Below are 109,974 nucleotides of genomic sequence, written 5' to 3'. Positions count from 1 at the left end.
CAAGGGGTCACAACTTAAGGATAAGGGGGAAATCCTTTAGAACTGAGATGAGGAGAACTTTTTTTCACACAGAGAGTGGTGAATCTCTGGAACTCTCTGCCACAGAGGGTAGTTGAGGCCAGTTCATTGGCTATATTTAAGAGGGAGTTAGATGTGGCCCTTGTGGCCAAGGGGATCAGAGGGTATGGAGAGAAGGCAGGTACGGGATACTGAGTTGGATGATCAGCCATGATCATATTGAATGGCGGTGCAGGCTCGAAGGGCCGAATGGCCTACTCCTGCACCTAATTTCTATGTTTCTATGACAGGTACGTGGATAGGGCAGGTTTGGAGAGATATGGGCTAAACGCGGGCAGGTGTGACTCCATCATCATCATTGGCGGTCCTCTCCTCTCCATAGGGTGGTCTACTTGCGGGTCTGCAGATGTCTGTAGAGGCCGATCCGCGATCCACACACTAGTGCAGGTGGGACATGTTGGCCGGTGTGGGCAAGTTGGGCCGAAGGGCCCGTTTCCATGCTGTTTCACTCTGTGACTCGATTCCTACCTTTGCTTACAGTGCCGTCGACTAGTTGGACGTGACATTTTAGTGTGCAGCTTTAAGCCTCCAGTTCTGTATTTGCAGCAACTAGTTACTGATGGAGTCATTGAATCTTTCTTCGTTCGTTCAGTAAAATCGTATTTGAGGTTTATTATGGTACAGTGTTACAACAGTCAGCAGCAGTTAACCCCTTCACTACTGTAGCATTCTGTACCTTGTTTTAAAATACTGTATAATTTTCACTTACATTCTATATATATATTAAAAAAAACTTTCATTCTTAATCTGTGTGTGCAGTAACATCATGTATTATCATTGCACAGATCATTTACAAGCTGTGATAGTAACTTTATACTGCAAGTAATTTTGTTATTAAAGTTTAAAGATTCCTCTAAAAACCATTGCAACAAATGTGCTTAATCTGTAGATGCACAAATAAACACCCACTTTGCCCTGTTTTGAATTTAACTTATTTTTGGTATTATTGTATTTCCGTGGCGTTTCTTTGAAATATTTCTACTGCAAATCACCTTTGCGAATGACAAGATTTTTCTAGTTAGAAGTCTTAGTACTGATTCCGGTGCCTATTGAAAGCGACTATCTAATCGTAACTTTACAAATGATCCTAACTTATAACGAGCGGTAACAAAGGTTTTTTTTTATTATCACATTCAAAAAAAACATTTAGAGTTTTAATTAATCTATTGAAATTCAACTCCACTTAAAGTTTTCAATGCTTCCTTGTGACGTGGCTATGACGTTACACCTGGAAACGCACTCTCCCCATTTCTAAGCAGGTATTTTGCCTTGAAGAAATGCAAATGCACCAAGGTTCAGCACAGTCAGAAAAAACAATTGTGTGTGTGTGTGTTTTCCCACAAGCCAATGTCTCTCGGGTTACAGGGATGAGAATTTAAAGAGTGGTCATGTCACTTGGAACGTCGTTTTTCTTCAGGCTTTTTGATATGTTTTTATGGATGAGTTTCCAGCGGTAGGCACTTCTGTTCTTCCTTGGGTGGGATATGTTTTCTTTCTCCTCGTCTTCAGCCTTCTTCCTGGCCTTTTGGTAATCGCTTCTCTCTTCGACCCTTGAAAGCAAAATTGAGAGAGCTGCGTTAAAATACAGGACCGACGCACAGCACAATGTTAGACTTTTTTAGATGCAGCACGGAAACAGGCCCTTCGGCCCGCCTGGTCTGCGCCAACTAACGATCGCCCCGTGCGGGCTAGCACTTCATCTGCCACGCATCTGCCCACTCCCCCAACCTGTCCAAGTCACCCTGCATTCTCATAGCATCCTCCTTACAGTTCACACTGCCACCCAGCTTTGTGTCATCTGCAAATGTGCTAATGTTACTTTGAATCCCTTCATCCAAATCATTGATGTATATTGTAAATAGCTGCGGTCCCAGCACCGAGCCTTGCGACACCCCACCAGTCACTGCCTGCCATTCTGAAAGGGACCCGTTAATCGCTCCTCTTTTGTTCCTTGCAGACAGGAAACATAGAGTACGGATTAACGGGTCTCTTTCATGGTGTTGTGGACCGAAATTATTTGATTGCTCATTGCTGCAGCTCTGAAAGGGAAATCCAGGTGTTCCCGAGATATCTACATGAGATAGACAGAAGAAGCTGGAGTAACTCAGCGGGACAGGCAGCATCTCTGGAGAGAAGGAATGGGTGACGTTTCAGGTCGAGACCCTTCTTCAGACCCAAAATGTCACACATTTCTCCTCTCCAGAGATGCTGCCTGTCCCGCTGAGTTACTCCAGCTTCTTGTGTCTACTGTTGAGAACCAGGATGGGGGAGGTGCAAACCCAAAAACCCAGAATTCAAGGACGTTCTTTTAGGAAGGCGATGAGGGGGAATTTCTTTAGTCACAGGGTGGTGACTCTGTCGAATTCTTTGCAACTAAAGGCTGTGGAGGCCAAGTCAGTGGATATATTTAAGGCAGAGATTAGTACGGGTGTCAGAGTTGATGGGGAGTTAGGCAGGAGAATGGGGTTAGGAGGGAGAGATAGATCAGCCATGATTGAATGGTGGAGCAGACTCGATGGGCCCAATGGCCTAATTCTGCTATCACATGATTTTATGATCCTATGAAGGCAGGAGAATGGGGTTCAGAGAAAAAGATAGATCAGCCATGATTGAATGGCAGTGCTGACTCGATGGGCCGAATGGCCTAGTTCTGTTCCTATGATGATGTATGAACCATTGGAGTTAGGTGAATAACTCTTGCTGAGCAGTTTAATCCAGTGGATATTCTACAGAACACTTTTCACAGCTTTCAGCTTTCAGCTTTTACCTTAAATACCACTTTTCCACATTGAGGCCCAGCAAGTCTCCTGGTATTCCAGCTCTGGGCCAAAGCCAAGCCGGAAGTCTCCTCTCAAGAAGAAGTGTGGTTGCAGCAATCTGAAACAACATTCACCTGTTAGTGGTTAAACTACCTCCTTTTAAGAGTCAATCAAGCGTTGTATTGTCAAATGGTAACGGTGTCCGTTATTGCCAACTGCCTGCGATAACTGAGTAAGATATTATCATTGTATAAGGGGAGATCTTACAGAGGTGTATAAAATCATGAGAGGAATACATCGGGTAGATGCACAGAGTCTTTTGCCCAGAGTAGGGGAATCGAGGACCAGAGAACATAGGTTCAAGGTGAAGGGGGAAAGATTTAATAGGAATCTGAGGGGTAACTTTTTCACACAAAGGGTGGTGGGTGTTTGGATCGCGCTGCCAGAGGAGGTAGTTGAGGTTGGTACCATCGCAACGTTTAAGAAACAGTTAGACAGGTACATGGATAGGACAGGTTTGGAGGGATATGGACCAAACGCAGGCAGGTTGGGGCTAGTGTAGATGGGACTTGTTGGCCGGTGTGGGCAAGTTGCGCCAAAGGATAGAGTGTCTACTCTGGATGACTCTGTGATCCTACCTAGCAGAAACAAGCAACTGCAGATAGGACACAAGGTGCTGGAGTAACTCAGCAGGTCAGGCGGAGTCTCTGGGGAATGTAAATTTGTCTCCAGACTCTCAGTCTGGAACTGGGCCTGGAATCGGGGTGAGTTGATGGCCTGCTGGTAGCCGGGGGGATGAGGGGGGGGGAGAGACGAGGATCGGCGGAGTCGATGGTCGCGACCCGCGGGCAGCTGGAGTGAGGATAAGGTGCGTCGGTGGCGGAGTCCGGCATGGGTGGCATGGGCATGTATGGGTGGACTAGGCATGTATGGGTGGACTAGGCATGTATGGGTGGTGTGGGCATGTATGGGTGGCATGGGCATTTATGGGTGGACTGGGCATTTATGGGTGGATTGGGCATTTATGGGTGGACTGGGCATGTATGGGTGGACTAGGCATGTATGGGTGGTGTGGGCATGTATGGGTGGACTGGGCATATATGGGTGGACTGGGCATTTATGGGTGGACTGGGCATGTATGGGTGGACTGGGCATGTATGGGTGGACTGGGCATTTATGGGTATGGGTGGGTGGACTGGGCATGTATGGGTGGACTGGGCATGTATGGGTGGACTGGGCATTTATGGGTGGACTGGGCATGTATGGGTGGACTGGGCATGTATGGGTGGACTGGGCATTTATGGGTGGACTGGGCATTTATGGGTGGAATGGGCATGTATGGGTGGACTGGGCATGTATGGGTGGACTGGGCATTTATGGGTGGCATGAGCATGTATGGGTGGACTGGGCATGTATGGGTGGACTGGGCATGTATGGGTGGACTGGGCATGTATGGGTGGACTGGGCATGTATGGGTGGACTGGGCATGTATGGGTGGACTGGGCATGTATGGGTGGACTGGGCATGTATGGGTGGACTGGGCATGTATGGGTGGACTGGGCATGTATGGGTGGACTGGGCATGTATGGGTGGACTGGGCATGTATGGGTGGACTGGGCATGTATGGGTGGACTGGGCATTTATGGGTGGACTGGGCATTTATGGGTGGACTGGGCATGTATGGGTGGACTGGGCATGTATGGGTGGACTGGGCATGTGGGCATGTATGGGTGGACTGGGCATGTATGGGTGGACTGGGCATATATGGGTGGACTGGGCATGTATGGGTGGACTGGGCATATATGGGTGGACTGGGCATGTATGGGTGGACTGGGCATGTATGGGTGGACTGGGCATTTATGGGTGGACTGGGCATGTATGGGTGGACTGGGCATGTATGGGTGGACTGGGCATTTATGGGTGGATTTATGGGTGGACTGGGCATTTATGGGTGGACTGGGCATGTATGGGTGGACTGGGCATGTATGGGTGGACTGGGCATTTATGGGTGGACTGGGCAGGCGGGGCTGCATGTGGCGTGAGCCAGCAGTGGCATCGACGGTTATTCGCAGGTCCGTCCACTATGACCTAAACCAGTTATTAGTTTGGTTCAGTTTGGTTTATTATCAAGGTACAGTGAAAAACATGCTAATCAGTCAGCAGAAAGACTATAGTATACATGATTACAATCCAGCCGTCCACAGTGGACAGATGATTGATAAAGGGAATAATGTTTAGTGCAAGTAGAGTCTGATTAAAGACAGTCCGAGGGTCTCCAATGAGGTCGATCGTAGCTCACCACCGCTTTCTAGTTGTTGATAGGATGGTTCAGTTGCCTGATAACAACTGGGAAGAAACTGTCCCTGAATCTGTTCTGATGGGACTGGGGGAGAAAGAGGGAATGACCAGGATAAAGATGCCCGGTAAAACGAGGATTTACAGCACTGGATTTTCCCTTGCGTTGATCATGCTTTCAGTGAAGGGGAATTCAATCCACCTGATGGTAGACACAAAATGCTGGAGTAACTCAGCAGGTGAAGCAGCATCTCTGGAGAGAAGGAATGGGTGACGTTTCGGGTAGAGATTCCTACTCGAGCATTTTGCTGAGTTACTCCAGCATTTTGTGTCTACCTTCGATTTTAACCAGCATCTGCAGTTCTTTCTTACACATTCAATCCACCTGATGCTGGCTTTCCCTCGCACTAAACGTTTGTTTCCTTATCATGTATCTGTACTCTGTGAATGGATCGATTGTGATCATGTATTGTCTTTCCGCTGACTGGTTAGCACGCAACAAAAGCTTTTCACTGTACCACGGCACACGTGACGATAAACTGAACAATAACAGCTATCTTATTAATGTTTAAGATGGAACGGCAGATGCTGGAAAAATGGAAGGTAGACAAAAATGCTGGAGAAACTCAGCGGGTGAGGCAGCATCTATGGGCGACGTTTCGGGTCGAGACCCTTCTTCAGACTGATGTCAGGGGAGGGGGCAGGTCACATACAAAACAACAAATAAATAAATAAATCATGAATATAAATAAAATTAAATTAATTCTCTCGGAACTCCTTGCGACTTCTCGCAGAACGCTAGCGTTCCAGGGAACACCGGTTGAGAAACGCTGCTTTGGAGTGTGGGAGGAAATTGGAATTCCCGGAGAAAACCCACCCAGTCACTGGGATAACGTCACAACCTCCGTACAGACAGCACCGTTAGTCAGGATCGAACCCGGTTCTCTGGCGCTGTGAGGCAGTAGTTCTACTGCTGCGCCACCGTGCGGCCCTTGCAGTTCATCCAGTACTGTATCTCTTTTTGGTATAAACCAGCGTCTGCAGTTCTTTGTTTCTGGTCTCGGCCGTTCCTTCGCTCCATAAATGCTGCCTCACCCGCTGAGTTTCTCCAGCATTTTCGTCCACCATCTTATTAATGTTACACCATTAACCAAGCCGGTTTAAAAAATACAAAATCCTTAGCGAGGGCCAAAAACTAATTAGGAATGAAAGCGTTTAGAGGGAAAGGAATTGTGGACACTACCTGAGCTTTCCAGAGCGATTTTCTTTCACTGACAACTCGATAGTGAGTGTCTCCCATGAGAGCGATGAATAGATTGAGCAGAAGGACGAAGCCAAAGCACATGTACACCATGTAAAGGACAATGATGATGTCAGGGATCTTGATATCAGGAGGGCCAGGCAGTTCAGTCAGACCCATCATCAGCTGGAACAATGTGAAAATAGTGATGGTAAAGTCCCTGAAGTACAAGTAAGTGTTGGGGTCCAGGGCTTGAAAGTGAACGTCAAAACCTATGATGTTTTCAAATACAAGCAAACGATTAAAAGATGCAATAAAAACCAACTGGAGTTAAGCAACAAGCAGAATATAGACCAAAACAAGCCCGCGGACCTTTCAACGAGTTACCGACTATCAACACTGCAACTGGACTTTCATTAGGACTCTCGTTTACGGGCAGCACGGTGGCACAGCAGTAGAGTTGCTGCCACACAGCGCCAGAGACCCGGGTTCGATCCCGGCTACGGGTGCTGTCTGTACAGAGTTTGTACGTTCTCCCAGTGACCTGCGTGGGTTTTCTCCGGGTGCTCCGGTTTCCTCCCACACTCCAAAGACGTGCAGGTTTGTAGGCTAATTGGCTTTGGTAAAATTGTAAATCCTTGTAACTAATCAATAATATCACACAGAGAGTTGTGAATCTGTGGAATTCTCTGCCTCAGAGGGCAGTGGAGGCCGGTTCTCTGGATACTTTCAAGAGAGAGATGGATAGGGCTCCTAAAGATAGTGGAGTCAGGGGATATAGAAACATAGAAAAATAGAAAATAGGTGCAGGAGTAGGCCATTCGGCCCTTCGAGACTGCACCGCCATTCAATATGATCATGGCTGATCATCCAACTCAGTATCCTGTACTTGCCTTCTCTCCATACCCCCTGATCCCTTTAGCCACAAGGGCCACTTCTAACTCCCTCTTAAATATAGCCAATGAACTGGCCTCAACTACCTTCTGTGGTAGAGAATTCCACAGATTCATCACTCTCTGTGTGAAAAATGTTTTTTCTCATCTCGGTCCTAAAAGGTTTCCCCCTTATCCTTAAACTGTGACCCCTTGTTCTGGACCTCCCCAACATCGGGAACAATCTTCCTGCATCTAGCCTGTTCAACCCCTTAAGAATTTTGTAAGTTTCTATAAGATCCCCCCTCAATCTTCTAAATTCTAGCGAGCACAAGCCGAGTCTATCCAGTCTTTGTTCATATGAAAGTCCCGACATCCCAGGAATCAGTCTGGTGAACCTTCTCTGTACTCCCTCTATGGCAAGAATGTCCTTCCTCAGATTAGGAGACCAAAACTGTACGCAATATTCCAGGTGTGGTCTCACCAACACCCTGTATAACTGCAGTAGAACCTTCCAGCACTGAGCCTTGTGGTACCCCACTAGTCACTACCTGCCATTCTGAAAAGGACCCGTTTACTTTGCTTCCTGTCTGCCAGCCAGCTCTCTATCCACATCAATACTAAACCCCCAATACTGTGTGCTTTAAGTTTGTTTACTAATCTCTTATGTGGGACCTTGTCGAAAGCCGTCTGAAAGTCCTGATATAACACATCCACTGGTTCTCCCTTATCCACTCTACTAGTTACATCCTCGAAATATTCTATAAGATTCGTCAGACATGATTTACCTTTGATAAATCCATGCTGTCTTTGTCCAATGATTTCACCACTTTCCAAATGTGCTGCTATCCCATCTTTAATAAGTGACTCTAGCAGTTTCCCCACTACCGATGTTAGACTAACTAGTCTGTAATACCCCGTTTTCTCTCTCCCTCCCTTTTTAAAAAGTGGGGTTACATTAGCTACCCCCAATCCTCAGGAACTACTCTAGAATCTAAAGAGTTTTGAAAAATTACCACTAATGCATCCACTATTTCTGGGGCTACTTCCTTAAGTACTCAGGGATGCAGCCTATCTGGCCCTGGGGTTTATCGGCCTTTAATCCATTCAATTTACCTAACACCACTTCCCGGCTAACCTGGATTTCACTCAGTTCCTCCATCTCATTTGACCCCGGTCCCCTGCTATTTCCGGCAGATTATTTATGTCTTCCTTAGTGAAGACAGAACCAAAGTAGTTATTCAATTGGTCTGCCATGTCCTTGTCCCCATAATCAATTCACCTGTTTCTGACTGCAAGAGACCTACATTTGTTTTAACTCATCTTTTTCTCTTCACATATCTATAAAAACTTTTGCAGTCAGTTTTTATGTTCCCTGCCAGTTTTCTTTCATAATCTATTTTCCCTTTCCTAATTAAGCCCTTTGTCCTCCTCTGATGGACTCTGAATTTCTCCCAGTCCTCTGGTAGGCTGCTTTATCTGGCTAATTTGTATGCTTCAACATCTTTTGTTTTGACACTATCCCTGATTTCCCTTGTTATCCACGGATGCACTACCTTCCCTGATTTATTAATTTGCCAAAGTGGGATGAACAATTGTTGTAGTTCATCCATTCAGTCTTTAAATGCCTTCCATTGCATATCCACCGTCAACCCTTTAAGAATCAATTGCCAGTCTATATTGGCCAATTCACGTCTCATACCCTCAAAGTTACCTTTCTTTAAGTGCAGAACCCTTGTTTCTGAATAAATTATGTCACTCTCCATCCAAATGAAGAACTCAACCATATTATGGTCACTCCTGCCCAAGGGGCCACGCACAACAAGACTGCTAACTAACCCTTCCTCATTACTCAATACCCAGTCTAGAATAGCCTGCTCTCTCGTTGGTTCCTCTACATGTTGGTTTAGAAAACTATCCCACATACATTCCAAGAAATCCTCTTCCTCAGCACCCCTGCCAATTTGATTCACCCAATCTATATGTAGATTGAAGTCACCCATTATAACTGTTTTACCTTTGTTGCACACATTTCTAATTTCCTGTTTGATGCCATCCCCAACTCCACTACAACTGTTAGGTGGCCTGTACACAACTCCCACTAGCGTTTTCTGCCCCTTAGTGTTTCGCAGCTCTACCCATATCGATTCCACATCCTCCAAGCTAATGTCCTTCCTTTCTATTGCGTTAAATGGGGAGAAGGCAGGAACGGGGTACTGATTCTGGATGATCAGCCATGATCATATTGAATGACGGTGCTGGCTCGAAGGGTCAAATGGCCTACTCCTGCACCTATTGTCTATTGTCTATCTTTCAATCGATCAATCACAGCTTTTATTTTGAACAGTGACATTTACCGCATCTTACTCAACTCAAAATATTTACATGGCTTTTCTCTCTACTCATACTGATGGTCATGTTATTCATTCCCGGTATATTATTCAGGTATATTTTGAATGGTTTTATTTCTACCAACATAATGCATAATTTACCCACCTGCACCGAATCCTATGATGACAATTATCAGAACGTAACAAAACCTCATAAGATCACCAAAGATCATCTGGGAAGAGAGAAAGAAAACAGGTAATTGGTTTCGGTCTTGCAATTGGACTATGATGGTACGTTTGAAGGTATTACAGGAGCAGATTCATGGGGCTGTCCCACTGTACGAGTTAATTCAAGAGTCCTCCCGAGTTTCCCCTGATTCGAACTCGGAGAATTATGGTAATAGCCGCTCGTCAGTACTCGGGGCTCTCGTGGACATTTTTTCAACATGTTGAAAAATCTTCACGAGTCTTCACGAGCTTATCGCGTTTCCCGAGTACCTGCCGTTAGCGTTACGAGCCACCAAGAGACGTCCCGAGCTCCGACGTACCCGCCACGTACATTCTACGTGCTTACCACAAGTTTTTGTTTTTTTTAAACTCGGGAGAATTAGCTCGTACAGTGAGACAGGCCCTTAAATTACTCAGAGCTAGATAGGGCTCTTAAAGATAGCGGAGTCAGGGATATGGGGAGAAGGCAGGAATGGGGTACTGATTGGAGGTGATCAGCCATGATCACATTGAATGACGGTGCTGGCTCAAAGGGCCGAATGGGACATCAGGATCTCGGTTGAGGAAGATAGACACAAAATGCTGGAGTAGGTCATCGGATCAGGCAGCATCTCTGGAGAGAAGGAATAGGTGACGTTTTGGGATGAGACTGAATTGATACAACTGGTATTGAGATCATTCAGTAGGAAGGAACAGCAGATGCTGGTTTACACTGAAGATCATGGAAGTCAGTTCTGGATAGGGTTGCCAAGTGTCCCGTATTAGCCGGGACTTCTCGTATATTGGGCTAAATTGCTTTGTCCCGAACGGGACCACCCTTGTCCTGTATTTGACTGCTACTACTTGGGTCGAGGGGACTGTCGGGTCAGAGCGCCACATCCAGCCCCGCCTCACCCGTCCCGACGTAGTGCATCTCATGGAGTGCAGCAGCAGCAGCAGCGCCTCGCACGTGGCCCCGTCGGTCGGCAGCCCGGCCAGCTGTCCGACCTTCGGATCTTAGTTTACCACTGACACCACCACCCCTCTTTCTCATGGCCGATCACGAGTTGGATGGGGTGTTGGACTTTGCGCGCGATGTCGTGTGGACCAAAACTCCTCAGCTGGCCCCGCCGGCTGGGCTTTGTGTGTAGTCCAGCACCCGGGCCAACTCATCATTCACCCAGCCACGGCCGAGTCGGTCAACGAATTGCCGTGGGGAATTTGTCCCGTATTTTGATCTTTTGCCCCTTATTTGGGAGTGAGAGAGTCGGCAAGCCTATTCCTGGAGCAAGCGACAGAGGAGAATGAACTGACCTTTTGTATCATGATGCAGAGAGGACCGAGTAACTTGAATCCACGGGCAAAATAAAGAACGTTACACCAAGCACTTATCAGCGCGTACGCCATTATAACCGTTTCCCATTCGTGGTTCAGAACCCTCAGTATCATGGTGATTAATACAAAGCAAGCATAAACAATCCTGCAAACAAAGATGAGAAAACAAATTTTAAATTTGTGGCAAAAAGAGACAAGTGCTCTTACATGATGTCCCTGGTGTAACAACAAGTTGTATTTTCACCATGGCTTTTGTTGCTAAGTTGCAGTGTCACAGAGTCACACAGAACGGAAACAGGCCCTTCGGCCCAACTTGTCCATGCCAACCAAGATGCCCCATTCACGTTAGTCCCGTTTGCCTGCCTCCCCCGCGTTTGGTCCACGTCCTTCGAAGAGTCGCTGCCTCAAAAAGATTGAAAGATCCACAACAACTCTGGCCATGCACGTATTTCACCCCTGCCATTGGGAAGAAGGTACAGGAGCCTGAGAAATGTAACGTCCAGGTTCAGGAGCAGCTTCGTCCCTGCAGCCATCAGGCTATTAAACGCAACAACCTGGAGGGTTATTGGCCAAATACGGGCAGGCGGGATTAATGTAGCTGGGACATGTTGGCCGGTGTGGGCAGGTTGGTCCGAAGGGGCTGTTTCCATGCTGTGTCACTCTATGACTCTATAACATAGAAAATAGGTGCAGGAGCAGACCAATCGGTTCTTCGAGCCAGTACCCCGTTCCTGCTTTCTCCCCATATCACTCGATTCCGTTAGCCCTAAGAGCTAAATCTAACTCTTTTGAAAACATCCAGTGAATTGGCCTCCACTTCCTTCTGTGGCAGAGAATTCCACAGAACCTTCAAATGAGGTCTGAATATGTAGACTTGGGAGCTTTGTTTTTGACCTTGCACTATTATTGTTGTATTTGTTTGCTTGCTTGTTCTCATGGTGCCTGACCTGTTTGAGTTACTCCAGCACTTCGTGTCCTTTTGTTTATTAACAAGCATCTGCAGTTCTACATTCTGACCTTTGAAATCATTTTGTTTCTTCACACGACAATACCTCCTTTACAAAAGTTTTAATTAAGTTCTAGGTGCGGCACGGTGGTGCAGCGGTAGAGTTGCTGCCTTACAGCACCAGAGACACGGGTTCACTCCTGACTGCGGGTGCTGTCCATAGAGAATTTGGCCGTTCTCCCCGTGACCGCGTGGGCTTTCTCCGGATGCTCCGGTTTCCTCACACATTCCAAAGATGTACAGGTTTGTAGCTTAACTGGCTTGTGTGAATTGCCCCTGCTGTGTAGGATAGAACTAGTGTTTAGGTGATCGATGGACACCGGTGGATCCAAGGCCTGTTTCCACACTGTATCACTAAACAAAATTAAACTAAACGCAATTTTAGTGCGTGGACAGATGGAGTGAAGCTGTCTGTGTTCAGAGCATATTGTACACCACTCTATACTGCACACCTGTGGTCAAACCACAGAAAAACAAGCTTACAGAGACTTAAAGTAGCTTATAATGATGCCATGAGAATATTGCTTAAGAGACCTAGATGATGTAGTGCAAGTGAAATGTTTGTGGCTGCAGGAGTCAATACTTTACAAACTGCCTTAAGAAATCTTATGTATAAATGTATTTGTCGGATTAATGACCTGATCAAACATAAGGTTTAGCACCACACGCTACCAATCCCAGCTGTGGGGACACTGGTATCATTGTCTCGTTGTAGGACACTGATTTTTTTAAATTCTTGACCTTAAACCTTGTATTGTGCTTTTGTATGTGATTTATTGTGCCTTTTGTATGCAATTTATTCTATGAGTCCAGGCCTTATCACAAGTGGGGGGAGGGGGGGGGGCAATGAGTGCCATTTGGCATGGGCCCCATGCCTGTCTGCTTCAAAGGGGCCTTGATTTGGGGGCCTCTAAAATTGAAATTGGCCTGGGCCTCAGTTCATCTATGAGAGGGCCTGCTTGAGTCTGTAATACAAAGGAAGTAGGTACTTAGGTAACGGACTTTGATTAGTACTATTCTCACATTCTGTACTGTTTTCAAATGATATAAACATTTTAAATAAAGACATTGAAAGGATGTTTGGGTAGGTACATGGATAGGAAAGGTTGAGAAGGGATATGGGGCAAATGGGACTAGCCCTTGGTCGGCATGGACAAGTTGGGCCAAAGGGCCTGTTTCCGTTCTGTGTGACTCTGCGACTCTGTAAATTCTGCAATAACACCATGGTAATAAATTGTTACAAACAGAAAATTATTTTATTCAATAAAAGTTTATAACGCACCACAATAGAGTTTGGGAAAAAGATCAAAGCTAAAAGGTGCAAGCCTTACATTGTAATGTGAAAAGGTCCTCCAGTTACAGTGTTTCCAAAATACTTTGCAGGTCCTATATGAATCAAACGTGGAATCTGTGAAGATATGGAAGAGACGGATTAGTTTTGCTGTGTGAAGATAATCATAAGATCATAAGTGTTAGGAGCAGAATTAGATCATTCGGCCCATCAAGTCTACTCCGCCATTCAATGGCTGTGCTATCTCCCCCTCCTGATAGATCCACCAAGTCATTCCTTCTCCCACATCCTCGAGTAGTTATCATCGATCACACAGCCAGCCAATTCCCCCACAGTGTTTAGATACAGATAACTTGCAAGTATATTTGTGGAATTCTCTGCCTCAGAGGGCAGTAGAGGCCAATTCACTGGATGAGTTTAAAAGAGAGTTAGATAGAGCTCTAAGGGCTAGCGGAATCAAGGGATATGGGGAGAAGGCAGGCATGGGTTAGTGGTTGTGGATGATCAGCCATGATCACAATGAATGGCGGTGCAGACTGGAAGGGCCGAATGGCCTCCTTCTGCACCTATTTTCTATGTTTCTATCTACAGTGAGTACCAACATTTCCAAGATAAAATTGCACTAACATTTCCATCATGAATAAAAAAGAGTTCTCAGACAGAGTTGGCCAGAGAAAGGAACTGCAGACACTGGTTTATACCAAAGTTAGACACAAATGCTGGAGTAACTCAGCGGGGCAGGCAGTATCTCTGGAGAGAAGGAATGGGTGAAGTTTTAGGTCGAGACCCTTCTTCAGACTGAGAGTCAGGGGAGAGGGCGAGATAGAGATATGGAAGGATGAGGTGTGAAACCGACGGATCAAAGGGGACGATGCTTGGTGGTCTATTCATAGAGAGGCTTTAGAATAAAATGATACAGTGGGAATATTCCATTTTTTAACAGCGTGGCGAGATGGAAATGTACAATTTGCAACTAACCTCTGTGACGAGGATCAGAACAGCTCCGACAACAGTCAGAATTTCACCGGCCAAACGGGCAAAATCTTCAGCTGATGCATAAGCTTCCTGGAAAAAATAATGTGTGCAGGAGAACAATATTATTAGCTTTCCTCAACATTACGGAAACCCTCTGCTTATTTCAATTAAACCTCGTTAGCAGGAAAAGACAACGGAACAAAATTAGGCCATTCTGCCCATCTGAGCTACTCTGCCGTATTCAATCATGGCCGATCTATTTTCCCTCTCAACCTCATTCTCCTGCCTTCTCCCCGTAACCTTAACTTATCAATTGTTTGATTTCTGGAGTGATTTTAATGTCTTTTTGAGCATTAAAACAAAGTTCCCAAAAGGAGTTTTGATAAAACTAATTGAAAGTTGGAAACCAACAATGGATGGCAAAAGGCTAAACAACAACATGCTGGATTGGTAAATTCTGGATTGGGACAACTTCATACTTAAGAGACCAATGGTGTAAGTTTCACAAATTCCTCTTGTATAATTTATTAACAGAATGCGGTGTGGAGGAACAGTGTGGCGTCTCCATGGGCAAGTACTTATTGCAAGTAGAATATCAGGGCTGCATTTATTTACATTCTTGATGATAGAAACATAGAAAATAGGTGCAGGAGGAGGCCATTCGGCTCTTCGAGCCAGCACCGCCATTCATTGTGATCATGGCTGATCATCCCCTATCAATAACCCGTGTCTGCCTTCTCCCCATATCCCTTGACTCCACTAGCCCCTGGAGCTCTATCTAACTCTCTCTTAAATCCATCCAGTGACTTGGCCTCCACTGCCCTCTGTGGCAGGGAATTCCATAAATTCATAAGTCTCTGGGTGAACATTTTTTTTCTCACCTCAATCTTAAATGACCTCCCCTTTATTCTAAGACTGTGGCCCCTGGTTCTGGACTCGCCCAACATTGGGAACATTTTTCCTGCATCTAGCTTGTCCAGTCGTTTTATAATTGTATATGCTTCTATAAGAACCCCCCTCATCCTTCTAAACTCCAGCAAATATTTTACCAATGATCTTGGTAAAATAAATAAATGTAACAGGCAGCACGGTGGTGCAAGCGGCAGAGTTGCTGCCTTACAGCGCCAGAGACCTGGGTTCGATCCTGACTACGGGTACTGCCTGTATGGAGTTTGTACGTTCTCCCTGTGACTGTGTGAGTTTTCTCCGGGTACTCCGGTTTCCTCCCACACTCCAAAGACGTGCAGATTTGTAGGTCAATTGGCTTTAGTAAAATTGTAAATTGTTGCTAGTGCGTGAGATAGCGCTAGTGTGCGGGGATCGCTGGTCGGCGCGGACTCGGTGAGCTGAAGGTGAGTGGACTCGGTGAGCTGTAAATTGGACAGGCATATGGGCCAAACGTGGGCAAATGGGACTAGCTTAGATGGGGCAACATGGATACAGTTGGGCTGAAGGGCCTGGTTTTGTGCCGAATGACTCTACAACTCCACGAATCAGTATCTCCTGGGCGACAGAATATCAGTATCATTTTGAGACTGAAAATATTATTTCAACATAAAGCCTTAAATATCATGGCTAACAACAGAAAAACAGGTCATAACAAAACAGTAGAGATTCCACAAAAACTTGTTAAGATAACACTGGCGTCTATTTGCTCTTGCCTATCACCAAGCAGATAATTCCATGGTCAAATTACCAAACATTTTGACTTTTCTACTCATTAAGTAACTTGCTGGACAGTTGAGAAACATTAAGGTGGTAATTTATAGAAGATTCCTTGTAACTTTAGCTTGTTAGCAGAGAATCACTTCCTTGGATAGTGTTTCTAAACCAGGAGTTGTCGTGGTTTTGTTAGTAGTTTCCATATCTCTACAACCACTGCTATTTTTGTTTCAAAAAGCAGGAATTTTTGCCTCAGGCTCATAACCACATGACAGCGTGACTAAATAGCAGCTGGGGACCTTGCATTGATGTCTTCCCTTCTAGCAATACATTTAAGGCAGATTACTGAGAAAGTGGGAAAGCATAGAACTAGTGGGAATGGGTGAACGATGATCAGCATGGACTCGGTGGGCCGAAGGGCCTGTTTCCATGCTGTATCATTAACAAACATGTTACACTATCCCAGTCAGATTCTGCATTAACAGTGAAGGGTGGTGGGTGTATGGAACGAGCTGCCGGAGGAGGTAGTTGAGGCAGGGGCTATCCCAACGTTTAAGAAGCATTTAGACAGGTACATGGACAGGACAGGTTTGGAGGGCTATGGACCAAATGCTGTCAGGGGGGACTAGTGTAGCTGGGATATGTCGGCCGGTGTGGGCAAGTTGGGCCGAAGGGCCTGTTTCCACACTGTGTCACTCTATGACTAAGCAGAAAAGATTAACATTGGTCGATCCCTTGCCTGGGGTCGCTCCAACCGCAGCCTGCAGACTACATCGGGAGCTCGCAGTCTCGGGAGAGGCTAGTCGGGAGCTCAAATGATGCAGAGGCTCGACCAGTCCCAACCCGGGGTCCGATCGCCTCCAAACCTGTCCTATCCATGTACCTGTCTAACTGCTTCTTAAATGTTGGGATAGCCCCTGCCTCACCTACCTCCTCCGACAGCTTGTTCCATCCCCCAATGCAGGAACTGATTGCCCCGATGCCCCGAGCCAAGATCGTCTCGTCAACGGAGGGCTCGAGGCCCCCGACCATGGGAGAGCATAGAAAGGAAGAGATTTTTTTTTTTCCGCCTTCCATTGCAGTGAGTAATGTGGAGGAGTCACTGTGGTGGATGTTTATGTTAAAATGCATTTTGTGTGTTCCGGTGCTTTTTATTTGTATGACTGACTTGGCAAATGAATTTCCTCGTATATTGCAACACACACTCGGCTAATAAAGTATTATTGTGACTGCGATTGTGAATGAAAACGGGAAAATAGTGCATGAGAGAAGTTGGTCGAGGAACATCTGCTGGGGAAACATTCGATGGCCAATCATGGGCATCAAGCCAGCAACACAGAAACAATGGAGACACAAGGAAAAGCAGAGGCAAACCACAAAGCGCTGGAAGAACTCAGCAGGTCAGGCAGCATCTGTGGAAGATCCCAACACAAAACGTCGCCTGTCCATTCCCTCCACAGATGCTGCCTGACCCGCTGAGTTCCTCCAGCGCTTTGTGTATCACTGGAACAACATTTCATTGAGAGAAAGAAACTTGAATTAAAAAAACACATGAAATGGAAATACCGCTTGGGATCATAAAATAGCATTTTGCAAATATTATATTATGACTTTAACTGTTAATTCTTGCTGGTGATAATTTTATAAAATTATGTGCCCAGATGAACTTTCACAATCTGAGGCATGTTTTCTTTTTAAATTACTTCCTTTATCAAACTAAATTTTACAAGGATCTATGCTGGTAACAATCTATTTGTTATACTCCATTGTCATCCTTAATCTGTAAATTATGCATAATTTAATTGTGCATAATTTCCTCCCACATCACAAAGATGTGCAGGTTTGTAGGTTAATTGGCCTGCTGCAAATTTGTCCCTAGTGTGTAGGGAGTGGTAATGGGAGAACATCGAATTAGTGTGATCAATGGTTGGCAGAGGCTCAGTGGGCCGAAGGGCCTTTCTCCATGCTGTATCTTTTAATCAATCAATTAATTGACTAACTAGATTTAATGAATGTCACTGTGTGTAAGTGGGTGGTCGAAGTAAGAGGGGCAATTGATAACAATATGGAGAGTATAAAACTGGATTCAATTAGTGTAACTGGGTGGTTTATTTTAGTTTAGAATGGCGCAGAAACTGGCCATTCGGCCCACTGTGTCCACGCTGACCAGCGATCCCCGTATGCTAGCACTATCCTACACCCACTAGGGAACATTTACAAACTTTACTGAATCCAAGCAACCAACAAACCCTACACGTCTTTGGAGTGTGGGAGGGAACCGGAGCACCCGGGGAACACCTATGCGGTCCTTGGGCAAACGTGCAATCTCCATAAAGACAAGCACCCATAGTCAGGATCAAACCCATTTTCATCATTTTCATCTAGCCCGTTGCTGACAATGACCTGCTTCCAGTATCATCGTTACTTTTTTGCATCTCTCTCATTCATTTGTTCTATATCTATATAACTAAAAGTCTCATCTTGACCACTTCCGGTCTGTGCTGTATTGACTTTAGAAAAAATGCTACCATATATCGCTATGATTTTTGGCCATCTTAATCACAGTCCTCCTCCACTGAGGCAGCCCCGAGGATTTTTCCGATGAAAAATAAAAAAGTTATGAGTGTTTAAAAAATCTTGAGATCAGCTGATTTGTCCTCTTGCCTGTCAATCACCACAATGAAGGTAACACCCCTTCCGGGGTGGGGGGGGAGGGGGGCAGGTCTATAAAAACCCGCTGGATGTGAGTCAGTCACTCTGGAAGATCACGAGGGAGAGTCCACAACTGTGATTCTAAGCTGTGAACCAACTGAACTGTGAGTCTGCAATGTACTTACAATAAATGATTTGTTAGCCCTTAATAACAATGCAATGAGTTGTTTGGCAATTTGGTGTCCTTCACTCTGCCTGAAATGTTGTGAAATTGAATTTGGTAGCCTGCACTCTGCCTGAAATGGAATTTCAAGGAATAGCCGTGTGAACTGCCAGCCCACCACAGCCCTGAGTGACCCCAAGATTTTTTTGCCAGCCCAAAATAAAAAAGTGACTGAGCTGCCAGCCCACCAGGCCTAAGGGCCTGAGCTGCCAACCCAAGAAACCATTTTGCCCAAAAAGTCCAATAATTGCCCTCTGGAAACCAACCGCTTTGGCCCCACAACAACCCATACTAGGACTACAGAAAGGCCCCCCCCCCCCCCCCCTCCCCCACTGGCCACCAATATTGGAATTGGTGGAGAGGTGGAATATTATGTCGGGGGACCACCCCTCCTGTGTGAACATGGGACCCAACCGATCCCACTTAGTCTAGTCTCTCTATATCACCGTCTATATCTCTTGTTTCCCTTTCCCCTGACTCTCAGTCTGAAGAAACTGTGTATCTTCTGTCTACCTTCGATTTTTCCAGCATCTGCAGTTCTTTCTTAAACACTCAGTCTGAAAAAGGGTCTCGACCCGAAAATGTCACCTATTCCTTTTTCTCCAGAGATACTGCCTGCGCCGCTGAGATACTCCAGTATTTTTGTGTCAATCTTTGGTTGAAACCAGCATCTGCAGTTCCTTCCTACACATCGTGTTTCTCTATCTAATTACACAGATAATAGATCCCTTATGGTTTGTTATGAAGAGTCCACGTTCGACACTTACATTCAGGGGCTTGGGGACCATAATGGTGATGTTGTCCCCACCCGGGCCGGCTGGTGCAAGAGGGCGGTACACGCAGCAGACAGTAAAAATTATTGTGTACAAAAAGTAAAGTGCAGTCCACAGTAAGAAATATTTGAATCCATAATTCGTCCACTTATGATGCAGCACTTCTTTCACTGGGGTGATTTTTAATAGCTTTCGGGCCTTGAAGAAGAACAAAAAGACAAGATACCATTACTGGTTGCATCACCATGTAATTCCTCGTTATTTTAGCTTGTTCAGCTTTCACAAATATACACTGAGTATCTCACGTGCAACGGCACACTTTCATTTAGATGGCACTGAGAAAATAGAGGAAATATCCCAAGCTGGCTCTCTGAGGTTGAGGTCTATTATTGTCACGTGTACTGAGGTACAGGGAAAAGCTTTGTTTTTGGGGCTCTTAAAGGTAGCGGAGTCAGGGGATATGGGGAGAAGGCAGGAACGGGGTACTGATTGGGGATGATCAGACATGATCACATTGAATGGCGGTGCTGGCTCAAAGGGCTGAATGGTCTACTCCTGCACCTATTGTCTATTGTCTATTTTGCATGCTGTTCAATTATAGCAGATAGTAGCAGATACATAAACACAATCAAATCAAACACCGTTACATGGATAGGACAGGTTTGGAAGGATATGGACCAAACGCGGGCAGGTGGGACTAATGTAGCTGGGATATGTTGGCCGAAGAGCCTGTATCCACACTGTATCACTATAGCATTAGGTAGAGTGAAGAGAAAGGAAAGTGCAGAATATAGTTCTCAGCATTGTAGCGCATCAGTTCCAGTGACAAAGTCCAATGTCCACAATGGGGTCGAGGTGAACCGGACAGTACCCTAGCTTATGAATGGACCGTTCAGAGCCTGATATCAGAGGGGAAGAAGCTGTTCTTGAGCCTGGTGGTGCTCGCTTTCAATCTTCCGTATCTACTGCTCCAACGAGAGCGGGGAGAAAGCCAATGGCCAGGGTGGGAAAATAAGGTCTTTGATTATGGAAGAGAACTGCTGAAGATAAAATGTAAGAGAGGCCAGGGAGAGTAGGAGAAGATAAACATTGAGGTGATGGAGATGAGATGGAGGAGAACAAACCAAATATCTACATGGTGGATTCTCTGGTAAAATCAATCCCAAAGCCACAATGGCTGGAAACAAGTTCTCTGCCCCAAATCAACCTCTTGGAATCCTGAACAATATATTCACCATCACATGATCTACTGTTAGACACTTCCTCAGTGTGTATCTTGGTCAGCTACTGTCATAAGGTCATAAGGTCATAAGTGATAGGAGCAGATTTAGGCCACTCTGCCCAACAAGTCTACTCCGCCTTTCAATCATGGCTCCCTCATATCTATCCCTCCTAACCCCATTCTCCTGTCTTCTCCCCATAATCCCTGACACCCGTACTAATCAAGAATCTATCTATCTATCTCTGCTTTAAAAATATCCATTGACGGCCTCCACAGCCTTCTGTGGGAAATTATTCCACAGATCCACCACCCTCTGACTAATGAAATTCCTCCTCATCCCCTTCCAAAAAGAACGTCCTTTAATTCTGAGGTTGTGGCCTCTGGTCCTAGTTTCTCCCACTAGTGGAAACATCCTCTCCACATCCACTCCATCCAAGCCTTTCACTATTCGGTAAGTTTCACTGAGGTCCCCTCATCCTTCTAAACTCCAGCGAGTAGAGGCCCAGTGCCGTCAAAAGCTCATCATATGTTAACCCAAATCGTTTTTTAAAAAACTTTAGAATTAGATTAGCTATATGCCAATCCTCAAAATAATACTGTTATCAGATATTATTATCTGATCAGGTAATACTATACGAAAATACAATCAAGTCAAACTCAAGTACGTAGGGAGGTATTTCTTCCATTGTCAGAGTGAGGCCACACGCAGGTTGGAGGAACAATGCCTCATATTTTACTTGGGCACCTTACGACCCAGCGGAGGTAGACAAAAATCCTGGAGAAACTCAGCGGGTGAGGCATCATCTATGGAGCGAAGGAATAGGCGACGTTTCGGGTCGAGACCCTTCTTCAGACTGATGTGGGGGCGGGAAGAAGAAAGGAAGTGGAGACAGTGGGCTGTGGGAGAGCTGGGAAGGGGAGGGGAAGGAGGGAGAAAGCAAGGACTACCTGAAATTGGAAAAGTCAATGTTCATACCGCTGGGGTGTAAACTGCCCAAGCGAAATATGAGGTGCTGCTCCTCCAATTTACGGTGGGACTCACTCTGGCCATGGAGTAGGCCCAGGACAGAAAGGTCGGATTCGGAATGGATGGGGGAGTTGAAGTGCTGGGCCACCGTGAGGTAAACCCAGATAAACCCGGGAGATTACAACCCAGTGGTATCATGATACGCTGATGCCTCTAATTTCAAGCATTCCCTCTTTCATCCCCTCCCCCACCCTAATCATCCTACTAGTTCCACTGTTTGCATCCTTTCATTATCACCTCCCCCAGCCAACAATGGGCCATTGTGGGCTCCACCCTTCCTTGGTCATCACTTGCCGGCCCTGATTAGTTCTGGCCTTTTCCTACCTCCAGTTCCCTCCCCGCTACTTTAAAGTCTGAGGACCCAAGACATCGCCCATCCTTTTCCTCCAGAGATGCCGCCTGACCCGCTGAGTGTCTCCAGAACTATGTGTCTATCTTCAATAATGTTCACTGTGAAGAATTGTTGTGGTGATCTTACAATCTCGGCATATAATCCTCGCACATAAACATCACTCACCTCTTTCTTCTTACTCGAGCACAAGATGTCTAGGACAGAAAGCTCATCTCCCCAGGTGTCAATTCCAGTAAGATCATACAAGGTGGACGACACTGGTCCAAATGCCCAATAAATCTGCTTTCTCTTCTGCATGAAATGACTAAACATCTGTTAGAAAAGCATACAATGAAATCTATCTCCATTCAAACAATTACCAGTAACAAATTATCTTTATAAGGTCACCTTAAGGGAAAGTTATACAGACACTCCCAGACTTACATAAGAGTTACCTCCCGCGGACCCTTGCGTTAGTCCGATGTTACGCAAGTCGGTAACGAGAGTGCCACAAAGATCGCATTGTTCGATGCGGAGAACACAGGGAGAGCTCTGGCGTGGAGACCAGGGGTGGAGCTCTGATGTGGAGATCACGGTGGGAGCTCCGAGATGGGGACCAGGAGGGGAGCTCTGACCTGGAGACTCGGGGAGGAGCTCTGACGTGAGGGCCACGGGGTGAGCTCCGAGATGGGACCACGGGGGGGGGGCTCCGACCCAGAGACCACGGCAGAGAGCTCCGAAACTGGACCACAGAGGGGCTCCGAGATGGGACCATGTAGGGGAGCTCCGGCGTGGAGACCACACAGGGGAAGCACCCACAAGAACAGCTGACTGCTTTGTGGAAATGGTCACTTGCACAGTAATGCACGGCTGCCGAGACTGCAAGATGCACAACTCAGAAATAAAGCTTTGGGCTTAAAGAACTGCTTACGTAAGTGCGAGTTTATGCAAGTCACAAGTCGGGGAGTGCCTGTATTACCAGATCTACCAACCACATAGTCGGGGAGAGAAGTCAGCATAAGTACAGTGTAACCACTAATATTCAAACTTAGTTTGTATGATAGGTAAATCAAATGCAAAATAAATGGATTAAGTTCACTGCATTGTAGAGATACACAGTTCAGTGATATAAATAAGCAGAACTACAGATATACGAGTGGTTCTAACAAACAAGGTTTGGTGTGTTAACTCTCGTAAATATTCATGTCTTGTCCAACTCAATATATCTCAAAGACCAGACCCTCGGACTATCTTTACTTCGATGCAGAGGATCAACCAGCCCCGACGTGGGGTTCGATGGCCGGTGCGGGGGAGCTGACACCCCCCCCCCCCGATGCAGGAGCTGAACGCCTCGATGCGGAGGGCCCAAACGCTGCCGCTACGGCAGTCAATATCGTCCCGTCAACAGAGGGCTCAAGGCCCCTGACCGCGGGAGAGCTAAGGGAAGAGATTTTAAACTTTTTTTCACCTTCCACCACAGTGAGGAATGTGGAGAAGTCACTGTGGTGGATGTTTATGTTAAAATGTATTTTGTGTGTTCCGTTGCTTTTTATTAGTATGACTGACTTGGCAAATGAAATTTCTCATATGTTGCAAAACATACTGGGCTAATTAAGTATTATTGTGACTGTGATTGTGATTTTAATCGGACTTTATCTTGCACTAAAACGTTCTTCCCTTTCTCCTGTGTCTGTACACTGTGGGTGGTTCGATTGTAATCACGTATTGTCTTTCCGCTGACTGGTTAGCGCGCAGCAAAAGCTTTTCACTGTACCTCGGTACATGTGACAATTAACTAAACTGAATGGGTTGGCGGTGGGCCAAGGCGCGTGTTTCCATGCTTGAATCTCTAAATTAATAAAAAGCTAAACTAAGCCAAAATTGAATGGAAGATTTATTTTTAGAAGGTAGCCAAAAAACTGCCCTGAGCCAAAACGTCAGAGAGAGATAGATTCTTGATTAGTGCGGGTGTCAGGGGTTACGGAGAGAATGCGGGAGAATGGGGTTGAGAGGGAGAATAGATCAGCCACGATTGAATGGGGGGGGAGTAGACTTGATGGGCCGAATGGCCTAATCTTGCTCCTGCAGCTCATGAACGTGTGTTACCGTGAATCATTAACTCGCCGTCAAAAACTAATCGTTATCGACGGCGAGGCAGAAAAGCGTCAGCTTACTGCTACGTCTCCTTCGAACGCTGACAACTTCATGGGCGTCAGTCCTTCCTTGTTGGTGATGCTCTCCAAATACTCAATCTTCTCCTTGGAAATAAGTGAAGAAATGAAATTGTACATTCTGCAGGCCATGCTTTTATTCGGGTGCAGCACGAGCATGTGGAATACTGTGTTACCTGTGGAACGACAGAAACAAGCCTCTTTAGGATGTGAAATATCAACATAGACAAATAGGAACATAGACAATAGCTGCAGGCGGAGGCCATTCACCGTCCAGCACCGTCATTCAATATGATCATGGCTGATCATCCAGAATCAGTACCCCATTCCTGCCTTTTTCCCATATCCATTGATTCCGTTAACCCTAAGGGCTAAATAGACAATAGACAATAGGTGCAGGAGTAGGCCATTTGGCCCTTCGAACCAGCACCGCCATTCAATGTGATCATGGCTGATCATCCCAAATCAGTACCCCGTTCCTGCCTTCTCCCCATATCCCCTGACTCCGCTATCTTTAAGAGCCCCATATAGCTCTCTCTTGAAGCATCCAGTGAATTGGCCTCCACTGCCTTCTGTGGCAGGGAATTCCACAGATTCACAACTTTCTGGGTGAAAAAGTGTTTCCTTATCCAAGTCCTTACCCCTGATTCTTAAACTGTGACACCTGGTCCTGGACTCCCCCAAGAACAGGAACATTTTTCCTGCATCAAGCCTGTCCAATCCTTTAAGAATTATATATTTCTATAAGAACACCTCTCATCCTTCTAAATTACTGTGAATACAAGCCCAGTCGCGCCATTCTTTCATCATATGACAGTCCCGCCATCCCGGGAATTAACCTGCAGAACCTACGCTGCACTCCCTCAATAGCAAGAATGTCCTTCCTCAAATTAGGAGACCAAAACTGCACACAATACTCCAAGTGTGGTCGCCCTGTACAACTGCAGTAGGACCTCCTTGCTCCTAAACTCGAATCCTCTCGCAATGAAGGCCAACATACCATTAGCTTTCTTCACTGACTGCTGTACCTGCATGGTTACTTTCAGTGACTGATGTACAAGCACACCCAAGTCTCGTTGCACCTCCCCTTAAAACATTTATCTAACACGCCAGCGCATGTCTAAATCCGAAAAGGACTTGTGTTACGTAGAACATAGAACAGTGCAGCACAGGAACGGGCCCTTTGGCCCACAATGTTTGCATGAACACGATGCCAAGTTAAACTGATCTCATCTGCCTGTAGATGATCCATATCCCTCTATTCCCTGCACTATTCTTGTTTGTTTGTTTGTATATGTGGCACACACACGCTCATACACACACAAGCTTGTACACACACACACGTGTGTGCACATACGTGTACACACACACATGCGCGTACACACACATGTGCACATGCGCACGCATACGCGCACGCACACGCTCACGCAGTGAACTTCTGTTTAATACATAGTTTACAGTGTACCTCGTTTACATATTCTGTTGTGCTGCTGCAAGTGTGAATATCATTGTTCAATCCGGGACGCATGACAATAAAACACTCTTGACTCTCACTGGTCAATAAATAAATCACACACAACGTATCACTTGCCATCCGAGATGCCAAGCATCATCCAAACATGCTGGTAAAACCACCTACGTTTGGAAACAAACCATCCAACTATAAAATAGACACAAAATGCTGGAGTAACTCAGCATCTCTGGTGAGAGGGAATGGGTGACGTTTTGGGTCGAGACCCTTCTTCTGTCGGATTAAGCCGGCATCTGCAGTTCCTTCAGACACATCCAACTATAATTATGCAGATCAATTCTCAGGCTTAGATTTGCAAATAAGAAAACTACAAGACTCTTGCAGAAATTGGAATTCAGTAAAATATTCAGTAAACTTCCTACCACAACTAGAGAGCAGTGCTGCACTACTATCTACCTCATTGGTGACGCTCGGACTATCCTTGATCAGTCTTTGCTGGCTTTACCTTGCATTAAACGTTATTTCCTTATTGTGTATCTGTACACTGTGGATGGCTCGATTGTAATCATGTATTGTCTTTCTTGCGACTTAGCACGCAACAAAAGCTGTTCACTGTACCTCTGTACACGTGCCAATAAACAGCGGCACGGTGGCGCAGCAGCCGAGTTGCTGCCTTGCAACACCAGAGACCCGGGTTCGATCCCGACTACGGGTGCTGTCTGCATAGAGTTTGTACATTCTCACCGTGACCCCCATGACAGTTGGGCAGGTACATGGATAGGACAGGTTTGGAGGGATATGGACCAAGCGCGGGCAAGTGGGACTAGTGCAACTGGGACATTGTTGGCCTGTGTGGGCAAGTTGGGCCGAAGGGCCTGTTTCCACACTGTATCACTATGACTCTCTGACCTGCGTAGGTTTTCTCCCACACTCCAAAGACGTACGAGTTTGTAGGTAACTTGACTTGGTATAAATGTAAATTGTCCCCAGTGTGTGTAGGATAGTGTTGGTGTGCAGGGATCGGACTCGGTGGGCCGAAGGGCCTGTTTCCGAGCTGTATCTCCAAACTTAACTAAACTAAATTGCACTATTCCTCAAAGTTTAATTCCTCATGTTGAATCCAATTCTCTCCACTTGGCTTCCAGAGCTGGGTCAAGTTGTGCAATCCTATTGAGCTGTAAAGCTTTCTGTCTCTGGCAGTACAACAGTAGAGGTTGGGAATGATGATTCCTCAGTGTGCTTTGACCCACAGCGAGCGTGATTCTGTACAGGTGTTGTCCACTTGTTATTTGTGGCTTCCACCATCTCTGGGAATCTGGTGGCTTCCAGTAGGGTAAAGAAATGCCCTTGTCGGACATAACGCATGGCTGTCGATATAAACAGGCTGCTCCGCAGGTTTTGGCTGCATCTCAGCCCCTCCCTCTCCTGGTCTTTGGTCAGCTGGACACGGGGCAGAAGGGTGGGGGGGGCAATGGTCAGTCAGTGGTGGGTGGGGTGGGGGAATCTCTGTCGGCTCGCTCCTATTCCAGGCCGAGATGGACAATCAAGGTGCAGGCGGCAGGCGGTCACGGGCTCTGGCCGAGTCGACAGCCTGCCCCTCCTCCAGGCCTACATCCGTGCCCGCTTGTCCCTGGAGAGGGAACAGGCGATTATAGAGGCCTCCTGTGTGATCGCTGGTTGCCCAGAGAGGTCAGGTGTGTGGTGGATACGGGTGAAAATGTTCTCATCTCATGGTCGATGTTGGCAAACTGCACAAATAGAGGTTTTGTTACTGTAAACTGTGATTTTCTAATAACGAAAGCTCCTCATTAAGGAAAAATAGCCAGTACAGTCACATACACACAATGCGGGAGGTAATGCAGGAAGTATGCGGTGCTGGCTCGAAGGGCCGAATGGCCTCCTCCGGCACCTATTTTCTATGTTTCTAAGTAGCACAGGACTATCGCACAATATTCAGCATACTCTGTACACTCTGGAGTTTAGAGGGATGACAGGGCGTCTTATTGAAACATATAAGATTATTAAGGTTTTGGACACGCTGGAGGCAGGAAACATGTTCCCGATGTTGGGGGAGTCCAGAACCAGGGGCCACAGTTTAAGAATAAAGGGTAAGCCAATTAGAACAGAGACGAGGAAACACTTTTTCACACGGAGAGTTGTGAGTTTGTGGAATTCTCTACCACAATGGACGGTGGAGGCCAATTCTCTGGATACTTTCAAGAGAGAGCTAGATAGGGGTCTTAAAGATAGCTGAGTCGGGGGATATGGGGAGAAGGCAGGAACGGGGAAGTGATGGGGGATGATCCGCCATGATCACATTGAATGATGGTGCTGACTCAAAGGGCCGAATGGCCTACTCCTGCACCTATTGTCTATTGTCCATTGACTTAATACAGGATGTAACACAGCAGTCACACACAATGCAGGACATAAGACAGGACTATTGCACACAGCTAGGGTTGCCAACTGTCCCGCATTAGCCGGGATATCCCGTATTTTAGGCTAAATTGGTTTGTCTCGTACGGGGAGTGCCCTTGTCCCGTATTTGACTGCTACTACTTGGGTCGAGGGGACTGTCGGGTCGGAGCACCGCGTCCAGCCCCGCCTCACCCGTCCCGACGTAGTGCAGCCCAAAGAGTGCAGCAGCAGCAATGCCTCACCCGTGACCCCATCGGTCAGCAGTGCCGCCAACTGTGTGACCTTCGGACCTTCGCTTACCACCGACACCACCACCACCCCTCCTTCTCACGGCCGATCATCGGTTCATGAGTTGGACGGGGCGCCGAACTTTGCGCGCAACATCACCCGGCCTGGGCCAAAACTGCTCAGCCGGCCGGCGGCTGGGCTTTGTGTCCAGCAGTGTCCAGCACCCGGGCCAACTCATCATTCACCCAGCCACGGCCGAGTCAATCAATGAATTGCCGTCAGGAATTTACACATAGAAGTACACATAAAGCATTGGTTAAATCCTGACAAAGCATCGCAGAAAGCTACCCAACATAGAAACGTAGAAAATAGGTGCAGGAATAGACCATTCGGCCCTTTGAGCCAGCACCGACATTCAATATGATCATGGCTGATCATCCTAAACCAGTACCCTGTTCCTGCTTTCTCCCCATATCCCTTGATTCCGTTAGCCCCAAGAGCTAAATCTAACTCTCTCTTGAAAACATCCAGTTAATTGGTCTCTACTGCCTTCTGTGGCATAGAATTCCACATATTCACAACTCTCTGGGTGAAAATGTTTTTCCTCATCTCAGTCCTAAATGACTAACCCCTTATTCGTAAACTGTGACCCCTGGTCCGGGACTCCCCCAACATGTGTCAAGTCTTTCTCAAAGAGCACTCATATAGTTCTGTTCCACTGCGCGATGCCTTAAGTTACACTCAAAATCCTTGTAACACCTTGCGATTGCCGGTTTAGCCAATTCCAGGTGGCTGTTTAGTTTCCAATGTTACAAAGTCAGAATTTTAATACAAAGTTGGAATTTATGAATTTATTACAAAGCCAGGAGTTTATGAATGCATCATCAATTCAAAATTTATGAATGACATTTCAATCAAACACCATCTGAATAGCTCCAACCCATTGAGAATGCTTTATGGAAACTTCAACAGAGAGCGCAGTTTCCATTCATTCCAATTTGAGGAAGGACATTCTTGCTATTCAGGAGTGCAGCGTAGGTTTACAAGGTTAATTCCCAGGATTGCGGGACTGTCATATGCTGAGAGAATGGAGCGGCTGGGCTTGTACACTCTGGAGTTTAGAAGGATGAAGGATGCTTTCAAGGGAGAATTAGATAGAGCTCTTAAAGATAGCGAAGTCAGGAGATATAGGGAGAAGGCAGGAACGGGGTACTGATTGTGGATGATCAGCCATGATCACAGTGAAATGGCGGTGCTGGCCCGTAGGGCCGAATGGCCTACTCCTGTACCTATTGTCTATTGTCTATTGTCTATTGGAACAATGAAATTCTTACTTATACCTATACTACTCTCCAGTCCACAAGGTAGATACAGTTGGCCATTGAAGGTAGACACTAAATGCTGGAGTAACTCAGCGGGTCAGGTAGCATCTCTAGAGAGAAGGAATGGGTGATGTTTCGGGTTAAAACATCACCCATTCCTTCAATCCAGAGATGCTGCCTGTCCCGCTGAGTTACTCCAGCATGTTGTGTCCATCTTCGGTTTGAACTAGCGTCAGCAGTTCCTTCTTGCACAGTTAGCCATTATTCCTGGAGACATTGCCACTTTAGTGAACAGGCGATTCACCTGGTGGACAAGCCTGCGATCTCGACGTTTAGATGTCTAATATTGCTCCGTGGCACATACCCATCTTATTCTTCGTACTATCACTGAACATTGAACAATACAGCACAGGAGCAGGCCCTTCAGCCCACAAGCTCCGTGCTGTACACGATACCAGGCTGAAATAAACTCTTCTGCCTGCATGTTATCCATATCCCTCCATTCTCTACATATCCTGGTACTTCTCGCCAGAGGAGGTAGTTGAGGCTGGGACTATCCCAACGTTTAAGAAACAGTTAGACAGGTACATAGATAGGACAGGTCTGGAGGGATATGGACCAAATGCAGGCAGGTGGGACTAGTGTAGCTGGGACATTGTTGGCCGCTGTGGGCAAGTTGGGCTGAAGGGCCTGTTTCCACACTATGACTCTATATCAATGTGCCTGTCTAAACACCTCTCTATAAGCTGTGTCATGAGGCCTTATGGACTCTGTAGTCAATGTTGAAGACTCCTAGGTCTACCCTGCCAACCATGTCTTACAACCCATGTGCCCGCATCCTACTTCATGTGTATTTCCTCAAATCCCTCCAAACCCGTCCTTAACTCCACACCAGTACACTGTTTAACTGTTTCCTAAACGTTTGGATAGTCCCTGCCTCAACTACATCCTCCGGCAGCTTGTTCCATACACCCACCACCCTTTGTGTGAAAATGTTACCCCTCAGATCCCTATTAAATCTTTTCTCCCTTCACCTTGAACCTATGTGTTGGAAGGAACTGCAGATGCTAGCTTATACCGAAGATCGACACAAAGTGCTGGAGAAACTCAACGGGTCAGGCAGCATCTCTGGAGAGAAGGAACAGGTGATTTTTTTCAGACAGAACCCTTCTTCAGACTGGAGTTTGCAGTGGAGCAGACAAAATGTGCAGGGAGGAACTGCAGATGCTGGTTTACACCGAAAATAGATGCAAAGTGCTGGAGTAACTCAGCTCAGTCTGAAGAAGGGTTCCGAGCCCAAACGTCACCTCTTCCTTTTTTCTGGAGATGCTGCCTGACCCGCTGAGTCACTCCCACACTTTGTGTCGAACTTCATTGAATCAATTATTCTTGAGCGACGAGGGCGGAGTATTACTTTGAACTGAAAATGTAAAATGAAGATTATTTACATTCTGCAGCAGAGTGGCACAGCAGGTAGAGCCGCTGCCGCACAGCGCCAGAGGGCCAGGTTCAATCCCGACCTCGGGTGCTGTCTGTGTGGGGTTTGCAAGTTCTCCCTGTGACCACGTAGGTGCCCTTTGCGTGCTCCAGTTTCAGTCAGAAATGTGCAGTGATATCGGTGAAATAGCCACAGCAGAATTGTTCCAAGTGTGCAGGGAAATAGATGTGAAAGTGTGATAAACATGAAATCGGTGTAACGCATGGGTGGGCAACCTTGTTCTGCATAGGGGCCGGGACGCATGTCTGGGAGCGGATGGCAGGCGTCAATCATGTGTTCACAGAAGGTCGACAAAAATGCTGGAGAAACTCAGCGGGTGAGGCAGCCTCATGCAATCCTTGCATGTCTCACCCGCTGAGTTTCTCCAGCATTTTTGTCCACCTTCGATTTTTCCAGCATCTGCAGTTCTTTCTTAAACGTGTTCACAGAAGGTGCGCGGCCGTGCCGGTGGCTTTGCGCAGGGTGCGGTGCAGCCAGTGTTCCACGCTCGGCGGGCCGGATGATTACGGGGAAAAAAACCCACCTGCGGGCCGGATGATTTCGGGTTACGGGCTGCATTCGGCCCGGGGGCCGTAAGTTGCCGACTCCTGGTGAAAAGGTTTGATCAATGGTCAGTGTGGACTTGTCGGGCCGAAGGGCCTTTTTTCCATGCTGCATTTTTCAATCAATCAATTAATTGAGTAACTAATCACTGTTAAAGAGTCAGAATCAAAGTGTGATACAAAGTCCCAGCTACATTAGTCCCACTTGCCTGCGCTTGGTCCATATCCCTCCAGACCTGTCTTATCCATGTACCTGTCTAACTGTTTCTTAAACAATGGGATAGTCCCAGCCTCAACTACCTCCTCTGGCAGCTCGTTCCATACACCCACCACCCTTTGTGTGAAAACGTTACCCCTCAGATTTCTATCAAATATTTCCCCTTCACCTTGAACCTATGTCCCCTGGTCCTCGATTCCCCTACTCTGGGCAAGAGATTCTGTGCATCTACCCAATATATTCCTTTCATGATTTTATACACCTCTCTAAGATCACCCCTCATCCTCCTGCGCTCCATGGAATAGAGACCCAGCCTACTCAACCTCTCCCTATAGCTCACACCCTCTAGTCCTGGTAACATCCTCGTAAATCTTTTCTGAACCCTTTCATGCTTGACAATATCTTTCCTATAACATGGTGCCCAGAACTCAACACAATATTCCAAATGTGGTCTCACCAACGTCTTGTACAACAGCAACGTGACCTTCCGACTTCTATACTCAATACTTTGACTGATGAAGGCCAAAGAGCCAAAAGCCTTTTTGAACAACTTATCTACCTGAGACACGACCTTCGAGGAACCATGCACCTGCATTCCTAGATGTGTTTAGGATACTGAAATAATGTATACCACAAAATAAGAGAACAATCTAAACACAAGGTTAAATTAAATAATATATAACATAGATCGTACCTTGTTTATCTTGTGCATTTAAAGGTGCTCCATGTGCCACAATCATTTTAACTATCTGTTCGTTCCCTATGCAGGCTGCAAATGATAAAACATATTCTCCTAACATGCAAAAAAAAAAGAAAAATGAATTACCATGTTTTTTTTTGTTTCCAAAGCAGCAATGGTTTTTAAACATTCACTTCTGGATAAAAATAGCTGAAATAGACAATAGAAAATAGGTGCAGGAGTAGGCCATTCGGCCCTTCAAGCCATTCAATGTGATCATGGCCGATCATCCACAATCAGTACCCCGTCCCTGCCCTCTCCCCATATCCCCTGACTCCGCTATCTTTAAGAGCCCTATCAAGCTCTCTCTTGAAAGTATCCAGAGAAAATGTTCGCATTTTCTTCACAGAAGCTCACTGCAAATTGCAACTCTCATTTTAATCATGCATGGGAATGTCTGCTGATCACAGTATCCTGCTAACCTCGGGCAAGATGGAGTTGCATCGATGGACAAAACAAAGCCACATAGATGTGTGCTTCCAGTTGCTGGTTAGTTGCAACCAGTTTTGAGGACCCCCCCCCCACCAAGGACTGTTCCGCACTGTACACACAGTGTGGTGTGATCTGTTCTTAATCCAGATGAATAACCTGTTCATTGTGTTTAAATAAACGCATTTTTGTTTGCACTACAAATGTGGCCTCCATTCCTTCCGATCTCGGAAGGATCGGTGGCAGGAGATGATTATGTTCAGCAAAAACACGGTGCTGGAGTAGCTCAGCGGGTCGGGCAGCCTCTCTGGAGGACATGGGTAGGTGGAGATTTGTGATTCTCTGTCTATTCTGAGATGGATTGCGGAGAGCTGTGTACACAGCCCAGACCATCGCACAAACCAACCTCCCTTCCATTGACTCCATCTACACTTCACGCTGCCTCGGGAAGGCCATCAACATAATCACAAGTCTCACACCGTTCACTCCTTCTTCTCCCCTCTCCCATCGGGCAAGGGGTATAGATGTGTGAAAACGCACACCTCCAGATTCAGGAACAGTTTCTTCCCAGCTGTTATCATGCAATTGAACCATCCTACCACAACAAGAGAGAGGTTCTGAGCTACTGTCTACCTCATTGGAGACCCTTGGACTATCTTTAATTGGACTTTATCTTGCACTAAACGTTATTCCCTTTCTCATGTATCTGCACACTGTGGATGGCTCGATTGTAATCATGCCTGGTCTTTCCGCTGACTGGATAGCACGCAACAAAAGCTTTTCATTGCACCTCGATGATGCATGTGACAAGAAGCAAAACTAGGTAACATTTTTAGGTCGGGACCCATCTTCAGACTTGAGAAGAACCTATCTACGTCCTCCAGTGATGCTGCCTGACCCGCTGAGTTACTCCAGCACATGTGTGTAAACCAACATCTGCAGTTGGTTGTTTCCACAGCATGTAGTGAATGCCTGCTGTATCTCAGAAGCCATCTCTGCTTAAGCTTTCTGCTCATTTGAATGCAGGCACTCACATGGAAAGCGAAGTGGTTGCAATTAAAAGGAATTATTCGTAGATGGAAAGTATTTTGCGATTTCTGCAGAGTTGATAGAAAATCGGCATTACTATGCAAGGTGCTTACTACAGTAAATGTTCTGTTAATATGCAGGCTATCACAGTTGCAAACATCATTGCTGCCACCAGTCTGAAATGTAATATAATACTTATTTAGCTGCTTAAACTTAATATTTGATCAATCTTGATGTTTGAAAATAACTCAAAAAAATTTGTATAACAAACTTGAGGAAGTTTCCAAAATACAAGTTAAAAAATGGGTCAGTTACAAGTACACTTTAGAGATACAGTGCGGAAACAGGGCTGAATTAACCATAAAGCAAAATAAGCACGTGCTTAGGGCATCAAGGGTAGTGGGGGACCACAGAAATGGTAAAAGGTAAACTTATCTCTACTAAGTATAGAAGCAGATGTGTTACATAAGATTAATTTTGAGGATCTGATCAAAGACTTTGCAATTAAAAAAAGTAGGAGAAAACTTTTCAAATATAAATAAAGTGGAAGTATACAAAATTAAACATTATTTTCCCTTACTGTTAGTTTTGGTTCATTTTGAAAAAATAAAATGTTATTTTATGGTTTATTATTGTTTATATTTTGAATTATATATGGGGGCACCAAAATCTTTTAAGTGCTTAGGGCCTCTATGGGTCTTAATCCGGCCCTGTGCGGAAACAAGCCCTTCTGCCCACCAAGTCCTCGCCAACCAGCGATTACCCCATTCGCTAGCACTATCCTACACACTAGGGACAATTTACAATTTTTAACCAAAGCCAATTAACCTACAAGCCTGTACGTCTTTGGAGTGTGGGAGAAAACTGGAGCACCCAGAGAAAACCCACGCAGGTCACAGGGAGAACGTACAAACTCCGTACAGACAGCATCAATCGTCAGGGTTGAACCCGGGTCTCTGGCGCTGTGAGGCTGCAACTCGACCGCTGTACCAATGTACCAACCTTCAATAAAAATCTCAGGCCATGCAAATCGGCTCAGATACTGAATTGAGAAAGTTAGTCAACATTACAATATTCCTTCAAGGCATGTGAATGTGGAATACTGTAACGGTGTGAAAGGGAATGGGTAGTTCTTTGATACATCACCCAATGTCAATTGTTATCACATTCATGCTCTTGGGGAAGAACAAAGGGGGACCCCATGAGGGGGGCGGGTGGAGGAGGGGAAGAAGAAAGGAAACCCCAGTGTGGGGTAACCATCGTGAGGGAAGAGGATGAGGAGGGGGTGGGGGGGGGGGGGAGAACAAAGGTGGATCCGGCGTGGGGTCATTTGTAACGTTGTCGCCGCCCTTTTGGTGGCCACTCTTTGCATGCCTTGGATTTGCACAAATGAAGAATATCACTGTGACACGTCACACATGACAATAAAAGTATTAATTCATTCTATTGCAACGTCAATTAAGAATGGCGATAAAATATGAAACTACCACAAACATTGTTTTATTGCAAGTATATAACTTTAAACGCCTTACCATACCATAATAACATCGACAGTCCTTTCCTGGCGTGAAAAACGTCCCCACGGCACGAGAATTTTTAATATCTGCGTTTAGTGCCAGTAATTCTTTAATAAGGTCCACGTTCTGATTCACCACCGCAATGTGCAATGCTGTTTCACCTGAAGGTACAGCAACTATTCAATTACGGTAAGTTAAAACACAACAAGTCATAAGCAGAGGGTAGATAAAAATGCTGGAGAAACTCAGCGGGTGAGGCAGCATCTATGGAGCGAAGGAATAGGTGTCGTTTCGGGTTGAGTCACCTATTCCTTCGCTCCATAGATGCTGCCGCTCCCGCTGAGGTTCTCCAGCATTTTTATCTACCTTCGATTTTTCCAGCATCTACAGTTCCTTCTTAAACAAATCATAAGCAGAAGTAATTCTTCTATTTACTTAAATAGCAATTCTCGCTTCTTGAATCAACGATACAAAAATAAGCACAAAAAGGAATGAAAACGCTTCTCCACGGAAATTTAGTTTAGTTTAGGATACAGTGCGGAAATAGGCCCTTTGACCCACCGAATCCACGGCGTCCAGCGATCCCCGCACACTAACGCTATCCTACACACACCAGGGACAATTTTACATTTACGCCAAGCCAATTAACCTACAAACCTGTACGTCTTTGGAGTGTGGGAGAAAACCGATGATCTCGGAGAAAACCCACGCAGGTCACGGGGTGAGCGTGCAAACTACGCAGTCAGGATTGAATGGATTCTATAGAAATCTATGAAATGGCGCTACCATGTAAGAATAGCAATTCACTGTAACAAACAAAGGCTTGCAGATTGTTAAGAAAAAGTACATTTAAAACAGACTTGAGAAAGTATCCCAAAATACGTTAAAAACAATAAGATTGGACGGTTGCAATAAATGCGATGGAGAGGTCTATCAAGATACAAAGAATCATCTAAACTCTGTTAAGATATTTGCCATAAAGGGGAGCAAAGGGGAGAGAAAGAGAAGCGAATGATTACTGTGAAACTTCAAACTGAGTTCCATCACCGCACCTTAATTATCATTTGGAGTCCTTGTCATTGTTTATCCTGAGCAACTCGGTAACAGAGAACTCTCTGATCTATGGATTGATCCCAGGGACACTTTCGGATACGGACATCAAGTGCTGCTGGAAGGTCATCAACTCGGTGAAAGACGCTCTTTGGTCTGAACAAAAGATTGTCACTGTACCTCGGTACACGTGACAATAAACTGAACTGAACTGAAACTTGTTGGCCTCCCAGCAGAGCGAGATGTCCGTCGGGGAATGTTGCCGACTGGTCCGCTCCTGACAGCTGAGGGACGCACTGAAGCTCGGTGCAGCCAACGCCAAGGCTCTGTGGGGGAAGACCACAGACTAGGGTCCTTCTGCGGCTGCACCTTGGGGGGGGGCAGAGTGTGGTGGAGACGCCCCTCAAACAAGGGAAGAGCTATCACCCTGGGGGGGGCCACGTGAATAGCAAGGGAGCTTGGTATAAGGATAACTTGTGAACATTACCACATAATACTTATGAACGTATAAACTCCGAGATTGTCGAGAGGGTTCTTGCGCTGTTCCTGTTTTGCATATATATTTTGTATTATGCTCAATAAAGTTTAGTTAAGGAAAAATAAAATCCAGATACGAAGAAATAAGCTCAAAGAAATGGATTAAATCATCATGCACTTACTAACCAAAAAAACACGTTGATCTTCTCAATGGGACTCCATGAAGATAGCTGTCCTCAGACACATCTCAATGCAACCTAACAACTCCCAGCTATAGGAATGTTTATAGCAGCTGGACTACTCTGAAGTCCACAATGGGTAACACACATCTGTGAAGAGATTCTTGGCTTCGCTACCAGAAAACTCCAGGGTTTGCTTCATGGGAACGATCAGGGAATTCAATAGACAATAGACAATAGGTGCAGGAGTAAGCCATTTGGCCCTTCGAGCCAGCACCGCCATTCAATGTGATCATGGCTGATTATCCACAATCAGTACCCCGATCCTGCCTTCTCCCCATATCCCCTGACTCCGCTATCTTTAAATGCCCAATCAAGCTCTCTTGAAAGTATCCAGAGAACCGGCCTCCACCGTCCTCTGAGGCAGAGAATTCCACAGACTCACGACTCTCTATGTGAAAAAGTGTTTCCTCATCTCCGTTCTAAATGGCTTACCCCTTAATCTAAAATTGTGGCCCCTGGTTCTGGACTACCCCAACATCGGGAACATTCAGGAAGGTAGGCACAAAATGCCGGAGAAACCCAGCGGGACAGGCAACATCTCTGGAGGAAGGAATGAGCGACTTTTCGGGTCGAGAATCGAGAAATTCAGGAAACTCCACTGTATCTCAAGAAAGGCGAAAATGTTCTACCGGCACTTGATGGCCAACAGCAAAAAAAGACAATCTCCTTAAGGACAAACTCTAAGTTGAACGAGCTCAAGACAGCAAGCTTCGTGCTGGTAACCATGGCGTATATGGTTTCTTCATCACTGCCAAATGCACCAATGTCCAAATACACAGGTTCCCACCCAAACGAAGGCTGTGAACAAAGAACAACTCGCTGAGAGGTCGTTAGCAATTGCTAGCAGCAACACTTTACAGAGCTCCTCAACAAAACCTCGTCCTCGACTCGATTGTTCTTGATGCCATCCCTCAAGGAACCATCCTGTCCAGTCTTTGCGCCACCCATTACCAACGGAAAAAGCTGAAGTGGTCACAACGCAACTTCAAAACAAGGCCTTGGGAGCAGTGGGCTTCACTGGCAAAGCTGGAGGAGAGGGTTCCTGATTAGTGCGGGTGTCAGAGGTTATGGGAAGAAGGTAAGTGAATGGATTTAGGAGGGAGAGATAGATCCACCATGATTGAATGGTGGAGTAAACACGATGGGCTGAATGGCCTTAATTCTACTCCTATCCCTTATGAACTTGAGTCACAAAATCACCACCTCGACTCTTGGGACTTGCACTGTTCAGCCCCTGCCATCTTTGACGTATTGTGTAGGAAGGAAGTGCAGATTCTGGTTTGAACCGATGATAGACACAAAGTGCTGGAGTAACTCAGCGGGTCAGGCAGCATCTCTGGAGAATTGAAATAGGTGACGTTTCGGCTCTGATGCCATCCAGACTCGAGGGACTTGGTGTCAGCACTCATCTCTGCCACTGGATCCTCGACCCCCTGACCAACAGACCCCAATCAGTGAGGATAGGGGACAAATTATCCTCCATGATAATCCTCAACAAGGATGCGTTCTCAGCCCCCTTCGTTACTCCTTGTACACCCACCACTGTGCAGCCATGTACAAATGTAATTCCGTTTTCAACTTCGCCGACGACACCACCATTGCGGGCCAGATATCAAGTAACGATGAGACGGAGTACAGGAAGGAGATGGAGAACCTCGTGTCCTGGTGTCGAGACAACAACCTTTCTCTCAATGTCAGCAAAACAAGGGAGATAGTGATGGACATCAATGTACATACTCCAGTCTGCATTGACGGAGCCGAAGTAGAGATGGTTGAAAATGTCAAATGACGGTGTCAATATCACCATCAACTTCTCCTGGACCACCCACATTGAAGCAACGACCAAGAAGGCACAACAACGCCTCGGCTTCCTTAGAAGGCTTCACAAGTTCGGCATTTCCCCTACAACTCTCACCAACTTCTACAGATGCACCACAGAAAACATTTTATCGGGATGCAGCACAGCTTGTTTCTGGAACCGCTCCATCCAAGACCGTGAGAAATTGCAACGAATTGTGGACGCAGCCCAGACCATCACACAAACCAACCTCCATTCCACTGACTCCATTTACACCTCCCGCTGCCTCGGCAAGGCCAGCAGCGTAATCAGGGACGAGTCGCACCCTGGCCACTCCCTCTTCTCTCCTCTCCCACCGGGCAAAAGGTTTAGAAGTGTGAAAACGCACAACGGATTCAGGGAAAGTTTTTTCCCAGCTGTTATCAGACAACTAAATTATCCAACCACAACAAGAGAGCAGTGCTGAACCACTATCTACCTCTTGGTGACCCTCGGACTATCCTTGACCGGACATTTACTAGCTTTACCCTACAATAAACATTATTCCTTTATCATGTATCTATACACTGTAAATGGCTCGTTTGTAAACATGTATTGTCTTTCCGCTGACTGGATAGCACGCAACAAAAGCTTTTCACTGTACCTCAGTACACGTGACAGTAAACTGAATATACTAAACTAAAAATATCCATTGACTTGGCCTCCACAGCCGCCTGTGGCAATGAATTCCACCTGAAGTCCACGCATCAGAGCACACAGGATTAAAACAAGGGTAAATGGTGAAACAAGCAGACTGCCTACTGCCCAACTAATCGGGCATCTACAGGTCCACTTACTGCTGCCAAGTCGACATGTCCAACATCATACTCATCTGCACCTGTAAACCCCAAGAATGGAATCAAACTCAATCCCAAAGGAGGTCAGAAGATGGTGGAAGAGGAAGAAATAATGAAATTAAGACTAATTATCGATTTATTGGGGCATTACTATGGTAAACTTATGGAGATTGGTGATTTAGTTTAGTTTGGGGATACAGCACGGAAACAGGCACTTCGGCCCATCGAGTCTGCGCTGACAAGTGACCACCTCACGTCAACACTATCCTACACACACGAGGGACAATTTACAATTTTACCAAAGCCAACAAGCCTACAAACCTGCACATCTATGGAGTGCGGGAGGAAACCGGAGATCCCAGAGAAAACTCACGAGGAGAACGTACAAACTCCATACAGACAGCAGCCGTGGTCCAGGTCTCTGGCGCTATGACGCCGCAACTCTACCACTGCGACACCGTGCCACCCTCTTTGTTGCTCATGTACAATCACCAGACACAACATCACATGTCCACTGTATTCAGTTTCTGATACATACATGGATGGTAATGCCATGCAGTTCTTTCACTGTTAACCATATAACAATTACAGCACGGAAACAGGCCACCTCGGCCCTACAAGTCCGTGCCGAACAATTATTTTCCCCTAGTCCCATCTACCTGCACTCAGACCATAACCTTGGATTCCTTTCCAAACCATATACCTATCCAATTTATTTTTAAATGATAAAATTGAACCTGCCTCCACCACTTCCACTGGAAGCTCATTCCACACAGCTACCACTCTCTGAGCAAAGAAGTTCCCCCTCATGTTACCCCTAAACTTCTGTACCTTAATTCAGAAGTCATGCCCTCTTGTTTGAATCTTCCCTACTCTCAATGGGAAAAGCTTGTCCACGCAACTCTGTCTATCCCTCTCATCATTTTAAAGACCTCTATCAAGTCCCCCCTTAACCTTCTGCGCTCCAGAGAATAAAGACTTAACATTCAACCTTTCTCTGTAACTTAGTTGCTGAAACCCAGGCAACATTCTAGTAAATCTCCTCTGTACTCTCTCTATTTTGTTGACATCCTTCCTATAACTGTTCTGGAAGATTGAGCTCAACTGAATGGAATACAAGTTTCCCCACTCTCTCAGCTTTTACACTCCACATTGTTCATAAGTTCATACTTTCAAGGAGCAGAATTATGGCCATTCGGCCCAATAAATCATTCAATCATGGCTGATCCATCTCTTCCTCTCAACACCATTCTCCTGCCTTCTCCCCATAATCCCTAATACCTGTACTAATCAAGAATCTATCAATCTCTGCCTTTAAAATATCCATTGACTTGGCATCCACAGCCTTATGTGGCAAAGAATTCCACAGGTTCACCACCCTCTGACTAAAGAAATCCCTACTCATCTCCTTTATGAAGATATGCCCTTTATTCTGAGGCTGTGACCTCTGGTGCTAGACTCTCCCACTAGTGGAAACATCCTCTCCACATCCACTCTATCCAAGCTTTTAACCATTCGGTATGTTTCAATGATGTTCCCTCTCATCCTTCTAAACTCCAGCGAGTACAGGCCTAGTGCCGACAAACGCTCATCATCTGTCTTCCTCAATATTCCAGAGATTGTTCAAATTCGAGAGTGTTTTGTCATATGCCTCGAGACTGAACATTGAAATGTAAAAGTTGCTCTTATTTAATACTTAATGTTTAAGAAGGAACTGCAGATGCTGGAAAATCAAAGGTAGACAAAAATGCTGGAGAAACTCAGCGGCATCTATGGATCGAAGGAAATAGGCGACGTTTTGGGTTGAAACCCTTCTTCAGACTGATGTGAGGGTGGTGGGGGGCGGGAAGAAGAAAGGAAGAGGTAGAGACAGTGGGCTGAGGAAGAGCTGGGAAGGGGAGGAGAAAGCAGGGACTACCTGAAATTGGAGAAGTCAATGTTCATACGGGGTGTAAACTGCCCATGTGAAATATGAGGTGCTGCTCCTCCAATTTACGGTGGGCCTCACTCTGGCCATGGAGGAGGCCCAGGACAGAAAGGTCAGATTTAGCATCTCCATCAGAAATGGGACAAGGATGGTTCCCATGGAGTTTGAAGTGATGCTCTTGGACATTAGGGATGCTTTAACACTATTAATGTCTGGAGATTAGGAGAATTTATTCTGCTAACTCACTGAATTGGGGAACACTTGAAAATGATTTTGGAAAATGCTTCACCTCAAGTTCTAGCATATGTTTCCGTAATCAGAGCAACTTTTGTACAACAGAATATGCCAACCTACTGGAGGGTTTCAGGCTGTAAAAGAAGGGTTTAAGCAACAGTTAGGAACAGTCTCTGGAGAACGTCTTGAATGTGGGGTGGATGAAGCCTGGCTGAGAAGGGGTTTCTGGGAGAATTACTGACTGTGCAATGAAGTTTGAGTCATAGTCATAAAACAGGCCCTTCAGCCCAACTTGTCCATGCCGACCAACATGCCCCATCTACACCAGCCCCACCTGTCTGCATTTGGCTCACATCCCTCTAAACCTGTCCTATCCATGTACCTGGCCAAATGTTTCTTAAACATGGCGATAGTACTTGTCCACTATCTCCCCCAGCAGCTCGTTCCATACACCCACCACATGTCAGCACATAATTGAACAAATTATGCCCAGAGTAGGGGAATCGAGGACCAGAGGACATAGGTTTAAGGTGAAGGGGAAAAGGTTTAATTGGAATCCGAGGGGTAACTTTTTCACACAGAGGGTGGTAGGTGTATGGAACAAGCTGCCAGAGTAGGTAGTTGATGCTGAGACTATCCCAACGTTTAAGAAACAATTAGACGGGTACATGGATAGGACAGGTTTGGAGGATTATGGACCAAGAGCAGGCAGGTGGGACTAGTGTAGCTGGGACATTGTTGGTCGGTGTGGGCGAGTTGGGCCGAAGGGTCTGTTTCCACACTGTATCACTCTATGACTTTATAATGATGCAAGGGTGAAGGATGCGTGGTGTCGTTTGGAGAGGAAGAGATTCATAAAGAGATGGGAAACCAATGGATATCATGATGGATAGAAATAGTTTATGTACATTTTACTATGCAGTAGCGTTCAATACAAGTGGAAATCAGTCAGTTTTAGAACACAAAGACCGGTCTTTCAATATTTAAAAAGACAGGTACATGGATAGGAAATTTGACCATTTTAGGTCAGAATAACTTGGTCAGCATGGACAAGTTGGGCCGAAGGGCCTGATACTGTGCTGCATGACTCTATGACTGTCTACTCTGCCCTTTTTCAAGAGAGAGTTAGATTTAGCTCTTAGGGTTAATGGAATCAAGGGATACGGGGAAAAATCAGGAATGGGGTACTGATTTTAGATGATCATCCATGATCTTTTTGAATGGCGGTGCTGGCTCAAAGGGCCGAATGGCCTACTCCTGCACCTATGTTTCTATGGTTTCTATGTTTCAGTTTCAGCTTAGTTTAGAGATACAGCGCAGAAACAGGCGTTTCGGCCCACCGACCTGCAATTCCCACACACCAACCCTATCCTAGACAGACTAGGGGCAATAGGTTAATTGCACCAAGTTAATTAATCTACAAATCTGTACATCCTTGGAGTGTGGGAGGAAACCAAAGAACTCGGAGAAAACCCACGCAGGTCACCTGGGGAACGTACAAACTCCGTACAGACAGCGCCCGTAGTCGGGATCGAACCCGGGTCTCTACCCACTGCGCCACCGTGCCACATTATCAATGGCAAGAAACGTTTAGCTGATGAGCCGCACATGGGCTTGAAGTGAAACTCAGGGAGGAACGGAATGCCACGACGTAGCGAGTGAGCTGCGATCGAGGAAGGGGGGAAGGAACTAGAGTTTTGCGTGACGGAGGTGGTAAACATGAATGGGATTAAAGTCACGGAGATGCTGGAAGTAATAATAAATGTCAATAGTTAATCAAGGAGAATGAAGAGAAGGAAATGGACTCAAAATAACAAAAATATACTATATAATTAGTAATTGGAGAGATTGAGCTTTCGCAAATTCACAATTAGGCCATTCGGCCCATTGAGTCGACTCTGCCATTCAATCACGGCTGATCTCCGCCTCCTAATCCCATTTTCCTGCCTTCTCCCCATAACCCTTGACACCCAATTCTAATCAAGAATTTGTCTATCTCTGCCTTAAAAATATCCACTGACTTGGCCTCCACAGCCCTCTGTGGCAATGAGTTCCACAGATTAACTACCCTCTGACTAAAGTTCCTCCTCACCTCCTTTCTAAAAGATCAGCCTTAAATTCTGCGGCTCTGACCTCTAGTCCTAGACTCTCCCACAGGTGGAAACATCCTCTCCACATCCACTCTATCGAAGCTTTCTCCGTAAGCAAATTGATACCAGTCGGAGAAACGTAATTGATGGGAAAACAAGGTCCAATATTGGTATATAAAAAACCAAAGGGAGAGGGAAAAAAATGATTAAAGATTGATCTGCCCTTCTGAGAACTGACAAGTGCACAATACATTTCTGCAGGGATATTGATTAGATGTTGTGAACATTCATCCTAGATCTCTGTCAGGCAAAATGTCAATGTTACTTCTTACAACGCATGGGTGATATGCTATATTGGTTGCTTTATGAGACAGGACATAGGTGGAACGCATGGACAGAGTCAAATTTATGCTAAAGCATATTTGAAATGAATTAAAAACCAATATATACACACATTTAAAATATGGCTTACTGGAGGACGAGTGCATCTTGTAATGGTTTGATTAAAGAGTACAGTAACTTACCCTTATACATCTCGCAATCAATTGGTTCGTCCATTAAGAATGGAAAGGTATTGAGCAAAATAATTGCAGCTTCCTTACTGTTATATAATGCTGCAACATGCAGCACTGTTTCTCCAACAGTACCTATAACATAAAGCAAGATTTTAAAAGGCATATGTATGTATCTATCCTGGCATACAGTGGAAATTAGTTTGTACGACCTTTGTAAAAGCAGAGATTCAAGACTCATTTTATATGACTAATCAGCACTCCATAAGCATGTACTTTATCTTACTCCTTATTCTATGTTATATTGTGAATAGTTACAGATCTGCAAGGGTCTTCAGCATTGTAAAATATGTGGGAACGCATTAATAAGAAATTTAAGTTGGACATCACGCACAATTGTTTTAGATTTTACGGTATTATAGTTTCAGGTTTAACATGGTCTTTCACCCATCAGGTTTTTTGTTGTCATCTTTTTAAAGATACAGCATGGAAACAGGCCCTTTGGCCCATCTAGTCCACACTGACCATCCGTCACCTGCTCCCACCAATTCTATTTTCAGCCACTTTCGTGCCCACCACACACACGACACACTCAAGGGCATTTCACCGACAAAAACCTGCACGTCGTTGGGATGTGGGAGGAAGCCGGAGCACCGGGAGGAAACCCAAGCAGTCACAATGAAAACATGCAAACTCCACACGGACAGCACCCAAGGTCAGGATGGAACCCAGGTCTTTGGCGCTGTGAGGCGGAGTTGCAGCGGAGTTGCACCACGGAGGGAAGCCATTCACTGACATAATAATCCAAAACTAACTCTGTTGCCCCATGCACCTCTACTGGTCTTTATGACTTTGGCTACATGCATTGCAAGCCCACAATTATAAGAGTAAAATTTGGCCATTCGGCCCTGCAAGTCTACTCCGCCATTCAATCGTGGCCGATCTCATTTTCCTGTCTTCTCCACATAACCTTTGACACTGTTCTAATCAAGAATTTGTCCATCTCTGTCTTGTAAATATCCACAGAATTGACCTCCACAGCCCTCCGTGGCAATGAGTTCCACAGATTAATTCTCAGGCTGTGACCTCTGGTCTTGAACTCTCCCACCAGTGGAAACAACCTTTCCACATCCACTCTATCTCTGCCTTTCTGTCAGGATTGATACACATGAACCTCTGTCTCTCTGTGCTCACGGTCACGGTGGCACAGCGGTAGAGTCCCTGCCTTACAGCACCGGAGACCCTGGTTCGATCCTGACCACAGGTGCTATCTGTACAGAGTTTGTACGTTCTCCCCATGACCTGCATGGGTTTTCTCCTAGATCTACGACTTCCTCCCGCACTCCAAAGACGTACAGGTTTGTAGGCTAATTAGCTTGGTAAATGTAAAAATTGTCCCAGGCGTGTGTGTGTAGGATAGTGTTAGTGTGCGGGGATCGCTGGTCGGCACGGACCCGGCGGGCCTGTTTCCACGCTGTATCTCTAAACTAAACTGTCTCCCCACACTCCTGACACATTCCATTTAGTTAATATTCCACTTTTTTTTAATTTGCCCACAACATATCACTACTCATTTATTCACATTCAGTTCCATCAGCCAATATATTGCTCGAGCTGGTCTCACTGTTTGGTAAATGCCGAGCCTTGTGTTGGCAACAAAGCCTAACATGCTTGCTCGACATCCTGCTTGAATATCTACTCACTGAGAACAGAACTAAACACAGTTTATATCATGGTCAGGTTTGTCCAAATTTTGACCCCCCCTGATCCATTTATTCCTATTCCCAAACCTGTCCCTCAACAAGCTTATTGTGCGTTCTGTTAAATGCTTTCCTACATATGACTAATCGATTGATCGATGAATTGGTTGATTGAAGTCCATGCCGACGATCGATCACCCATTCACACTAGATCTAGTTCACTTTCTCATCCACTCCCTGCACACTAGGGGCAGTTTACGGAGGCCAATTAACCTGCAACCCTGCCCGTCTTTTGGGAACCAATTTTTCCTTCTCCCTTCCCCCAACCAACTTCATCCTCAGTTTAGTTTAGTTTACAGATACAGCATGGAAACAGGCCCTTCGGCTCATGGCTGACCAACAATCACCCCGCGCATCTATCCTACACTCTTGTAGCAATTTATAGTAGCCAATTAGCCAACAAACCCGCATGTCTTTGGAATGTGGGAGGAAAGTGCCAGGCAGCGCCCGTAGTCAGGATCGAACCTGGGTTCTCTGGTGCTGTGAGGCAGCAACTCTACCCCTGTGCCACCGTGCCGCATTTATTCAGCATTTAATAGGATCACGGCTGAATCACAAACTTTCCAAATATCTGGCTGTTCCTCATATCCGCAAATCAAAAGCTATAAAGCTATACAAAAAAAATATCTGGTCAATCAGCTTCTGAAAATACATTTACACCTTTCCTCACGCATTTTCTTTATCATACATATCTGTACAAATATTTCCTGATATGAGCATATCTGCCAACTGTTCAACAAGATCCAGTTCTTAAATAGCATCATATGAATGAATTAATTAATTAATTTGCGGAATTCCCTGCCACAGTGGAGGCCAAATCACTGGATGGATTTAAGAGAGAGTTAGATAGAGCTCTAGGGGCTAGTGGAATCAAGGGATATGGGGAGAAGGCAGGCACGGGTTATTGATTGGGGATGATCAGCCATGATCACAATGAATGGCAGTGCTGGCTCAAAGGGCCGGATGGTCTCCTCCTGCACCTATTTTCTATGTTTCTATGTTTCTCTGAATGGACACAATATATATTTTGTATTTTCATCATCTTTCATTCTTCACTATCATGTTCTATTATTCCAATAATCACGTGTTGTCCTCAATATTTCCTAATTGTTCTCACACATCAGTCCCTAGACCCCAATCAAGAATTGGTATCCAAGTATTAATAGTTTTAAGGATAATAGTTTTAAGGATAATTTGCACTTTCTTCACCTTTTTTAATTCCTTATCTTAAGACAGTTAAAAATCACAAAATCATATAAACCTGACGCTTCTAACTTTCCTTTACTCCCATTTTGTGGTGTTTGATTCCCCCGAATATTGCAGCCTTCCTGTTTTCATTTCCTTCACTGGCCCCATTCGGATGAGAGTTAAGATGGCTCCACACCCTCCCTTCCTTTTTGCACTTCCTACTTCTCCGAAAAGTATTCTGGCTAGGCGCACCAGGCTTCCTGTTAGCTACAAACCTCAGGCATTTCTTCATTACAGCCAACATTATAGCTAACACTGTTCTCCAATTTGTTTTTAAATTGTTAACACTGTCAAGTGCATACCACTCAATCCATATAAAACGATACTAGATGGTGCTATGATCCTATAGTCTTACGGTTTTACCAATTAATTTGCTGATATTCTGTGCCTTTTCGAAACATACAACACAGAAACAGGCCCTTCAGCCCAACGCCAGATATTTGGCCCATATCCTTCTAAACCTATCCCACCCATACTCCTCTACACTAAGTGTGGCACAGTGGCGGAGTAGTAGAGTTGCTGCCTGACAGCGCCAGAGGCCCGGGTTCGATCCCGTGACCTGCGTGGGTTTTCCCGAGATCTTCGGGTTTCCTCCCACACTCCAAAGACCTGCAGGTGGGTAGGTTAATTGGCTTGGTAACATTGTAAATTGTCCCTAGTGTGTATAGGATAGTGTTAGTGTGTGATGTGGTGGGTGTGGACTCGGTGGGCCGAAGGGGCTGTTTCCGCGCTGTATCTCTAAACCAAACTATTGCCCAGAACATACAGCTCAAGCATTAAAACCCTAGTCCCATTTCTATAGCCCTTGACCCTCCCATCAATCTAGCTCACTGTTCCCTTTCACCTGCACCGTTAATGTATTGCTCCTCTTCATCTCAACATTCCTCATTATTTATTCCCACAAGTTTAACACCACGCGGGCACAGGGAGAACGTACAAACTTCCGTAGTCAGGATCGAACCTGGGTCTCGAGCGCTGTGAGGCAGTAGCTCTACCGCTGCGCTACCCTGTACCCATGGGATCTGTTCACTTGTTGCCACACTGCATGGTTACAGCTGCCTTGAAGCAAGTTGGTGTCCACCCAGTAACTTGCCCTTCACATTGGATTTGCTGATATCACTCTCAATATATTATCAGAATTATAATATATCGACAACTTTTGAAAATCTGATTCATTGTATCATCTACTTTTACCCAGTTTGCTCACATTTACCATCACACACAAAAAAAAAATCTATAATGCTCATAACTCATAAGAGCAGAATTAGGCCATTCGGCCCATCGAGTCTACTCTGCCATTCAATCATGGCTGATCTATCTTTTCCTCTCAACCCCATTCTCCTGCCTTCTCCCCATGACTCTTGACACCCGTACTAATCAAGAATCCGTGGCAATGAATTCCACAGATTCACCACCCTCTGGCTAAAGAAATTCCTCCTCATCTCCTTTGATGTTGATTCTTGAAAGGTTCCCTTTTGTAATCCATGGAGACTACAGGTACACACTTCTATCTTTACGCTTCAGTTGTGTGCGTCTGGTCTTTCCTTCTGCTCGGATTTCATTTCTAACTTCCTGTCGATAGGATAAAATTAACAAGGGCTGTGGGCAAACAATGGTGGAAAAATCACATTGCGTGATGTTTTGTGCCAGTTTACTGAGGCAGGAAGTCGTGGGCACGAGGCATCATACATAATGTCAGGGTCAGGGAGTTATACAGCCTGGAAACAGGCCCTTCAGCCCCACCATCAAAGTCTACCTGTGCTAGTCCCATTTGCCTGCATTTGGCCCAAATCCTTTCCTATCTGTCCAAATGTCTTTTAAAATGTTATTAATGTACCTGCTTCAACTACTTCCTCTGGCAGCCTGTCCCATATACGTATCACCATTTGGGTGATAAAGCTTCCCCTCAAGTCCATATTAAATCTTTCCCCCTCTCACCTTAAATCGATGCCCTCTAGTTTTAGACTCCACAATGCTGAGGAAAACATACTGTGGTCATTCACCCTATCTACCCTCTTGCTTATATACTATCCAAAGGTCATCCCTGGCTTTGGGTTCCAGGATAAAAAGCCCCAGCCTATTCAGTCTCTACTTTTACCCCAACCCCGTGAATCTTTTCACCCTTCCCAGCTTAATGGTATCCTGTCTATAGTAGGCAAGCACACAATACTCCTAGTGTAGTCTCACCAACAGCTTGTCAAAGTTATAATACTGCATCTCCACCCTGAAACTGCCCTCTGAATGATGAAAGCAAATATGCCATATACCTTCTTGTACACTTTCGACTTGACTTCAGACTTTAGAGATACAGCGTGGGAATAGGCCATTTGCCGACCAGCAGCCACCCTGTACACTAGCATCATCCTACACACTAGGGGCAATTTTACAATACACAGATGCCAATTAACCTACAAACCTTTTTGGAGTGTGGGAGGAAACCGGAGCACCCAGAGATAACCCACGTGGTCACGGGGAGAACGTACAAACTCCATACGGACAGCACCCGTAGTCAGGATCGAACCCGGGTCTCTGGTGCTGTGAGGCAGCAACTCTACCGCTGAGCGACCTTTCTTTTTGCCCTTTCTTTTTCTAGCCACAGTAGACTTTCAGGCAACTTTGCAACTCCTTAGGTCTCTCTGCTCTACAATGCTGTCCAAGGCCCCCTTCCATTCACAGTGCAGGTCTTGCCCTGGTCTGACTTACCAAACAAAATACAAGTGTAGGCCTTACCTGAATAACCTTGTGCAAGGATAACATTCCCTGGGTCAAGGAGCCATGGGCATTAGGCTTGCAGTTGGTGGGCAAAGGATTGGAAAGGAAATGGGGACGTTCACCCTCAGGGGTGCCAGGCATGCGATGGTTGAAGCAGGGATTGAGGTTATGGGCTGGGCATGCAAGTGGGGCCTTGGGCTGGAGGTTCATAAGACACTGTAGCAGAATTAGACCACTCGGCCCATCAAGTCTACTAGGTCCTTCGTTCATGCCCTCTCAATCCCATTCTCCTGCCTTCTCCCCACAACTCTTGACACCCTTAGTAATCAAGGATGGGGCGGGAGATTGCAACCTTCACGTGGTCCGCCCTGTTTCAACGAATGCAATCAACCTGGCGTGCACAATCAAACAAGATCAAATAGAACAAGTTGTCCTACAACTTGAGGCTGTGCTCGCCATCCGCAAGAAGATGATCAAGGATCTGTCAATCTCCACCTTCAAAATACCCAAATGTCTTGGCCTTCACAGCCGTCTGTGGCAATGAGTTCCACGGATTCACCATCCTCTGACTGAAGGCGTTCCTCCTCTTCTCCATTCTAAATGAACAGGGATGAGTGAAGACTGGCTTTATGGAAGTGACTTAAAAACGGGCAGAGCAGTGACGTTAATGTCCATGCCTACGGGAGGCCCACATCTATTTGGTCACAACTTCATTTCTTCCTAACCTAGGAGTTGCGGACAACTAAATCACAGAGATGCAACGACACAAACAAATGGGATTCCATCACTGCCCACTCCCATGAATCTTAAGATAAACTATAGGTGCAGGAGTGGACCATTCAGCCCTTCGAGCCAGCACCGCCATTCACCGTGATCATGGCTGATCATCCACATTCAGTTCCTGCTTTGTCCCCATATCCCCTGACTCCGCTATCTTTAAGAGCTCTCTCTAATTCTCTTTTGAAAGCATCCAGAAAATTGGACTTTGCTGCCTTCTGAGGCAGAAGATGTGCAAAAGAATCAAGAAAATAGATTTGGAATATTTGTTTCCTCAAGACGGGCGATATCATTTTATTTCCATGATCATCCGTGTGAAAGGAAGTGGCGCGTATAAAAGGCATCCAAAAATACAGGCTCATCACTTGAGTCCCAGGATAATTAATTATATTTGTCTTTAAACATAGAAACGTATAGAAACTTACAAAATTCTTTAGGGGCTGGACAGGCTAGATGCAGGAAGATTACTCCCGATGTTGGGGAAGTCCAGAACTAGGTGTCACAGTTTAAGGATAAGAGGGAAGTCTTTTAGGACCGAGATGAGAAAATCATTTTTTACACAGAGAGTGGTGAATCTGTGGAATTCTCTGCCACAGAAGGTAGTGGTGGCCAGTTCATTGGCTATATTTAAGAGGGAGTTAGATGGGGCCCTTGTGGCTAAAGGGATCAGGGGGTATGGAGAGAAGGCAGGGTTGGGATACTGAGTTGGATGATCAGCCATGATCATATTGAATGGTGGTGCTGGCTCGAAGGCTTCTCCTAGTTTCTATGTTTCTATGTTTCATAGTCTCTTCACTATCTATGTGGAGGTAAGATTTGATCTAGCCTTTCTTGCATCAGCAAAATGTACCCACAAAGCTGACCAGAAACAGCAATTTTAACTATCACTGTTATTGTTTAAGCAGATCACATTAACAGTGTTTCTGTTATGAGGATTTATAGAATCTTGTCTCTCTTTTTAGACTTTAGACACAGCGCGGAAACAGGCCCTTTGGCCCTCGCCGACCAGCGATCACCCCGTCCACTAACACAATCCTACACACTAGGGATGATTTGACCAGAGCCAATTAACCTACAAACCTGTGCATCTTTGGGGTGGGGGAGGAAACCAGAAAACAACCGCTGAAAACCCACGCAGGTCACGGGGCGAACGTACAAACTCCGTACAGGCAACACCCGTAGCCGGGATCAAACCCGGGTCTCTGGAGCTGTGAAGCCCCTGTCCCACTTAGGAGACCTAAGCAGCAACCTCTGGTGACCTTGCCCATCACCAAGGTTTCCATGAGGTCACCGGAGGTTTTGGTCACTCTCCCTAATGGTCGAATGTGGTTTCCGCGTGGTCGAGGCTTCATCTAGGTTGCTGCTATTTTTTCATAATGATTCAAACCGGCCTCGACTAAAAATAGGTTGCCGTTTTAAAAATCGATAATTTTTTAGTCGCAGGTCTAGTTGAAGCCAGTTTTCTTCATAGTCGAGGAAGGTTTTCAACACATGCGTGGGAGGTGGTAGGAGGTTGCAGGTCACCTCGACCTTGATTTTTTTTTGGGTGGTGGGCATGGTCACCAGAAGTTGCTGTTTAGGTCTCCTAAGTGTGACAGGGGTTTATAAGGCAGCAACTCCACCTATGCTCCACTGTGCCGCCCCTTTTCCGGGGTTACGCCCGTGCCCGGGTGGTGTTAGAGAGGGACTACGCGCAGTCCGTGGGCGCCCTGGGGGATTTCCGGGACCGCTGGGCACCGCAGGGGGGTTGAATGCATCCTTGGCAAGGATTGTAAGATAGTCGTATAATAATTTATCATTTGTCGTGTATTATGGTGGTGGTCTCTGTTTTGTTTTTTATTGTACTGTATATATTATTTTAACATTTGAATAAATATTTTTGATTATAAAAATAACTGCCGCCCCTGGGCTCTAATATTAACACAGTAAATTTAGAAAGCATATTACCGAGACTACCTATATTTTAAACCTGATTGATATAAATCCATGTGTAATTAGCAAGTACACAAGCCACTCCATTGTAAGTACTGACCTCCCCACCATCAAAGGGATCTAGCGGCTAGTGAGACCACACCTGGAGTATTGTGTGCAGTTTTGGTCCCCTAATTTGAGGAAGGAAATTCTTGCTATTGATGGAGTGCAGCATAGGTTTACAAGGTTAATTCCCGGGATGGCGGGGTTGTCATATGCTGAGAGAATAGAGCAGCTGGGCTTTTACACTCTGGAGTTTAGAAGGATGAGAGGATATCTCATTGAAACATAAGATTGTTAAGGGCTTGGACACGCTAGAGGCAGGAAACATGTTCCCGATGTTGGGGAAGTCTAGAAACAGGGGCCACAGTTTAAGAATAAGGAGTAAGCCATTTAGAACGGAGACGAGGAAACACTTTTTCTCAAAGAGAGTGGTGAGTCTGTGGAATTCTCTACCTCAGAGGGTTGTGGAGGCCGGTTCTCTGGATACTTTCAAGAGAGAGTTAGACAGGGCTCTTAAAGATAATGGAGTCAGGGGATATGGGGAGAAGGCAGGAACGGGGTACTGATTGGGGATGATCAGCCATGATCACATTGATTGGTGGTGCTGGCTCGAAGGGCCGAATGGCCTACTCCTGCACCTATTGTCTATTGTCTACTGTCTATTGTCTAATATCAAAGACCCACACCACCCTGGCCACACTCTCAAACCATCGGGAAGAAGGTACAGGGGTCCAAAAACCGTGAGAACCTGGTTCAAGAATAGCTTCCTATTAGGAACCATCATGCTCTTCAACACTGGCCTCAACTATAATCTATGGACTGTCTTTAGTTGCGCTAAAGAGTTCCGGATTTTTATTTGCACTAATGTCAGGTTTGTTGATTTATTGAATTACTGTTGATTACATATTATTATCTATATGTATTTAGTGTTTACAGGCCTGTATGATGCTGCTGCAGTTGCGAGTTTCATTTGGTATTGTTGGTACGTAAAAAATATAAGGGAGGGGGGGGGGTTAGGTGACAGTGATGCAGCGGGTGGTGCAGCTGCCTCACTGTGCCAGAGGTCCTGGTTCGTTCCTGTCTGTGTGGAGTTTGCACGCTCTCCCTGTGACCGCGTGGGTTTCGTCCAGGTTCTCTGAGTATCCTCCGTTTTCCCAAAGACGTGCAGGTTTGTCGGTTAGTTGGCTCCCGTAAATTGCCCCCTAGTGTGTACGGAGTTGAAATAGCATGAACAGGTGATCGATGGTCAGTGTGGATTCGATGGGCTGAAGGGCCTGTTTCCATGCTGTGTCTCCCCAAATTAAAGCACTCCTGACTTTCTTTTGATACATGGCTATTATGCAGCATTTGCAGGATTTGAAACTCTTCAAATGGACATAGTAGTCAGTTTCGGCAAGTGAAATGGATCATATGTGCTCTTGATACATTTTACCTGCCTAAATTCACTACTATGTCAATTTAAAGAGTTTCAAATCCTGCAATTGCTGCATAAAGCTGAAACAGGCCCTTCTACTCAACTAGCCCACCCAGGCCAACATGGGACTACCCCACTAGTCCCACCTGCCTGCACTTGGTCTATATACCTCTTAACTTTTCATATCCATGTACCTGTTCAATTGTCTCTTAAAGGGCCTGTCCCACTTACTGTGGACCTTTACGGGCGACTGCCGGCACTTGTCATAGGTCGCCGAAATTTTCAACATGTTGAAAATTCAGCGGCGACCAGAAAGACGTTACGACTCTTTGGAGACCTCTCACGCCAGGGGTCGCCTGTATTGTTGTGAGATACGTAAAGGTCGCGTAAGTGGGACAGGCTCTTAAATGTTGTTATAGTACCTGCCTCAACTACCTCCTCCAGCAGCTCGTTCCATACACCCACCACCCTTTGTGTAAAAATTGTTACCCTTCAAGCTCCTATTAAATCTTTCACCCCCCACCCCCACCTTAAACCTTGATAGCTTTAGCGGTTCCATTTGACTATTTTGAGTCTTTTGGTATCCCCGTATTAAATGATCAAATCTTCATTGTTTCAGATGATAACATTCTTTCTTCTGGCAATTAAAATCTGCACTTCAGCCTCAGTCTATTTTGTTGTATCATCTTTTTGTGTATCGTACGTGAACTTTTCACTTGAATTTTGTTTATCCTTTATTCCTTCAGCGGTTGGCCAGGCGGGGGGGGCAACTATTAGGGCGGTAGAGCTGCTGCCTCACAGCGCCAGAGTCCTCGGGTTCGATCCTGACTACGGGTGCTGTCGTACGGAGTTTGTGCGTTCTCCCTGTGGCTTGCGTGGGTTTTCTCTGGGGGCTCGGGTTTTCCCCCACACTCCAAAGACGTGCAAGTCTGTAGGTTAATTGACTTTGGTAGAAATAGTAAATTGTCCCTGGCGTGTCGGATAGCGCTAGTGTACTGGGATCACTGGTCAGCGCGGACTCGGTGGGCTGAAGAGTCTGTCTCCAAGTTGTAAGCTAAAATGAAGGGCTGATGCTGCCTGGAAGAAATGGTCTCAGATGGACATGCCTCAGTCATTTGCAGAACATAATTTCCCAATGAGCTATATATTCTGCATTCTTAATCTCAGTGATTTTTTAATACAGTTTACATTGATTGAAAATGGAAATAAGAGCACTCCTTAAATGCGTCTTCATTCACGGGCAGGTATTGATGTCAAATGTTCTGCAATATCCCATGGATGATAGGAATTAGCCGTGAGGTTTGTATGCAGTTGCAGAAACTTATTAAACTCAATATTTGTAGAACCAACAGTTGGACAGGTACGTGGATAGGACAGGTTTGGAAGGCTATGGTCCAAGCGCAGGCAAGTAGGACTAGGGTAGCTGGGACATTGTTGACCAGTGTGGGCAGAAGGGCCTGTTTCCACACTGTATCACTCTATGATTCTATGACCCTCATCTGTTCACATGACAAGACATCTATAATTATTGCGGCAATCCTCTCTCGGGGTAAGGGCATTGGTTAATTTTTATGTTGCAAAAAACATTTTTCCAAGTGAGACATATGGGAATGCTATTAGTGAGCTTTAGACTTAGATACAGCGTGGAAAACGGAACTTCGGCCCACAACTCCCCGCTGACCAGCGGTCACCCTGTACCCTAGCACTGCCCTACACACTGGTGACATTTTGCAATTTACCGAGACCCATTAACCTACAAAGCTCCATGTGTTTGGTGTGAGGGAAGAAAACCGGAGCACTCGGAGAAAACCTGTGCACGGCGCCAGAGACCCAGGTTCGATCCTGACTACGGTTTCAGTCTGTATGGAGTTTGTAAGTTCTCTCTGCGACTGCGTGGGTTTTCTCCAGGTGCTCTGGTTTTGTCCTGGATCAGGCAATATTTCCTGAGTTAGTGCAAACAACCGGTGTAATTAATGCCATTAATCGGCTGACGGAACAAAGTTGGATAAAAGTTAAAATGAGATAAGCTACTCTAAATCACAACTGGCTGATAAAAATGGCCTGAACATTTACAGAAAATCAACCAGAGAAGACAAGGGTATTAGTCCAAAGATTCATTTGGTTTTCTAAATTATAACTTGGCTTAGTATCAAGTTGATTAATATAATTTAGGTCTATTTGGCAGTTTTAAAATCTATGTCACAACTGGAAGTTTATTTTAATTAAGCAATCAATCCATTCATGAAGCAAGCAGGTCCGTTCGTTAAAGTTCATTAAGCAATCAAGCCGTCCTTTAAGCCGTTTGTTAAGCAGTTCGTTAATAAGTTGGTTAAGCAATCAAGCCATTCATTAAATAGTTTGTTAAGCATGCAGCTCGTTAATCAATCAATACATTTTGCAATCAATAAGTGAATTATGCAATCAATGTTGATTATGCAATCAATGTTGATTATGCAATCATTAGGTTAATTATGCAATCATTAAATTCATTATGCAATCGATAAGTTAATTATGTAATCAATAAGCTAATTATGCGATCAATAAGTTAATTATGTGATCAATAAGTTAATTATGCCATTAATAAGTTAATTATGCAAACAATAAGTTAATTATGCGATCAATAAGTTAATTATGCCATTAATGTTAATTATGCAATTGATTCATTAATTATGCAACCAACAAGTTAATTATGTAATATCATATCCAATGTTTGACCCCATCTATTGGTCAATTTGTACAGATGTTTGCATTTCTGTCCAACACATCCCAGACGACAAGAGTGAACAAAGAAGGGTTTGATATCGACAGGTTTTGTTAAAATGCTGAACACAAGGCTGAACATGCTTGCAGTTGGAGAAAGATTACACTCGGAGATTACTAGCTGTGATAGCCCAGAACATACACCACCATTCGCTACATTTCTCTTGCTGCTTTCCTACTAGAATGACACAGAAACTAGAGACATTTCTACAATTATCGTAACAGATTATAAATTAAGTCCCTGTACAAACTTCTGTAAAGTAAATGATGACATTTAGTAAACTAAGTCCAAAGCATATCCGGTTTAAAATCATAAGATTTATGACTGGACTATTTGTTTAATTATAGAGGCTTCTATTCTCTGGTGTCCCGCCTTCTATCCCTTATCCACAGCCCCTATTTCACACTTACACACTGATACACACGCACGCACAAGCACACACATGCACCAACATTATACCTTGTCCCTTGGAGATTGATTAATTGATTAAACGATACAACATGGAAACAGGCCCTTCGGCCCACCACGCTGATCATCGATCATCCATTCATACTACGTCCATGCTATCCTAATTTCACATCCACGGCCCGCACACCAGGGGCAATTTATAGAGGGCCAATTAACCTGCAAACCCGCACGTCTTTGGGACGTGGGCAGAAGCCGGAGCACCCGGAGGAAACCCACACGGTCACAGGGAGAACGTGCAAACTCCACACGCAGCCAGCACCCGAGGACAGGATTGAACCCGGGTCGCTGGCGCTGTGAGGCAGCAGCTCTACCTGCTGCGCCACCGTGCAGCCCTCAATGTGGTCTACTGTAATTCATGGCATTACGAGTATTTCATTGGTATTTTATAATTTTACACCGACTTTAGCATTCCTATTCCAATGCAATCTTCAAAGGAGTTCAGATACAAATCGGAGTGTGTGTTTATCTTGTGCGAGGGAAATGGAACCAGTGATATGAATTTGCCTTATTCATCCATAGTAGCTGTGATGTACAATGTTACTCAACAAGCTGGTGTATATTTAAATATTTTACAAATTTCAGTCCATTGAACAATTTACCAGTAAGGCACAATGCAAAATATTTCCCAGTTCTGAGACATGCAAATTTTTTGCGATATATATATGTATATGTATATATATATATATATATATCAATATATTTCTACCTGCTGCTACAGTTAACTCACCTCTTTCAAAAGGGTCTACATGTTTCTCCTCTAGTAAATTCTTCAAAGATTCAACATCATTTTGTCTCGCCGCCTTGAATAAAGGGCTTTCTATTCTGCAAAGTGAAATCATTTCTTTTGTAATCCATCAGTTAAAAGCTTAAATCGAATTTTAACGTCAAGTTAAAAACATGAATAAAATATACAACAAGGCCGACATCCATCAGTCGGTCAATAACTTGTGACTAATTCTGGATGGAGGGGGCAAAATTAGTTTCACCATTGTTCAGAACCCAAGACTGTATGGAATGAGAAAAAAAAAACTTCTGCCCACCAACCCTTGTTGAAAATAACCCTTCCTGTCAAATATTTTACCAATTCGTAATAATTTTCTCCCGCAGAAAGATTCAATAACCTTTCCGCACTTGTATTTCAAGAATCGGATGGAAGAACATTAAATAATCCCCACTGTTACATCCTCTAATGACCATTGTGACTGGTTGTCATCTTTGTTCTGATGTTTCCACGACTCCGCAAACACATTTAGCCTGACCGTAGACAGTCTTTTAGTTTTCTTAGTTTAGTTTAGAGATGCAGCGCGGAAACAGGCCCTTCGGCCCACCGAGTCCGTGCCGACCAGCGATCCCCGCACACTAACACTATCCTATACACACACATACACGCACACACAAGGGACAATTTTACATTTATACCAAGCCAATGATCCTACAAACCTGTACGTCTGTGGGAGAAAACCGAAGATCTTGGAGAAAACTCACGAGGGTCACGGAGAGAACGTACAAGCTCCGTACAGACAGCACCCGTAGTCGGGATCGAACCCAGCACTGTACCCGCTGGCCTTTTTCTCGCATCCTGCTCCTCCAACTTTAAAGCTTTTAGATTAGCTCTTATGACCAACTCGTCCAATGTTCTTATAATCCTAGATATCAGCAAACCTTCACCTTGATAACACTGTGTGTGTGTGTTGAAAGATGATCTTCTTTGTCTTCGTCATCTCCGTTGAGTAGATCCAACACTAATGTCGGTGGAAGCATTGGATTTAATAAATAATGAGGAGTGGGATGGATCATTGAAATTGTGTGTACCTGTACAGTGTGGATGGCTCGATTGTTAACATGCATTGTCTTCCCACTGATACTGGGTCACTGGTGCTGTAAGGCAGTAGCTCTACTGTTGCGCCACCATGCTGCTCTTTTCTCAACATACTTTCTACACCAGACCCACCAGCAGGCCCGGCACGCCCATCTTGGATTGGAGTCTTTTGCCACGGACTGGGAACCCACCCGGAAGGCCCGAAGTGCCCCCTCCCCCCCTCCCCCCGGAGAGGAATGGCCAGTTAGCAGACCGGCTGCGGGAAGGAGCGCGCAGCCTCGATGGGGGAGTGGGCCGCTGGAGGCCCTGCTGCAGCCTGGGGCTCGGCTGGACCTGGCGCCACTCCAAGTGGCCGAGCACGTGGACCGCACACGGCCTGCAGCGGTGGGGCAGGCTGACCCTGCAGTGTCACCATGGCAACGGGCCTTCATGGTCAGGTCAAGATCCCTGCACTTACAACAACTGGGACTTGAAAATGGGGCCAAACTGGCGACTCTGTGCACTGCTGCTATACACATGTACTGTATCTGAGATGCTTATGTATACAAGTGAACTCTATACAAAAATGAATGCTTATGTACTGAACTCTATACATAAAATGAATTTCACTGCACCTCAGTCCATGTGACAATAAAATGCATTTGCTGGTTTACAAAAATAATATGTATATAATTTGTCTTTGTGTGTCTTATTAATTACCTATTTGATTAAAATAATCTTCTTTCATTTCCAATTTGTGCCTGATTTAAATTTGTTCATAATAGTTTTGAACTGGATACAATCTAATATTCCTAACTTGACACTAATCCAAATGACATTTTGTTCTTGTTTCAAGATACAGCACGGAATCCGGCCCTTCAATCCAGCGACTCCACATTGACCATCGATCAACCTCTATTCACATTAGTTATCCCACTTTCACACTAGGGACAATTTTACAGAGGGCCAATTAGCCTACAAAACCCACACATGCACACCTTTGGGATAAGTTAGCGAACCGGAGCACCCGGAGGAAACCCATGTGGACACAGGATGAACGTTCAAACTCCACACAGACAGCACCCAAGGTCGGAATCAAACTCTGGTCCCTGGCGCTGTGAGGCAGTGACTCTACCAGCCGTGCCACTGTGTATTGTTCACGAAAGTTCCTGGTAAGACTCCCGTTTACATTTTTTTTCATTTAGTTGATTCCGAACAGTTTTTCGGGGAACTACAAACTTTCTGAACATTCTTCTTCATTTACCTTTACCAATCAATTCCTATTGCTTAGTGTGTTCCCACCAAGTTAGATAGTTCCCCTAAAATTCAAGATTCTTGACGCGGTATTAATAGGAATCAGAATTTTACCAATTATCTTTTCAGAACTCATATTTAGTCTGGCTATTTCAACCAACCATGTAAATAACTCTGGAGAAACAAGGAACTGCAGAGGCTGGTTTACAAAAAAAAAAGACACAAAGTGCTGGAGTAACTCAGTAGGTCAGGCAGCATTCCTAGAGAACATCGGCCGAACGCACTATGGGAACTACACTCGCCCCCCTCTGCAGGACCTATACATCAGAAGGTTCAGATCCAGAGCCAGCAACATTATGGGGGACCCCTACCACCCCAGCAACGGACTGTTCCAGCTGCTACGGTCAGGCAAACGCCTCCGCTGTCACGCTGTAAAAACAGAGAGGATGAGACAGAGTTTCTTCCCACAGGCCATCAAGACTGTAAACTCTTATCTCACCAGGGACTAATTTACTGTTGTGTTGTGTTTTTCTAAAATTGTTGTTTTTTTTCTAACATGTAAATACTGATTCTGTTCTATTCTGTTCTGTAGTTTTTTGCACAATCCGCAGGCATTGCCACTTTCATTTCACTGCACATCTTGTATGTGTATGTGACAAATAAAGTTGACTTGACGACTTGACTTGATAGGCAATGTTTCAGGAAGAAAGGGTCTATACATGTAAATAACTCAGATTTGTCAGTGGATGCTACTCACATTATGCAGATGTTTTCTCAACTTATCCATTGGAAACATAAACATTAAACATTTTTATTTGCATACATCAACTAATCTAAAAGATCCATTTGCACCAAGCTAAGTTGGTATACGGAAACAAGGAAGTTCAAATGCTGGTTTACAAAAAAAAAACACACCAAGTGCTGGAGTAACTTAGTGGGTCAGACAGCATTTCTGGAGAACATGGATGGGCGCCACTTTGGGTCAGTCCCTTCTTCAGACTCTAATGTGGATTGGTGCCGTTTAGGGTTAGGACCCTTCTTCAAATCTAACATGGAGAGGGTATGTTTCGGGTCGGGTCCCTTCGTTAGACTCAACTTGGATTGGTGATGTTTCAGATCAAGGCCTTTCTTCAGACTAACGTTGATAGGTGACGTTTCGGGTCAGGACCCTTCTTCAGACACATTTGAAATATGTCTGGGTGCCAAGTGGGACACAGGGAGAGGGGGGGGGGAAGGGAACAAAGAAGGGGGGGGGGTTATAGAGGGGAAGAAGGAAGAGGGGAGGATTATGTAGTTACCTCAAATAACTAGGTAGAAAGTCTTTTACCAGCATACATCTGTTCAGAATAAGGTTAGGATTGATGTTACTAAAGTGCTCCAGATGACTATTCCCTGATCACAGGGAAGATGGCGGCGCTGCCTTAGCAGCTGCGGCTCGCCTGCAGTCCGTCTGCTTTTTTCTTTTTTTGTTATTGTTCTTTTGTCCTGTTTTAGTTAATGTTTGGTTTATTAGGTTGTGTGTGTGTGTGGGTGGGGGGGGAGAAACATGTTTTTGGTCTCTTCCTTCGGGGGGATGCGACTTCTCTTGTCGTATCCCCCGTCTCCGTCTCCGCCTGCGCCGAGGCCTAATAACGGAGCTGGGGCAGCGTTCCAGCAGCAGTGGTCCGACTCCGGAGCTGTGGTGTTCCGACAGTAGCGGCGACCCGGCCTCGGAGCTGGGGCAGCGGCAGCGGCGACACGGCCCCGGAGCTGGGGCAGTGTTCCGGCGGCAGCGGCCATCCGACCCGACCGCGGGCCCAGTGGACGACTTCGTCGGGAGCTCACAGTCACAGGTTGGTGACCAGTTCTCCGGAGCTCCCGCAACAACAGCTGCGTCCGCTGGACTGGAGGGCCGCAGCTTCGGCAGCTTCGACTACCCCGGGCCGCAGAGTTGAACCGGCCCGTTCGCGGAGCTCAGATTCAGCCGCGGGACTGACATTACTTACCATCGCCCGGCGGGGTCACAACATCTGAAGCCTGGATCGCTACGGTGCAGACGGAGAATAAGAAGGGAAGAGACAAAGACTTAAGACTTTTGCCTTCCATCACAGTGAGGAGGTGCCTGGTGAACTCACTGCGGTGGATGTTTATTTGTGTTTATTGTGTGTTTTTGTCATTTTTAGGACTGCAAGGCAACAAAATTTTGTTCAGACCGCAAGGACTGAATGACAATAAAGGCTACTTTGACTTTGACTTTGACTTTGATTACCTAGTGAAAGACATAATGTGGAATTGATGGGTCCAATAATATATTATAGACAATAGGTGCAGGAGTAGGCCATTTGGCCCTTTGAGCTAGCACCGCCATTCAATGTGATCATGGCTTATCATCCCCAATCAATATCCTGCTCCTGCCTTCTCCCCGTATCCCCTGACTCCGCTATCTTTAAGAGCCCTATCTAGCTCTCTCTTGAAAGTATCCAGAGAACTGGCCTCCGCTGCCCTCTGAGGCACAGAATTCCACAGACTCACAACTCTCTGTGTGATATTAATGATTAGTTACAAAGCTGACCATACTGGGAATCAATGAAGATATTTTTTATGACAAATGATTGTTCTGAGTTGCGTTCGTAGTTACTTAAATGGAAAGTCTTCCAGTGATATTTAGGTAATTGGTTGTTAGTTTGCCACATCTGAGCAGTTAATTGACTATTAATTGTAGCCATGACATGATGTTGGGAGTTTGAGGCTTGAAACTAGGGGTATTCCCTGGTGCGTATTCACATTTATAAACATTAAGATCCCCTCATGTGCTTTCTGGATTCAACTTGAAGAGAATCCAGAAGATTGAAAAGCTGCGGCATTGTGTATGTCTGTTAATAATAGAACATAGAACAGTACAGCGCAAGAACAGACGGCGCACACAAAAAGCTGGAGTAACTCAGCGGGACAGGCAGCCTCTCTGGAGAGAAGGAATGGTTGACGTTTCGGGTCGCGACCCTGCTTCAGACTAAACTAAGCTAAACTAAATTAAACTAGACTAGATGTTGGTCCTTTAAATAGCAAGATTGCAGAAGAAAAAGTTTGAGGAAGACATGTAATACAAAAATCTGCAGATGTTGAAAATCTGAAATAAGACAAATGTACCTGAAATATTCGGTATTCTAACCTGATGAAAAATAGACAATAGACAATAGACAATAGATAATAGGTGCAGGAGTAGGCCACTTGGCCTTTCGAGCCAGCACCGCCATTCAATGTGATCATGGCTGATCATCCCCAATCAGTACCCCGTTCCTGCCTTCTCCCCATATCCCCTGACTCCACTATCTTTAAGAGCCCTATCTAGCTCTCTCTTGAAAGTATCCAGAGAACCGGCCTACACCGTCCTCTGAGGCAGAGAATTCCACAGACTCACAACACTGTGTGAAAAAGTATATCCTCATCTCCATTCTAAATGGCTTACTGCTTATTCTTAAACTGTGGTCCATTAGTTCGGGACTCCCCCAACATCGGGAACATGTTGTTCAAGAAGGAACTGCAGATGCTGGAAAATCGAAGGTACACAAAAAAGCTGGAGAAACTCAGCGGGTGCAGCAGCATCTATGGAGCGAAGGAAATAGGCAACGTTTCGGGCCGAAACCTTTCAATAGGCAACGTTTCGGCCCAAAACGTTGCCTATTTCCTTCGCTCCATAGATGCTGCTGCACCCGCTGAGCTTCTCCAGCTTTTTTGTGTACCTTCGGGAACATGTTTCCTGCCTCTAGCGTGTCCAAACCCTTAATAATCTTATGTTTCAATAAGATCTCCTCTCATCCTTCTAAATTCCAGAGGATACAAGCCCAGCCACTCCATTCTCTAAGCATATGGCAGTCCCTGGTGAACCTACGCTGCAATCCTTCAATAGGAAGAACGTCCATCCTCAAATTAGGGGACCAAAACTGCACAAAATACTCCAGGTGTGGTCTCACTAGGGCCCTGTACAACTGCAAAAGGACCTCTTTGCTCCTGTACTCAAATTCAGGCATGTTGTTTTTATTTGCTTTTTATTCGGCTCCATGGGCTTACCTTGCACATATACATTACATTGGAGTAACTCAGCGGGTCAGGCAGCATCTCTGGAGGAAAGGAATGAGTGACCTAAAAACACCACCCATTCCTTCCCTCCAGAGATGCTGCCTGTCCTGCTGAGTTACTCCAGCTTTTTGTATCTATCTTTGGTTTAAACCAGCATCTGCAGTTCCTCACTACACAGCACAAGAACAGGCCCACAATGTCCATGCCCAACGTGAAGCCAATTCCAACACGTATCTGCCTGCCGTTCCAACTCGTATTCCTCCATTCCCTGAACATCCACGTCCCTGTTCAAAGGTCTCTTCAACGCCACTAATGTACCTGCCTCCACAACTACCCTCAACTGCGTATTCCGAGCACCCACCCTGTAGGAAAAAACTTTTCCCCGCACATCACTTTCAAGCTTTGCCCTTCTCACCGTAACGCTGTGCCCGACAGTATTTGACATTTCCATCCTGGGAATAAAGTTCTAACACTCTAACCTCCCTACGTTTGTCATCATTTTATACACTTCCATCAGGTCTCCCTGCAACCTGCAATGCTCAAGAGAAAACAATCCAAGTCTGTTCAGCCTCCCATTATAGCCAATACTCTCCAATCCGGGCGGCATTAACCCTGATTAACTCTGATTAAATTTGGGCGGTCACGGTGGCGCAGCGGTAGAATTGCTGCCTTACAGCGAATGCAGCACCTGAGGCCCGGGTTCGATCCCGACCACGGGTGCTGTCTGTACGGAGTTTGTACGTTCTCCCCGTGACCTGCGTGGGCTTTCTCCGAGATCTTCGGTTTCCTCCCACATTCCAAAACGTACAGGTTTGTAGGTTAATTGGCTTGGTAAATGTAAAAATTAGCCCTAGTTGGTGTAGGATAGTGTTAAAGTGCGGGAATCACTGGTCAGCACAGACTCGGTGGGCCGAAGGGCCTGTTTCCACGCTGTATTTCTCCAAACTAATCTAAACTAAATTATGAACATTGACTTCTCTAGTTTCAGGTAGTCCTCACTGTCTCCTCCCCTTCTCATCTTTCCCTCAGCCCTCTGGCTCCTCCTCCTCTTCCTTTCTTCTTCTCGTGTGACAGTGTGATTCACTGAAAACACAATTGTCAATGTCGCCAAATTGATAGTTTCACACTTGCATTAACAGGAAAAGTCACAGTAAGATGACCGATTTACTGCACAAACGGCAGAAATATCTCTCTCATCAGAAACACCCCAGTTTCATTACCCATGGCTTACGCTGCATGGTCTAATAACTGCAGGCTAGCGAAGAACAGGATTAACTTGCATTAGCTTCACATTTCACAATACAGAGTTAGCACGTTCTCCCTGTGACCTGCGTGGGTTTTCTCCAGGTACTCAGAGTTCCTCCCACACTCCAAAGACGTACAGGTTTGCAGGTTAAATGGCTTTGGTTAAAATTAAAAATTGTTCCTAGTGTGTGTAGGATAGTGCTAGTGTACGGGGTGATCGCTGGTCAGTGTGGACTCGGTGGGCCGAAGGGTCTGTTTCTGTGCTGTATCTCCAAACTAAACTAAATCTAGATTCTCACCATTCAGCCAGTGATACATTCAAATGGCACTTGAGTTCTTTTCAGTTTTTAGTTTAGTTTAAAGATACAGTGGGGAAACAGGTCCTTTGGCTCACCGAGTCCGCACCGACCAGCAATCCCCAATCCACCAGGGGGCGTCGCATAATTGGCAGCCCCCGCTAACAGTCTGTTTTTTTGTCTTTTAAACATTTTTTAGTGTGTTAAAAGTCTGTGTAAATGTCCCCAGTTTGTTTTATGTGGGGGAGGGGGAAACTTTTTTTTTCAGTTTCTTATCTTGCCGGAGATGCGATTAATTTTCGGATCGCATTCTCTGGTTGCTCTGCGGTCTACCATCAATGGAGCCTCCTCGGACTGACCTTGGGCCCCACCATGGGGCGTGGACTTACATCGGAGTCGAACTCTTGCCTGAGATCGCTCCAACTGCGATCTGCAGACTTTACATCGGGAGCTCGCAATCTCGGGAGTGGGGTTCGATCGTCCGGCGCGGGGGAGCTGACATCCCCCATATGCAGGAGCTGACCGTCTCGATGCGCAAGGCCCAAACGCCGCTGGCTTCGGGAGTCAAGATCATCCCGTCAACGGTGGACTCGAGCCCTCCGACCGTGGGAGAGCAAAGGGATGAGATTGAACTTTTTTTCGCCTTCCATCACAGTGAGGAATGTGGAGGAGTTACTGTGGTGGATGTTTATGTTAAAATGTATTTTGTGTGCTCCGTTGCTTTTTATTTGTATGACTGACTTGACAAATGAAATTCCTCGTATTTTTCAAAACATACTTGGCTAATAAAGTATTATTGTGATTGTGATTGATAGTGATTAACACTGTCCTACACACACTAGGGATAATTTACATTTATACAAAGCCAATTAACCCACAAACCTGAACGTCTTTGGCGTGTGAGACGAAACCGAAGATCTCAGAGAAAACCCACGCAGGTCAAGGGGAGAACGTACAAACTCCATACAGACAGCACCCGTAGTCAGGATTGAACCAGGGTCTCTGGCGCTGTGAGGCAGCAACTCCACTGCTGCCCCACCGATTTACTAATCTCTCATGAGTTCTTTGTGAATTTCAAGGGCTTCCAGTCAATCTAATCCCAGCTTTATCATTTCATTCTCAGGCTCTCCACCATACCTTGCCTAGTTCATGAACGGTTCGAACAAGACTCAAGGAGTGAAACAGCCCAGAAACAGGGGTAGTTAGGTGAGAAGTAGAAGCAGACAAGGGACAAAAGGGGAAACAAGGGTGGGGGGAGGCAGATGATGGGATGGGAAGGTAGAGGTCGAGGTGGAGGTAAAGGCTGGAGGGTGATGAGAAGGGACACTAAGACTGATGAGTAAGGAAGGTGATACTGGCAACCATTAATAACTATGAATGGGCAGATGGAACCAGATGCAGGAGAGGTTCCAGTATGTGAAGAATTTGTGTAGTAGGAGGATGGAGCCAGGAGGGAGAGAGGGATGAGAGAGGGGGGATGATAGGGTGGTACGGCGGGGATAATGGGAAGGAGAACAGAAATGGGAGGACTGGGGGAGGTACAAATATTCTAGGGCAGCACGGTGGTGCAGCAAGTTGCTGCCTTACAGCGCCGGAGACCCCGGGTTCGATCGCGACTGCGAGCGCTGTCTGTGCGGAGTCTGTACGTTCTCCCCGTGGGTTTTCTCCGAGATATTCGGTTTTCTCCCAGGCGTACAGGTTTGCAGATTAATTGGCTTGGTATAATTGTAAATTCTCCTTAGGATAGTGCTAATGTGCGGGGATCGCTGGTCGGTTCGGACTCGCTGGGCAGGAGGGCCTGTTTTCATACTGTATCTCTGAAACTGAAACCAAAAATCTAAAACAAAAAACTATGAATGAATGAATGAATGTATAAGTTTATTGGCCAAGTATGTTCACATACAAGGAATTTGCCTTGGCGCTCCGCCCGCAAGTGACAACACGACATTAGAAGTATCATCACCTGAATTATACTTTAAAACAACTCAGAAAAATTGAAGATAGGCATTAAAAGTTAGCCTTACTTTTTATGGACAAAAGTTGATATTTTTCTATAATGTACAATTATATAAAATAAAGTGGGTGAATTGTGCTACAGTTATATTAATATGAATGAATGGATGATGCTTTATTGTCACAGTGAAATGGTTTATTTTGCATGCAACGTAGGCAGTATACAAGTGTAGTTTAGTTTAGTTTAGAGGTACAGCGCAGAAGCGGGCCCTTCGGCCCACCGACTAGCGATCCCCGCACATTTATACTATCCTACGCACACTAGGGGACAATTTTGGTTCAAATTTATACCGAATTTAACCTACAAACCTGTAGTCTTTGGCGTGTGGGAGGAAACTACGGAGATCTCGGTGAAAACCCACGCGGGCGCAGGGAGAACGGACAAGCTCCACACAGACAGCGCCCGCAGTCGGGATCGAACCCGGGTGTCTGGCGCTGCGAGGCAGTAGCTCTATTTGCACCACCGTGCCGCAAACAAAGTTACAAAGTACCAAACAGTCCTAAGTACTACGCATGTGGCAGCAGACCTTTCCCCCTCCCCTCCCCACCACCTCCTCTCCCCACCCTTTCCTCCATTGATCACTCCCTCTGTGACACTGGTCTGCTCATCGTGCCCCACCCAAGCATGGGCACTTTCCCCTGCAACCACAGGACTTACAGTCAATAGTTCTTTACTATCACATACACGGGCGGTCAGCGAAATCCTTCTTTTGCACAGATGTCAGAAAAGCATTGCCATATATTTAACCAGGTACATGGATAGGACAGGTTGGGCAGTCACAGTGGCGCAGCGATAGAGTTGCTGCCTTACAGCAAATGCGGCGCCAGAGACCTGGGTTCGATCCCGATTACGGATGCTGTCTGTACGGAGTTTATTCGCTCCTCCCCGTGACCTGCTTAGGTTTTCTCCGAGATCTTCGGATTCCTCCCACATTCCAAAGACGTACAGGTTTGTACGTTAATTGGCTTGGTATAAATGTACAAATTGTCCCTAGTGGGTGTAGGTAGTGTTAATGTGCGGGGATCGCTGGTCGGCACGGACCCGGTGGGTCGAAGGGCCTGTTTCCGTGCTGTATCTCCAAAACTAAAAACTAAGGTTAAGAGGGATAAGGCCCAAATGCAGGCAGGTGGGAGTAGTGTGGATGGCACATGTTGGCCAGTATGGGCAAGTTGGGCCAAAGGGTCTGTTTCTAAGCTGTGTCACTATGATTATATCTAAGCACAATTCTGGATTAGTACAAAGTGTGCAAAAATACTCCACTGAGGTTTTGGCGCCATTTTCAACCCGGTTCGGTCCATGTGCTGGGCCTTCTGCAGTGGGGCCCGATTCAGGCGAGCCCCAGGCCACTGCGGGGCCTCCAGCCGACACCTCCGTCAGGATCGTCCTACGAAGCGTCGTCCCTTTCCTCTCCTCTCCTCTCCTCTCCTCTCCTCTCCTCTCCTCCCGGAGGGGTGGGGTGGGGAAGCCCCTCTCAGCCAACCTTTGACAGCATGAAAGGTGAGACCCCGGTTCATTCTCACCGGAACTTGCTCCTCGCGTCCACCATCGCCATCTCCCTCCACCCACCTCTCTGGCCCTCGTGGGACGAATGGGGGGCCCGGCTCGGTGGCTCCCTCTACAGGCCACGGCCCACCGGTCCAGCCTCCAACTCCAGGGGCATGTTACACCTGTCCCTACACCTCCTCCCTCACCTCCACTCAGGAACATTCCAGGTGGGACAACTATTCACCTGCTGCACCTTCTCCAACCTCCGTCTATTGTATTGTGTGCTCTCGTTGTGGCCTCGCCTACATCAGCGGAGGAGAGGACCATTCTGCCGAGCATTTGCACTCTGAGTAATACGGCCATCTCGATCTTCTGGTTGCCAGCCTTTTTAATTCACCTTCCCCTTCCCCTTCCTACACCAACACTTCTGTCCTCACCCTCCCTGACAGCCAGGGTGAGGCCAAACACAAACAAGAGGAGCACCAAGAGACAAGTCGAGAGAGTTTTATTGTCATGTGTCCCAGATGGGACAATTAAATTATTTTTAGGAATTATAGGATCTTACAGGACAACCAAATATTCCTCCAGAGTAGACTACAGCTCAATGGCACAAACCGTCTATATTCCCAAAGAAGGGACAATGAGACTTTGGAGAGAGTATTACAGGTGCCTGCACTTCCATGTGCCAACTGCCACCATTGACATTCATGACAGGGCTGTTATCAAGGAGGTCGAGGGAAGTATAAAGACTAGGGGGACTTGAGTCTGGATAACAAAGCAGTGTGCTGGAAGAACTCAATGGGTCAAGCAGCATCTGTGGAGGCAAAGAGGCCCAAGCCGCCATTTTGAATCAGGACCCTACGTCAGTGTATCCGCTGAGTTCTTCCAATGTTTTGTCTTTTGTAAGTATGTAGATGGCACATTACCAAAGGCCAGATACATCAGTGGAGGAAGGAATGAACATTGAGGGTGATGAATAAGGTATCGGCCCAGGAGGCGGCTTTGCTCATGACGGTGTTGAGATTATTTGGTATTGTTAGAATGGTACACTTCCAAGCAAGTTGGACTTCAGAGACACAACCTGCCCACGACCTCTTCTCCCCTCTCTCATCAGGCAATAGGTAAAGAAGTGTGAGAACGAACACCTCCAGATTCAGGGACAGTTTCTCTCCAACTGTTATCAGGCAAATGAATCATCCAACCACAACCAGAGAACAGTCCTGAACTACTATCTCCCTCATCGATGACCCTCGGCCTACCCTCGATTGGACTGAGTTGGCTAAATGTTATTCCCTTTTTGTACACTGTAAATGGCTCGATTGTAATCATATATTGTCGTTCCGCTGACTGGATAGCCCGCAACAAAAAGCTTTACACTGTACCTCGGTAAACCTGCCAAAAAATTAACCTGTAAATAGCGTGGAAACAGGACCTTCTGCCCATCGAGTCCCTGCCGACCAGCAATCAGTACTATCCTACACTTTAGGCACAATTTACAAAAGCCAATTAACCTTCAAACCTGGGAGCCTTGGGAGTGTGGGAGGAAACCGGAGCACCCGGAGAAAACCCACGTGGTCACGGGGAGAACGTACGGCAAGCACCCATATTCAGGACCTGGGTCCCTAGTGCTGTAAGGCAACAACTCTAGCGCTGCACCAACCTGCCGCCCAGGTTGAGAGTATTACATCGCAATATTGACGTGATTTGTGGAAGGCAAGAAGGTTCTGGAGTGTCATGAGATGAACCACTTCAGTAATAACACCAGCTTCTTACACCTAATGCAAAAGACAATAGACAATAGGTGCAGGAGTAGGCCATTCAGCCCTTTGAGCCAGCACCGCCATTCAATGTGATCATGGCTGATCATCTACAATCAGTACCCCGTTCCTGCCTTCTCCCCATATTCCCTGACTCCACTATCTTTAAGAGCCCTATCTAGCTCTCTCTTGAAAGTATCCAGAGAACTGGCCTCCACCGCCCTCTGAGGCAGAGAATTCCACAGACTCCTTGAGGAAGACAATGTGCTGGAAGAACTCAACGGGCAGGCAGCATCTGCGGAGGGAAACAAACAGACAACATTTCGGAACAGTGCCCTTCTTCAGCCCTCGGGCCATGACCCGAAACATCGTCTGTCCATTCCTTCCACAGATGCTGCCTGACCCGTTGAGTTCCTCCAGCACTTTGTGATTTTTGCCCGAGATTCTAGCACCTGCAGTTCCTCACTTTTCCATTTTAGAGCCACTGACTGCTCCAGTGGGCATCTTGGTCTGGAGGCTGATGGCGGCACAGGTGGAAATGGCAATGGCGTTTGATGTCGTGGTGCATGGAAAAGGAAAAGAAAAGCTTCAGATGTTAAAAATCCAAAATAAAAAGAGAAAATGTTGGAAACACATAAGAAAAAAGGTCATCAACCTGAAACATTACTCCTCTTCTCTCTCCACAGAAACTACCTGATTTAGAGAGTATAAAAACAATAACTGCAAGGAGCATGGATTTGTCATTGTCATTCAATAGAATATTGGCTTATCTGATCCCCAACTGCCCAGCTAATTTTCCATTTAATTGCCTTAAAACATAGAAACATAGAAACATAGAAATTAGGTGCAGGAGTAGGCCTTCGAGCCTGCACCGCCATTCAATATGATCATGGCTGATCATCCAACTCAATATCCCGTACCTGCCTTCTCTCCATACCCCCTGATCCCCTTAGCAACAAGGGCCACATCTAACTCCCTCTTAAATATAGCAGAGATCTTCGAAGATTCTGTTTTCTTTACCCATTGAGGAAGACAATTCCAAAGATTCGATTTTGAAGAAAGGTCCCGGCCAGAAACATCACCATCCAAAGATGCTGCCCGACCCGTTGAGTTACTCCAGCATTTTGCGTTCAAAGGTTCACAGTTCTCTCAGAGGAAGAACTTCAATTCTTTTTCGGTTTCAATTGGACGACTCCTTGTTGTTCAACAGTGACCGGTGGTTTTAGAGTTTAGATTGGTGGAGAGATCCTACACACTCATGACATTTTACAGAAGCCAATTAATCTGCTAACCTGTACGCCTTCGGAGTGTGGGATGAAACTGGAGAATACCAATGAGGTCATGGGGAGAACGTACAAACTCTGTGCAGACAGCACCCGTAGTCAGGATCGCACCCGGGTCTCTGGCGCTGTGAGGCAGCAAATCTACCGCTGCGCCACCGTGCCGCCCGAACAGGAATTGTGATTCTCAAATCCCGTTCCAAAATCCGATTCCTTTCGTGATTCTCAAAGGGAAACATCTTCTTCTCATCAGTCAAGGTGCCTCAATAAAGTCCTACTCACTCTTCTAAGCTTCAGTGGATACATATATCCAACCTGTTCAACCAAGGTTGTGGTTTGACATATGTTCTCTCATCTATTTTCAACGTATTTACATCCATCCTTAAATATGGAGACTAATAGTGTACATTGTAATCCAAGAATGGCATTGCCAACGTCTGAAAATACTGAACCCCTACATTTGTACAAACTCTGTGCAGACAGCACCCGTAGTCAGGATCACACCCGGGTCTTATTCCTTATTCTTAAACTGTGGCCCCTGGTTCTGGACTCCCTCAACATCCAGCCTCTAGCATGTCCAAACCCTTAATAATCTTATATGTTTTAATAAGATCCCCTCGCATCCTTCTAAACTCCAGAGTATACAAACCCAGCCGCTCCATTCTCTAAGCATATGACAGTCCCACTATCCCAGGAATTAAGTTGCACTCCCTCAATAGCAAGAATGTCCTTCCTCAAATTAGGGGACCAAAACTGCACACAATACTCCAGGTGTGGTTTCACTAGGGCCCTGTACAACTGCAGAAGGACCTCTGTGCTCCTATACTCAACTCCTCTTGCTATAAAGGCCAACATGCCATTCTCTTTCGTCACTGCCTGCTGTACCTGCATGCTTACTTTTATTGACTTTCATTACTTTCATTCACATCCACTCTATCCAAGCCTTTCACTATTCTGTTTGTTTGCACTGAATGTTGTCTGTTTGCACCCTATGTTGCCATATTAAAACAGTAAAAGATAATGATAGGAAGAAGGGTACCAACCCAAAACATCACCCATTCCTTCTCTCCAGAGATGCTGCCTGTCCCATTGAGTTAATCCAGCATGTTGTGTCTACCAAAAGACTATGATACTTCAGAGTGGACATCTGGGCTAACTTCAGAGGGCCTTTAAGAGTCAATGCAAGTCTGGAGTTGCATAGAGGCCAGATTAGGTGAAGATATTAATAAAACATTTGGGATTCTATAACAATAATTAATTCAAATTATCATTAATAAGACCGTTTTTAAGACTGCTACCAAGATTATTTAAAGTCTTTGAGTCATACAGCATGGAAACAGGCCCTTCAACCCAACTTCCTCACACTGACTAACATGCCCCAACTACATTAGTCCCACTTGCCTGCATTTGGCCCACATTGCTCTAAACCTATCCTATGCATGTACTTGTCCAAATGCTTTTAAGCATTGTGATAGTTAATAGTTATTGTGCTTCCATCAGAAGGGTATTAGGTTCATTTTGCCTGTCTCCCTCCCTAATGGAAACCGTCTCACGATCTAGTCCATCACAATTCATTCAGATAGAACTGGTATTGTCATAGAGTCATACACCGTGTAAACAGGCCCCTCGGCCTAACTTGCCCATGCCGACCAACATGTCCCATCTACCCATCATAGACTCAGCGAATATATTTAGTGCCAGTTCCTAGTGCACAAAATTAAATAAATAGCTGCCCGAAAAAACCAAACTGGAAACAGTAGATTAGTTTAGTTTATTAATATCGCGTAGACCTAGATTAAGCGAGAAGCTTGCTGTGTCAAATCACACAATCATGCACAAATCTGAGAGTCCAATCCTTGTAAGTAGATCTTCTTCTGGGGCAGCACATCAAAAGTTGTCCTGTTCTGGTGCCATCTTCCAATTCTCTTGACGATTGCGCAAGGATGGTTTGTTGTTGAGGGTCAAACTGTGCCAACCCCAAAATTGGATCTGCAACTTCCTGACACCAAGCTTGCTCGCGCCGAGGAGCCATTCACGTGTTCAAAATGACTGCAGGGCGGGAGTCGACGCTTCAACCGCGGCCTGCGGATTTTAACATCGCGGAGCTCGCAGTCTCGGGTAGAGGCCGAGTCGGGAGCTCCAAAGTCACAGAAGGTTTCGAACAGCCTCGAACCGTGGTCTGATCGACCCAGCGCGGACATCCCCGTGATGCAGGAGCTTAATCGCCCCGATGCAGATGGCCCGACCACCAGCTACGAGAGTCAAGATCGTCCCATCAACGGAAGGCTCGAGGCCCCCGAGAACAAAGAAGGGAAGAGATTGAACTTTTTTTCACCTTCCATCACAGTGAGGAATGTGGAGGAGTCACTGTGGTGGATGTTTATATTCAAATGTAGTTTTTTGTGTTTTGGTGCTTTTTATTAGTATGACTGTATGGCAAATCAAATTCCTCATATGTTGCAAAACCTACACAGCTGATAAAGTATGCTTATGATTATGGGAAGATGCCAGGCCTGCCGTTACCAAGAAGCCACCACAAGATGTTCGTGGATGACATCCCACGGGAACTGGAGACATTCTCCCAAATGTACATCAAATGATAAAGTCGCAGAAAAGGATTTGAGTATAAGGAGCATAGCAAAAGGATTTGAGTATAGGAGCAGGGAGGTTCTACTGCAGTTGTGCAGGGTCTTGGTGGGACCACACCTGGAGTATTGCATACAGTTTTGGTCTCCTAATCTGAGGAAAGACATTCTTGCCATAGAGGGAGTACAGAGAAGGTTCACCAGACTGATTCCTGGGATGTCAGGTCTTTCATATGAAGAAAGACTGGATAGACTCGGTTTGTACTCGCTAGAATTTAGAAGATTGAGGGGGGGGGATCTTATAGAAACTTACAAAATTCTTAAGGGGTTGGACAGGCTAGATGCAGGAAGATTGTTTCCGATGTTGGGGAAGTCCAGGACAAGGGGTCACAGTTTAAGGATAAGGGGGAAATCCTTTAAAACCGAGATGAGAAGAACATTTTTCACACAGAGAGTGGCGAATCTCTGGAATTCTCTGCCACAGAAGGCAGTTGAGGCCAGTTCATTGGCTATATTTAAGAGGGAGTTAGATGGGGCCCTTGTGGCTAAGGGGATCAGGGGGTATGGAGAGAAGGCAGGTACCGGATACTGAGTTGGATGATCAGCCATGATCGTATTGAATGGCGGTGCAGGCTCGAAGGGCCGAATGGCCTAATCCTGCACCTATTTTCTATGTTTCTATGTTTCAAGAACCGAATGCTTTGGAAAACTGTTCTGTTTCCAACTCTTGTCCAGAGATTTGTTTGGAGGTTCTGCCAAAGACGTGGCGGGTGGTGAGGAGATCCAGGGCAGACGATGTTCGTGGATGACATCCCACGGGAACTGGAGACATTCTCCCAAATGTACATCAAATGATAAAGTCGCAGAAAAGGATTTGAGTATAAGGAGCATAGCAAAAGGATTTGAGTATAGGAGCAGGGAGGTTCTACTGCAGTTGTGCAGGGTCTTGGTGGGACCACACCTGGAGTATTGCATACAGTTTTGGTCTCCTAATCTGAGGAAAGACATTCTTGCCATAGAGGGAGTACAGAGAAGGTTCACCAGACTGATTCCTGGGATGTCAGGTCTTTCATATGAAGAAAGACTGGATAGACTCGGTTTGTACTCGCTAGAATTTAGAAGATTGAGGGGGGGATCTTATAGAAACTTACAAAATTCTTAAGGGGTTGGACAGGCTAGATGCAGGAAGATTGTTTCCGATGTTGGGGAAGTCCAGGACAAGGGGTCACAGTTTAAGGATAAGGGGGAAATCTTTTAGGACCGAGATGAGGAAAACATTTTTCACACAGAGAGTGGTGAATCTCTGGAATTCTCTGCCACAGAAGGTAGTTGAGGCCAGTTTGTTGGCTATATTTAAGAGGGAGTTAGATGGGGCCCTTGTGGCTAAGGGGATCAGGGGGTATGGAGAGAAGGCAGGTACCGGATACTGAGTTGGATGATCAGCCATGATCGTATTGAATGGCGGTGCAGGCTCGAATGCCGAATGGCCTAATCCTGCACCTATTTTCTATGTTTCTATGTTTCTAGAACCGATTGCTTTGGAAAACTGTTCTGTTTCCAACTCTTGTCCAGAGATTTGTTTGGAGGTTCTGCCAAAGACGTGGCGGGTGGTGAGGAGATCCAGGGCAGACGATGTGTTCCTGGTTCTCCACGCAATATGTTAATAATGGGGGGAAATACTCTTGGTGGGGTCTGTCACAGAGGCGCAGCGGTAGAGTTGCTGCCTTACAGCACCAGAGACCCGGGTTTGACCCCGACTACGGGTGCTGTCGGTACGGAGTTTGTACGTTCTCCCTGTGACCACATAGGTTTTCTCCGGGAGCTCCGGTTTCCTCCCACACTCCAAAGACGTGCAGGTTTGTAGGTTAATTGGCTTCAGTAAAATTGTTAATTGTCCTGAGTGTGTACGATAGCATGAGTGTACGGGGCGATTGTGGTTCAGCCCGGACTCAGTGGGGCCAAAGAGCCTGTTTCTACACTATATCTCCAAACTAAATGTGCTAATACATCTCCTAACATCGTGGTTACAGCAACCTCCTTAGGAATTTAGACAGATGAGGGGAAACCTCATTGAAACTTGCTGAATAGTGAAAGGCCTGGATAGTGGCTGTGGAGAGGATGCTTCCACTAGTGGGAGAGTCGAGGACCAGAGACCAAGGCCTCAGAATTAAAGGACATTCCTTCAGAAAGGAGATCAGAAGGGTGGTGAATCTGCAGAATTCATTACCACAGAAAACTGTGGAGGCCAAGTCAACGAATATTTGTAATGCAGAGATTGACAGATTCTTAATTAGTAAGGGTGTCTGGGGATAGTGGGAGATGGCAGGAGAATGGGGGTTGAGAGGGAAAGATAGATCAGCCATTGATGAATGGTGGAGTTGACTTGAAGGGCCGAATGGCCTTATTCTCCTCCAAGAACCTATGAAGATGGGTGTTGAGGGAAGGGAGAGGGTCAAGGTACAGGGCTTTTGACACCCAGTCAAATTGTAGTCTGAGTTAAGGGAAGAAACAACAAAGTAAAGTGTCCCCTCTTAAGAGATGTACAATACCATGTCTGAGGAACCATTTGTTCTCTATCAGACTACAGCTAAAGTTCACGTTCATAAGTTATTCGGCCCATCAAGTCTACTACGCCATTCAATCATGGCTGATCTATCTCTCCCTCCAAACCCCATTCTCCTGCTTTCTCCCCATATCCCCTGCCGCCCATACTAATCAAGAAAGGTATTTTCTTCAAATAAATACAGGTATTTATTGTGCTCACACAGAGAGTGGTGAATCTCTGGAACTCTCTGCCACAGAGGGTAGTTGAGGCCAGTTCATTGGCTATATTTAAGAGGGAGTTAGATGTGGCCCTTGTGGCTAAGGGGATCAGGGGGTATGGAGAGAAGGCAGGTACGGGATACTGAGTTGGATGATCAGCCATGATCATATGAATGGCGGTGCAGGCTCGAAGGGCCGAATGGCCTACTCCTGCACCTAATTTCTATGTTTCTATATTTCTATGTATCTGTATTTTGGATTTTGTTCGCTTGGCTCCCAATTAATTCAGAAAACAGTGGTTTAGCTTTTTTCAATGTCTGTTCATTTCAGTTTAGCTTATTGTCACGTGATAAGCTCGGTATCTAGTTCCTGGTGCCTCATCTTAATTTCTTGGCCTGGTACCTCAACCCTTATGTTAAATAATCTTCCTGGCCAGAACCAGACACTGCCCAATATTTGGTTGCACCATCCAAAGGCCATTGGGTACCAAGCTGGTGGGTATGTTGTTGAAGAGTCCATCACCGGACAATCTGGTAATGCACAAGACCCAAGACACCTCATGCTAATGAACAAATGATTTGCTGAACGAGTCCAAGGACTTTCCTCCAAGAAGGCTGTGGAGGCCAATTCAATTGATATTTTTAAGGCCGAGATAGATTCTTGATTAGTACAGGTCAGGGGTTATGATTGAATGGCGAAGTAGACTTGATGGGCCGAATGGCCTAATTCTGCTCCTATCACTTATGAACTTATGAATGAGATGAATCAAGGGACAGAGTCAAGAGTCATGAATGGGTCTGAAGGAACTGCAGATGCTGGTTTACAACGAATATAGGCACAAAATGCTGGAGTAACTCAGCGGGACGGGCAGCATCTCTGGAGAAAAGGAATAGGTGACGTCTCGGGTTGACACCCTGCATCAGGCAAGACTCAAGAGTGTGTTATTGTCATTTGTCCCGAAAACAGAACAATGAAATTCTTACTTGCAGCGGCCAATGGGGATTTGTAAACACAGTACTCAGCAGATAGCACAATAAATGAACACCAGAAAAAGTACAATAAAGAATAAATTCAAGATAGTGTAAGAACAAAACAAATCCTAAAGTCCCTGGTACAACCCAGACAATGTGTAGTTCAGAGATTAGTTCTTCATAGTGATTGTGGGAAGAATGAGTGAGAGAGGAGATGAATACAGACATCATTGCCACTGATTAAAAGCAAAACTCATGCAAGAGAAGGGGAGAGAAAATTGAAAGGAAGTGACCAGGTTGTATTTTTATTTGCATTCAAGAACTATACAACTCTAGGTCAGTTACTTTCTCAAGCCTGATCTGCAATTCAATATGTGTCTGTTTTCAGTTCCATTGGCTTCACACAAATGGAACTTCAGAAATACAATGGAATGCAAATGCGTGAGAAGAAACTGCAGATGCTGGTTTACACTGAAGATAGACACACAAAAAATGCTGGAGTAACCCAGCTGGTCAGGCAGCATCTCTGGAGAGAAGGAATAGAAAACATAGAAAACATAGAAAATAGGTGCAGGAGTAGGCCATTCGGCCCTTCGAGCCTGCACCGCCATTCAATATGATCATGGCTGATCATCCAACTCAGTATCCTGTACCTGCCTTCTCTCCATACCCCCTGATCCCTTTAGCCACAAGGGCCACATCTAACTCCCTCTTAAATATAGCCAATGAACTGGCATCAACTACCTTCTGCGGCACAGAATTCCACAGATTCACCACTCTCTGTAAAAAATGATTTTCTCATCTCGGTCCTAAAAGACTTCCCTGTTATCCTTAAACTGTGACGCAACCTATCCGTCACCTTGCAGCCTCCTAGCATCCTCCTCACAGCTAACACTGCCCCCCAGCTTCATGTCATCCACAAACTTGGAGATGTTGCATTCATTTCCCTCATCCAGATCATTAATATTTATTGTAAATAGCTGGGGTCCCAGCACTGAGCCTTGCGGTACCCCACTAGTCACTGCCTGCCATCCTGAAAAGGACCCGTTTACTCCTACTCTGTGCTTCCTGTCTGCCAGCCAGTTCTCTATCGACATCAATACTGAACCCCCAATACCGTGTGCTTTAAGTTTGTATGCTAATCTCTTATGTGGGACCTTGTCGAAAAGGGCGACGTTTCTGGTCTCAACCTGAAATGTCGCCTGTTCCTTTCCTCCAGAGATGCTGCCTGACCCGCTGAGTTACTCCGGTGTAATATTAGCCCATGGGGCCGAGGAGTAACATGCACCTCCATCAAAGGCTCGAGTTGAAACGCTCGATTAATCCAACATCAGTTGCTATTTATGGAAGAGAGTAACATATGTCCACCTTTGTTTTCTAATTCCACTCCCAGTCTGGGTCTACTGAACTCAACGGACCAGAAATTCCCAGTGGATGGAAAGGGGTTGGGAATAGTTACCCGACATCTATCCCATCCGCTTCCCCAAGATGAGAAAAATACACGTTACTAATTCCATATATTCCAAGGAACAGCTTGTGTAGCTTGACCTCATCGTTCAGTCTCTGAAATTCATGTGTCGTCCTGGCAAACCTTCACTCTGCTGTTCACTCTTCTCCAAAGGGGATAGAACTAAACAGCATGCATGTCAGTGGGAGATCTTCCGCACCCTGGAACACTGATCTTATACACAGAGGAGGCCAGTTTAGTTTGGAGATCTTTCGGCCCACCGGGTAAGTGCCGACCAGCGATCCCCAAACACACTAACACGATCCTGGGACGGGAGATTGCAACCTTCACGTGGTCCGCCCTTTCGACGAATGCAATCAACCTGGTGTGCATCAAGCATCAAATAAGATCAAATAGAACAAGTTGTCCTACAACTTTGGTCTGTGCACGCCATACGCAAGAAGAAGAAGAACACTATCCTACACACACTAGGGACAATTTATACATTTACCAAGCCAATTAACCTACAAACCCGTACGTCTTTGGAGGAAACCGAAGAACTCAGAGAAAACACACGCAGGTCACGGGGAGAACGTACAAACTCCGTATAGACAGCACCCGTATGCGGGATAGAACCCGGGTGTCCGGCGCTGCATTCGCTGTAAGGCAACGACTCTACCGCTGCGCCATCGTGACCGCTCTACGCTTTCTATTTCATTCCTTCTGTAACCGTTTATGGCATTAAATGAACTAGGGCATTAAATGAGCCATAAATGTTTTAAGTCCCTTTCAACCTCCACTACTTAACAACTTATTATTATTGAACAATATTCAAGAGCGAAGCCAAGAGAATCAAGAGTGTTTTATTGTCAAATATCCCAAAACAGAACAACTAAATACTTACTTACTTTACATTTTTACTTATTTATATTGACCTAGAAATAATCTTCAGAGTGCATTATATCAATGCCACAAAAGGACTTCAAAAGATCCCCACCTCCCGTCCCCTTCCCCAATCAGTCTGAAGAAGGGTCTCGACCCGAAACGCTCCATAGATGCTGCCTCACCCGCTGTGAGTTTCTCCAGCATTTTTGTCTACCTTCTGTTTTTATCAATCATTTTAAGTGTATATTTAAAATAATTGGTGCAGTAATTAGAGTAAATCTGGAAAAATAAACTGGAAAAACAGCAACGATGTCAATATCAAATTATCCGGATGAGATTGCTGCGTATGTACACTCATTACACATTGGACAAAGAGATTGTTTTCTCTGGGACTGGTTGAGGGGAGACCTTACACAACCACATACAATTATGAGAGGCAAAGATAGAGTAGACATTCAGAACCTCTTCCCCGCAGAATGGAAATGTCAAAGACTAGAGAGCATAGCTTTAAATCAAAAGGGGCAAAGTTTAAAGGAGATGTTAGGGGCAAGTTTTTTTAGAACGGGGGGAGGGGAGGCGAGTGGCTGGATTGTGCTGCCGGAGATCGTGGTGGTGTGCCATTTAAGAGGCTTGTGGATAGGCACATGGATATGCAGGGAATGGAGGGATAATAGACCATGTGCATGCAGGTGAGATTAGTTTATCTCAGCATCATGTTCAGCACAGACATTGTGGGCCGAAGGGCCTGTTCCTGTACTGTACTATTCTATGTTGTGAATAGTACAGTACTACTTTGCAACAGCAAGCCATGGAAGAAGGATAAATGCGCCTCACTTAAAGCGTGAATCGCACTAAAAATTACTTTTTTTTAAAGGTTTCCGTTTTCGGAAAGCAGAGATCTTTAATTCAAAGTAATACCGACTGGAGTCTATCATCTGCAAGTGATCATATTTCCAATCTCAGACACAAAAAGCTGGAGTAACTCAGCGGGTCAGGCAGCATATTTTTCCATATCTTTCTTTTTTCATATTTCTTCTATATCTCTCGTTCCCCTCTCCCCTGACTCTCAGTCTGAAGAAGGGTCTCGACTCTGAAACATCACCCATCCCTTCTCCGCAGAGGTGCTGCCGGCTGCCCCGCTGAGTTACTCCAGCAGTTTGTGTCTATCTTCGGTTTAAACCAGCATCTGCAGATCCTTCCTACACATTTCCAAAAAAAAAGCCAGTAGGATCGATGACCGTGCAGTAAAACTTTACTGACTTGTATGCAAAAAACAAAATCACCGTGGACCATGTATATGTGACAATAAACACACCATTGAATAGACCTGTGGCGGTAAGCAATAGTGGATAATACCATTATTTTAGGATGCATCCTATATTTTTTTTTTAACAAGGGAATAAAGTGTCGGAGGAAAACAAAATATAGCAAGCAACGCACAAATTAAATATGTATTTCGCCAGAGCCACTGATGTTTACAGTCTGGGGACTAATGTATCAGTCAGCTAGTGAAACTTACAGCGACGTTGCCTTTGGATTTCACAGGCCTTTCAAGCACTGAAATATTTTTGAAGTTCACCTTGCACTCACCCTCTGCTTTTCACCTCGAACACGTTGTTGAAGTTCTTCTGGCGACCCCCGAGTTCCAGTTTATCAGAGGTGTTATCCTTGGAGACGGACTGGCCGGGGGAGATGGGGTTTTTCACCCGGTTGATGAAACAGTCAATTGCTTTTCTGAATGCAGCCATGTCAATCGCTCACTTCAATAGTCATTATCGCGTATTCTCACGGACGACATCCCAAAAGTCCCTCGGTGCGATCTGGATACAACCAAGCACCGAGTCGCCCATTGCCATAATCACCAGCGACTCGATTCTTCCATCTCGCACGCATACATGTACACACACACACACACACTCACTCACACACACACACACACACACACACTGAGGTCGCCGCCTCTCGCCAGCTCTATTATACACCTATCAACTGACGTCAAATATACCTGCACACAGGAGGGGGACCAGCACAGCTCAATAAAGCCTTAATCTCCCTTGAAATGTCCCTTATATCCCCTTCCTCCAGAGATTCTGCCTGGACCCCTTCCCCTCCCTGCACTCTGTGCCTGTCTTTGGCATAAAGCAGCATCTGTGGCTAGAATAATGAAAACCCTGGACAGAGTGAATGTGGAGAGGATGTTTCCACTAGTGGGAGAGTCTAGGACCAGAGGCCATAACCACAGAATAATAGGACATACCTTTAGACAGGGAGATGAGGAGGAATTTCTTTAGTCAGAGGGTGGTGAATCAGTGGAATTCATTGCCGCAGAAGGCTGTGGAGGCCAAGTGAATGGATATTTTTAAGGCAGAGATCGATAGATTCATGATTAGTACGGGTGTCAGAGGTTATGGGGAGAAGGCAGGAGAATGGGGTTATGAGAGATAGATCAGGCATGATTGAATGGGGGAGTACACTTGATGGGCCGAATGGCCTAATTCTGGTCCTAGAACATATGAACTATGAATCTGCAGTTCTATGCTGCTACATCTTGACGTTGTCCATGCTACCTCCAAGATAAACTCTGAGTTTGCCCAAATTTGTGTTCCAGATTCTATTACAATCCCCAGTGATAGAACCACAGAGTGATACAGCGTGGGAACAGGCCCTTCGGCCCAACTTACCCAAACTCATCAACGTCTATGAAACATTTAGACAGGTGCATGGATTGGACAGGTTGAGAGGGATATGGACCAAACACAGGCAGGTGGGACTAGTGTAGACCTAGCATGTCGGTTGGTGTGGGAAAGTTGGGCAATAAAAGCTTTTCACTGGATAGCACGCAATAAAAGCTTTTCACTGTATCTCGGTTTCACGTAACAATAAACTAAACTCAAACTAAATCTACACTAGTCCCACCAGCCGCTGATGGGCACGTGTCCCTCTACACCTTGTCTATGCTATCTTTCCCTACTCTTGGAAAAATAACGCCACCCTATCTATTTCCGTCATGATTTTATACACCTCCATGAGATCACATCTCATCTTTAGTTTAGTTTAGAGATACAGCGCGGAAACAGGCCCTTCAGCCCACCGGGTCCGCGCCGACCAGCGATCCCCGCTCATTAACGCTATCCTACACACACTAGGGACAATTTCTACATTTACCAAGCCCATTAACCTACAAACCTGTAGGTCTTTGGAGTGTGGGAGGAAACCGAAGGTCCCGGAGAAAACCCACGCAGGTCACGGGGAGAACGTACAAACTCCGTACGGACAGCACCCGTAGTCGGGATCGAACCTGGGACTCCAGCACTGCATTCACTGTAAGGCAGCAACTCTACCGCTGCGCCACCGTGACCACCCTATTCACTCTGTGTTCCATGGAATAAAGTACCAGCCGGCCCCACCTCTCGCGAGAGCTCAGGTCTTCAGTTCCTGGCAACATCCTGATAAATGTTCTCTGCACTTCAGGGAGGTATTAGCTCCAGGGAGAGGTTGGGCGGGGAAGCGGATTGTTTTCTCTGGAATGCTGGAGGATGAGGGGAGATCGTACATTTGAATTATGAGAGGCATAGAAAGAGTAGATAGTCAGAACCTTTTTCCCACAGTGGGGGAAATATCAATTACTTAGTTTTAAGGTGAGAGGGGCAAATGTTAATGGAGATGTGTGGGGGCAAGTTTTTTTTATACAGAGGGTGGCTAAGTGCCATGAATACCTCCTTGGGGATGGTGGAAGCAGCAGATGCAATAGGGGCATTTAAGAGAGTTTTAGAGAGGTAAATGAACATTTACCCTAGATAGGTTGAGACTGGTGGATTCACTGTGGTGGATGTTAAACTGTGTTGAGTGTGTGTTTTGTTATTTATTCTATGTTATGACTGCAGGCTAAACCATTTTGTTGTACTGGAAAGTGCAATGACAATAAAATTAAACCTGAATCTGAATCTGAATCTGAACATGCAGGAAGGGAGGGAAACGGAATATGTGCAGGCAGGTAAGAGTTGGTGTTGACATCATGTTCGGCACAGATATTGCCTGCTATAGGGCCTGTTGCTGTGCTGTCCTGTTCTATGTTCCAATGTGCTATAATTCGTATTTCAGTGCCAGGGGAACAGTTTAAGAAGATCACAAAAAAACCCCTCAAATAGCAAATACACATTTTACTTCGGAGTCACGCGAGTGATTCTGTGAAGAACCCGCTCAGCACGCATGCGCGGCATTACGTTCAGCAGAGCAACAGCGGCACAGCGGGGGTCAGGTGCTCCCGCTAGGGAGGTGAAAGAACGGACCGTCAGGTAAGCTGAGGTCGGGGGTTTCTTTCACAGGGAGCCTTCTGCTTTCCGGCAGAGAAGAAAGGCTCTAGAACAAACCTGTCCCCCGCTCGACTCCACGGAGGAGCGTTCCATCTGGAGGGGGGGGGGCAGCAACAGAATAGACCTGTCCCCCGCTCGACTCCACGGAGGAGCGTTCCATCTGGCGGGGGCAGCAACAAGGCGGTAGGACCGCTTACTGGGTGCTCCGCTATTCCCCGACACCGTGCTGAGCCCAGCCCCGCTAGCGCCTGAGCAGCGGGCTGGAAGTAACGCCACTGACGAGGCGTCCGGCCGGTGGCTCCGACTTGTCGGACGGGGACGTCTCTCCACCCAGGCGGGGGAGAGACAGCCGCCTGAGTCGCATGGAGCGGCTCTTGGAGCAGGAGCTCCAGCGAGGTGCACCCCAGGAGGGGCGCTCTCGCAGAGGGGAGGTCAGGCACTCCCTCCACAGTGCCTTGTGCACTGTCCATTGCTTCCTCCTTTCCAGAGGATAGCTTTGGTGACCAGGACTGGGCTGGTCAAGAACAGGGGACAATGGCTGAAGATCTCGGGAGTATGCAAGGGGTGCAGGAACAGGAAGAGCTGCTAGGTGTGGTGGACCGCTACGTGGAAACCCCACGTGCAGGAGGCCGTTAAAAGCCTGACGTCAGCCATCACATCGTTTTCCTCGTTCCATGGACAAATACGGAGATGACCACAACCTTCGTGAACAAGTCATAAAACCTGCCATAAAAATCCTACATTTGCGGGGTTGTGCATACCCCAGCCACTGAGCCAGACCCACTGCTCTTTGGCAAAAAACCTCACAAAGCATATGAAGGACATGAAAAAGGTTTTACAAAACGTTCGGCTCATGAGGGCAGGGCCGAGACGAGCAAACCAAAAACAGTAATTCCTATGCAGCAGCACCCCATCGCGTCCATCAGTCAACGTCTACCATATGGGACTGATGAAAGCTCGGGGTCCGCATTCTATCACCGAGAGCCTTCTTTAGACCAGGGCCCAGAGTGGGCCCCATGGAAAATGTGCCACCCCCCAACATCACCGCCACGTCAGACGACGTGCAACACTCGTTGGACCGGCAGGAAACGGAAGAATACCCATAACCATGGAGGTAGGTGGGTCTGGTTCCTACCAGTATATAGAGTAATACTAACACATGGGAGTCTATCATGAGTGATCAGTATATATTCAATGGCATTAGTGAATACAAATACATTCATACTAGAAAAATTGCCACCAGGTCAACATTCACCCCAGAGGGTATTTTCCCCTCTCCGTTAAAGAAACGAGAGGGACAAGCTGAACTGGTGAGACTAATTACAAAGGGTATCATGGGAAAACCTGAACCCTTGCAATTCGTATCAAATATATTCACTAAACCCAAAAAAGATGGTGGATGTCGCATCATCATTGACTTAACTTCACTAAATATGTTTGTTAAGTACATACATTTCAAAATGGAACCGGTTGTTACTGCCAAACAACTAAATTCCAAAGGATACTTCATGGCAAGCATTCATCTTAAGATGTTTACTATTTAGTACCATTCACAAGGATCATCGCAGATACCTGAAATTTACCTGGATGGGGCAGCTATAGCAGTTTAAAGCGTTACCCAAAGGGTTCACATCAGCCCAAGATTGTTCACCAAGACACTAAAACCAGCTCTGGCAAAATTCAGAAGACAAAAACATATTGTCATGGCATATCTTGATGATATCTTAAATGGTAGGCAAGACCATGGAATTGACTATGTTAGCTGTATCAGCTACCAAACAGTTATTCGAAACCCTGGGATTGTCTTACATCCAGGTAAATCTAAGTTGAAGCCATCCACTATCATGGACTACTTGGGCTTCACAATTAATTCAGTCTACGTGACTGTAACATTGCCAAGAGAATGTTTGGCATTGTTTCAGCCTATTATCATCACTAACCCTACGTCAGTTATCCAAACAGATGCCAGTGCTCAAGGCTGGGGAGCAACTAACTCTATATCCAGCACAAGTAGTAGATGGACTAACCCAGAGTCATCGTTACCATTTACACTGGGCATTAATTATCTAGAGATGTTGGGTGACTTTTGTGGTTTAAAAGCATGTGCATAAATATGCATCACTTGCATGTACGGTTATGAATAGATAATACTACGGTGGTGGCCTACATTAACCATATGGGCGGCATAAAATCGGTATCATGCGACAAGTTGGTCAACACAATTTGGCAATGGTGTGTCCAAAGACATATTTGGCTATCAGCAACTTACCTGCCAGGTAAGCTAAATACAGTGGCAGACACCACGTCACGTAAATTTAATAACAACATCGAATGGATGTTAAAACCCAAAAAAATTTTTTCGCAAAAGTTATCAAGCAATATGGCACGCCAGATATCGATTTATTTGCATCAAGGCTAAATCACCAGGTACCAATGTATGTCGCTTGGGAACCAGACCCTGAGGCAGCAGTGGTAGATCCGTTCGCGCTGGATTGGGGAAATTCTTCTTCTATGCATTTCCTCCCTTCTGCCTCATCAGTCGGGGACTGCGCACAGTACAAATGGACTCTGCTTCAGGTATTTTGATAGTACCCGACTGGCCTACACAGCCATGGTTCCCAATACTCCATGACATGGTTGTTGAAGCTCCGATAGTATTCCCCAGTGACCCAGAGTTATTAACACCCAGTGTCGGGCGCAAGCCACCCGTGCCATGAAAAAATCAAACTCCTGGGTTGCAGATTCTGCACAAACCACTTCTGGGACTGGGATTATCATAACAAACTGTCGACACCATGTCAGCATCCCTCCGAACATCCACTAAAAAACAGCACTTGTCCAGCAACAAAAAATGGGAGAAATGCTGCTTGGATACAGGGACCACCTACTCAACCGCTACAGTTACCAACGTACTGGAATTCCTGGCGAACCTTCACCATGATGAAGGACTCAGCTACAGAGCCATCAACACAGCTAGAAGTGCCCTGCCTGTCTATTTAAAACCAGCTCCAGGACAACAGGCCATGGGGTCGCAACCGCTGGTGGTCAAACTAATGAAGGGTATTTACAAACTCTAACCCCTAGACCAAGGTACACCCATATATGGGATGTCAGTGTGGTCCTGACATACCTCAGGGGATGGCCACCAGCCAGATCCCTCAACCTGGAACAATCTATGCTCAAAAATATTCATGTTGATGGCACTTGTATCTGCACAGAGGATAGAATAGAATAGAATAGTTTCTTTATTGTCATTGTAACATGAACCATGTACAACGAAATTTAAAATGTCAGCCAGTCAGTGCAGCATTCAAACATTTCTAAAAGCTAACGATACATACAATTTAAAATATTAAAGATAAACAACTAAATAAATATCACGAACAAAGCACGCATACACACCCAACCCTCCATCCTTCTGTCGATTCCACAGTTACCACAGTCCCTTAGTCTGTATCGCCCCTGCGTTCCTTGGCGGCTACATTTAGTGCTTTTATAGCAGTGGGGTAAAAACTGTTTTTTAGTCTATTTGTCCTTGTCCTTGTAGATCTGTACCGTCTGCCTGACGGCAACAGTTCAAACAGGGAGTGTCCGGGGTGGGAAATGTCCTTTATGATATTCTGGGTTTTTTTGGTGCAGCGGGAACTGTGTAAGTCCTCCAAGGTAAGGAGAGAGCAGCCGACAATCCTCTGGGTGTTGTCAATGGCCCTCTGGAGCGCTTTCCTCTGAGCCGCTGTGCAGCTGGTGTACCACACGCATACACAGTATGTTAGTATGCTCTCAATGGAGCACCGATAAAAGGACAGCAGCAGTCTCTGAGTGATGTTATTCTTCCTGAGCACCCTCAGGAAGTGCAGTCTCTGCTGGACCTTCAGTCTCTGCTGGACCTGCAGTCTCTACTGGAGAGTCCAGTCACTACACCTATTGCGACTGGACAGCATGCTCACAGCTCCAGACCAGATCTCTGTCGTTATCCAGAGACTGATCAAACAGAGCAGACCAGGAACACCTAATCCAATCGTGGAATTCCGGACTTACCTGCCAGAACCACGGTTATGTGCCATGACCCACCTACTATCCTACATAGACACAACCAAAATATTCGAGGGAGATGAAAAGCCTTGTGGGTCAGTCATAAAAAAACCTTATGGTCGGGTGACGAGCCAAACCATTGCGAGATGGCTCAAGCAGGTGCTAAAAACTGCTGGGATAAACACTAACATGTACAAATTTTATTCCACCAGGGCAGCATCCACGTCGACGGCTAAAAGAATGGACGTGCTTATAGACCACATCCTGGCTACAGCAGGATGGTGGGGGGAAAGACAATTCAGAAATTCTATAATAAGCCGTTGGCAAAACCTGTTTTATTTGCAGAAAAGATTTTACAGACTGCAAATATTTAATTTAAGCCCAGGGGAGCAATTTAATTTCTTTATTGTTATTGTTAAAAATACCATTGTGTTTTTCTACAAACAGATTCATTGGTTGATTACGATAACACACTTCCTCCCTCAAGGACTTTGGCAGTGCGTGAAATAATACCTGTTACACGGTTTGAAATCACAGAGCTTTGAAGTCTTCACGGAATCACTCACGTGACTCCGAAGTAAAATACCTGTAAGATTAAACGAGAACTTACCAGTTTGAAGTTTGATCTGTATTTTATGAGGAGTTACGATGAGGGATTACGTGCCCTCCGCTCCCACCCTCAATAATATGGGTCAAATTGATAAACTGATGTCTCCTTGTCTTTACTATGTTTACTTCAATAACTGTGTCTATCTGTGATTCCACACCGCTGCTTTGAAGTATGCCGCGCATGCGTGCTGAGCGGGTTCTTCACGTAATCCCTCATCGTAACTCCTCATAAAATACAGATCAAACTACAAACTGGTAAGTTCTCGTTTAATCTTACTATTTTGTTTCCTTATTAGCTGAGTGGAAGTTAATGAAAGATGTCATGAAGCTGGAAAGAGCGCAGAGAAGATAGACGAGGATGTTGCCAGGAATCGAGGGCCTGAGATACAGGAAGACACTGGGCAACCTAGACCTTAATTCCTTGAAGTGCATGAAGATGAGGGATGATTATAAGAGGTGTATAAAATCATGAGGGGAATAGATCGGGTGAATGCACATAGTGTTTTTACTGGAGTTGGGGAATCAAGAACCAGATGGCATAGATTTAAGATGAGACGGGAAAGATTTAATAGGAACCTAAGGGGCAACTTATTCACACAGATGATGGTGGGTATATTGGAACAGGCTGCCAGAGGAGGTAGTTGAGGCAGATACCATAACAGTATTTAAAAGATACTTGGACAGGTACATGGATAGGAAAGGTTTAGAGGGATATGGGCCAAACGCGGAAAAATGTCGCTCGTGTAGATGGGACGTTGTTCAGAATGGACGCGTTGAGGTGAAAGGCTTGTTTCAATGCTGAATGGCTACAGTTATGTCTTCCATTTGTTTGATCATTGATACAATACAATACAATAATACTTTATTAGCCAAGTATGTTTTACAATATACGAGGAATTTCATTTGCCAAGTCAGTCACACAAATAAAAAGCAACAGAACACACAAAATACATTTTAACATAAACATCCACCACAGTGACTCCTCCGCACTCCTCCTCACTGTGATGGAAGGCGAAAAAAAAAAGTTCAATTTCTTCCCTTCTTTGTCGTCCCGCAGTCGGGGTCTCGAGCCCTCCGTTGACGGGGCGATCTTACTCCTTTAGCTGGCGGTCATCGGGACGATCAAGCTCCTGCATCGGGGGGGGTGAGGAATCTCCGCACCCCCGCGCCGGCGATCGGAGACCTGGTCGGGGCTTGTCAAACCGGTTGCTCTGTGGCCTCCAGCAACACGATGTTGGGCCACAGAGCGACTGTAGATACGACACGGAAGACAATTGCATCTCCATGTGGAGAGCAAAAACTCAGTCACATCACAAAATATACAAGGAACATAAGTTGCAAGATTGCCATCTGTACGTCAGGAGTTTAAAATGTTATTTGACAATGTCACTGTTGAGTGTTTTATGTTAATAACAGATGTGGCCATGGATTGCTCACCTGCTGCCCTGCATATCCTGCTAATCCCGCCTTTAATACTCCACAACAGAGCCCACAGTACATGAAGAATAAAATTCACTCTGAATCATCTGCGAATATGTACTATAGCATTGATGCTTACCAATAACGAGCCGTTATTACTCTGTAATACTTTAGACTTTTAGAGATACAGTGCGGAAACAGGCCCTTCAGCTCACAGAGTCCACGCCGACCAGCGATCACCTCGTACACAAACACTGTCCTAAACTCTAGGGACAATTTGCAATTTTACCAAAGCCAATCAACCTACAAACCTGTACATCTTTGGGATGTGGATGGAAACTTGAGCTGCAGGAGAAAACCCACGGTCACGGGGAGGACGTGCAAACTCCATATAGACAGCACCCGCAGTCAGGATCGAACTCGGGACTCCGGCGCTCCAAGTTCGGTAAGGCAGCAACTCTACCGCTGTACCTCCATGCCACCCCAGAGGTATTATGTTAGGGTTTATATACTCCTGTACCATTAGTTGGCCATTAGATATCAATCGGTGGTGGCCAGTGCCATCTTCTTCGTTGCCGTGTGCCGGGGCAGCAGGCCGAAGGCCGCGGACATCAACAGGATTAACAAACTCATCAGGAAGGTCTGTCTCCATCCTGGGAGTGGAGTTGGATTCACTGGAGATGGTCTTGGAGGGGAATAATGTTCTATCATAATCGTACTATATCATGGTCCAGTCAAAGTTGCTTGAAATCACTTGGGCCATCCAATGATGCCAATAGTGGCTGGCAATTTGCAAGATGTCAGTTTAGTTTATTGCCACAAATCCAAGCAAAGAAACTACTGTGAAAGTGTGAAATAATCCATCCAGAGCAGGGCAAATTTGTGCTTATTCCTTGGTTTTTTAATATTTCTTCTGAAATTAGACAGTGGCACAGCCGAAGAGCTGCTGCCTCTCAGCGCCAAAGACCCGGGTTCGATCCTGACTACGGTTGCTGTCTGTACGGAGTTTGTGCGTTCTCCCCATGACTGCGTGGGTTTTCTCCAGGTGCTCCGGTTTCTTCACATGCGGGTTTTTGGCTGAATTGATCCCTAAGGTGTAGGATTGGAAACATATAAAATTCTTAAGGGATTGGACAGGCTAGATGCGGAAAAAATGGTCCCCATGTCGGGGGAGTCCAGAATCAGGGGGTCACAGTTTAAGAAAAAGGAGTAGGCCATTTTGGACTGAGATGAGGAAAAATATTTTCACCCAGAGAGTTATGAATCTGTGGAATTCTCTGCCACAGAAGGCAGTGGTGGCCAATTCTCTGGATGTTTTCAAGAGAGAGTTAGATTTAGCTCATAGGGCTAAAGGAATCAAGGGATATGGGGAAAAAGCTGGAACGGGGTACAGATTTTAGATGATCAGCCATGATCATATTGAAAGGGTGAATGGCCTACTCCTGCACCTATTTTTCTATGTTTCCGTGTTTCTATAAAACTGGGATAACATAGAACTAGTGTATGGGGTGATTACTGGTCGGCACGGACTCAATGGGCTGAAGGGCCTGTTTCCACGCTGTATTTCTAAACTGAATTAGTCTCCTAATAGTTTTCCCGATCATTATTTTCCAGTCTCTGCCTCACGAGTCGTGCAACATTCACAATTCACCTCTCGGTATAATTTTCAACCTCATGAGTTCCCACTCTCACGGGACAAACGGATTTTCCTAAAATAAAAGCAACATGCAAGAAGTATTCAGGTTAGAATGCCGAATATTTCAGGTACATTTGTCTTATTTCAGATTTTCAACATCTGCAGATTTTTGCATTACATGTCTTCCTAAGGGCCTGTCCCACTTATGCGACTTTTTCGGCGACTGCCGGCACTCGTGATAGGCCATTGCAGGTCGGCGAAAATTCTCAACATGTTGAAAATCCAGTGGCGACCAGAAAGACGTTACGAATCTTTGGGCGACTGAGGAGACGACTCATGACCATACAGGCGACACCCTGGCGACATGTCTGTATGGTCGTGAGTACTCGCCCAAAGAGTCGTACCTTGTTCTAGTCGCCGCAGGAATTTCAACATGTTGAAATGTTTCGGCGAACTGTAACGACACATGACGGGTGCTGGCAGTCGCTGAAAAATTTGCGTAAGTGGGACAGGCCCATAACAATTTTTCGTCTGCAACCTTGCTATTTAAAGGACCAACATTTAGTTTAGTTTAGTTTAGTTTAGTTTAGCTTAGCCTGAAGAAGGGTCTCGACCCGTAATGTCACCCATTCCTTCTCTCCGGAGATACTGCATGCACCGCTGAGTATCTCCAGCTTTTTGTGTCTATCTTTAGTTTAATTTATTGTCATGTGTACTGAGGTACAGTGAGCGGCTTTTGTTTAAAGTGTGCAATCTGGTTAAAGACTATACATCAATCAATGTGGTTACAGTGCAGAGATAAAGGATAAAAGGCACAAGATTCAGTGCAAGATATAACTCTGAAGTCCGATAAAATCCTATTAAAGATTGTTCAAAGGTCTCCAATGAGGTAGGTTACACAAAAAAGCTGGAGAAACTTCAGTCTGAAGAAGGGTTTCGGCCCGAAACATTGCCTATTTCCTTCGCTCCATAGATGCTGCTGCACCCGCTGAGTTTCTCCAGCTTTTTTGTGTAACCTTCGATTCTCCAGCATCTGCAGTTCCCTCTTAAACTCCAATGAGGTAGATGGGAGGTCAGGTCCACACTCTAGCTGATGAGATGACCGTTCAGTTGCCTGATAACAGCTGGGAAGAAACTCACTGAATCTGGAGGTGTCCATTTGCAAACTTCTGTACCTCCTGCCTGATGAGAGAGGGGAGAAGAGGGATGTGACTGGCCCTTGACCATGCTGGAGTCTTGCTATTATTGAGATGTGAAACTTTCCGCAACCTTCAATACAATCAGGCAATAATGCCTTGACCCCTTTCTTCATGGAGTTCATGGTTCAAGAGTCAAAGGTCAAGAGCGTTTAATATACTGGCAATGGAACATTAAATGACCCCCTAAATGAAATAACGCACAGATAAATATATAATGATTAACAAAACAACAAATTTACAACCATTAAAGTTTAGTTTAGTTTAGTTTAGAAATGCAGAGTGGAAACAGGCCCTTCAACCCATGGAGTCCACGTTAGCCAGCGATTTCCCGTACATTAGAACTATCCTACATACTATCCTACATATTTTTAACAAAGTAAATGAACCTACAAACCTTTGGCGTGTTGGAGGTAACCGGAGCACCTGGAGAAAACCCACATGGTCACAAGGTGAACATACAAACTCCGCACAAACAGCACCCGCAGTCAGGATGGAACCCGGGTCTCTGGCGCAGTAATGGGCCTGACCAACTTAGGCGATTTTTTTAGGCAACTGCCAGGGACCATGACAATGGAATTCACCAAAGTTAGCACCGGCGACAACCTACGTCACCTGGCGACAACCTACAACAACCTATGACAGCACCTACATCAGGAGAAGACAAGCCACGTCAAGCCCACAGTTGCCGACTGTCGTCGAAAGGTTTTGAACATTTCAAAATCCAACGGCGACCAGAAAAATGCTATGACTCTATGGGCGACTGAGGAGACGACTCACGACCATACAGGCGAGACCCCGGCAAACACGTCGCGACAACCTAGTCGCTGGCAGTCGCCTAAAAAATCGCCTAAGTGGAACAGACCCATAAGGCAACAACTCTACCGCTGCGCCACCGTTCCACCCCTATTAGGTAAATCCAAAGCTTGTAGTGCAACTGAAGGCACAGTCTTTGAACAGAAGCGTAGTTGTTGAGGTTAGTGTTGTGCAGTGTTCAAGAGTCTGCCAACGTCTGGTATTATGCAGCATTCAAGAACCTAATCTGAGGAAGGACATTATTGCCATAGAGGGAGTGCAGAGACGGTTCACCAGACTGATTCCTGGGATGTCAGGACTGTCTTATGAAGAAAGACTGGATAGACTTGGTTTATACTCTCTAGAATTTAGGAGATTGAGAGGGGATCTTATAGAAACCTACAAAATTCTTAAGGGGTTGGACAGGCTAGATGCAGGAAGATTGTTCCCGATGTTAGGGAAGTCCAGGACAAGGGGTCACAGCTTAAGGATAAGGGGGAAATCCTTTAAAACCGAGATGAGAAGAACTTTTTTCACACAGAGAGTGGTGAATCTCTGGAACTCTCTGCCACAGAGGGTAGTTGAGGCCAGTTCATTGGCTATATTTAAGAGGGAGTTAGATGTGGCCCTTGTGGCTAAGGGGATCAGGGGGTATGGAGAGAAGGCAGGTACGGGATACTGAGTTGGATGATCAGCCATGATCATATTTGAATGGCGGTGCAGGCTCGAAGGGCCGAATGGCCTACTCCTGCACCTAATTTCTATGTTTCTATGTTTCTAATGGGATTAGTATTGTGCAACACTCCGGAAGCATTCTACCACCTTCTTCACATCTCTAGAGTACACATTCATTCAGGATCAATGCATTAGTACAGGATAAAGTGTTGTTTTCATCGAGGATCGGCATTTTAAATGCTGAGCACAAAGATCAAACCTGCAAGGCTAAACACTGGCATCTGTAAGACGATAGATAGATAGATAGATAGATAGATAGATAGATAGATAGATAGATAGATAGATAGATAGATAGATAGATAGATAGATAGATAGATAGAACATGGGACCAAGCCCTTCAGCCCACCGAGTCCAAGCCGACCCTTGATCACTCTGTCACATCAGTTCCATGTTATCCCACTTTCTCATCCACACCCTACACACTGGGGACAATTTACAGAGGGACAATTAAGCTACAAATCTGTTTGTCTTTGGAATGAGCGAGGAAAATGAAGCACCCGAAGAAACTCACGTAGTCACAGGGAGAACGTACTAAACTCCACACGGACAGCGCCCGAGGTCAGAATCGAACCTGAGTCTCCATCAGGAATGTAATGCTGAGGCTCTATAAGGCACTAGTCAGGCCGCATTTGGAGTATTGTGAGCAATTTTGGGCACCATATCTGAGGAAGAATGTGCTGGCTCTGGAGAGGATCCAGAGGAGGTTTACAAGAATGATCCCAGGAATGATTGGGTCAACATATAATGAGCATTCAATGGCACTGGGCCTGTACTCGCTGGAGTTTAGAAGAATGAGGGGCCACCTCATTGAAATGTACAGAATAGTGAAAGACCTGGATAGAGTGGATGTGGTGCCCTCTCACTCCCACTCCCAACTCTATCCCAATCTGGTGGGAAAAATAAAATCCTTTTACTGTTTAGTTTGTCAACAGAGATAACAGAAGGGCACAAGTTCTGCGTGGGTTGTCATGGAAACACTCTAGTGCTGCAGATCGGCCATTTTGATTTCTCACATTGCTGGTATACGTAGTTGGAACTGCACACTCTCCCTGCCTTCTCTCCTATACTATCTCCCTCTCAACAACTCTTAGAACATGGAATGAGGAACAGTACAGCACAGGAACAGGCCCTTCGGCCCGCAACATCTCTGCTATGCACGATGCCAAGTTATACTAAACCCTCTGCCTGCACGTGATCCATATCTCTCCATTCGCTGCATATCCATATGTGCGTACACTCCTGGTCTGGATATGAAAGATCCCCTCTTCCCACTATCTCTCTGGAGGGTTTTCCTGGGCCCATGTGGATTGAAAGCATCTTACCTTCCATCACGGTGGTGCAGCGTTGGAGAAGCTGCCTTACAGCGCGAACAGCGCCAGGGACGCAGGTTCGATCCTGATTATGGGTGCTGTCTGTACGTAGTATGTACATTCTCCCCGTAACCTGCGTGGGTTTTCTCCAGGAGCTCCGGTTCTCTCCCACACTCCAAAGACGTCCAGGTTAATTGGCCTGATGTAAGTGTAAAATTGTCCCTAGGGTAGTGTTAATGTGCGGGGATCGCTGATCGGTGCAGACTCGGTAGGCTGTAGGGCCTGGCTCCGCGCTGCAACTCTGAACTAAACTGACACCAAACCCACTGACCAAAGTATCAAAAACTACAAGAGTAATTTACTACTTTGCCACGGTCTATGTTTGTCAAATTCTGTGCAAGTTCCTCCATCACTGGCTCCAAGCAATGGGATCTGGTTTACGAGATGTTGGCATGGTTACAACCAGTATTAGCTGGCTTCAACTGATCGCGGTTTCACTCTACATTGCGGATGTACAGTGTGATTGGTGCCGACTTTACGCTGTGTGATAATTAAGAGGGTGTTGGTGAATCATTTGCTCTGATGCTGATCCACATTTCTGAAGGAGGGTTTCGGCCCAAAACGTTGCCTATTTCCTTCACTCCATAGACGCTGCTGCACCCGCTGAGTTTCTCCAGCACTTTTGTCTACCTTTGGACATTTCCAACACTATCCATTTCCTGCCCTTTTTTAGTGCTCATTTCTATCATATTGGACATGATTTAGTTAGTTTGTTTATTTTATTGTCACATGTGCCGAGGTACGGTGAAAACCTTTTGTTGCGTGCTATCCTGTTAGCAGAAAGACAATACATGATTGAGCCGTTTACAGTGTATACATACATGATAAAGGAATAACGTTTCATTCATTAATTTCATCATCGTTGAAAACATTAGCGACACAGTGGTGCTGGTTTCCGACGGGAACGGTGATGGACGCACCACACATCTCTGTCCTCCAGTTCCTGCGGACTTCCGCCGCTGGAAGTCTAGGGTTTTGGTGTGTGTGTGCTTTATCATCATTCCTTACAATGCTGTGTACGACAGTGATCGCAACTTCTACTGAAGTGTGGATGGCCGTTGGCTTGCTAGAAGCTCATCTGCCCTTTGAGAGATCTTGTTTTTAGTCCTGCTGGGGGTCCACAGCCCCCTCCTCACCTGGCAAACCAGGTGGGGGAGACGGTTTAGTCGCCGACTATCTGACCATGGAGCAGGTAGCACGGGATTACATGGTACCCATGGCGGGGGGGAACTCCCCCCGACCGACCTAACGTTTACTGCAAGGTAAAGCCAGCAAAGTCCGATCAAGGAAAGTCCAAGGGTCACCAAAGAGATAGATAGTAGTTCAGGACTGCTCTCTGGTTCTGGTAGGATGACTCCATTGCCTGATAACAGCTGGGAAGAAACTGTCCCTGAATCTGGAGGTGTTCGGCTCCATATGAACTCTATCCGGGTCTTTCACTATTTGCTATTCGGAAAGTTTCAATGAAGTGTCCCTTCATCCTTCTAAACTCCAGCGAGTACAGGCCCAGTGCCGACAAAAGCTCATCGTATGTTAACCCACTCATTTCTGTAAGGCACCAACTCTACCTCTCCACCACTTTGCCCACCCCTCCCCCTTCCCCCCCACCCTCTCCAAAAGCAACCCGTTGCTGTAATTCAATTATATATTCAGGAACTTCTATGGTTTACGGGAAGTGAAATGTGAAGAGTGTTTAACTGTCATATGTATATGGAATGGTCTAATGAAATGCTTAATTCAGCTTAACATGCCCATTAATGTAATACATACAGCTAAATATATCATTATCAATCAATAAATTGAGAACAGTAATATGAGGTATGCATTGGAGTAACACCAGAGTTCACTGGGCATCCAAAAGCACAGTCCATTGGAAATCATAACTGTTGCAATAGTAGCTCGTGATCACAATCACAATCACAATAATACTTTATTAGCCAAGTATGTTTTGCAACATACGAGGAATTTCATTTGTCAAGTCAGTCATACAAATTAAAAGCAATGGAACACATGAATCACATTTCAACATAAACATCCACCACAGTGACTCCTCCACATTCCTCACTGTGATAGAAGGCGAAAAAAAAGTTCAAATTTCGTCCCTTCTTTGCTCTCCCGCGGTCGTGGGCCTCGAGCCCTCCGTTGACGAGACGATCTTGACACATCGGGGTGATCAGCTCCTGCATCGGGGGGATGTCAGCTCCCCCGCGCTGGGAGATCGAATCCCGCGTCAGGACTGGTCGAGCCTCAGCGTCGTTGGAGCTCCCGACTCGGCCTCTCCCGAGACTGCGAGCTCCCGATGTAAAGTCTGCAGACCGCGGTTGGAGCGATCCCAGGCAAGGGATCAACTCAGATGTTAAGTCAATGCCCGGCGGTGGGGCCTAAAGTCGGACTGAGGAGGCCTCCAGCTCCAGCGATGGTAGGCCGCAGAGCGACGGAGATGCGATCTGAAAATTAATCGCATCTCCGGCAAGGCAAGAAACTGAAAAAAGGTTTCCCACGATCCTCTCCCCCTCCCCCCACATAAAACAAATTGGAGAACATTTACACAGACTTTTAAAACGCACTAGAAATTAAAAAAAGACGAAAAAACAGACAGACTGTTGGCGGGGCTGCCAGTCTTGTGGCGCCCCTGTGCAGTGTTCAAGAGCTCGACGGTTGTCGTGAAGAAACTGTTCTTGAAACTGGTGGTCATGGGTATTTAGGCTCCTGTACCATCTTGAGGAAGGATGTGCTGGCTCTGGAGACGTTTACAAGAATGATCACAGGAATTATGGCACTGGGCCTGCACTCGGAGTTTAGAAGAATGAGGGGGGACCTCATTGAAACTTACCAAATTGTGACAGGCTTGGATCGAGTGGATGTGGAGAGGATGTTTCTACTAGTGGGAGAGTCTTGGACTACCGTAGCCTCAGAATTAAAGGACGTTCCTTTAGGAAGGAGATGAGGAGGAATTTCTTTAGTCAGAGGGTGGTGAATGTTAGGAATTCATTGCCACAGAAGGCTGTGGGCCTGTCAATGGATATTTCTAAGGCTGAGGTAGATAGATTCTTGATTAATACATGTGTCAGAGGTTGTGGGGAGAAGGCAGGATAATGGGGTTAGGAGGGAGAGGTAGATCAGCCATGATTGAATAGCGGAGTAGACTTGATGGGCCGAATGGCCTAATTCTTCTCATATCACTTATGATCTTATGACCTTTTTCCTGAAGGTATGAGTGGAATGAGAGCATGGCCAGGGTGGTGTGGGTCCTTGATAATGCTGGCAGCCTTTTTGAAGCAGCTGTAGGGGTGTTTCAGAGGGGTTGGGCCAGTCAACGTAGAATGGTTTTGACAACAGCAGATATACGGCAACAAACTCACTGTCATCACTCTCACTGCCAGTGAAGCAGGGACTCTGCAGAAGGACTTGGACAGGCTAGGAGAGTGGGCAGATGGAATATACTGTGACAAAGTCATGCATTTTGGAGGTTATTTTGTAACTGGGTAGAGAATCCAGAAATCGGAGGTGCAAAGGGACTTGGGAGTGCTGGTGCAGGATTCCCAAAAAGTTAATCTGCAAGTCGAATCGGTAGTAAAGAAAGCCAATGCAGTGCTAGCATTTATTTTGAGAGGGCTTGGGTACAAAAACAGGGATGTAATGCTGAGGCTCTATAAGGTGCTGGTCAGGCCGCATTTGGAAAATTGTGAGCAATTTTGGGCACCATATCTGAGGAAGGATGTGCTGGCTCTGGAGACTTGATGGGCCGAATGGCCTGATTCTAATCCTATCTTTTATGATCTTATCAAGGTCCTTGGTATTCACGGACACTTCAGGCGCCTCAAAAATGAAAATAGTATGACCAAAATCTAAAATAATTTTTCTATCCTGGGCCTCCTCCATTGCTTGAGTGAGGCTACACGCAAACTGGAGGAGAAGTATTTCATATCCCACTTGGGTAGGTTACATCCCGATGGCATGAATATTGAATTCTCCAATTTTAGGTACCTACAACAACCCCCCCCCCCCCGACCACTCTCCCTTCATCCCACATATAAACCCTCTCCTCCCTTCTTTCCTCCCCCTCTCCACTATACCCTGAGATCCACCTGGACTTGCATCTATTTCTCCCCTTCCCCTTCCACTCCACTTACATTCCTTCCTCTAGCTTCACAATTCACAGCTCTTCAATCCTTTTGTCTCACACCTTCTATCATTCAATCTCTCTGACCGTTATCAGCCAATCAGTCACGGTTGTGCAGGGGGAGAGTTGCTGCCTTACAGTGAATGCAGCGCCGGAGACCCGGGTTCAATCCCGACTACGGAGTTTGTACGTTCTCCCCCTGACCTGTGTGAGTTACTGCTAAGTTACTCCAGCAGTGAAGAAAGCGAATGGTATGTGAGCATTCATAGCAAAAGGATTTGAATATAGGAGCAGGGAGTTTCTACTGCAGTTGTACAGGGTCTTGGTGAGACCACACCTGGACTATTGCATACAGTTTTGGTCTCCTAATCTGAGGAAAGACATTCTTGCCATAGAGGGAGTACAGAGAAGGTTCACCAGACTGATTCCTGGGATGTCAGGACTTTCATATGAAGAAAGACTGGTTAGACTCGGCTTGTACTCGCTAGAATTTAGAAGATTGAGGGGGGATCGTATAGAAACGTTCAAAATTCTTAAGGGGTTGGACAGGCTAGATGCAGGAAGATTGTTCCCGATGTTGGGGAAGTCCAGAACAAGGGGTCACAGTTTAAGGATAAGGGGGAAGTCTTTTAGGACCGAGGTGAGAAAAACATTTTTCACACAGAGAGTGGTGAATCTCTGGAATTCTCTGCCACAGAAAGTAGTTGAGGCTAGTTCATTGGCTATATTTAAGAGTTAGACGTGGCCCTTGTGGCTAGGGGGACCAGGGGGTATGGAGAGAAGGCAGGTACGGGATACTGAGTTGGATGATCAGCCACGATCACATTGAATGGCGGTGCAGGCTCGAAGGGCCGAATGGCCTACTCCTGCACCTAATTTCTATGTTTTCTATGTTTATATGTCTTCCTTTGTAACCCAGCATCTGCAGTTCCGTTTTCATTTGAAACACTAAAACACGCAAGCACTACACACAATTAAATAATAAAATTAACTTTGCTATGTTCCTTCCGGCACGCAGACCAGACTTCCCACCATTAACTCCATCTGCCTCACACTGCATCAGGAAAGCAGCTAACACTTGAAATACGTGCAGGTATGTAGGTTAATTGGCTTGGTATGAGTAAATTGTCTCTAATGTGTGTAGGATAGTGTTAATGTGCGGGGATCGCTGGTCGGAGCAGACCCGGTGGGCCGAAGGGCCTGTTTCTCTAAACTAAACTAAACTAAAAACGTGACAGAGGCTTGATATGATCCAAAAGCACACTTTGAATGTGAGCTGAAAGAAGATTTAAGAGTAATTTTCAAAAAGGAATAGGATTACTATTTCAAAAGAACACGGATTGGCACTGATCGGACAGCTCTTTCAATGAGATGTCTCTGCTAAAAACCAGCTCAGGAGAATTATTCTCTGATTGTGAATAGAATTCCTGCACACTAGTGCAGTGACGTAATTATTACCTTACGGTTTTCTTCTTTGCAACTGAAAGTGATCAACTTTTCTTTCTTTCCCAATTCCGATGAAGGGTTTTCAATCTCACAGAGTAAACAATTTTCGTTCCACAGAGGCTGCCTGATCTGCTGTGTTCTTCCTGTAGTCTCCATGTCCGTTTCACTGCATCAGCATTTCTTAATGTATCTTCATGCTTCCATTGGGCGGCATGGTGGCGCGTCGGTAGAGTTGCTGCCTCACAGCGCCAGAGACCCCGGTTCGATCCTGATTGCGGGTGCTGTCTGAATGTAGTTTGCACGTTTCCCCCCAAGACCTGAGTGGGTTTTCTCTGGGTGCTCCGGTTTCCTCCCACACTCCAAAGACATACTGGTTTGTAGGTGAATTAGCTTTGGTAAAAATTGTAAATCATCGCTGGTGTGTAGGATAGTATTATTTTACAGGCCACAGTGCAAAGTTACAACAAAAGGTGTACACTGTCCATTCTATCACGGGGACTGACCTCCCCACCATCGAAGGGATCTACAGGAGTCGCTGCCTTAAAAAGGTAGCTGAACGCACTATGGGAACTACACTCGCCCCCCTGCAGGACCTATACATCAAAAGGTGCAGATCCAGGCCATAATGGGGGACCCCTACCACCCCAGCAACGGAGTGTTCCAGCTGTTACGTTCAGGCAAACATCTCCGTTGCCATGCTGTAAAAACAGAGAGGATGAGATGGAGTTTCTTCCCACAGGCCATCAGGACTGTAAACTCTTATCTCACCAGGAACTAATTTACTGTTGTGTTTTGTCTTTCTAAAATTGTTGTTTTTTTTCTAACATGTAAATACTGATTCTGTTCTATTCTGTTCTGTAGTTTTTTGCACAATCCGCAGGCATTGCCACTTTCATTTCACTACACATCTTGTATGTGTATGTGACAAATAAAGTTGACTTGACTTGACGACTTGACATGACTTGACTTGAGGATCATCAGAGACCCACACCACCCTGGCCTGGCACACTCGCATTTCACCCCTGCCATCGGGAAGAAGGTACAGGAGTCTGAAAACTGTAACATACAGGTTCAATAATAGCTTCTTCCCAACATTACACAAAACAAACCTCAACTATAAACTTTTGAGAAACTGTGAGTGGTTACACTAAGGACTGGTTTTTTTTTTTTGCACAAATATTGGGATTGATAATTTATTGCATTTGTGTTTATTATACAGTATATAATCTATGTGTATTGTGTTTACAGGCTGTTATGTGTCTGCAGGTAAGGATTTCATTATTCTGTTGTTGGTACATGACAATTAAACAAACTCAACTCAAATTAAAATACTCTAATTTTAAACTGGCCAGTTAGTCGGTGATGCCTGCTCTATCTATCGCAAGAGAACTCCAGGAGTAAGCCATTTGGCCCATCGAACCAGCACCACCGTTCACTGTGATCATGGCTGATCATCCACAATCAGTAACCCGTTCCTGCCTTCTCCCCATATCTCTTGACTCCACTGTCTTTAAGAGCTCTATCTAATGGGCCTGTCCCACTTAGGCTATTTTTAGGTGACTGCCGGCGACTGTCATGGTCGCAGCAGGTCGCTGAAAAACTGGTGACTGGACCCACCTTCGACATAAAATTTGAAATAGAATCATTACTTTAAAAACAAAAAACAATGAAGTCAGCACTGGCGACAACCTACATTAACTTGGCCACAACGACGACAGCACCTACGTCAGGAGAAGTCAAGCTACGCTGATTGGCGTCAGGCCCACTGCCGCCGATTGTCTCAGAAAAATTATCAACGTTGAAAATCCAGCGGTGACCAGAAAGACGCTACGACTCTTTGGTAGTCGACTAAAGAGACAACTCACGCCCATACAGGCGACACCCCGGTGACCATGTGGTGACAGCCTAGTCGTATACAGGCCCATAAATCGTAACAGGCCCATAACTCTCTCATGAAAGCATGCAGAGAATTTGCCTCCACTGCCTTCTGAGGCAGAGAATTTGCTTCCACAGATTCACAACTCTCTGTGTGAAAATGTTTTTCCTCATCTCCGTACCAAATGGCTAAACCCCTTATTCTTAAACTGTGGGCCCCTGGTTCAATGAAGTCAGAATCATATTGCATCTCTTGGGAGGTCGAACTAGGACCTGCAGAGTGAATGGTTGGGCCACAGGGAGCGTTGTGGAGCAGTAGGATCGAGGCAGTACATGTGCATAGCTCCCTGAAAGTGATGCTGCAGGTAGTTTGGGTGGGGAAGTGGGATTTTGGTACATTGGCCCTCATCGGTCGGGGGTAGAGAGTACAGACGTTGAGACGATATGTTACAGTTGTATAAGGCATCAATGAGTCTGCATTCGGAGTATTGCATTCACTTTTGATCACCCTGCTGCAGGAAGGACGTCATTAAAATGGCAAAAGGGCAGAGAAGATTTACAAGGATGTTGCCAGGACTCGAGGGACTGAGCTGCAGGGAGAGGTTGGGCAGGCTAGGACTTTATTCCTTTGAGCGCAGGAGGCTGAGGGGTGATCTTACAAAAATCATGAAGGAAATAGATAGGTTGAAGGTTGAAGGCTGAAGACTGAATCAATAGACAATAGACAATAGGTGCAGGAGTAGGCCATTCGGCCCTTCGAGCCAGCACCGCCATTCAATGTGATCATGGCTGATTATCCTTTGGTCGAGGAAAAAAAACAATTGGCTGGCAAACAGGAAGCAAAGAGTAGGAGTAAACGGGTCCTTTTCACAATGGCAGGCAGTGACTAGTGGGGTACCGCAGGGCTCAGTACTGGGACCCCAGCTATTTACAATATATATTAATGATCTGGATGAGGGAATTGAAGGCAATATCTCCAAGTTTGCGGATGACATTAAGCTGGGGGGCAGTGTTGGGTGTTTGGAGGATGCTAGGAGACTGCAAGGTGACTTGGATAGGCTGGGTGAGTGGGCAAATGTTTGGCAGATGCAGTATAATGTGGATGAATGTGAGGTTATCCATTTTGGTGGCAAAAACGGGAAAGCAGACTATTATCTAAATTGTGGCCGATTGGGAAAGGGGGAGATGCAGCGAGACCTGGGTGTCATGGTACACCAGTCATTGAAGGTAGGCATGCAGGTGCAGCAGGCAGTGAAGAAAGCGAATGGTATGTTGGCTTTCATAGCAAAAGGATTTGAGTATAGGAGCAGGGAGGTTCTACTGCAGTTGTACAGGGTCCTGGTGAGACCACACCTGGAGTATTGCGTGCAGTTTTGGTCTCCAAATCTGAGGAAGGACATTATTGCCATAGAGGGAGTGCAGAGAAGGTTCACCAGACTGATTCCTGGGATGTCAGGACTGTCTTATGAAGAAAGACTGGATAGACTTCGTTTATACTCTCTAGAATTTAGGAGATTGAGAGGGGATCTTATAGAAACTTACAAAATTCTTAAGGGGTTGGACAGGCTAGATGCAGGAACATTGTTCCCGATGTTGGGGAAGTCCAGGACAAGGGGTCACAGCTTAAGGATAAGGGGGAAATCCTTTAAAACCGAGATGAGGAGAACTTTTTCCACACAGAGAGTGGTGAATCTCTGGAACTCTCTGCCACAGAGGGTAGTTGAGGCCAGTTCATTGGCTATATTTAAGAGGGAGTTAGATGTGGCCCTTGTGGCCAAGGGGATCAGAGGGTATGGAGAGAGGGCAGGTACGGGATACTGAGTTGATGATCAGCCATGATCATATTGAATGGCGGTGCAGGCTCGAAGGGCCGAATGGCCTACTCCTGCACCTAATTTCTATGTTTGTATGTTTCTATGTTTAACGTTAGATTTAAGATGTGAGGGCCAAGATTTAGCAGGAATCTGAGGGGCAACTTTTTCAGATGATGATGATGAGTCTATGGAACGAGCTGCCTGAGGCGGTAGTTGTGGCAAATAGTATAAAAGCTTTTAAAAGACACAGGTTCATGGATGGGAAAGGCTTAGAGGGCCATGAGCCAAATCCGTGCGAATGTGTAGAGGTGTAAAGGAATTGAGGAGGTTAAAAACGACATGTTCTGGGTGCAGTGTCCTTGGAGTGTGTTTATTATATTCCGATCAAGGTGAAGATCTGCCAATAGAAACATAATGCTGGAGTAACTCAGCGGGACAGGCAGCATCCTCTGGAGAGAAGGAATGGGTGATATTTCAGGTTGAGACCCGTCTTCAGACCCAAAAGGTCACCCATTCTTTCCCTCCAGACATGCTGCCTGTCCCGCTGAGTTGCTCGAGCTTTTTGTGTCTATCTTCGATTTAACCCAGCACCTGCAGTTCCTTCCTACACGTGAAGATCTGACAAGATGGGGGTATTTTTTGCCGGCGTGGACGCAGTGAGCGGAGGGCCTGTTTCTGTGCCGTTTGACTCCATGACACGATGGAAGGCCACAGGGAGCAGAGCGTGGCAGAGGGTTCCCGGTGAACTGTGGCCATTCCCCGGCATCATGCCTGGCTCACCCGAAGAATAGCTGGGGGGAAGGGAAGCCGCCCGAGCCCGGTCCCTGCTAGCTCTCGGGGAACCGGAGGGGAAGGTGGAGAGTGTCGGCGATGGCGATGGATGCTGGACAAAGGGCCGGTACCTGGGGTGAGGTTCTTATCCTCTAGGTCGGCTGCGGGAGGTGCCCCAGCTCACACTAGTGAAGGTGGGCGGGCAAGGAGAGGGACGATGGTTCACAAGATGACCAAGCGGACCCCACAGCTATGGCTGGGGGTGTAAGGGTGCGAATCTTGCATACAGACTCAGAGGGCTCTCTCTATGTATTATGTACTTATTGGCACGGTGGCGCAGCGGTAGAGAAACAGCGCCAGAGACGCACGTTCGATCCCGACTACGGGCGCTGTCTGTACGGAGTTTGCACGTTCTCCCCCTGACCAGCGTGGGTTTTCTCCAAGATCTTCGGTTTCCGCCCACACTCCAAAGACCAGCAGGTCGTTAGATTAATTGGCTTGGTAAAATTGTAAATTGTCCCCAGTGTGTGCAGAGTAATGTCAGTGTGCGGGGATCACTGGTCGGCACGGACTCGGTGGCCCAAAGTATCTCTAAACTAAACTAAACTATTGCACATAATCGGTGTGCAAATGGTCTTACTGATCTGTGGGCAAAAAAATAATTTCACTGTACCTTGGTGCACATGATAGGAAAGAAACCATTGAACCATATAAGCCCTTGTCCCATTTTCCCGAGTTACTCACGAATTCCCCCGAATTTTCCCCTTGATTTAAACTCGGAGAATTACGGTAATAGCCAGCCGTAGGTACTCGGGGCTATTTTTTTTTAACTCATGGACATTTTTCAACATGCTGAAAAAAACGTCCCGACTTACCTGATGCCCCGAGCACCTACGGCTGGCATTACGAGCCGCTACGAAATATCTACGGGCTCGCTACGGACATTCCCCGCGTTTGAACCAAGGGGAAAACTCGGGAGAATTTGTGAGTAACTCGGGAAAGTGGAACAGGGGCTCAACTCTTTCGGGGGGTCAACCACACTATCTTCGGAGTAGGAGGAAGACCTTTTACCCGGAGCTAAAATTCTTTCTCTCAGCTCTCAACTTCAGCTGGAATACCTTTTAAAGTAGTATTCACTGTGACCTTATTTACTTTTCTCCTCATGTTGCTGGTTTCAAATGGATGTGTCATCAGCAAATACAACTTTGTTTCTGAAAGCAGCTGTAAAACTTCAGCAGATGGTCTGTTTCCAAAACAAAGACTGTGAGTCTTCAATGGAAAAAAGCCACTGGAGCAGTAATATTTTCCATATATTTTATTAATAGCCGTCTTTAGGTTGTACAGGTAAGTTAAAAGAGAGCAGAATACTGAACTGCGGACCACATTGTCCCAAAAACTGGATAGCAATTTTCAGCACAGTGTTACAGTATTCAATTTATATTTTACAGATGTTTACTTGTAGATCCATCCTGTCAGTATCTACTGTACACACAGTCCCTTTTTCTCATGTTTACCTCCTTTTTGCTGCACCCGAGATGCCACAGCAATTTGGAGTGTAGCTACTGCACTGTATCAATTTTTCATGACTTATTCGTCGTTAAACTATCACACCTATTGACGTGCAATGAGAAAGGCCTTGCAGATGTAATATGTGCAATATTTTTTTCTGGAATGCCGGAGGATGGGGGGGGGGGGGGGGGGGGGGGGGGGGGGAGAGAGAGAGATTTGTTTTTGTTTTAGACATGCAGCGTGTACACAGGCCCATGGGCCCACCGAGTCCGCACCGGCTAGTGATAACCGCACACTAACGCTATCCTACACACACAAGGGACAATTTACATCGTACACCTACAGACATTGTACAA

At 45.8% G+C, this 109,974-nt stretch overlaps 1 protein-coding gene across 4 annotated transcripts; it reads right to left on the bottom strand.

The window, feature by feature from the left end:
• Window positions 1-653: 653 nt before the first annotated feature.
• LOC129703673 (transient receptor potential cation channel subfamily V member 6-like) lies at window positions 654-83,952 on the bottom strand. 4 transcript variants are annotated; one of them, XM_055646317.1, is made up of 15 exons: window positions 83,566-83,952; window positions 58,867-58,961; window positions 45,038-45,160; window positions 35,880-36,035; window positions 32,840-32,938; window positions 24,453-24,625; window positions 22,465-22,611; window positions 19,693-19,896; window positions 14,392-14,478; window positions 13,454-13,530; window positions 11,096-11,261; window positions 9,741-9,807; window positions 6,376-6,644; window positions 2,846-2,955; window positions 654-1,628 (listed from the first exon to the last, which is right to left on the bottom strand). In XM_055646317.1, the coding sequence occupies exons 1-15, from the start codon at window positions 83,721-83,723 to the stop codon at window positions 1,454-1,456; spliced, it is 2,106 nt and encodes a 701-aa protein (XP_055502292.1). In that variant the 5' UTR covers window positions 83,724-83,952; the 3' UTR covers window positions 654-1,453. The 4 variants fall into 4 exon arrangements, with proteins under 4 accessions (XP_055502292.1, XP_055502293.1, XP_055502295.1 ...); XM_055646318.1 differs by having other exon boundaries at window positions 35,880-36,020; window positions 83,566-83,947; XM_055646320.1 differs by lacking the exon at window positions 58,867-58,961 and having other exon boundaries at window positions 83,566-83,703.
• Between the last annotated feature and the right edge of the window lie 26,022 nt (window positions 83,953-109,974).

Source organism: Leucoraja erinacea, chromosome 14, assembly GCF_028641065.1.
Source record: "Leucoraja erinacea ecotype New England chromosome 14, Leri_hhj_1, whole genome shotgun sequence".
Taxonomy (NCBI): Eukaryota; Metazoa; Chordata; class Chondrichthyes; order Rajiformes; family Rajidae; genus Leucoraja; species Leucoraja erinaceus.
Note: the sequence above shows the minus strand (reverse complement) of the source record. Positions and strands in the feature narration are given on the sequence as shown.

What these genes read in the sequence shown, in the direction of transcription:
- LOC129703673 (XM_055646317.1), bottom strand. Translation starts at nt 83,723, where the DNA reads ATGGCTGCATTCAGAAAAGCAATTGACTGTTTCATCAACCGGGTGAAA. An exon ending in AAATGCACAAGATAAACAAG is followed by an intron (nt 24,626 to 32,839) that starts GTACGATCTATG and finishes GTCGTTCCACAG; the next exon opens with GTAACACAGTATTCCACATG. An exon ending in GCTCGAGTAAGAAGAAAGAG is followed by an intron (nt 19,897 to 22,464) that starts GTGAGTGATGTT and finishes TTCTTCTTCAAG; the next exon opens with GCCCGAAAGCTATTAAAAAT.